Source organism: Ursus maritimus, unplaced genomic scaffold (genome assembly GCF_017311325.1).
Source record: "Ursus maritimus isolate PB19 unplaced genomic scaffold, ASM1731132v1 scaffold_2, whole genome shotgun sequence".
NCBI classification, from domain to species: domain Eukaryota; kingdom Metazoa; phylum Chordata; class Mammalia; order Carnivora; family Ursidae; genus Ursus; species Ursus maritimus.
In genome coordinates this window covers 42,192,643-42,333,321 of record NW_024424452.1, presented here as the reverse complement: position 1 = coordinate 42,333,321, position 140,679 = coordinate 42,192,643, and the positions used below count along the sequence as shown (strand labels likewise).

Genomic DNA, 140,679 nt, shown 5'->3' with positions numbered 1-140,679 from the left:
AGAGAAGGGCCATATGCACCCCAATGTTCATAGCAGCATTGTCCACAATAGCTAAATCGTGGAAGGAACCGAGATGCCCTTCAACAGATGACTGGATTAAGAAGTTGTGGTCCATATATACAATGGAATATTACTCAGCTATCAGAAAGAACGATTTCTCAACATTTGCTGCAACATGGAAGGCACTGCAGGAGATAATGCTAAGTGAAATAAGTCAAGCAGAGAAAGACAATTATCACATGATTTCTCTCATCTATGGAACATAAGAAGTAGGAAGATCGGTAGGAGAAGAAAGGGATAAAGAAAGGGGGGTAATCAGAAGGGGGAATGAAGCATGAGAGACTATGGACTCTGAGAAACAAACTGAGGGCCTCAGAGGGGAGGGGCTGGGGGAATGGGATAGACCGGTGATGGGTAGTAAGGAGGGCACGTACTGCATGGTGCACCGGGTGTTATACGCAACTAATGAATCATTGAACTTTACATCAGAAACCAGGGATGTACTGTATGGTGACTAACATAATATAATAAAAAAACATTAAAAAAAAAAAAAAGAAAAGCAAGAGGGAAAACACTGGAGGTGATCCTTGGTTATCTGAGGAGAGAGAGGGAAAGCCTGAAAGCATGAGTGTAGAGGAAGCCTTTTTGGTGAAGTCATAAAAAATTGTGGTTCCTGTTTGCTTAGGACAGGATGGCTGAGGTCTGCTAAGGGCCAGTCAATCTCTGTTAATAATTTTTAGTGGACACTTCCACTCCCAAAAGTGTCCTGGTTTGGATGATAAAATTCTGTGTTCATTTTAGCATTGAGGGATGGTTAATCCTTAAGAACTGTATTTGAAAAGATGGAGACGTATGGAAAGTAGGGTGTTGTTGTCCATAGCTCAACACTGTCTTTCCCCCAAAGAGCAAACCCCCAAGGACCCAGCAGGTGGATGACGTGAGTCTGATTCCGTCTCCCTCCCCTAGGTGTTTCCCCCACTACTTCTTCAGCAGGACCAGCCAGGAACCTGCTCCGGGGGAAGATGACCCAGACCGTGAGCGGTCCATAGGATGGGCCCACGGTCTGATATGAATTCATGGCAATGCTCTGAAAGTTGCAACAATGTCCTCATCTCTGATTTGCTCTTGGCGCAGGACCCCAGACCCAGCATGCTCCTCAGAGATGCTGCCATTTCTACTCCTCCCTGAACTCAGGCTTTCCCTCTTAGTGTTTCTTTTCTTCTACTCTGACATGGGGCATCACATCCTGTGGGCTGACACAGGCGTGGGGTCGGGTGTTCCCCGCATTCTGGCTGTGGACAGAGGGAGAACGCCTCTCCTCACTGAGCGTCATGGTGGAGAAGGCGCTCTGTCCAGTAGACACGTAACATGAGCCACAGGTAGAATGTAGAATTTGCTAGTAGCTATATTGGAAAAAGTAAAAAGAAAAAGAAACAGGTGGAATTAATAACTTAATTTTAATATTTTTAAACTTATTATATACGAAGTATTATCATTTAACATGCAATCGATGTAAAATTATTAATGAGGCATTTCACATTCTTTTGGGTTTTTTTCCTCAAGTTTTCAAAACCCAGCATGTGAATTGTACTCACAGTGCATCTCAGTTTGGGCTAGCTAGGTGTCAAGTGCTCAGAAGCCACGTGTGCTTAGGGGCTGTTGTCTTGGACAGTGGAGGTGACCAAGGGCAAGGTGAAGTCAGGGAGTCACATCAACCTTAATTCCTATCACTGGTAAAGCTTTGAAAATTACCCAGCATTTTTGAGTTGCAGATTCCTCATTTGTAAAATGAGTAAACTTTCTATCTCAGAATGTGCAGACTCAGTACGTCCCCCTGATTGCTCGCGCTCCGTGTGTTCAGTGCGTCTTCCCTTACCATCGCGCACGTCACCGGGCGGAGGTCGCAAAGCCGCGGTGCTGTGCACAAAGGCTTGGTTTTAGAATTTCAAAAAATTACTCTCAAGCATTTTAAAGGTAGTCGATTTTACATAAAACTCCAAAATTCTGGCTTCGGTGAACAACCCGATGATCGGACAGCATGTCCTTTGAACCTCGCGGCAACGGCCACCTGCTCCCTCCGATGGGCTGAGCCTTCTGCAGCCCCTGGGCCCCAGCTGGGCCCTCCCCTCCCCCAGGAATTCCCACCTTCCTAGTAGAGCGCAAGAAACCTCCCATGGTTTCTCCTCCTCTCTCTGTCTCTTCAGCCTCATTCGTCCTTCTTAGAATTGTGTCCCAACAGCCAAGCTTCAACTATCTGCACAACACCTGGCCTGTGCGTGACATGAGCACGCATGAGCCCTTCCGCTCGGCACAGCGTTCCTCCCGCCTGGACAGCAGGCGGGGATCTCGCTCATCGTCGGAGAGCAGCTCACACATCGCACCCTCTGCCGAGCCTCCCCTCTCCCGACACCCGCTCACTTAGGCTCCTGCTCTTACCGCTCGACCAGTACTGGCTCAGGCATCACGCTTTTCACACTTGCCAGGGTGTGGTTTGCTCTTCAGTCTTCCTCGCCGACCGCGCTGCGAGTTCCCAGCGCTCGAGGAACACACGTTTCTTGCCCGCATGTACTCGGACTGTAGACAGTGTGTAGCAGACACTGCCAGCTTCTGGGGACAAGTGACAGCCCTTGCTTGCTCGCCCACGTGCATGGCGAGAGGAGACAAACTTTCAATGTCTCAGCAGCAAAAATACTCTGGAGGAAGTGGCTTAGCTGTGTGACCTCAGTGGGTTCTCATAACTCAGCAGTACAGGAGGCAGGCTTACCATACCGGCCTGGGCAGTGTGGACAGCCTGGGGCCTCTGCAGCAGGGATGGACCCTGGTGTGTGGATGGTGGCCAATGACAGCGTGGTGAGGCCTAGCTTCTCAAGGAAAACCCAGGTGGCACCAAGCCACACGTGCTCGATGGCTTCTCCTAAATTTATTAGTTAGGTAAGTCACATCTCCTTGATAATTTTCTTCCCGAGGCAGGGTGAGGAAAATCTGTCCCATTTATGGAAGCATGAGGAGTATTGGGTATGTACCCCTAACAGTCCATGGCCGAGGCCCTATAAACACATGGGTAATGTTAATTTGAAGATGAAATCAAAGCAAAAATGCATGTTATTGCCCAGCTGTAAATCTGCTGCAGAAACGTGCCTGCTTTTCCTGTGGTTGTTACCACACCAGCGTCTCCAGGCTCACAGCAAACGTTTATCTCTTGCCCAGGCTGACCGAGGACTGTAGGTCCGTGGAGGTTCTGGGGCTCGGCTGGGCTGGGCTCCAGGCTGTGGGTGGGGTTCAAGTTCCCTCTGTCTCCTCACTTTGGAAAGTTGATCAAACGGGCAGCCAAGCAAAACCGCGCAAGCACAGCGATCGTCTGATGGCACGCGGCCATGCCTTGTACGCCTACCCCGCTGGCCAAGGCACGTCCCAGAGCCAAGCCAAAGCCCATAACTCGGGCACGTCCACTCCTCCCAAACAATATTTGAGTGAGTGGCCTGGTCATGAGAAAGCACGTATAACTCCCTTACAAGCAGGGAGCCAAAAGTTGGAAGCAGGCATCCAGTCTGTAACAGTGACTTGAAACGAGTTTCTTCTCTGTGGGCCCCATTCGCTTCAACCATAATGTGTGGGAACAAAGAGTCTTCCTTCTGACCACATATCTGGGCACTGTGGCCTAGCCAAGCTGACCCAAAATTAACCATCGCAGCCTCTCCTACAGAAAGTGAGGCGCTGCTTGCTCGACGTGGCCGGTGAGCACCGTACATCCCCCCTCGGCCGTGAGCTCTGGCATCTCCATGTCCTCATCACTGCTGCATGGGCCAGAGGCAGATTTCCCAACAGAAGCACCGGCTCAGTCTTGCCCTGATGTCGGAACCCCGGTGACAAAGCTCTTCCCACATCCCTCTCCTCCCCAGCAGTGCACCCTCTGGCTCCCCGCCTCCCCGCCAGACCTCACCCCCGTCTGCCCAGGGGAATCTGTGTGTGTCGGTTCCTTGGCTTGCGTTTCATGAGAGTATCTCACAATTTATATGCACGCTTTCTTTGTGTGTGTGTATCATGAGTGTATAAAAATAAAGGCGTGAGAGAGCTTAACAAATAACATGCAGCATTTAAACCGGAGCAGGAGGAGGGGAGAGAGACTTGAACCTGAAGGAATCGTGAAGATGTGCACGGGAGCACAGACGGGGAGGTGAACGCAAGGGTCCGCACTGACTGCCGTACGCGCTGGACGAGAGGGCTCCGCGCTCCTCAGTGAATGAGAAGCCTTGGTCCTGAAACTTGCAACAAGGCAAACCCACAGCCAGGCAGGCTTTCCTGAGCCAGCTAACAAGGCAGGTGCAGTGTTTTTGGGAATTCTCTGGGGCCTCCGGGCAGTTTCCAGCGCTGCTCCCTCCTCCTCCAGGGGCTCAGCACTGGCCATGCGACCGCGTGTCTCTCTTCTCATGCCTTCTGCGACTCCACACCCGCACTTGGGCGTCGTTACCGAACGCCGTCTTGCCATGACCCCTGATAGCTTTGCTTCCACACGTTATCTGGTTCTTAATCCTAGATCCTCAAAGACTCAAGAAATGTGGGAAACTAAGATGGTTTATTCTTTCCAAGTATGGTCTGAATTACACGCAGGCTCCTGGTTCCGAGGACGTGGAGCCCCAGTGTCCTCCAGGGAGCGATGGGAGAGATGACACACACCTGATCTGGGGGAGGGGAGGACCGCCATCACACCTGCCTGGTGATCTTGGCAAACTGTCCCCAAGGCCCAGAAGGTAATTTACATAGGCTCATTTCCTGCATTTCACTTACAAACATCCCCCCAGGCAGTAATTTCCTGTGATTCTGTTTTCATCTGTTTCTGCTTCACTGACTGCTATCTCATGAAAGTTTAAATACGGGTGGGAGCCAGTACCTTACAAACAGTTTGACCCTGTACCCGTCATCGTCTGTCACGCCCTGCACATAACCCCAGTGAGAGCCCATCGGCCCCGGCTTGGCGTTCCCGCACAGAGTGACACCGTGCGGCTACGGGGCAGGGACCCGCTGCCTGCAGCAGGACCGCCGTCTGAGGAGCTCTCATCCAAGTCAGAGATCGCCTTTGGGAACGGTGCTTTGAGACACTGCCGAGGGAGCCCCGGTGGGCTAACGTGCACTGTCTCCGAGCTGTGGACATGGAACGAAGCTGCAAGAAGGAGCATCCTTCGTTGTCCCGGCCCCCAGTGGAGAGGAAGTAGAGGGGGGCCTTGGGAGGGCTCTTGCTCTTGTAGTTCTGCAAACGGGCCACAGCGTGACTTCCCATCCTGGCTTCCTCGACCCTCGGCCAAGCCGCTGTGTCTCCACGCAAGCTGGATTCCTCCTTGGAGGAGAAAGCATCTCCAGTGACAGTCCCCGACCGGGTCCTCATGCTGCTGGGGCTCGTGCTGCTGATGTGCGGTGAGTAGGACGTCCAGGTCCAGGCAGGACCTCCCGAGGTCTCTGCCTGCGCCCGTGGATGCCGAGACCTCAGCCTCCAACCGGCGGCTCGCAGGCAGGCAGCTGGTGGTAACAACTGGAAAGCCAGGTGTTTGAAGAAAACTATCATTTCTCTTTTTATCTCATAGGAAGTGTTCAGTGGCTGTCCTTCCTTCCGACATGAATTCTGTCTTTGCTCTCACTGTTGTCAGTAGCCACAGGGATGATTCACACAACAAACCGGGCTCTTTGCTCCTTGTCCTCACCGTCAACACCCTTTCCTTTGTCTTCCACCCTTGGCCCCTCATTCCTGCCATCAAACCCTCGGACAGAGCGTCGCCAACAACGGCTTGCTTTCAAAACCCCTGTTTTCAGCCCCCCACCCCAATCCCACCCAACGGCCACGTGGTGATTGTAACTTCCCTTCTCCGCCCCAGGGACTGGGGCTTTTCACTGCCCACGACTGCCCTCCGTGCCCCCACCGCTCAGCTCAGATGCCGGGGCTCGCACAACACTCCCCTGGCCCCACCCTCCTAATCAACACGCTTCTCTGTGTGCTTCACACCAGTGCCCAAGCAGCTGCGTGTGACTTCACACCAAAGGCACCATCCCGTTGACTCACATGCCTTTAAATGGAGGGCCCGCATCTCCGGTGGCCCCTGCAGCGCTGGTGACACTCCTACAACTTCCTACTCAGTGCCTCGCTCAGACTACTACGTCCACCTTCTCTGTCTCCTCAAACTCCTCCTTCTTACTCTCAGTTTAGATCTTCTGCATGTTCCTGAGGAACTGAAAGCCATCAGAAGAGAATGTCCTCACCTTTCTGCGGCCGCGTCTGTAAACCGCCCACCCCGCCATGTGTCCCCAGTCAGGATGACACCATCCCGCGTCCCGTGCAGGACGGGACTCCTCCCATGTGCACTGGGTTCCCCGATGCTCTCGCTTTCTCGGAATCGTCGCTGTGCCATCACCACGTTTCTTCATTCTGGGTTAGTCTCCTAAGAGACAAACACGCCACCATGTCTTTTCCCCAAGACAGTGGGAATGAGCCTTGACGGCGTCCCACTCCCTTTCACAGAATTTCCAGGGAGCCGCTGGGCTTGCTTCATCTCTTCCTGCCCTTCCTGTTTTAAACTCATTTTTAACTTACAACACAGTAACATTCACTTTTATGATACACCAGCTCTGATTTTCTAGAAGGACTTGCAGTCATGGGAGCCCCAGCACCACGTTTCCATGTCCTCAAACACTCCCTCCTGGCCTCCATCCCTCCGGCGTCAAACCCAGCCGGTTCCTAAGTGCCGGCGACCGCTGGCCGCTTCTCGGTGCCGACAGGTCCTCCTCCCCCTCGGCCACAGCTGTCCACCTTCCGTCCCCACCACTGCTCCGGCTGGGACCACTCACCCCTCCGTGTCACCCCGGCCCAGGCTCTGTTTTCAGCTTCCTTTCACTTGGCCTCTCAGAGGTAGTCCTTCGCTCTGTCTTCTGGAAGCACCTCTTCCCTTGGCTTCTGGAACACCATATGCTGCTGGTTTTCTTTTTAACTCAACACCTGTTGCTTCCTGACCTACTTTTCCAAGGCTGGTGCCCAGACCTCAGGCTCCACCCGCGCTCACTTCCCAGCCCCTTTCAGACACTTCATGCGCCACTTTGACCTTAAGCTCAAGCTTATTTCCCCAGTTCTGGTCTCTGCTCTGAGCAGCTTTCATGCATTCAACGGCCACTCAGCTATCTCGTAGACACCTTGCACTCCACACGGCCAAACGCATGTCCTGATCTCCCACGCGTTCCCCCCACTTAACCTGCTTCTCCCGGTGACCGCGCCATGCACACGAATGTCACCTCCGCTCTTCCAGCAGCTGTAGCCAAGAGTCTAGGACTTACACTCATTCCTCTCTTTTCTCTACTCTTGACTTCCAATCCATAAGTAACTCTCATTGATTCTACTTTGAAATTTATAGTGGAATCTGGCCCTTCACGGGCGGCCCTGCCTAGCCTGAGCTGGCGTCTTCTGTCTTCCAGACTAAATTGCCACTAAAGTCCTCCCGGTTTCTCCTGCATGACAGTGTTCTGCCCTTCTTCCAGGATAAGAGTGATTTTACAAACTTAAGTGGGTCCGAACTGTCCACAGCTCCTCATCATACCTGGAATGAAATCCAGACCTGGTGCCAAGTCCAGGCAGCCCTCCATGACTGGTTCCGACCACCTCTACCACACCAGTGCCCACCGCTGCCCCTCTCTCAGCTCCGGGGGCACCACCTTCTCCTCCCCATTCCACCATGAGCTCATTCCTTCTCACGCCCTTTGCATTGGCTAGTTCTCTCTTGGGGGTGCTCTTTCCCAAACACTCAGAAGGCAGCTCTCTACTTTCATTCTGTTTTCTATTCAGCTGACATCTATCCAAAGACTCAAGACCGTCCTAAGATACTCGAACTTATTTCTTGGCTTCATCTCTCCTATAGCACTGATCACTCTCTGAAATCAGGCTATATGTTGAGTTTTTAATTAGGTCTCTCCCCCTAAATTCCCTGACAGCAAAGACTGTTGTTCACATTTGCTCCTGCAACCCTGGCCCCACGTGCAATGCCTGGCACGCAGTAAGCGCTCAAAACTATCTGTACTGTGGACGGATAAAAAACGTGATTTTCACGTTAGCCCCATCGGTTCCATTCTCTACCTGAAGAACAAATTATTCACACCAGCTTTTAAGCTTGAACATCTCAGACTAACCATGGGCTCAAATGGGTAGTAATAATGGGCAATATTTACTGAATGTTAAATACATTCCAGCACTATTCTAAGCATTTTGTGGGTGTGAACTTATTTAACTTATTTAATCCTTGCAGAAGCTCTGTGAGGGAGGAGCATTTTCCCCAGGGTAGCACAGCTTGCAGGGGAAGAGGCGGCTTCAGGTCCCTGCCTTCTGGCTGCAGAGCCTGCATCTTCCCAGAACGTTCTGTTCTTGATCATTATGCCGCCATACCAGCCAAACCCTTGGGGCTGGGAGACTCTTTGGAGAAATCCAGATTCCTTCTGTGGACCTCCTCTGCCGGGACGCTGGTGAATAAAGGGCATCAAGTTGGAGCAGGAGCCTGGCTGTTGTCACTGCAGTTTCCAGGCCCGGGTGGGGTCATCTGGACATTTGAGGGAGGGATGAGAGCCCGGGGCTTGAAGGAGCCATGGAATGAAGGCAACATCTCCTAACCACGGAGCAGAGATCGGAAAGGATTTCCTGATCACAAAAGGAACTATGTGGTGACGGGGAATGTGGGAGAAGGAACAGAGGTGAAGAAGGAGGGACGAGCAGAACAGTGGGCAGGATGGAAGATGGAGAGAGGGAAGGGGGAGGAGGAGAAGGGAGGGGGGCTGCGGGAGGGCACACAGAGAGCAGTGCAGGGGGAGGGCAGCCGGGCTGCATGGGCTGCCTGTTTGGGATCTGCACCCGTACTGACCTCTCCTGAATTCTCTCCTAGCTCCAGCCTGTGGACCAGCCAGGGAAGGTGAGTGGCACTTCCCCCTCCTCTCCGCGGTCCACGGGCATCATGTCACTGGAGCCCCTGTGGGAGGCCCGGGGATGCTGTCTGCCATCTGGTGACGGCCGCCGAGTCTCCCGTGACCGTGGCTCCCTGGGGCCCAGGCTGTTTGTGTTCAGGCCAGCTTCTGCAGCTGTCACATGACCGCTCAGCTAGGGGAGCCGGTCTCGCCCCCACCTTCTCAAAACCACAGTCCTTTCTGTGGGAAGTCGCAGCTCAGGAAGGAAGCCACAGTTGCACAGGAAGTCCCTGGGTGTGGAAGACGGACCTTAGGGGATCGCTGCCCTCCCAGCCTCGGGGGCAGCAAGGCCCCGGTGTCTTCCCCACGGGGTGCTCCCCCAGGAGCGATGCAGGAAACGCCGCCGTTGCACGTCCACGGAGAACAGGACAGTCGGTCCCTGGGCCACGGGAAATGAAATAGCACCTGCCCCCTTCCCGTTTCCAGCCTGGCTCTGCAGCCGCAGCTGTAGCCCGCGCGACTTCTCCCTCAGACCCCGGTTGGCGCAGACCCGCCTCGCTCTGATCCTGATTCAAAGTCTTGCCTTTCCCAGACGAAGAGAGGAGGAAGTTTCCCCCCAGAAGGAGTCTTCCACTGAAGTGCCTTTCAATCCAGGATACGTCAGAACTGCTCTCTTACACATAAAATACTAACTACAGGGTTCGAGGAGGCGTCCTATCCCCTCAAGAGCCCTGGCCCCATGTACAGCTGGGGAGCACAGCACTGCAGGGCCAAGCCAGAGAGACTCAGAACCAGCCCAGGCTTCTGGGATGCTCTCCCAAGGTTCGTCTGCGCTGAACTCAGGCCGTGGGTTAATGCCAACACGCCTGTGCCTGACCCTGCTTTTACCCCATGAGTGCCCAGTCCGAGCCTAAGCAGAAATCCAAACCCACATCCGGAAGAAACAAAGCTTCCACTACCAGGAGTTTGCCAGGTTTGCCTGGAAGACCTGAGAAGTATTCTGAGCTGCAAGACTGAGCTCCAGCCCTTGCAAACTGTCCTGTCCACCGTCCCACGGCACGCCAACCTCCCCATTCAGAAGAGTGGGGTGCAGGTGCCTAGATGCTTTTTCTATTCCTTTCTCCATCCTCACTCCCCTGGGGACTACAGTCTTCCAAGGAGAGAAGACAACCCCTAGTACCAGGAATTCCAGGTCCCAGGGTGAACGTTCTGGGTCCAACACTGGAATTGAGTGTTCAGAAGGCCCAGGGTGCAGTGCTCCAGTAGCAAAGGCGTGAGGGTGACGGATGTGGCTTGAGGGTGACGGGCATGGCCTGAGGGTGACGGGCATTGGAGCAGTAGTCACCTCTCAGGGATCGAGAACTCTTGGCATTTTTATCTGGTGAGGTGGGAAAGGCTTTTCTTAGGAAAATTGCTAAACTTGCCCGAAGAGCAGAGGCTCTGAGGTTGGGTACACACATGCCCCAAGAGCTGGCGTACCCTAGCTGTCCTGACAGCTGTCCTGACAAATCCTGTCCGGGATTGGACGCTTCCCCCACGCTGCAGCTGGGCAGATGGGGGGAGGCAGGACCCAGATTCGCCCCTCTGCCGTCCATCCACAGAAGAGCCCCTTCTGCCAAAATGGGAGGCATCCCTGAGGCTCAGCGTATAGACTAAAACTGCCTCTTACGACCCCAGTTTGTACAAGGTTTGCGTCGCGTCCCAGAGCAAGCGAGCTGGGTGTGTGCGTGCGGCATTTTCAGGCACACACACGCCTGCTCCTTCCATTTGGAGCAGCAAATGTCAAAGAGTGGGAACCAGCCGGAAGGTAGAGGTGAAGGGAGGAGACCCTGCGCAGGGGCAGGCCATACTGGGGGGGGGGGTGTCTCTGCACCCAACTGGCTTTATACCAAATGCTGAGAACACAACATGACTCTTACAGGAACTCTGAAACCCATTGCCCTGGAATATGTCTTTCGTCCTTCTCTCTAGTGCTGCTTCTGACAGCCCAGCCCTCTCGGCCCAAGGAGGGGAGCTCAATGACCCTGATCTGTGAGACCCAGGCCACTTCTCAGAAGACGGATGCCCAGCTCGAGTTCTGCTTCTTCAAAGACGGCCGGGCCCTGGGGCAGGGCTGGAGCAGCTCCCCGAAGCTCCTGCTCCCCACCGTGTGGAGGGAAGACTCGGGGTCCTACTGGTGTGAAGAAAAGACCACGGCGCTCAGAGCCACACGGAGCCCCAGGATCCAGATACAGGTGCAAGGTGAGCGCAGGGACCTGTGCCGGGGCCTGACACGGGGCCAGCCACGAGGCCGCCCTTCCCTCGGGGGGAAGGAGCTGTTGGAGACGTGTCTGAGCTTCTCTCCTTCTCAAAGTCCTGAAGGGATCTGCCCTCATTCTTGCTAATCTCACTCAAGTGCACAGAAGAGTACTTAGGAACCCCTCACGGCGTCCTCCCTGTGCTGGAGAGCAGGGGCCGGTCCCTGCATGATCACGGCCCCTGATGGCCAGAAGCTCGCGCGGCACCCTTCACAGCACGGGAGGACACGCGTGGCGGTGGTGGGAGTCACGGGAGCTACAGAGAAGGGAGAAGTCAGACCCGCATGGTACAGGCAAGCTTTGGGCACGAGGCCATCAGAGGAGAAGCCGGGGCTTGGTTTTGAAAGAAAGGAAGAGAAGGGGGCGTTTTGTGACTCTGAACCGTGTCACTCCGTGCCTGGGTGGGCACGCTAACGTCCTCCCCCATTCTCAGACAACGATGCGTCCGTGGTGCCTGGAAGAGGATGTGGACTACCTCCAGAAGGTTGGCTTTCCCACCCTTGCTCAAAACTCAGCACTGGTGAGGCCGGACTGGAACAGGGAACCACTAGGCAGCAGGCCCCGCTCTAGGCCCCACGTGCTTTATGTCATGGGACCGTCCCAACTGTAGGAGATAACTAGCATTCCCCCCTGCATTGTACGGATGGGAAACTGAGTCTCAGAGAAGTGAAGTGATTGGATCCAGCACCCACAGGAAGATGCGGACCCAGCACTCAAGCCCGGACAGCTTGCTGTGCCATCTGTGCCGTGGCCACCAGAGTGCGGGTTTGAGAGGCCAGGATCCGGGAGCCCCACTGTCCCGGGGAGGGAGGGGGAGCTGCATCCCCTGTGCTTACAGTGTGGCCTTTCTCACCCTACCACCATCCAACAATCAGCAACAACCCCCTAGAACACCACTACCCACCACTGAACTGTATAAATTATTGACTTAACTCCAGGCCTTTGCTTCCAGGACGTCACGCCCCGTGTGTCACCTTGTGTTTGTGTAGGCATTCCCGTCTGGAATGTGAGCTTGGAGGTGCAGCCCCCAGGGGGACAAGTGCAGAAGGGAAAGAAGCTGGTTCTCATCTGCTTGGCCACCCAGGGCACAGGAGACATCACCTTCTCCTGGTACAAAGGGACCCTGGGTTTGAACCTGGAAACAAAGACCCAGAGCTCCCTGGCCGCAAAGTTTGAGATCCTGGCAGTGACGGACAGTGACACAGAGAAATACTACTGCACGGCCGACAACGGCTATGGCCCCAGCATCAGTGAGCTGGTGAGCGTCACCGTCAGAAGTAAGTTCCATGACCTTCTGTCCCACCAGCCTCTCCACTCTCGGGGCCCCACGTTCCCTGGGGCAGCCCAGGGAACTTCGGCGGGGCTGAGCCTCTGTGGGCAGGGATTACGAGTCTGTCACGGTACGGGGACCCTCTTGGATGGCCCTCTGTCTCCCTCAGGTCCAGTGTCCCGCCCCGTCCTCACCGTCGGGGAGCCGGGAGCCCAGGTCTTCCCTGGGGATGTGGTGGAGCTTCGCTGTGAGGCCCAGAGCGGCTCTGCCCCGATCCTGTACCGGTTTTATCACGAGGATGTCACCCTGGGGAGCAGCTCAGCCCCCTCTGGAGGAGGAGCGTCCTTCAACCTCTCTCTGACCGCAGAACATTCTGGAAACTACTCCTGTGAGGCCGACAATGGCCTAGGGCCCCAGCACAGTGAGGCGGTGCCACTCACTGTCACAGGTACAGCTCAAGCTATTGAACCGCGTTGGTCAATGTCCCTTTCCAGCATCCTGGGAGACCTTTACAGACCCCACAGTATTTCTGGTGCTGTGCTACCAACGATGGAGGGTCTGAGAGTGGTGCTGTCCTGGGAGGTGTGTCTGAGGGGCACGGACGACATGAAGGCTGGTGTCTCTCTCCTGCCGTCAAGTCACATAAGGCAATCCCACTGCCCCCACCCCCTGGCCCAGGAAGAGCAGACCTTGGCGTCATCCCACACCCGAGACATCTGCTCTCCCAAAACCAGCCCTCCTGCACGGCGGCTCACGTGCAGACCTCTCCCCTCAGTGCCTACGGAGGACAGGAAGGAACTTCTCACCTCGGGAATCCTTGAGGGACTGTTTGGCACCCTTGGTCCCACCATTATGGCCCTATTGTTCTGCTGTTGGCTCAAGAAAAGAATAGGTTAGTATTTATAGATTCTGGTATTTTGTCACTGTGACCTTTGTTTTCACAGAAATAGGCAGGACTGGGGAGGAGAACGCTGTGAGGGACGGATACATCCTGCCAGCCACCCAGCCCGCAGATCCGCTCCCGACCCCCAGCATGGGAGCCGCATCCATCTCTCTAGCGCGGTGTCTGTGTGGTCCAGTCCCCCACTCCGTGTGTGATCAGGCGGGGCTCGGCCGATGTCTGGTGCTTCTGGGATCTAATTTTCACCCCAACTCTGACTCTATTTAAAATAAGTAGTCAGCTACTGGAAGAGAAACACAGTTGGCAATTCCAGCACCGCCGACCACCCCCCAGTCCAAGTCAGCCCCTCAGTTCTCCTCCCCCAGAGCATCGACAGGTGCTTATCCCGCTTTCTGGAATGCTCGTCCACGCCTCCTCACGTCTGCTCACGGTGGGATCTCTCCTACTTTTCAGCCTAAATGCCCTTCTCCCCCAGAGGCTTCACCCAGCCTGCAATTCTCGCATTCTGTTCTTCCTCAGAGCCCCAAGGTCTTTAGCCTCCCCCTGGCTCGCGGTTGGTAACACCTATTCCCTTGTGCATTTAATCTTGGACTCCTGCTCTCCACGGAGCCGGATGGAGACGATGCAACATTCTCATTTACATTCCACGTTTGTCCGGCCCCGTGGGGCACCTCACCCGTCTGTAACGTGCCCGTGCCCGCCTCTGAGGACTGTTGTCATGACAGCAGTAGCTGGTGTGTTGTCAAAACCCAAAGCAAGAAACACAGTCTCTGTTCGGGTCCAGAGACTCGGGCACAGGTCCTGGCTCTGGGCAGCTCGGCTGGCCACTCTGTGCTGAGTGTCTTCACCCGCAAGGGGAAGGATCCTCGGAACTGATGGCCGGATGTCCTCTGGCACGCGGTGGCCGGCCCAAGGAGCAGGGCCCACACAAGGGCTATCTGAAAACTGACCAACAGATTCCCCCTTTGACGTGTTTACTCATCTGCTTGACTTGTAGGAAGACGTCCAGCCCGGGACCCGAGCAGGTGAGGCTCTGTGCCCTCCGTGTGCTGATAATGCAGGAACCCCCATCCTCATGGTTTCCAGTCGTCCTCTCTCATGTTGTGTGTTTTATTATCCCAGCTTCCACGCCAGAGTTCTCCCACTGGTAACTGAGGGTCTGTTTGCTCTTCCTCTTTGTTTCTACATTAACTAATTAGCTCAAGTCCTTCCATCTTTCTTCCTAATTCACCTCCCTCACTCAACTACTTTGACCCATTTCACATGTTCACCGATGAATTGATTCAATCAATTAACCAATATTGGAGGGTCTGTGAGCCAGTCTGAGGAGGCAGGAAAACAGGATCCCGAGATCCTGAACATATCTCAGAGGCATTAAGACACGTGCACGTTTCAATCATTCAGACCGGAGAGTGATAACGGTCCCGAAAACTTGCTGGTGACGTTCTTTAGTTTAGAGGAGGAAAAGATTTTTAAAATACATGCATCTGGGACATCAAGGTTTAGTTGACATATTTTTATACTGTGTTGTTGTTCATGCCGACAAAAATCAGGTTATTTTCCCAATTTGAGCAGCGGTCTTCCAGGGCTACGTATGCACACGTTCACTTCTCTCCCTTCCTCAAGCTCCTTGTTCTGCCTAACAACCTGTTCTCCATCGGGGGAGTCCGTATTCTTCCCTCAGTGTTCACATAGCACCCACCATGGGAGGGGCGCTATTCTAGGTGCGGGCGACCCCACACTGAGCCCACCAGGTAAGAATCTGCACTCGTGGGCCGTGCACGCCAGGGCTGCTCTGCCGGGCCCTGCTCGGCCCGGGTACAGGGCTCGTACCGCACCATGGAGCTGACCGCTGGTTTCCCCGCAAGTCGGCGTTCTGCTCAGGACCCTTGCTAACAGGCTTCTCTCCTGCCATGTCTTGCTCACAGCCCTGGACGGTATGTCTGGGGCATGGGGGATGCTATCCCACAGAGTTAGCGTGTGTTTCCGTGTCTGCAGGAGCCCTCCCAGCCCCGTGCCTCAGGTGTCCAACTACGTCAACTCAGCTGCCCCCCTGCGGGAACCGTCTGTATACGAGAACGGTGAGGCTTCCCAGGGACCTGGCCCGAGCAGCTGGAGGCAGCCGGGGAGGGGCAGTGGGGTGACGTCTGCTAGCCTACCTGTGCCTGCTGTGCCCCAGCCGCCCCCGCCCACAGAAGGCGCGTCTGTCTTCGTGGTGACGGGGCGTAGGCACAGAGTGAGTAAGCGGCAGGAAGAGAGGACGGTGTCACCACGCCCACCTCCTTTCTTCTCCTTCAGTGAACGTGGTAAGCAGCGGGAACGAGGTCTACTCTTTGGTGTACCATACGCAGCAGGAGAGGCCAGCAGCAGGTGAGACGTGAGGGACTGAACTTGTCTCTGACTTTCATCTCCCCTGGAACCAAGACGATACTCAGTGTTTGCAAATGGCATATGGCGATGCTCCCCGGAGCTGCTGCTCTGCCTTGGAGCTGGCTGTGGGCTTTGCTCGGCTTCCTGAGCGATGGCCTCGGGTCTGGGAGCTGCCCGAGGAGAGCCCAGTGCTGGCGCGGGCTCAGCGCCCCCGGTCGGATGGCAGATTGGGGTGGCGGTGTCCGCCTGCCCTCCTGGAGTGGCCCCGCTCGCTGCTGTTGTCCCATCCATATCTGGTGGGTCCAGAAATGCAAAGAGTGTAGATGCCCAGAGGGACCCACTGACCCGGCCACCTCTAGGCTGCCCGTCGTCCTCTGTACGGTGAGGAAGTTGTGTTTGTGATAGGCAGAAAAGCAAGACTAAAAATATTGTTGGAAATCAATGCTCGGGAAGTAGAGAGGAGGAGAAGCCTTTATTAGCACGACTTTAGCGGAGGACTTGAAATATAAGCGAAATCTTACAGCCCACACCTTCTATCCCACAGTAGAGCCCCGGAGGACACAGAGCACGGACCAGGTGAGTGAGAAGCCCTATTGTACTTTCCTCCCTGCTCTCCTTTCTTTCTTCCAGGGACTGGTTCTCAAACTTTTAAAACTATGGCCACTAAGGAAAAACAAAAGGTTCTCAGGGCCCATATCTTCCCTTATCTCCGCACACAATGGGAAGAACATTTGATTGTAACAGCAAAGCCTCACCGTGTAAGGGAATTTTGGAGGCTGGCAACGGAGACGTGGTGACTTGCACTTACGCTAGAGTGCCTGGCTACCCCTCCAAATTCTATTCCTTGGGGATCTCTATCCTGAAATACTGTTGGACAACACACACACCCCACTTTGTGTAGGGAGGTTAACCACACAAGCGGTGGAAAACTAAATTAATACTGAACAAAGCTACGTAACAGTGATTTGTGTCACCTCAGTAACTTGTAAACCTTGAACGATTCAGGACATCACTGGTGATACAAAGATACTTCCAGAAACCTACAGGAGTTCCAGCTCCACATGTGTGCAAGGACAGTAGGGGCTTTGTAAGTTTGTCAAGCGTGGTGGGGGTAGCCAGAGGTCTCAGGACAGAATCTGTGCCCTTGGTAAACTCGAGTGACACGCTAAATGTCGTTTATGAGTACAGAGTCCTGACATCCTGAAAAAACGACAGCCCGTGGCACTGCCTAACGGTGGCGCGTTAGAACGGAGTTCTCACGTTTCGATGAGCTTCGGCTCCCCGGGAGCAGCTCTGCAGCCCACCAGTGGGGCACGGAGCCTTTGACAATGTTCACCTGGGGCCAGGCTTCCGAGGGCTCCAGGTCGCGTGCTGTGCGGTGTCCCATGATAGGACACATCCAGGCTGGTTGGGGAAGAGAACCAGGGCAGGCATGTGCTGCCTGTCTTCTGCTCTGTCCTACCCGTGTGCCTTTGCTTTCAGGATGCCGCAGCCATCTATTTTCGGCTGAAGAAGGCAAGCGTTACGGATGTGGACTATGAAGACGCTATGTAGCGTCCTGGAAGATCTGCTCTTTGGCGACCATCCGTGACCCCAGCCTCAGAGCCGATATGCTCTTAGGATCCTGGGGCAGCCAGCCTTCCAGGACTCCTCATCCAGGTGCTTTCCCCCCAGAGACTATCCCTGCACCTACCATGACGTGGAGGTGGGTCTAGCCCTGAAGAAACCACCCAAAAGAACCACCGTGAACGCAGGAGTGGGACCCGACTCCTACTGGTTCTTTCAGGCACAGGTCAAATTGTGCTCTAGTTTCTTTCTAGAAGAGGAAACAGGGCGGGTGAAAGAACTGGGGACGTTGGGGTGGAGGGACAGTGAAGCTTACTCGGAGCCCATGGACGTGAGTTAGCGATTCCGCGGGGCGGCTGCGTGGAGATGGGCACCCGTCCTCTCGTCCGGCGCAGACGAGCTCTGTGCTAAACTCTGGAACAGAACTCCAGCCCTGACACCTACATGACTCATTCTGCTTCTGCATAAACCATGTGACTCTGTGCATTTGGGGTCACTGCTACCAAATTAGAATTCAAAGTTTCGTGAATAGTTACTGCGGGTGCATTCAATTTTAGTGACATACGTTGCACACACGGACGCATCTGGGTGCCCCCGTATTTATAACGAGGTACAATCTTTCTAAGCTTCACCACATCCAAAGTGCTCTGTTTGTGGCACCTCTAAAGGCTTTATGAATATAATTTCTCTTCTTTTATTCACAAACGTTAAAAAAATGGGACAATACAATGCGGAGTCTATGTTTTAATTTTAAAGCAATTATACACCAACTCTTACAAATTAAAACAATTTAGAAGTATATAATGTAAAATGTCGGAGCCTTCCCTACATCTCACAAGTGGTACCCATTGTTTAAAAACCAAGCCTGGTGAATTCAATACTACTGCAATATATTTTAATCTTTTCAGTGCTGATGGACATTAGGTGGTTTCCCAAAATTTTATGTTATAAAAACAATACTAAGAAAAGTGTCCTCGCACATACGTACTTCTGCGTTCCTGCTAATCCGTCTGAAGGATACATTTATAAATCAGGGACTTGGGCATTTTAAGTTGTGTACATTTTATGTTTTTGTTTAATACTCTCGAACGGCTGTGTCAGTGAACACATCGACCAACAACGCATGAGCCCGTCTGGGAGAGAAAAGTACCATTGTTATTTCAATCAAAAATGTTAAAACAACTAACGCAGTTGAGCATTTTCCCCATCAATTGTTCATTTGTAGTTCTTCCCAAAGTTTCCTGTGCTGGCCCTTTATGCATTTTCTCAGGGTTCATTTGCCTTCTTCTTACGGTTTTTGTAGCCACTACTTATCACTTACACCCGGCGAGGGGCACTCGGTGCCATCAGTCTGACAAATCCACACACCCAAGTAACCCAAACTCTTGTCGGGATATAAAATTTCTGCCTCATTCCGGAAACTACCCTCACGTTCCCTCCCATGTGATTATGTTCTCACAATGTCCTTCTATGTTCTTATCGTGCTTTCATAATTTTGAGATATAGTCACTCAGGGTATCATATGTATGTTTGGTGCGAGGTAAGAATCTGACTTCTGTTTTGGATTTTTATATTATATTTTTGATATTACGACTTTACTTTTTGGAATAAAAAAATTATGTGACATAGAGATTGAAGTATTTTTTCAAACAAATATAAATTATCTCCTATTATTTATGAAGTAGTCTCTTCTTTTTTCTTTTATTTTCATCCAACCTTATCTCATCCAAATAAAAACACATTAATTAGGAGATTAGAGGTTTACGGATCTTAAAGTTTTCTTCCTGTTTAATACTTCCGCTTAACACTAATACCGTTTGAACTTCTGTCCGTGACGACTTTTCCCATTGCTGGATGGGCTCCAACCACATCCCTGTGCTCTTCCCACACGCCCCGAGCCGTCCCAGCTCAGGAGCTCTGCACACTCTGGCCTGTGCCGTGATGGTCTTCCTCCTGCACCCTCGCTGGCTCTCATCTCCTCAGCTGCATTTCTCACTTGCATTTCTGTTTCTCGCCCATGGAAATGTTTACGTTTTTCTTTTTTAGGACAAATGTAGGTTTTTATATTTTATATTTAATCTGCCACCGTGAAGTATTCGGATCTCAGGGAGGACTCCAGGAGTGAAGTGGGAGTCCCAGGCGACCAGAAGCTTGAACTTTCTTCTGGATTTGCACCTGTGCTCCACCACTTAGTAGAGCTGCAGTTTTGATCAAGTTGGTTAACCTCTATGTATCTCGTCATGCTTAAAACTGGGATAACAACAGTATCTAATATATGATGCTCTCTTGTTCATTACATAAAATCACTTTGTTTAAAATGCTTCAAGGGCAGGGGCGCCTGGGTGGCACAGCGGTTAAGCGTCTGCCTTCAGCTCAGGGCGTGATCCCGGTGTTGTGGGATCGAGCCCCACATCAGGCTCCGCTGCTATGAGCCTGCTTCTTCCTCTCCCACTCCCCCTGCTTGTGTTCCCTCTCTCGCTGGCTGTCTCTATCTCTGTCAAATAAATAAATAAAATCTTTAAAAAAAAATAATAAAATGCTTCAAGGTCAGCTGATGAATCACTGAACTCTACCTCTGAAACTAATCATACACTATATGCTAATTAATTGAATGTAAATAAAATTTTAAGAAAGATTTAGAACATCTGAAAAAAAATAAAATGCTTCAAGGTGTACGTGCATACATTAAGTGCTCAAAAAATTATTATGATTATTATTATTCAAATTTCCCTTTTTGTTATTTACACCGCTTTACTGTGACGGGTATAACACTTCATTTTATTATTTCAACAACCTTAAAGTAGTTTAAATGCATTTAATTTATTGTAATTCTTATGTGGTTCTTCTGCCTGAAGTTTTAGGTATTTAAGTATGCATTTGTCACATATTGTGAACCTTGTTCATCATAATTTGCTGGGGTTTGTGACTGTTGATGGAGAGACACCCTGTGCATGGTGAGTTTCACGTGACCTGTGCTCCTGACTGTGTCCCTCAAAAGCCATTTGGTATGTGCTGCTTCTAAGTCCTGGGGGTGTCCACTGGCCCGGGACCACTTTTTATGATAAATCCTTATTCCTGGAGCCCATCCATGGTAGTGGCACAGTCCTAGGGTTCTGACATCTCAGGGGAAACTCTGTTTCCCTCAGAGCTCATAGAAAGATAAGGTTACCTGTCATCTCTGTGCTGGTGGGTGAATTTTTTCCCCCTCCACGTCACTCTTTCATTAAAAGGAAAGTCTTCCGATGGTTCAGATTTTATGTGTTTTGGTTTCAACCTTCTGCCTTTTGCAGACCCAGGGTTTTGCCTCTGAGTTCCAAATGGAGTAAATGCTAAGCTCATATAAATTATCTAGTGTAATATTTTCTCCTCGTGGCACCAGTAATGTCAATTTACATGTGTAACACTCTGTTTTCACTTCTTTTTCTTTGCTTACCTGTAATGGAGGAAATTTCCCTTCCTTTTTACCTGTTTAAGTATGCATTTTAAAAATGATGTAATATTTATCCATCCCTGAGTGAAGAAGGCACGCTTCCTCCGACTGGTGAATTACCACCTCCTGAGCTAGGAAGGAGTCGTTAGCAGAGTAAGTTAGAAGAATGAGCAGATCCCTTGAAGGGAAACCAAAACCGAAACCAGAAGTACAATCCGGACCTTGGTTCTTGGTCTTCTGCTGCTGGGAAGACACCCAAGGAAGCTGCCTTGGCGGCTCTGCTAAGAGTCAGTGTTCTCAGTGCCCCAAGGGTCCCCTCCACCCAGCTCACACATCTACACTTAGAAGAGAAACTAGAAGCCTTCAGATTGAATTGTCTTGGTCCCTGGGGGCCCCCCCACCCTGGCTGCCACCCCCAGGGAGCCCAGGCCCCTTGGCAGGAGGTATTTTCACAGACCGAGGGAGGTCTGCTCCCGGTCGCAGATGCCACTCAGATATCTACCCAGAGCCTCACTAAGTCTCCCTGTGCCCCTCCCCGCCTCAGACTTCCAGACCGGGCTGCCCTCGATCTCCACCACGGCAATGGCAACGTCTTCTTCAAAAAGGAATTAATAATAATTTCTACTGACATTGAAGAAAATGATCTTCCTCATGAAGAAGAAAACTTTGAGATCCGTAAGCCTCTAATCTCCTAAACAATGACTACCTGAAGCTCGGCTCACTCCCGTCCTTCTCAGATTGCCTGGGGTAGATACGTGGATAATTCTGAGGACCCGGATCTCTGGAGCTGCTTCATCTCCACATCTGCCGGGGAGGGAATGGACAAAAGTTTCCAGGCACTCTTGGTCCGAATTCCCTGCCGTGCCGTCTGGACTATGGGGGCCCATCAGAATTCTAGGAATTAATGAATCGCATTGTAGGGCGTCTTCTGGGCAGAAGGTCTGGGTCTGCCTCAATGACACCCGGACAGTGTCTGCAGAGACACCATCAAGTTTCCCACTAGCCGGTTCTGCTCCGACAAACATTAGCACCTCCAAAAGGGTGTATCTCCTACCCTGGACACATGATTTCTAGGTCGAGCCCCATTCAACAAGGACCTATCACGTTGCTCAAGATAATTATAGTAGCAACTGAAATTATTACTGTAACTGCTCCCACATGAGGATGATGGCGGTGACTTAGGACCATGTCCACTGCCACGTATGCATCAATTCCTGTGGGAAGTGATTGCGTACATTGTGACATTTAACTCTGTCATTGCGGCCTTGCAGCCCCAAATTCAACCACATACATCCAGAGATCTCGGAAGTTGACCAGCCTCATTTTCTCGTTGTGGCTATCCTGGTAATCAACTTCCTCAAATGAGAGATGGTATTTATTGTGTTGTGAGTTCTAGTTCATGAAGAGTCTGTTTGTGTCTGTCTCAATCCTGACACACCCCACCTTGGCATTGCATCTTGTGTCCCTTCCAAGACACTGAACAGAGTTGACAAGGACACTGTCGCCCCGCGTCTGACACAGTACCCTAGTGTATGCTGCCACATGCAGAATGTCCAAGTCAAGGGTCTACCTGGTCAGTCCCAGAGGCTTTCGTGTCTCTAGGTAACTCTGCTTCTCTCTGGCACCTGTGACTCCATCTTGCTGGTGGCCCAGTATCCTGGCACAAGGAGTGTTTGTATCTCTCACTTTGGCCAATGCACCCCCACCCTACAGTTTCACTTCCACCACTGTAACCTTGAACTTGAAGTTCCTTTGTCCTCCAACGAACCGCTGAGCTCCTTGTCTCTGGCTGCAGCCCCTACTCTGCATCTGAGTTTAGGTGCGCCTGCAAGTTGTGTCCGTCCACGTGTAAATGTCTGCCATCTGTCAGGTTGGAACACCACCCGGATGGAACATGCCGGTCACCTTAAGAACACACTGCCACCCCAGTGGCCCACCTACCCACTGTGGCCTCTCATTTCTCTTCCCCTGAATCACTCACTTTCACAGAAACCGCACCCCTACCATGGGAAAAAGCGAATTCTCAACTCAAGAGCCACGTGCCCATACAGGACAGAAGGAAACCACAAATATTTAGAAAAATCTGCTCAGATGTCTATGAAAAACCAATACCTACCATCAGCTCTTCCTCTACCTTTTGCTTACACCTTTTTCTGTATTTTTTTCTTTAATTCACCATCCTCCGTCAGAATCCTGTGCCGTCCTGACTGGGCAGGACGAGGAGGAGCCACAGGCCACCTAGAAGCCCTTCCAGAGGCCAGGGCTTGACGAGAAGCTCAGTGAGCAGCTCTGGTCCCAGGGAGAGAAACACTTAACCTCTTCCAAACACAAGTAAACCATTTGCCCGTGCAGAAACGTAAAGTAGCATTGCTTGATACACTTTGAGGTGAGAGAGGCTAAAAAAAGCTGGGTCTTCTTTTTTATGAATCTTTTAGAAATATATAAATAACGTGTTTATTATAAGAACGAACACTAGAACACAGTGATAAGCAAAAAGAGGAAAATAAAAACCACCTTTAATGACATGAGTCAGATATAATCACACTAACACGTGGGTGGGTGTTTATTGTCCCACACATTTTTTTTTTAATTGGGTAATTGGTGGGGAGGATGGAGTGCAGCAGAGAAACTGCATTCGGGAGCTCTTTTTTCCTTAACAGTATATCGTGAACAAGTTTTATTGCTATTAAATATTCTACAGAATCATTTTAATGGCTGCTTGAGAGTACACTGTTTGACATATAATTTATTTTGTAATTGCTTTTTTGGGTATTTTTAGCACTTTCTTTCTACACTACTCTAAGCGAGACTTTGATGATACGAAGAATGACACCATTTACGTCCATCAGTGTTTCCCGAAGGAAAGCTATGTTTATGGGGAGTGACAATGTTAAGTATTCATCTGAGAAGATGGCACTGAGTCTATGATTCAACTCACGATCAGTCAGTCCCCAGGTTACAAATACCTATGACTTTATGATTTAAAGTTTCATGCTACAAACAGTCCACAAAGGCAACACGTATCTGTCTGTTCAGCCTGCCCGAGTGGACTGTTACATACAGCGCTCACGGGGACCACATCTAATCAGAACGGGAGTGATCACAGAATTTGGGGATGTGTGCTCTGGAAGTTGCAGCTGCACTGGGAGCAGCATGCCGTCCAAAGAGCAACATGGACTCGAACTACGAAGAGGACAATGTTTTCAATGATACAGAGCACGTGTTTTGAATCTTAGCAACATCCCGTGCTAGAAGGCTAGATATGGATTGAAGAAAACATCACCCAGGAACCCTGAGTGGCTGCACCAATGGCCCTGCTACCCTAAGGAACACAGAAGCATTATATATCCTGGTAAGATCCGACAGCGTTTGAGAGCCAGGCTGTGGAACAGGGCTGCCTGAGTTTGACTCCTGGCTGTCACTACTGGAAAGTGACCGTGCTGATCTTGGTGCATTACTTGCCTTCCCTGCTGCCTGTTTCCCCAACTGTGTGAAGGGGATCGTGCAGACTGCAGAAGCTTGCTCAGGATACCAAATAACCCTGTGAGCGTAAGGCACTTAGAACTGTGTCCAACTCATGAATAGCTGTGTGTAAAGTGTTAACTGTCGTCAGGGTCAAGAGGAGGAGTTTCTTTGGCACCTAGACGACTATCTTCATTCTCACAGCGCCAATAGGAAAGAAGACAGTGGCAGGACATTGACAAGCCCTTCCACTTCCCTTTTTTACTAACAAAACTCACTTTGAAAGGTAGTTTCCATTCCCTGCACACAGACCCCCGCAGGTGGCCGAGGGAACATCTTGGATAGCTGAACCAGGTCCTCATGCTGCTGTGGTCACTGCTGGTCATCTTTGGTGAGTCCAATAATTTGACTTAGGACTGAGGTGGCAGGAGATGAGGTCCCAGCTTCCGAAAGCCCTGAGGGTTTATCAGAGCCTGGGGACCAGTGGGAATGCTCAGGTCTCTGCTTCCAAGCAGTGGGCTCTGGGCAAGTCAGCCTGCAACACATCCTCGTCCGTAATGTTCAAGGTCGGCTACTTCGCCGTTCCTGGGTTATGAGTTCCTGCTCTGATATCTTAGATAATTCATAGAGTAATATGTTCTCATAATAGTTTTCATAATTTCAACATTTACTACTTCTCCATGAGAACTATTTAGACAGTTATCTCCAGGGTGGGGTTCAGAGATGCATGGACTCCCTTTGCTCAGGCTCCTCTATTGAGCCTCGGGCTAGCAGGACAGGAGAGCTACTACAGGGAAAGGAGATTCCTTTCTCTACGTTCAGGAGGCACTAAACCAACATTTGTTAATGAGTAAAAGGACTCTCACATAAAATATGGTCAGAGAAAAGGAATCCATTCAAGGTGGGTTTGTCTTTCAAAACTGTGTGTGCTGGTCTCAGCCCACCAATAAGCAAGGCTGTGGCTGAACCAGCCCTCGTGGGTCTTATCATGCCTGCAAGACACCCTTCAGTAAAAACCATCAGGAAACTTCGGAAAACTAAAGTTTATTACTTACGGAGCCTGGAAACTACACAGCACCTCTAGGACCACATAGCGAGGTTGTGGGGAGAAGACAGTGTGGGTCTGGGGTTCTGCTCTTATTGGAGTGGAGACTGGGGCCCCACTGGTTTCACAGGCTCACTCTTTGCTGGTGAATTAAAACAAATGAAAGGGAATTTAAAGAGAAGAGAATAAACCAAGTAGCCCACATGGTCAATTATGGAAATCAACCAAGATCTCCAAAACCAAGGCACCTCAGAGCTGGGGAGGTGGCCTGGCTCTTCGTCTAGTCTGATGGCTTCGGCGTGAGGGGATCACAGTCTTCTGTGGATGCCTCGGCATCAAAGCTCCGGTCAGGCGCAAAGTCGGACCGAGAAAAATCCCCAGCCGTCAGGGTTTACACTACAAACTCTGCCTGGGTATTTCCTGATGAGCTCTTAGTGACGTGGGATACCGTGTAGTGGACGCACGGCGCGCAGGGGCTTGGCGGGGAGAGGGGAAGGACGAGGAAATGAGAGAATCCCTGAACACCCGGCGTCCATCTGTGGGACGTGCCCCGGGTTCTCCCTTCCGTCAAGGGAGGGGTTTGCACCTGCCTGTGATTGTAACATGCGTGGGGCCAGTTGGTGCTTGAGGGAGAGCGTGTTGTTGGTGATGATGGAGCAGAGGAACAGAAAAGGGGGTGCTGGGGAATTCGGGGGCGGTTTAGCAGAGTGATGGAAAGGTCTGCACTGTAAGGCCAAACGCTCCGGGCTAATTTCCGGTTTTTGATCCCCTCACAGCTCCTGTCAGCGAGGAGGCAGGTGAGTCATCTACACCCTTGCTGTTTCCAGAGTCTGGTTTGTCCGCCGCCTGGCTCCCGTGAGGTCCTGCAGAGAGGGACGAGGATGGGCCGGGGAGATGACCCAGTGTCACGGCTCCCCTGGGCCAACCCGCCTCAAGACCAGTCGGCTTGGCTGGGGGAGCACCGCCTGCCCGGCCTGCCCCGGTGGAGTCCGCTCAGCGTCCAGTCCCAGCTGTAGGGGGAGCGGCATCCGGAAGAGGGTGTGCAGGCTGGACAGCCGGCCCGTGGGGGTGGAAGGAAGGTTTTCCGGGCCCTGGGACCATAACTCCTCCATGAGGTCGGGCTGAAGGTCCTCGCAGCTGTGACAACAGCGGTTCTCCGGGGAACGCGGCCAAGAGCGCGTGCGTGGTCAGCAGCGCGCTTGCGTGGTCAGCAGAGTGCGTGCGTGGTCAGCAGGGCGCGTGCGTGGTCAGGAGGGCGCTGCCCTGTCGTTGCTGCTCCCACTCTTGGGGGTCCGTCGGTGCGTCGTCCTGCGGAGGTCAGGGAGTGTCTCTGCAATGTCTGCTGTGAGGCCCGAACCGTCCTTGCTGCAGGAGAGCTGCCGTGGGCCACGCTGCAGGGCGGGCACACTTTCTGTCCCCACACGGGCTGCTGAGCGGCTCCCAGGTCGTGCTCCGCCGGTCCGGGGTCCACGGCACTGCTGAATTCTGCGGGCGCTCGCACCTGGGCCGCCTTCCCAACATTGGGACTGCAGCTTATCTCACCTCGCTCTTCTCACCAGGCGAGTACAGAGCACGGATTTTATTCCACACGTACACGAGCCTGGACTGAGTCTAGAGAGGTGGAGGCTTGTCCCCGTGCCTCGCCTGCACCAGTCACCCAGCGGAGGGGCCCTTGGGGCTCCAAGGCGCTGTCCTGGGAGCACAGACCTCCACTCTCCTTTCACGGCGAGACGTGGATGCAACAGGGATGCCAGGGGCCGCTCCAGGAGCTCGGGCCAGAGCCTGTTCAGGGGCAGGACCCACCCCTTGCGCTCACGCGGCACCATGAATGGGCCTTGGCGACAGACTCACAGGCTCACGTAGTTGGCGCGGTCCCGAGCCCGAGACACGGCCCCTCAGGCGCTTCCTCCGTGGCCTCTCTAACCCTGACCCAGAATGCTCGCCCCTCCCCCGGCAGCATTCTCCCTGGGAATTTTTCCAGTTTCTGGACGAAGTCTGTACTAGTGGTTTAAAAATCAGCCTAATTATAAGTCCCACAGCCGCGTCCCCGGGGGATCGAGTCTCCATCAGTGAAGGAGGGCGAAAATCTCGAATTAGCTAATTGTTTCTGTAATCCACCTTTTCTGCCCCTCCAATTTCATTTTTTATAACCCAGATTGTCCCCCTGATGTCCAACAGGTAAATCTGGTTCTCTGCCTGGAACAGTCATGAACATGTTTTCCAAACATCGTGATTCTGAATTGCATGAGTGTCCTGTGCCGTCTGGCTCTGGTTCTGCAGGGGTGTTTGGGAGGTACTTGGTCCCTCCTGTGGCTGACCTCTGCTTCCCTAGCTACCTCCAGATTCTGGTCGTCATGCCACCAGGGAACAGGGGCAGGGAGATTTTTGATTGAGATGTAACTTAGTTCCTCACCTTGAGGTCAAAATCCTCCATTACGACCCCAAAAGGCAATGCAAATGTCCCAGACACAGAAGGTAGTCTGGTACCGTAAATAAGTGAAGTCACAGGGTGGAATCTGCGACAGACGGTCCCAGGGGAGGACATTTATTTTTGGCAATGACTCTTGGCAATGACGGTCAATCCCCTAAGAGCTGAACCCTGAATGAAAGCTCCCTTCCACCTAATTACACATGGAATGGGAGGGGAAGTGTTTGGAAACTAGTCAGGTGGAAAGTTCCGAGGTTTGAGATACTGGATCTTGTTCCAGTCACCAGTTTACTCCCCAGATATCCAGGGCCCTTGGCAGCTTCCTCTGGCCAGGCAAGCAGAAGACAAACAACATGAAGTTAGAGCACAGTGTCGTGCCTGCAAAGGCTGGATCACAGCAGAGGGGGTGAGAAAGCAACGTGTCCCCGAGGACAGCGGTCCCCCGTGTGTGGTCGCCAATAGAGCTAAGCAGGAGGAACTTCACTCCTGTAGCCATGTAAAAAATTAGGTTTGCTTTGACGGTCCCTGCCATGGACTCCATGTTTGAGTCCTCACCCCCAAACCCCTATGTTGAAACCCTAACCCCAAGAGGATGGTATCTGGGGGTGGGGCCCTTGGAGGTAATAAGGTCATGGAGGTGGCGTCCTCATGATGGGATGAGTGCCCTTAGAAAACGAGGCCAGAGAGCTAGCAAGTGAAAAGACACAAGAAGCAGCCGTCTCCAACGGGCAAGAGCAGCCTCGCCAGAACCTGACTATGCGGGCAGCTTGATCTTAGACTTCAGCCTCCAGAACTGTGAGGAATGAATGTCTGTTGTTGCAAAGACACTCGGCTTATGGTATTTTGTTACAACAGCTCATGCTGACTCAGATACCCCTCAGGAAAAAAGAGGACGTAGCCCTGAGTAGGTAAGGCGGGCTTGGAACCTCCGTGTTGCCCGAAGGGAAGGGGCTGTGCTGCCAAGAGCCCAGGAAGGGGTCGGGCATCTGGGCTCTCTGCAGACAGGCAGAGACGCAGAAATCCAGCCCCTCACACCCTCTCTTGCAGACTGGCTGACCCTCCAGGCTCCCTCTGTTGTCTTCGAAGGAGACAGCATCGATCTGATGTGCCAGAAGAAAAAGGGCTGGAGGGAAATCGAGACTATGGCATACTACAAAGATGGAGAAAAGTTACATTTTTCAAATGAAGTCTCTAGCTTTTCCATCTCACACGCAGCTCTGAGTGACAGTGGCAACTACCACTGTTCTGCTACTGCTGGAAAATTCGTCTTTCCTAAGTCAGGAGATTCAAGAAGCGTCAGGATTGAAGTCCAAGGTAAAACCTTCCCTCCAGTGGGAGCCCGGCTGGACAAAACTGGTCAGAGTAGGGTGGGTCCCTGGAGGAAACAACTGCCCCACACCACATGTGAACCAGAGTCCTGTGGTTGGACCGCAGGAGGGAGTCGTGATAGGTGACATGTCTGGTCTGAATGTCTGGTTTGCTGGGGTTGCTTTTGAGCAGGAACTGATGAGATTTTGGAATATAGGTGAGGTTCAGTGGGGTGGAGTCTGGAGCCGACGATCTTGAGACGTCTTTGGTGCAAAATAGTGGTTTATTAAAGCAGGAGGACAGGACCGGTGGGCAGAAAGAGCTGCTGCCCCGGGTAGTGAAGGGTGGCTGGTTATATACTATGGGGTTGGGGGAGGTAAGGAAAAAGGGAGGTTGAGAAAATACTTTCATATGTTAAAGAAAACTCACAGGACACAAGGCCTTGCTATTGTCAAGTTAAGGTTGTTTACCCCTCTAGCAAGGAATTAACATGAAGATAGTTGGGAACTTCCTGGAGGAAAGTTACACTGTGCATGCTTCAAGTATCCATCAATAGGCTGCAGGTTACAAAGACATTTAATTGTATCTAAATTCCCTTCCCGAAGCTAGGTTACTGCTAGAAATGCTTTGTTCTTGTAGACTGCTAAGACATTTGTAAACTGAGGGAGACTCAAGTCTTGCAGGATTGTGGTGTCTATAGGTTAACTATTTCTTTGTCCTTTAGGGCAGTCAGGAGTGCCTGAGGAATGTCACATCCCATTTGGGGGGGGGGGAGTTGCGGGGTGTCAGTTTGATTTGTCCTCAGCTTGCCTTCTGTTCCCTCATCAGAACCATCCATCTCACTGTTTGGGGTACTTGTAATCCTTCTCTCTAGAGCTGTTTCCATGCCCTGTGCTCACGGTCAGCCCCTTCTGGCCCATCGAGGGGAGCCCAGTGACCCTGACCTGTAAGACCCAGCCTTCTCCACAGAGGTCAAATGCTGAGCTCCGATTTTGCTTCTTCAGAGATGGCAGAGCCCTGGGGTCCAGCTGGAGCAGCTCCCCAGAGCTCCGGGTCCCCGCCATGTGGTCGGAGGACTCAGGGTCCTACTGGTGCCAGGCAGAGACAGTGACTCCCAGGGTCAGAAAACAGAGCCTCCAATCCCAGATTCACGTGCAGAGTAAGTATCAGTGGGTCCGGGCGTGGGAAAAACAAGAGACCGGCAGCTTCACTTCCAGCAGCTCGTCTTTTGGGTTCTCTTGCAATTCCCATCTTTGTGGAAAGTGGGATGTGAGCTAGAGATGGGCATTTCATAAAAATAACAAATGGGCAGAGCTCCTGTTAAAGAACAGAACCCAATGGAGTAAATGTGACGATGGAATTGACTTTATTAAGAATTCCTGAATCAGCAGGAACCCAGCCAGCAAGTAGAGATGATCAGAGGAGTTGTAGGAAATGCATGTTTTTGTAGGCATCAGGTGGGGAAGGGGGTTATTAGCAAAATAAAAGAGAGGATTTCTTCAGGCCAGGACATCTTTTGGGGAGGAGGAAACTGCAAGGTTTTTTTGGTTTTTGTGTTATGCAGATGACCTCATTAGTGTGGATCAGGAAATTTCAGATTGACTTTTAGAAGGTCACATTCCCAGGATGGGCTGAAACTGTAATTAAGTCTTGGTTTGCTGTCAGTGGGGGACAAATACTACATTTTGGGCTTTTTTCCTTTTTTTTTTAAATACTCCTCATAATCGTTCTCTTCTCATTAAAGTCGTATCCATCAGCCCTGTCTTCCCTGATCACTTCGTGCCTTGGTGTTTAGGAGTGGGTTGGGACTTTACCCAGCAAGGCGCCGGCCCCCCAGCGGATCTGCAGATGGCCCCCGATGCTGGCTTGCGACACAAGCTGGTTCATTAGACGGCACCATGGTGCTCCAGCGTCGGGGGTAAAGGAAGCATCAGAGAAAGCAGAAATCTGAGTGAACCAAGCGGCCAGAGGAGGGGGTGTAATTCATGTGGACCCTTGAAACTGGGAATAATGGAGGAATTGTTATTGATATTGTTAATGGAAACAGTGGCTTTTCCGAGGTAGGACTGGTGCTACCAGTGACCCCTTCATTCTGTGCAGAAGGCACCACTTTGCACAGCAGCTCCTCCCCCCAGAAATGTTTTCCTGTCCATGGGGCCGATGACCCGTCACACATTCCGTAGTGATCCCATGAAATTAGGCAGATGGGGCTTGAGACAGGCAGCATCTGCACCCACATCACCACGGATTCCCTACCTTTGTGTACTTAAAATGGATTGCAGGAGCCCCACGCGTATTCCCACTTGAAACATTAGAGTGAAGCCGGTCACGCCTGGTCCCAGAGTCCTCCGAAGTCTGCTTCTCACCTGTCATCTTCCGTCTGTTTAGGAGTGCCTGTCTCTAACATAAGCCTCCAGATCTGGGCTCCCAGGGGCCCGGTGATCGAAGGAGGGAATCTGGTACTCCTCTGCTCGGTGGCCAAAGGCACAGGAAACATCACATTCTCCTGGCACAGAGACGCCACAGGAACCAGTGTGGGAAGGAAGACCCAGCGTTCCCTGTCCGCGGAGCTGGAGGTCCCAGCCGTGCGGCAGCGCGATGCCGGCCGCTATTACTGCAGAGCTGACAACGGCCACGACCCCATCCAGAGCAAGGTGCTGCATATCCATGTGAGAAGTGAGTTGCACTCTGAGTCCTCCCAGACAGAAACCCCAGAGCCAGGGCCGCGGTACCAGGAGTCACATGCCAGGGGTCTGGGCCGTGGAGCACCAACAGTAACTGGAGGGTGGGTCACCCTGCAAGTTAGACGGCGGACGTCCTTCTTTCCATGGAAGAGAATATAAAGGGGGCTGGGCTGGCATTAGAAAAACACAAGCTGAGAATGACAAATGACCGTGTACCCCAGACTTGGTATTCCCCCAAATTTCTAAAGACATTGTTGAGAATCTTAGAGACACACAATGGCCCTTCACTGAGGTCCTGGTCTGGGGGTCTGTGTGCCTACTGGGGCCTCACAAGCCCTCTCTGCCGGCCCCCTGTCTCCCTCAGGTCCAGTGTCACGCCCCGTCCTCACCCTTGGGGAGCCGGGGGCCCGGGCTGTGGTGGGGGACATGGTGGAGCTTCGCTGTGAGGCCCAGAGCGGCTCTCCCCCGATCCTGTACCGGTTTTATCATGAGAATGTCACTCTGGGGAACATCTCGGCCCCCTCTGGAGGAGGAGCGTCCTTCAACCTCTCTCTAACCGCAGAACATTCTGGAAACTACTCCTGTGAGGCGAACAACGACCTGGGGGCCCAGCGCAGCGAGGTGGTGCCACTCACTGTCACAGGTGGGTTGATGGTCCCTGGATACAGGAGCATTACCATTAATGGCTCTGCCCCGGCAGTCTTCATTGGTACCATACTGGGGTTTTGGAAGGTAGGTGGGGGTCCAGGTGATGTCTACTGTGTGTGGCAGGTTGGAGAAGGTGATCTCAGCGCCTGGCTGCTTCTCTTCTCTCCACACCAACCTGGGAAGTACACATTGTACTTACATAATGTTGCATGAATTTATATTAACCACTCCTCAGAGTGTTGGACAAGGATTCCAGGACCCAAGCCTTGGCCCTCTAAGGCTGACGCACTGGTGTCTTCCCTCAGGGACCGATGGCTACAGAAGAGACCATGTCACGGCCAGAGTTCTTGGGGTGCTGTGTGGTGGCCTCGGTTTCATCACTGTGGCTCTGCTGTTTTATTACTGGTCCCACAAGATATCAGGTTGGTTATCTGCCATCTGTTTTGATTGCCCTTTATTGCTGCCAACTTTTCCATTACTGATATAGATTGGATTTGACAAAAAGAAAGAAAGAAAACCTCCCCAAGTCTGATTAATTCTTTTTATATTTCATGATTTTCTAAGGTTTCATGCAGCGGGCAATGCGGCCGTATTCCTCGTTTAGAATATGTCAGGTCCCCTTGCGTGTGGATTAAAACCGTTAACAGTCCTTCATGATTGCCTTTCACATAAAAATGTCCAATTATTACATCATTTAATAACCTTCAATAGACATAATCAGTTTATATACAGTGGAGTGAAACATAATAAGTACTGGATTTAAAGGAATGAAAACAAGTTAGTACATTTTCTTTTTTATCACTTTCTTATTAGTTACCTACTCACGGCAAGAGCAGTGACTCCTCTTTGAATTCTTGGGTGTCTCACATGGGTCACGTGGGACATCGGCACGCACACATGGTGGCTGGCAATGGCTGGAGAAAGGGACCTCGACGGGGGCTCTCAGCCAGAGCACACGCACTACCTCTCCGTGTGGCCTGAACGCCCTCGCGGCAGGATGCCCGCAGGGCAGTCACAGTTTTCCATGCCGGCTTCTGCTTCAAAAATAGGCAAATCTGCAACGTCTTTTTCCAGCGAATTCCAGATGACTCGCTTTCATCGGGTCCCTAACACACTTGCCCAGATGCAAGGGGAGGGAGCACAGTTTCCACCTCCACATGGAAGTTTCAGTGTCAAAGAATTTGCAGCCATATTTTTAAAAATTCCACACAAACCGCTACACATTCCAGTCCATGCGTCCCCACCCCACCAGACCTCCTGAAGCTCCGGCCCCTGGGCCACCCTGTCTGGACTTGGCCAGTGCCCCACAGGACCATCCTCTGTCCCGGAGCCTCTCCGCTCTCTAACCTGGCCCCAGTAGTTCTTCTTATCCTATCACCTCTTCAACACTGTAGACCTCTATCAGTATTTTGTCCAATATTTCCAGTTCTCAGAAGAAAGGTCTATTCAATTTCTTCTTTTGTCATCACTGGAAGCATGAAATCACCACCTTCGCTAACCAACACCCCCATAAAGCTGCTGGGTTTTCAGCAAGATCGTTTCTCTATTATCTGTAAAACCAGGAATTTTGAGGTCTCCTCCAAGTGATATCTCATACTGATCCCTACTAGTATTCTGCTAGCCAAGAAGTGTTACCAATGAGCAATGATTGCATCTGTTACGTATGGCAAGCTTACACATATTATCTGTAATTATAAAAAATAATTTTTAAGTGTGTAGTATGGTCCAGGTTTAACAATCCTGGGGAAGTTAGTGGGCTGCCTTGTTCACACAGCCACTAGAACACAGAGCTAAGACAGAGTCCACGCTGGCCTGGCCACAAAGCCTCAAGCCTGCCTCTCCTCTGGCAGGTTTCCCCCGTGTCCCCCCCATTCAGTGAGGTGTCATTTATTAATCTCTAAGATACAGGACAAGCACGGGGCACAACAGAAATGCAAGATAAACTTTTAAGCTCTTGCAAAATGGTTCCTTAGACCTATCAACGACCCCCAGGTAAAAGAAATTTTGGAAAATCACCAAACGGTGAAACTGTCATTCAGTTTTTTCAAGTCCAATGGAAGTTATATTTTTTTAAACAGACCAAGGAATTGTGATATTGTTTTTTTCTTTCATTATAGTTTTTAATTGATAAAAATATGTAAATATAAGGAGAGAGGTTCTTTGTTAACATAAAATAATTTCTGATTCATCCACGGTGATGAATTCTCTCACTTTTCATCTACATACCAATATACTATTGCTCCTTTCAAATATAGAAACAGTCTACAAAGCAGTAAAACATTTACTTTCTCTTTTTCAATTCTTACGCAAATTATTTTTTCATGTCTAATTATATGCCTAAGGGCCTCTGGTATCTTATGTGGATAAGCTTGTCTGGTTCCTGTTTTTGAGGGAAACTTTTCTAGTATTTCTCTGCTATGTAACATATTCAAATATGAAGTTCCAGCATTCTTATTTTATTAAGACTATTAAGATGATTTCTCAGAAACAACTTTTAATTTTTGCTAATACCTCATTAGTATCTTTGAAGATAACCGTGTTATTTCTTTTTCAGCTATTTAATCAACTAATTATATTATACCAGAATACCTAATATTGACTAATGTTGGCATTCTAGATAAACGTCCAATGTTAGTGATGCATTTTTAACATTAGCATTCTTTTGAAGTTTTTTTTTTCATTAATAGTAATGTGCGCCGTTTGCCAGGTTTGTTGTTATTGTGATTTTTTTTTCGGGGGGGGGTGTTTGTACTCACCATTACAGAGGAAGCTCGACATTTTCCTTCTTTTTTATGTCTTATGTGTTCTGGGATAGTTTGCATGGCAAAGTAATTCTCTGTTTTCTCAAGATTTCGTGGCGCTCCCCTGTGGAAACGGCCTGGTGGGTTTTGGGGGAGCCGGTCTTTGGCAGGTGTCGCTATCCCTGCTCTTGTAACTAATCTTGTGAGAGGCGCTACTGTTGCTCGGTGACACCCAGCCCTCCTTTACGTCTGGACACATGGACAGTTGCGTTTCCCTTTCTCCTTGAAGCGAGATGCAGCCAGTGAAAGGCCGGCAGAAGCCGCTTGCATTGCTTGCTGTCAGAAGCATTTACCAGCGAGACGCTGATGTCCCGATGCCCTTCCCGTGCGCTCGTGCTCATGCAAACACATGCTGGGTTGACAGTGTCGCCAGATGGTGTGGCCTCCAGCGGCAGCCTCGGTCCCTGAGCGACTCGGTCCCCTAGCGACAGAACCCCCCGCAGATTTTTGACAGGTCTGCGGCACAAGTGGGGAATTTACAAAGCTTTGCTGCTGTGAGCCCCTGCAAACCGAGATTGGTCTGTTACGGACCAGAACACACTCCGTCCTGACTGCCACACTCTGTTCACAGTTTCTTTATCTTCTGGGGAATCTTCCTAGAAGATCCTCTGTCTTAGCCAGGGTTCCCAGTTTGCTTACTTGGAATCATGAGGTGCTGTCCTGTGATTCCCCCAGCCTCCCTGTGGAGGCTCGTGTTCCCCCGCGCCTTCTCCTTTCCCGTTCGTGAATGGCTTCGAAAAAGGGAGTATCCACCCTTTTGATTAAAAAGTGAAGCTGCTAGAATGATTTATTTGATCTACCAATTTGCTTTCTAATTCTGAAATTTCTGCTTTTCTTTAAGGTGCTGCATTCTGTTCGTTAGTCTTACTCTTTAGAAAAAATGGACATTTAATATATTTGCTTTCCTTTGTCTTATGTATTTATATAGGTACTTAGTAGCTTAAGACTTAGTTTCCTTAAATGTATATGTTAGAGACCTATCTAGATTTCTTCACAGTTTTGTTATGAATTTCCAGTTACACTAAGATCAGAGAAGATCGTTTATCCCGTATTCATTTTTTAGAATATTTTTGAAGTTTTCTTTGGGAGCCAAGATATCATCAATTTTTGTTACTCTTCAAAACTGCTTAGGAAGTAGAGCAAAGTCCATTGTAAAAATAATTTGTTCAGGAAGGAGTTGCTAGAATCACATACACCGATTTCGAACTGTTCGAAGATGTGCATCCCTCACCGTATGGTTGAGTGACTGTCTGGCTTGGTGGAAAGTCCTGAGGTCCTTCTTCCTTTCCTTGAAGAAAATGAGTTAGTTCTTGCTCCTCTAACACTGTCTCCAAAACCCCTGAACAAGTTGGAGTGCTGGCTGTATTACCAGCAGCATTTTCATGATTGCGGAGCTGTATCTACACTGAACGCGCTCTGAGCGGGTTATAAATGCTCGGTGGGAGACACGTGAGCACATCCCCAAGTGCAACACGGCTCCTGAGACTGATCCTGTCCCTCGTAGTGGCCTCTGCTCCCATCCATGGGGACTTGTCCCCTGAGCAGTTAGTTGAAGGACCAGGGAAGGGCTCCTTGACCACGGGTGAGTCAGCTGACACATCCATGCTGCTGGGCTGTGTTCCTTGTTCTGTATCTCTCTGTAAAGCCAGTGGTGCAAAGGAGAACCCAGTGGGTCTTATGCATGTCAACGTCAAGCCTGACCCCAAGACCATGCTTTAGAGTGGGGGTTGCAAATATCAAAACATGGAGAAAGTGGGAATGGTCTGCCTAAACAAGGAGAGCAGTAAAGTCATCAGCAGTTAGCATCTAGTTTGCGATAATTGACACAGCAATAAAAAAATCCAAGAACAGTGACCCATGCCCGTGGGGTTTGCCATTTGAAGTGGCTTGTCAGATCCACGGGGAAAAATAATGGACTGTCCAACTCTCAGGGCTGGAGAAAATAAGTAGTCATCAGGACACAATACAACCGGATCCCTACTCTGAATCTTACATCCTACCAGTGACGACACGTGGGTAAGTCAGGGGAGAGTTTCAAGAGGTGAAGACACCTCCCCTAAAATGAATGTTCCTTCATCTGCTTTTCAGGGGAACGCCCTGCCACTCATGCAGCCAGGTGAGAACTTTCCCTGTTCAAAATAGGAACTCGAGAGACCTTCCTCATTCACGATTTTCAACTCTTGCTGCTCCTTCTGCTTGCACGGGTCACACAGCGTCTTTCTATGATACGCCGCCATGTCTGTATCCATTACATTTATGCTGTCAGGGTGCTGTCTCGGGGTGGCCCACGTGACAAGGTGGTGTCTTGCAGAGAATTCAGGATTTCTAAGTTACTTTACTACTCACATATTCAAGATTATTTATGGGTCTGAAAATATGCATAAAATGGAGTTTATTTCCACGGGGGACATATTGTCTTATGGAGAATATACGACACACACAATATACAAAAGAGAGAGATAAATTGATGAGAAAGAAGCAGATGAAGTTCTAGGAAAGCTTATAAGAGAAAAAAATTAAACCTGAGGCAATATCATTCTCTTATTTATAACTTTTGAAAAAGCTAAAGATGAGGAATAGAACATTTTTGCCAGATCAGGTTGGCTCTCCTATTAAGAAAGAACTTTGTGATTCTGTGGCCTGTCTCTGGCTGCCCACCTGAAAGACCACAGCCCGAGAGTCTAGACGAAGGGCCATCAGATCACCCAAGCCAAGTGCCATGTCTGCATGGCTTCTCCCACACTCTCCCCACCCTGCCTCCTCTCCGTTCTCGCTCTTGCCCTGGACACTGTCATGTGGTTAGTTTGCTTTCCCTCAGAGATGCTTCCAGGGCAAGCCCTCAGGAGTCCGCCCACTCCAGCTCACACCCAGACCCTGAAGAGCTGCAGCCGGAGTATGTCAGTGGTGAGTCTCCCCAGGGACTGTGGCTGTGGAGGGGAGGGAAGAGAAAGCAGGTGAAAAAAACCATGAGGTGGTCTGCATGAGGCCCAATCTCAATAAATAAATGACCCTCAGAACCATGCTGGGGTTGGGAGGGCAGTCGCAAAGCAGGAGACTGGGAAGGCACATCTGAAGTTTGAACCCTAGTCCACGGACACCTACGAACCATTGTCTTTTCCCTGCAGTGGGCCCTCTCGATATGGATGTGGTTTATTCCCGGGTGTGGATCATGCAGCCCCCGGAAGACGCTGGTGAGAAACTGCAGAGTGGTTCTCATTAGATGCATCTTCCCAAGAAAGGGGCAGCACGGGTGCAATAGAGGCTCTCGTACGTCCTTTGACCTTGACATGCAGTCTATAGCTCCAAGAGTCGTTGGTTCTCTGCAGGCTGCAGTGGTACAGCTGTAAGCAAGAGGGAGCAAGCGATATTTGCAGGCAGGTTCTCGTGGAGAAGCTGACTTCCAAAACGAAACAGACAATGAGGAAGAATCTGGGTTACAAGGCAAAGGGATAAAACCAAATCAGTGGAGAATATCTGAAGTACGGTATGTAAAGTCCAGGAGGAACTGTCCCAGTTGAGAAGGGTCATTGCCAGGCCCCTTTGAAAGGACTGCAGTCTGGAGATGCCATGGGAGGGGTCACCGAACACATCGGCCTCGTCTAGAGAATTTGCCCTTGGACGTGTAGCCTTGCAAGGACTGAGTCTGCACTTCTTCAGCAGTGCGGAGCCGTGTCCTTCCAGCTGCAGCTCCAGTGCCCTTAACGCCGCAGCCTTCCACCAGGCCCTTTGCTCTGGGCTCCTGGCTGCTTCTGCTGGAGCCACGGGCCACTGGCAGCTTGGCGGGTTTCCCGGGAAAGGGTCACCCAGCCGCGCTCCTCTGAGCCACGGAAGCTGGGTCCTCGGCCAGCCTTGCTTACAGCTGTACCACTGCAGCCTGCAGAGAACCAACGACCCTGTCATTCCCCTTCCCTGCCTGGGACCAGCCCAGCAAAGCTGAGAAGCTGCAGTCATGTCCACTGCCCGCTCATCCTCCAGGCCCCCCAGGGGTTCACGCGTTGCCGAGGGCGGGAGGGGGATTGAATTCCACTCTTCCCACCTGGAATGAGGGGAGAAGGAAGCAGCCGGCATGCCCTCAAGCTGCCCCTGACTCGGGGTCTCCCCTCCTTTCTCCATGTGTCCCGCTCCCGTCCGCGTAGTGCACGAACGGCCTGTGTGTGTTCTCTGCAGGGCGTAAAGGGATGACAGCAGGGTGAGCCCGGACACGGTATTGTCAACACTCCACGGAAATGGCATCAGAGAGAGGAAAGGTTTTGTTTAACAAGGGCTGGTGGAGGGCTTAGAGCTTGGGTGGTCTTAGAAGGACTGCGGAGTGGACAACATTAAGGCATGGATTTTACAGAAGAACAGGAGAAGCTGGAAACCACACGTTAACCGTCGCCATCTTGTGCCCTGGGGCCCTGTCAGGAGTGAGGTCTAAGTGGAAACCCAAGAGCTCAGGAATATTTTTTTTCTCCACAGCAAACACCAGGAGGCCAGTTCTGGAGAACGAGGTGAGCTGGCCTCCTGGAGAGGTCCTTCCCCATCTTGTCCCCCAGCAGCCATGTTCCTTCTCTTCCTTCACCCGTGCCTCTCTCCCAGGACTCCCATGTCATCTACTCTGACGTGAAGGAGACGGAACCCTAGGAGCAACTGGGGGGCAGAACACCAACAAGGATGGAACAGCACCAAGGGCTGCAAAACACTATACAAATGCCCAACCCTCATGACATCTCACGGACAGAATGTGGTCCAGGGGCTGAGCAGGTCAGCTGGGTCACCGTGTTGGTTCTCATCGTGTTCTTTCCCAATGTCTTCTTCCATTCATTCAATATTTATTGAACTGCTACTGCATCCCAGACGCTGTGGGGGGATTATCTTTGTTATCATCTCTTTAAAAAATTTTTGAATTTAAATTCAATTTAGTTAACATATAGTGTATTATTCGTTTCAGAGGTAGCGTTTAGTGATCCATCAGCTGCATATAATACCCAGTGCTCATTCCATCACGTGCCCTCCTTAATGCCCATCACCCAGTTAGCCCACCCCCCCACCCACCTCCCCTCCAGCAGCCCTCAGTTTGTTTCCTAGAGTTAAGACTTTCTTATGCTTTGTCTCCCTCTCTGTTTTTATCGTATTTTATTTCCTTCCCTTTCTCTATGGTCCTCTGTTTTGTTTCTTAAATTCCACACATGAGTGAGAGCATGTGGTATTTCCTTCAATGTTCAAAGACTTGAGGAAGAATAATGAACACAAGAGACAAGCTTTCACCGACATCTGCTCTGAGGTGATATGAACAGAATCCATTTCTGACCTGCTCTTTGTCTTCCAAACGGGATTCATTGTCTTTTGTCTCCACAGAGAGACATCTCAGGGTTTAAATAAACCCTGTCTTGCTCTTGTGAGAACTTTAGGGCTGAGTTTGTGGGAAGGAACAGCGGCGTGGGCCAGCTTGCCATATTCATCCATTCTGGAATGCTTGGCTCATACATTGATCCACATTGATTTACGAGTAGCAAGGGTCTGCGTGTCCTCTTGAAATGCTGAATGTTTTACATTCATTGCCGCCATCACGTAAGGAGGAAGATCACAGCCTTCGGGATCCCCTGCCTAGGGTAGAGTCCCAACCCCACCCCCACGATCGTGTCGACTGGAACAAACTACTTAACCTCTGTGTGCCTCTGTTTCTTCATCTTTAAATGGGGACAACCATTTGTTAAATATTCCAAAATCACATAGAATAATGTCCGGCATAAAATTAGCACTGAATAAGTATTCATTACATAAAATATGCACAATGATCACTTAGCCTCAAAATTAGTACAAAAAAGTTCAAAACGTTGAGTAATGAGAATTCCTAACAAAAAGACTATAAAATACAAGTAGCAGAATTGTTAACACTTTGATTAACGTCTTGTATAATCCACTCCCCTGCTAAAGGTAGGTCACCAATGGGAAGGACAGAGGTGACCGTGGGCTTGGGTTTGGTCATTGATCTACACAGAGATAATTTGGAATATTTTACCAACCATACACAACAAATTTGAAGTTTATCAGAAAAAAATAAATAATTTGGAATAGTTACAATTATTATTTACAGTTTTATATTGAAATAATTATATACCGTTGGCAAGACCACCTAACTTCTGAGCTCCAAGCATCAGGGACTGAGAGTTACCATATCCCAACAATCTAATTGTTACAGGGTGAGGTAATCTCAGCCCTATGGTTAAAGCTGGTACCGCCTTAGCAGTGCCCAACCCCTCCTAGCTGTTCTTTACACCCAACCATCCTAGCGGATACACGCACTGTCATTATTAATAATAACCCTGGCATAAAAACTTCTAGGGGAACATATCAAAACTGCATATAGGAACATAGGTAACCTGATGTTCTGCTCAGCCTCCCACTAAGCCATCCCAAATCACCCTTATCCATCACAAGTTACTTATCTACCTGTTTCTGGCTTGCGAGACTGGTGGGAAATTATAGGCAATCAGGACTCCTTCCTTGTTACCGAGGTCTGTTCCGATGGCTAAGTAGCCAGTGGCCACTCCGATCCATATGGGGACAGTCTAAGAGCTGACGCTTTACGCTCCTCTTGTCCACACACTTCACATGCATGTGTATGACCCGAATATTCTGCAGTCTGAGGGCTACCACCTGAAGCTGAAAGAAGCCACAAAACCTGTGGATTTTAATATATAAGATAATGTATCTTCACCGTAGAAAATTCAGAAATACAGACAACGAAAGAGGCAACTACTAAACTCACTCATACTTCCATCACTCAGACAATTGTACTGTTATTTCAATATCTATCAGCCAGAGCTATTTTCTGTGGATGAGCTCCCATGTACATAAACCCGTGATTCTAAAGGAATAATAACTGTAGCCTGTTTTTATTTATTTTTTTAAATGGTGATGTTTTCATGCCATTAAATGTTCGAAGATCTTTGTGGTGTTGCTTGGTATGTTTGGATAAATAGTAACTGATTTTGAAAATATCTTACTTGGGGGCCATTAGCATATTGACAACTACTCACCATGATAAACAGTGTTGCAATGAATATCCTTGCTTCTAACTCAACATTTTGGGGAGTAATACAGTTTACAGAGATTTAAACCTATTACTCTACTCAAAGTCAGACAATAACTTGGCAGGATTTCTCCAGAGAGCTTGAGCGGTTGTGGGAAGCATCCCTCAGCTTACTGTGTGCTATTTTCACAACCCAGACATGAAGGAGAACAATCTCCATCGCCCGTGCCGTCTATGTGAGGAAGCAGAGCTCAAACCCTGGAGGAGTCTTGCTTCCTTGCTTTCTTTTCATACAAAACATCCTGAAGAGCAGCCTCTGGTTCCTGCCTCCCGTGATGCTTGCGAGACCCCCTCGGGCCAGAGTCTCCTGTCCAGAGGCTGAGTCAGGAGGACCACTAGGTGCTCGGGGCTGCAGGTATGTGGGGAGTGGGACAATAGGAATGAGATGGGGAAGCAAGAGGGTGAAGACCCAGCATGTGGGCATCCCTGGGGGCTTTGTAGGGTCCAAGCCTCTGGCCAACGCCTGGCAGCCAGGCCAGGTCTCCATACCCAGTCCCGTCTCTGGAGATCTTTGGGAAGATTCTAGTTTCCGAGAGTGTATAGAAGTGGTACGTCTCAATTTCTATCAGGAAAAATGAAAGTCCCTCTTTGTGATGAATTTCTGTTCTGTTCATATGGGAAACTTTGTAAATGATGTAACTGGGATTTTTTTTTCACTACTAAACCCCTTTTCCCCCTTTGTGCGTGTAAAGTGAAGAATGAGATGCTGAGCAGTGGGGAAGACGCAGCCTGTGGGGAGACGTGGGGAGCGGGAAGGCCAAGAGGACGGGAAGGGGAAGAGAGGAAGAGTGGAGTGGGGCGGAGGCCTGGGCATGCCGGGGCAGCAGAGCCGTGCTCAGGCTGGGCCACAGGCCCTGGGCTCCCTGGGCCCTGCACCTGCTGCCCTGGGCAGCGAGCCCTGGGGTAGTTTCCCTGCTGCTCCATCTCGTGGGCTCTGAGAAACGCTGTCCTTGTGGCCAGTTCAGGAGACACAGATTCTGTCCCCAACAGCCGAGGTTGAGGCCTGCTCCTCGTGCAGGCCCCAGGCCCCTGCTGGCACGTGGCATCTGCAGGGTGGACAGAGGCCAGTCGGCTGTCTGAAGCTCTCTGACTCTTGTCCCTTTCTATCGCGGCTCATCCCTGGTGCTCTCTGGCCCGGCTCTAGCTCACACACCTCTCTGTTTCACCAGCATTTCATTTGGTTTGGTTTTTTTCCCCATTAAAAACTTTCCATTTGTGCTTGAGATGGCTTCAGGCTCTTCCTCCTAATCCGTACCTTAGAAATACATAAACAAGAGGAAGGTTGTTGCCTATTAAAACCTTACATGAACCATCATAAATATGGGACACAGATGCAGGGAAGCAGAAGCTGCTCGGGGAGGAAGAGGCAGACTGGAGGGCAGAGCGCTCTCTGGATGAGACCTTTGCTCCCCAGCATTGTTGCCAAGGGATCCCTGCCTGACCCCGCAGGGCCCTGGTCCCGCCAGCAGGGTCCAGGCCCCACAGGAGCTCAGCCGTCGTGGGCCGCGTGTTTAACAGTAGGTGCCCGTGAGCCGCTGGACGCCCGAGAATTCCCATCTCCCACCGCCACTCACAGCCCTGGGACTGTGACCATCATGGAGAGGGGCAGAGACGTCCTTGGGACAGAACGGTGACCAGGGCAGAAGCACCGAGACATGCACCGTGGGTGGGCGAGCGGGGAAGGACACGGCGGGCGCCATCCCCTCCACGCCCCCCAAACACATCAAACCGTGCACAGCTCGAGATGCCAAGTCAAGACCATAAACATGGAAATTAGAAAAGTTAGAATAAGTAAGTGGCAGGTGGGGGAGTTTGCACAAGGAACAATACCGAGGAGCAAGAGAGTCACCTGGAAGATCAGGGGCACTCCCCTGGAAATACCGAAACGGGTAGAGAGACGCAAAGTCAAAGGAAAGCGGGCTGGGTGCTGGCTGCGCGGTGTGGCCGTGTGTAACGTCCCTGCTACCGGCACAGATAAAAGAGGAGACAAGCTGGGGAAAAATAACCGAGGGTCTCACATGAGCAGAGAAAAGGAAGACTTCACAGCGGAAGTGTCATAGTTCGCGAGCTGAGTAGATCGCGAGAGGCAAACAGCACAGCTGAGGAGTGACAGAGACCAAGGGGCAATTCCGAAATGTTCCAGAGGGTAAAACGTTGCTTGTAAGTCACAGCAATTAGACTGATTTCCGACTTCCTCACAATAGCAATGAACACGAGAAGTCAATGGAAAATAATATTTTCAAGGTGGAACCTGTCATTTCATACCTAGCTGCCCTTTCCTTGAACTCTGAGGATGACTCTGACCATCTCTGGTGTGATGGGCCTCGGTATTTTATACACACGGCACATACACACCCTACGCGTACATACCATGCACGCACACCACACAGACACACACACACACACCCCGTGGACACGCCCGCCCACACACACCTGAAAATACTCTTAGAGGAAGTGCTCCATTGAGCCGAAAAATACATTCAGAGATATGCCAGAAGATATGGAAAGTATGCTTGAGTAATTAAATAGTAAAATGTTGTTTGTTTATTTTTGATTAATTCAAAGCACATTTATTAAATGCTTACCGTGTGCCAGGCCCTAAGAGTGTGAAGTTTACTAAAACACAGTCTCTAACCTCAGGTCTAATGGGGAAGACAGAAGTTTTTGAAAATTATAAAAACCCACAAGAAAAACCAACATGCCTGTCGTGTGTTTGTCCCCACGACAGGGGATCAGATAGAAGGGATTTTATTCTGCATCCCAAATCAGGAGCAAGCTCTCTCCCCTGGTTCCAAGCACTTTCATTCTTCTCCTGAAAACACTTGCTTCAGAGAAGGTCCACCTAGGACACTCAGGGTGGACAAAGGACAGGCAGGGATTCACCAACTGAACAAAGAAAGTGCAGATATTTCAGGCAAAGGCAAGTGCAAAGGCACTGGGGCCAGAAAGAGCAGTTCCAATAAAAACATTTTCCCAGTCACTAGAGGGCCATGTATGAAAACAGTAACAGGAAATGGCGATGAAAACAATTTAGTAGGGACTGGGGTGCTGTGAAGGATCTATTTTTAAGTAGCAGGCTTCAAAGGAAGGTCCTTCTGCTTCAAACACAGCTGTTTAAGACAGGACACAATTATGAGCCCTCAGCTTTCTCTGAGACTGCCTGTAATACAGCAGATAACCTGCCATTTATTTTTAAAATTCTTTCTTCTTGGTGATTTAGAGGGACTATTTTCAAACTACTAGAAATATTTTATAAGTAATATCTGGCAGTTTCCTAACCAATTGAGTATATTCTGTTGCACAATAAACCACTTCACATCTTTCAGCAAGAAAAAAAATCCCACTAAATTTGAATAAAGACATCACCCAATGAATTAGGACACAAGCAAAGTCTGCTTTAAATATTTCTTTGGGGAAGGGGACACCACATTTCTACTCAACTAAGAGAAACAGTTTCATAGTCTTGACATCTTTTATTTTTTTTACACTCATCATGCCATGAATCCGTAGGGAATGGGTTCCCGCTGCTCAGGCTCCTTTCCAGGGTTCTCACAGGGTGTGTCTCTGGGTAGGACGGGCTGGCACGGCCGTGGGACCCAAGTACCTTTCTCTTTGGCTTCCTTTTCTTTCTGATCGTTCTCCTTCACACGCTTCAGGAAGCTAGCTCGGCCCTTTGAGTGCTTACTACCCTCACTGCGTGCATTAATTCTCTTGGCGGGAATCTTGCCCTTTGCTTGTGTGTTCACAGCAATGCCCACAGCATGCTGGGTGACGCTGCAGACTCTTCCAGATCTTTCTTGTGGATTCACACGTACGTGGCCCAAGGAACCACTCCACGTTTTCTGAGAGGCTTAGAGAGGCTGTAGCAGGTGCCTCTCCTCTTTCCCTTTGTGTTGGTCATTTTGGCGAATTACTGGAAGATGCTGGTTCTGGCTGAAATCTTGTTGCTTAAATAAGCAATTGCTGAATCATAGAAAAAATAGAATAAATTTTTAAATTCTATTACTGAAACTCTAGACTCTGATAGCACCATGGAAGGGTGGGAAGGAGTTGTTTCAAAAAATATAAGTGAGTGTCATTAGTCATCTTAGTAGTTAGTCATGGCCCCCAGGAAACAGAAACAGAGTGTGTGACTTTCAGAGCAGCCTGTCCCCAGGCCACGGCCGCCGCAGAGAAGATGGCCGTGCCCCTCTGTGCGCTGGACTGGGCAAAGCCGCCAAGATGTCATCACCAAGGGCTGTAAGTAAAAGGGCTATCCATAGAATTTGATTTGGAAACAAAATCTTAGAAGGGACTGAAATCTACCAGCCCAGGCTCAGCCCACACTGAGACCACTGCAGAGAAGGGCAGTTTGGAAGCAGGTGTGGGTGGATCAAGGGCGCTCTGATGTTTGGGGAGAAGTGGACACCACAGCACTCTGGGCACGGAGACGGTCAGGGAAGATGTGCTTGCATGTGCACCGACGATGGCTTTTGATTCACGCTTCTCAGCTCGCACGGGGGCGGTGGGGACAGCTAAACTCAACACAAGGTACCAGTAGGATCATGTCAGCCTGGCCTGTGATGAGAATCTTGACATCGCTGGGCTCCGGGGTACGCAGTGCTGAGTTAGCAGGGCTGCTTGGCTGGCTAACAAGTGAGTTTTGAAACCGCAAAGTCCCGAGGAACCCAGAGAAACTCTGCTTGGCATCAAGACTTCTCAAGTCCAGCTTCACACGGAAGTGAAAGTGGAGCAGAGTTTGGTGGCTCCGTTTACCAGAAGGTGAAGAAGAAGTTGGGGATCCAGGTTAACGATGCTTTATCTCAGTGGTGCTACCCTTTCAGAGGTACAATTCCAATCAATTCCAATTAAAAAAAAAAAAAAAAAAAAAAGAACATCCTTTCAGCTAGCTCTGGAGATCTGGGGTAAGGACCAGGATGCGAAAAGCTTTGCAGGCCATTCTGCTCTGTGGCCATATGGGGAGGGGGTGGAAAGCCCATGTGAAAATGTGGGTAAGACACTGAGCTGAAATTGAGGTGGCCTTGTAAGGCTGGCAACAAAAACCAAAATCTAGTGTCTGTGGAGCTCTGGGAACCACCCCCCCCCTTTTGCATTGGGACCTCAAAGGGACCCACTGCCCGTGTAATGGTGAATTGGAAGTAAGCTAGCCTTCCTAAAAATGGGTGCCTAGCTTCAGCTCATATGGTGGCTGGAAGGCCACCATGCTTGGATGTGGCTTAAGATGACCTTTTACTGGGGTGCCTGGGTGGCTCAATGGGTTAAGCATCTGCCTTCAGCTCGGGTTGTGATCCTGGGGTCCTGGGATTGAGCCCCTGAGTTGGGGTCCTTGCTCAGCGGGGGAGTCTGCTTCTCCCTTTCCCTCTGCCCCTGCCCCCCTTTCCCCTACTCATGCTCTCTCTTGCTCTCTCTCTCTCAAATAAATACATAAAATCTTCAAAAAAAAAAAAAGATGATCTTGTATGGTACTGCCTCCAGAACACTGACTTTTTCAAAATGAATTTTAGCAATTAAATATGCTTGGGAAAAATTAAATCAACTCGGGCTTCAAATTAATTCTATAAATTAATTTCGAAATGCAATGAGCACACAAAGACAGGCCCACAAGGAGACAAGACACCACGAGTCACCATCAGAAGTCATGAGAGACAGGTCACCCCCGTGGCTGGCTGATCAGGACGAAAGAAAGAGAAGGAACCGGTAGCCAGTATCTGCAATGAAGAACACGCCATGGTTATATATTCTGAACTTACCAAAAATTAAAACAAGAAGATACCACATCATTTTAATAAAAATGAAAATTAGATGAATAGTTCCCAGAAAAATTAATACTTTTTTCCAGGAAGAAATATTGGGGAAAAAAAAAAAACAAAAGGACACCGGGAGAGAAAGAACACCTAACCAGTGCTGTCACGATGAAATAAATTGAACCAAAGGTTTAAAACTTTCAACAAAGAAAACTCCAGGTCCACAGAGCGTTGCTAGCAATTCTACCAAGTATCTTGAAAGAAAGAATGCCAATCGACACAAACGTCTGCAAATATTTGGAAAAGGTAGTGCACTATGTGAGTCATTTTATGAGGCAAGCTCCATTTTTATCCCATTTGTTGCCCTTTTGCTGTAAGAACTGGTGTCATGCTTTGCAGGGTTCTAGGGATCCTATGTCATCTCTTTGGGTCTCCAACAGCGGCTATGGGATGTTCCTGGGCTGGCGGCTACAGTCACGAATGCGTCCCCAGGACCGGCTCTGCTCCTGCTTGTATCCTCCTGGCATCACCGCTGGGCAGTGTTGGGCAAGACGCAGGGAGAAAATGCGAATTAGATAGCAGCAATATCATCTGGCATCCCGGGGTGAAAAGTCTCTTCTGATTATGTTTCCCATCCCAAATTCAGTCCAGTAAGCTGTTCCAAGGTTCTACGATGAGACTTAAGAGTTCCCTGAGATAATGCGAAGCGAAATAAGTCAAGCAGAGAAAGACAATTATCATATGGTTTCACTCATCTATGGAACATAAGAACTAGGAAGATCAGTAGGAGAAGAAAGGGAAGAAGAAAGGGGGGTAAACAGAAGAGGGAATGAAGCACGAGAGACTACGGACTCTGGGAAACAAACTGAGGGCTTCAGAGGGGAGGGGGGTGGGGGAATGGGATAGGCTGGTGATGGGTAGTAAGGAGGGCACGTATTGCATGGTGCACTGGGTGTTATGCGCAAGTAATGAATCATGGAACTTTAAAAAAAAAGAAAAGAAAAAAATACCCCCCCCAAATAAATAAGAGTCCCTGAGACCTTTTCAATAGTACAATGCCAACACCCAGATGCGTACATTCCCCTGTGCACCCCTTCCCTTGTCGATATCCCTAGGAAGAAACTGAGGCTCAAAGAGCAGACCCTCTTGTCAGAAAAATTCCAGACACATCAAAGTCAACATAAACCAAACCCTGACATCATATTCTCTGCTGTGAGTCAAAAGTCTCAGGGGGTCACCCCTTACCCCGATGTCTCTTCCTGCCGGATCTCAGCTAAGAGGCAGTTCTCAGTGTCCGGGGGCAGCCGAGGCCGTCGGAGCAGGGCCGTTCCCACGGAACTGAATACTTGCTTCCAGGACAGTAGAATCTGCATTAATGCGGCACCAAGACTCTCATGAGCCACACGCGCTTGCAGTGGTTTCAAAGAATTAATAGGATTCAAAGACGACCCCGGCACAGGCCCCCGGCCCCACACCCACTGGATTCTAAGAGGCCAGCCCCCAGCCTGGAGCACATGCACCGAGCAGACTCGCACCCAGAACCCATGTTGAAGGTCTCCAAGGACCCTAAGAGAGACCCATCGCATAGGAGGGAAGGAGGGGAGGCAAATTCTGTTGGCGTCAGTAGGATTACCAGGCGACTGGTGCCGGTGAGCATAAACTCAGCTGGGAGAATCCTTCCAGCGAAAGGTTAATGTTGGTGCCAAACATTTAGTATCTTGGGCTGGACGGAAACCACCTATTTTGTACCTTCTCTTAGCTTTCACTTCCCCTGTGAGTGAGGTGCGTGTGACGCTGCGGTTCTGGACGGAGTGGGGGGTCTGAGTGATACGGCCTCTGCAGCCCCCAGCAGGCAGACCGGCCGCTGCTTCCTGGGGGACGGCTCTGGCCTGAGAAGCCTGCCCCGGTCACCGGGTCCCCCCGACTCAGGGTGGAAGATGTATCTCAGCGGATTCCGGAAATGAGACGGCGCTGTGTGTATCCGAAACGTATGCCTCAACCAGTCCAGTGAGACGCGGTCTTTCCCACATGTGCACCCCAAGCACCTGACCTTCCCCCCCACTTTTAATTTCATACATTTGTCAGCCACATTCTCGGAGGGCACAGGCAAGCCCTGCGTGCCCCTTTATAATAACTACGTAACCTTAATTCTCCATATACTTTCACTCGTGGGCCTAGGGAACACCACGGGGTTCAAGCTGATCCTCCAGTGTGCATCTTGGGCCTTGAAGCAGGGTGGAATTTGGGGTGACTGCTACAGGAGCCCTTCTCGGCCTGCCACGGGCAGTTTGGAGCCCACGAGGAGCCTTAGTGCTCAACACTGTTCCAGCCACCAGTGCCTTCAAAAGCCTCGGAGATTTCTACTTTCACTAAAGGACCCTGCACACCCGAAGCCGTGACCGCTGGGAAAGCTCCCTGGGCTCCGTCGGCCTTTGTGGGGCCACCCCTGCAGCCCCCAAGGCTCTGTTGCTGGGCAGCTCTCATGGTCATCCCTGTGCCCACTGCCCACCGTTAAACCCCAGTGCTCTTCAGGCCCGGGACGAGGCTATGGAACCCTTTCCTTATTGCTATCTTGGGGTTAGTCCTGCTCTGTGGAAACATCCACCCGTCTGTGTAAAAAGGCACCACAAGCCAATGTCACCCAGCAAGGTCGCGACACCATAGGTCCACGGCTGGGAGCTCAGTAGGTTAGAAATGTGGTCCAGGAGGAGCCTCTTCCATGTGCAAATGCCCTGCTCTCACCGAACCCCAGCGCTGAAAGCCCCTCGTCAATATGCTGCTCGTTTGTTTTTATTTCTGTGATATTTAAGCCTATGCTCCAATTTTTGTGTCCCTGAGAATTTGCTCTCAAAATTCTAGATTCCTTCCAGTGTCGGAGAAGGTCCATGTCCTCACATGGAGTAGAATTCTGTCCAGGCAGGCCTCCCTCCAAGGTGAAAAGCATGGAGCTGACCTAAGCAGGTTTCACTTCTTAGTCCCCCAAATTCACCGGACAAATCCTTTCACTTCTGCCGGGGTGGCTGGTGCTGAAGAGCAGAGCTGGAGTTTCACGCACACGGCAGAGAACAGGGGTCCCCAACACAATCCTCGTGAATTCATTCATGCAAATTAGACGTGATTCTGTTCAGTGAGGTTTGCCATGTTTAGCAAATAAAAATACAAAACTCCTAGTTACATTTGAATTTCAGATACACGATGACTACTTTTTTAGGGTAAATATATCCCAAGTATTGTACGGGACATAGTTACAGTAAAAATTCTGTGTTTTATATGAAATTCAAATTCACTGGGAACCCTGGATCTGGCAACACTACCCTTCATGCCATGTGTTATGCTAGAGGTTGAGACTGGAATGTGCACCTGTCATGGCCTTGCCTTACAGAGGGGAAGACAGAAAAGCCGGTGTGTTTGGCAACACACAGCCAATATTATTCAACAGGCTGCTTTCAGAGCATCTCTTTCCAGACACAGCAAACAGTCGTTCGCAAGAATCAGCATCATATCCACCCTGGACCATGAGGTGAGTTGTGTCTGTTCACACGTAGACTAAGCCTGATTTGGACACTGTCTCAAAGCTTCCGTACTCCGTTGACCCTTTCTTTTGTTGACAGTTGTGCTGGACACAGAGAAATCGAAAGTGAGCCAGAGCCATTTCAGCTCTGTAATACATTACAGCTCTGTAATACAGCTTGAAACCCAGAATCGTGATGCCTCCAGTCTTGTTTTTCTTTTTCAGGATTGCTTTGGCTATTTGGGGGTCTTTTGTGGTTCCATACAAATTTTAGGATTGCTTGTTCCAGCTCTGTGAAAAATGCTGGTGGCATTTTGATAGGGATTGCATTAAATGTGTAGATTGCTTTGGGTAGTATAGACATTTTAACAATGTTTGTTCTTCCAATCCATGAGCATGGAGTGCTTTCCCATTTCGTTTGTCCTCTTCAAACTCTTTCATAATCACTCTATAGTTTTCAGACTACAGATATTTTACCTGTTTAGTTAGGCTTATTCCTGGGTAATGGAATGCCTAGGTATCTTATTGTTTTTGGTGCAATTGCAGTGGTTTTGATTCCTTGATTTCTTTTGCTGCTGCTTCATTATTGGTGTGTAGAAATGCAACAGATTTCTGCACATTGATTTAATATCCAGCAACTTAGCTGAATTCATTTATTCTAATAATTTTTTGGTGGGGTCTTTTAGGTTTTCTACATAGAGTATCATGTCGTCTGCATATAGGGAAAGTTTTATTTCTTTCTTGCTGATTTGGCTGCCTTTATTTCTTTTTGTTGTGCGATTGCTGTGGCTAAGATTTCCAGTACTGTGTTAAATAGTAATGGTGAGCATGGGCATCCCTGTCTTGTTCCTGACCATAGAGGAAAAGCTCTCATCTTTGAAGATGATATTAGCTGTGGGTCTCTCATATATGGCCTTTATGACATTGAGGTATGTTCCCTCTATCCCTACTTTGTTGAGGGTTTTTATCAAGAATGGATGCTGTATTTTGACAAATGCTTTTTCTACATCTATTGAGATGATCATATGGTTCTTATCTTTTCTTTTATTAATGTAGTGTATCACATTGATTGATTTATGAATATTGAACCACCCCTAGGGCTCAAAAATAAATCCCACTTGATTGTGGTGAATAATTCTTCTAATGTACTGTCGAATTTGATTTGCTAGTATTTTATCAAGAATTTTTGTACCCATGTTCATCAGGGATATCGGCGTGTAATTCTCCTTTTTAGAGGGGTCTTTGTTTGCTTTTGGAATTGAGGTAATGCTGGTTTTGTAGAATGAGTTTGGAAGTTTTCCTCCCATTTCTATTTTTTGAAACAATTTGAGAAGCCTAGGTATTAGCTCTTCTTTAAATGTTTGGTAGAATTCCCCTGGGAAGCCATCTAGCCCAGGACTTTTGTTTGTTGGGAGAGTTCTGATTACTGATTCCATTTCTTTGCTGGTTATGGGTCTGCTCAAATTTTCTATTTCTTCCTGTTTCTGTTTTATTAGTTTGTAAGTTTCTAGGAATTTGTCTATTTCTTCCAGATTGCCCAGGTCGTTGGCATATAATTTTTCATAGTATCATCTTATAATTGCTTGTATTTCTGTAGTGTTGGTTGTGATTTCTCCTCTTTCATTCATGATTTATTTATTTGGGTCCTTTCTCTTTTCTTTTGATAAGTCAGGCTAGGAGTTTATCAATTTTATGAATTCTTTTGAAGAAGCAGCTTTTAGTTTCATTGATCTGTTCTACTGGGGGAGTTTGTTTCTATATCATTTATTTCTGCTCCAATCTTTACTTTTTCCCTTCTGTTGGCTTTGGGCTTTATTTGCTGTTCCTTTTCTAGCTCCTGTAGATGTTAGGTTAGATTGTGTATTTGAGACTTTTCTTGCTTCTTGAGGTACGCCTGTATTGCGTTATGCTTCCCTTTTAGGACTTTCTTTGCTGCATCCCAAAGGTTTTGGACTGTCATGTTTTATTTGCATTTGCTTCCATGAGTTATTTTTATTGTTATTAATTCTTTAATTTCCAGGTTAACCCATTCATTCTTTAGTAGGATGTTCTTTAATCTCCATATATTTGAGGCCTTTCCAAACTTTTTCTTGTGGTTGACCTCAAGTTTCATAGCATTGTGGTCTGAAAATATGTATGGTATGATCTCAATCTTTTTGTACTTGTTGAGGGCTGATTTGGGACCCAGTCTGTGATCTATTCTGGCAAATGTTCCATGGGTACTCAAAAAGAATGTGTATTCTGCTCCTTTAGGATGAAATGTTCTGAATATATATGTTAAGTCCATCCAGTTTGGTGTGTCATTCAAAGGCATTGTTCTTTGTTGATTTTCTGCTTAGAGGATCTGTCCATTGCTGCAAGTGGGGTGTTAACGTCCCCCACTATTGTTGTATTATTATCAGTGAGTTTCTTTATGTTTATTATTAATTGGCTTATACATTTGGGTGCTCCCAAGTTGGGGGCATAAATATTTACAATTGTTAGGTCTTCTTGATGGATAGACCCTTTAATTATGATACAACGCCCTTCATCTCTTGTTACAGTCTTTGTTTTAAAATCTAGTTAGTCTGATATAACTATGGCTACTCCAGCTTTCTTTTGATGATGTCCATTAACATGATAGATGATTCTCTCCCTCACTTTCAGTCTGCAGGTGCCTTTAGGTCTAAAATGAGCCTCTTATAGGCAGCATATAGATGGATCTTGTTTTTCATCCATTCTGATACCCTAGGTCTTTTGATTGGAACATTTAGTCCATTTACATTCAGAGTGATTATTGAAAGATATGAATTTAGTGCCATTGTGTTACCTGTAGAGTTGGTGCTTCTGGTGATATTCTCGGTTCCTTTCTAGTCTTTGTTGTTTTTGGTCTTTCTTTTCCCCAAAGAGTCCCCCTTAATATTTCTTGGAAGACTGGTTTAGTGGTCATAAGCTCCTTTAGTTTTTGTTTTTCCTGGGAAACTTTGTATCTCTCCTATTCTGAACGACAGCCTCACTGGATAAAGTATCTTGGCTGCATATTTTTCCCATTCGGCACGTTGACTATACCATGTCCCTCTGTTCTGGCCTGTCAAGGTTCTGTGGACAGAACTGCTGTGAACCTAATTGGTCTTCTCTTGTAGGTTAAGGACTTTTTTTCTCTTGCTGCTTTCAGGATTTTTTCCTTGTCTGTGTATTTTATGCATTTGACTATGACAAGCCTTGGCAATGGTCAGCTTTTGTTGAATTCAATGGGAGTTCTCTGCGCTTTGTGGATTTTGATGTCTGTGTCCTTCCCCAGATTAAGGAAGTGTTCAGCTATAATTTTCTTCAATAAACCCTCTGCCCCTTTTTCTCTCTTTTCATCTTGTGGGGCTCCTATGATTACGAATGTTATTATGCTTTAAGGAGTTGCTGAGTTCCCTAAGTCTACCTTTGTGGTCCATTACCTTTCTTTCTCTCTTCTTTTCAGCTTCATTATTTTCCATAATTTTATCTCTTACATCACTGATTCCCTCCTCTGCTTCACCCACCTTCCTTTTTATGGCATCCATTGGGTTTGCGTCTCAGTTACAACATTTTTAATTTTGGCCTGATTGGATTTTAGCTCTTTTACCTCTGCAGTAAGGGATTCTCTAGTGTCTTCTATGCTTTTTTCCAGCCCAGCTAGTATCTTTATAATTGTTGTTTTAAATTCTAGTTCAGACTTTTTACTTATATCTGTATTGTTTAAATCCTTGGCCATGAGTTCTACTTCCTATTCTTTCTTTTGGGGTAAATTTCTCCATCTCGTCACTTTGTCCAGAAAAGAACAGAAGAAACAAACAAAACAAGCAAAACGAAAACCAAAAAACAATGAAAAACAAAACAAAAACAAAAAAAACTAAATCCTGGGTGTGCTTTGGTCTGCTTGTTAGAAGAATCTAGGTCCCAAAATAATAATAATAATAATAACAATAATAAAATAAATTAAAAGGAAAATAAACAAAAAATTAAAAATATAAAATATATATAAATTTAAAAATTAGAATTGAAAAAATAAGAAAATAAATTTAAAAAAATAATAATTAAAAATAAAAGTAAAAAGGAAGGTAGATCCTATTTCTCCTAGAGCTGAAGTTTTGCAGCACTCTCTGATCAGTAGACTTGGTGCAAGTGAGTTGTTTCTGCTTGTCTTCTCGGGGGAGGGGCCTGTTGAGCCGATTCCCAGGCTGACTTGTTTGCTTGGAGAGACACCTCCAGGGCACAGATGGTCGGGAGTCAGTGTAAGTGGCTCTGGACTCCACTAGGTGGTGCCGTTTTGCTCCCTGAAGTTTTCCAGTGCTGATGAGTGGGATGAATAGGCGTGCTCAGCTCTCTAGCCCAGGAGCTGCAAGTTTGCACCCCCACTCTTCAGTGAGCCCTTACAAAAGTGCAATCAATCACCCTTCTCGTGTCCCTGGCTTCCGTGGGAATCCTGCGCTCGCCCTGCCTGTGTCTGAGCCGTTTTATCTCAGGCATGCAACTGAGTTTCAGAACTCCCAGTTGTAGGGACTCCTGCGGCACTGTTCCCTGGAGGAGGGTCTTGCTGTGCTTCCGCTGTTTGCTGCCAGTCCCAGGAAGGCCATTGCACAAGCACACAGCAGTTTGCAGTTTACGGCAAGGCGGAGCAGAAATCCAGCACCAAGCCTCGCCGCTCCCTGCCGGCTTCCCCGCGCCTGTGCCTGGGAACAGTGTGCACATTGGCGCCCCTTGTTTTTTTTGCAGCCCAGGGGATCCTCACCCGACCACCCTGTTGCTCGTGGTGCTCTGCCCCACTTCGCCACCTGAGCACCTTTAAGCCTGGCATGTCCCTCACAGTAGCGGACTTCTAAAAGTTCAGATTTTACACCACACTGCTTATAATACTTCGTGGTGGCCTCCAAAAGCAGGCTCCCTCCCTGCTGCCATCTCCCCCAAGGCAACTCTTACCTTCCAGAAGGTGGTCACTGGTCTACTTGTAGACTTGCAGGTTTTGTTCTCTCAGAACACTGATTGACTTCTCGGATGTTCAGAGTGATTTGATAACTACCTAGCTGGGCTGGGAAGAGACCAGCTTAGGGTCCCTCTACTTCTCCACCGTCTTAACTCTCCAGCTTTTTTTCTTTTTTAGATCTTGCAAACTGAGTTGATCTTAGTGGGTTAAAAGCATCCCAAGGGAGAGTCTTGGGGACTGAAGAAGAAGATCCCAGGTGCCTAGAGAAGTAGAGAAGGTCCATTACCAAAAATTCCCCCCAACTCCTGGGTGGTGTCCTGCCGGAAGACGTCAGAGGGTCCAGGTGTCAAAAGCAACTGGAGGGGTCCTTCAAGGGGAACTGGTATTGATCACCACTCTGCCATAAAGGCCCTACAGGAGGGATGCCAGGGCCCCCTCCTTCACCGTTGCATTCTAGGCTACGAATGGGTGCCAGAGCATTGCCTGAAATACTGTGCTGTGCCACGAAGAACCTGCCATTTTTAACCCATGGAAAACAGCAGAAAAGCTTTACAAGGGGATGTTACCCAATTTTGTAACCTGAGTAGTCAGTAGGGGACGCTGATGAAAAACAGTAAAGATAGAAATCCATCATGATCTAAGTGACATCCCAACACATGTGGTCTTCACAGCTAATTTCTCTAGGAAACATCCTTGGTTGGGTTTTAATTCTACCCAGCACTGGTTTGGGCTGGGTCTGAGTGGAGGTCCCTTGGCCAGAAGCGGCTAGACCAGGGATGTGGAGGGGATCACATTAGCCAATGAGGAGGAAACCTCACACAGGAGTCTAAAGATCAGCAGCTGTGCTAGTCACAGTCCTGTGCCCAAGACAGACAACTTTGTGTAAGGACAGGAGTAAAGAGAGGTCATCAAGCTTCTGGGTCTTATTACCATTCTGGCCCAGGTTACTAACTTTTAGCCAAAAGGCAGGCTTGCTCCACCACCTAGAGTAGCCACGGGCTAGAGGATTAGAGCCTGAGCAGTCAACGGGAAAGGACGCACTAAGACCGTAGTCCTTGAAAAGCTCCTGGAGTGAGTAAAGGAAGAGGAGAGGAAGTACTCACCAAACTTGCGTCAAGGCTCGGAGTCCAGAAGAGCAGACTCCAAGCCCCATGTTGGACACCAAATGATGTAAATGATGTGGTTTGAAGTTTTGGGTTTGTGAGAGAATGGCTAAGGAAAAATTCTTGAGACGTTTTTGGCACAAAAAGTGATTTTATTATAACACGGGGCAGGACTTGTGGGCAGAAAGAGCTGCACTGGCGTTGTGATGGGTGACACTATATACTTTCAGGTTTGTGGAGGGAGGTGGGGTAGAGATAAGAGAAGTTTCAAAGGAATGTTGAAGCAAGGCTTTCCAGATGTTGAGGGGCTAGTCGCTGTTAAGATAAGGTTACCCTTCGCGTCTAGCAAAGCATCAGCATTCAGGCAGCCATGAGTTCCTCGAGGAAGGTCACGCGCTGCATGTCTCAGGGATCTATCAGTGGGCTGCAAGCTGTAAGGAGATTTAATTTAAGCTAGATTTCTCTTGTCTTTGTTCTCCTCATTAGAGACCCAACAGAAGAAAGGACCAGAGAGCTGAAAACAGGTCACCAGAAATATTTCAGTTAGCAGAGCAAAAAGGAAAAAAAGCCCCCATGAGGCATATCAATTCCCACATTGTGAGGATTTCAGAAGAAGGAAGGAAGGACCAGAAAGATAAGGAAATAATGGCCAAGAACTCTCCAGAGCAGGGGAGGGAAATGGGCAAACGATGAGAAATGTTTGTGGGGCTGAAACAGGAAATAATTAGGAAAAGACCCTTGGACCGCAAGGCTGCAGAGGGCCTCTCTGGGGACGGTCTGCATTGGACACCAGGTTTCTGTGTGAGTGGACAGGGGGTTTCTGTTTATAAGGCAAACGACGCCTGCCTGAAGCCTGGGGAGCCCAGAGCATCCATTGCATGGTGGCAGCCCCTGGCCTCTGGGACTGGGCCAGTGCCTCACCCCATGCTCTTTGTTTCAGAGATCTCTGTTGATCTCACTAACTGACCATTTGGACATCTTGGTCTTCTTTTTTTTCTTCACAAACTTACATTCCTGCTCTTATATTAAATTCTCTGATAAAGAGTAAACCCATGAAACCCGAAGTGCCCTCCTCCTTGACCCCAATAAAAGCAGAAGAACCCCAGACTTGTGGCCTCGCTGTGTGGTCCCAGACATGTCCTGTACTTCCCAGGACATGTGAGTAATCAAGCTCCGCCGCCATGCTTCCCCATGGTTGTTGCGGGGACAATGGCAAGCACCACCAGGACTGGCCCAGGCACAACGCTGTTTGTTGACGGGCTGAGACCCCGCAACACAGGCTCCCGTTCGTGGGCTTGTTCACTCATCCTCTAATCTGTGTGGGTCTGAGTGGCACTTGGGGAAGCCTGTTTTGCTAATCTACAGAGGGTTTTTGTTTCTGTTTTTGTTTTTTAAGTAGGCTCGGTGCCAAACGTAGAGCTGGAACTCGTGACCCTGAGGTCAAAAGTTGCATGCTCTACCAACTGAGCCAGTCTGCAAATTTCCATTGTTTTCCTCTTCAGCAACTTCAGGCCAGCTTTATAAAGCTCAAAAGCTTTGACATCTCCTTTGACCCTTTGACTTTGTGGGGCTTACATCATAAAACATACCTTGACACCACTGTCACCAGGCGTGTCTATATTAGGACCTCATTGGACACTAAAGTTTGTATGAATTGAAGGTAAGGAAGGGGGTTTCCATTTGAAAAATGAAGAAAAAGCTATTTGAATATTAGTAAATCCAAAACTTGGCATTTTGTGAGGACCCAAGCACAGCCTTGGAGACATTTTTCTTGACAGATGGGGACCGCTGGAAGGTGGCCACCAACATCGGAAATGGCACCGCTACCAGCCCCGAAAGATAAGCAGCATGTAGGGTGGTAGCCACGGTCACATTCTGAGAACACAGGCAACATATGGTTATTTGACTTCCTCTTTCTAATTCTTGTGGGCCTTCTCTGAGTACCACTCTCCGGTCGTCCTTCGCAGATGGGGGAGAAGCCTGGCTTCTGGTGAGATGGGCTTTCCCTGCCGTCGGCCAGGCCAGGTCCCCATGCTTCTGTGGCTGCTGCTGACCCTGGGTGAGTAGGGGCCAGACTGGGACAAGGGTCTAAGTTCTTAATGTCAGCCAGTGGGGGGGAAACCCAGGGGCCTTCTCTCTCTGCTTCTACTTGGGCTTCAGAGACATAACAAGAGGTGGAAAATGAGCAGAACCAGGTTTCCAGGAAAACCAAAAGTCTCCAGAGACCGTGGAGTCTTTTGTGGCCCCCTGGATTCCTACCTGCTTCCTCTCTCACCTCGTAGGAAGCTTGGATTTTTCTCTCTGCCGAGCCACACCTCTAAATCCTCAGAGAAACAATTACTGCCAACACGGGCAAGGGAGGGAAGGTCTGCAGAGCCACACGACTCCCTTCCTGAGATTTTAAGCCAATATTTAACCAGAAATTGAAAAAGTAGGGGGAGGGGCACCTGGGTGGCTCAGTTGGTTAAGCTTCTGCCTTTGGCTCAGGTCTTGCTCCCGAGGTCCTGGGATCGAGCCTCGTGTCAGGCTCCCTCTGCTTCTCTCTCCCTCTGTCTCTCCCCCTGCTTGTGCTCTCGCTCGCTCTCACTCTATCAAATAAATAAACAAAATCTTTTTAAAAAAAGAAAGAAAGAAAAGGTAGGGGAACAGTGCCCAAGAAATGAGGTGGGGGGGCAGAGATAAAGGCTTTCTCCAAGCCCTTCTCTGCCCCTGCACTGCCCAGTTCAGGCCAGGGAAGAGAGGGAGAGCGAAAGGGAGCACAAGCTCCTACGTGCATAGCAAGAAGACCAGGCACGTGCACAAGAGCCATTGCGTTCATCACAGGCTGTGCCTTTGTGTGGGGCCAGGAGAGGTAGGGATGCGGGGAAACGAATGGGAGGGAGAGCCCGAGAAGGGGCTGTGGCTGGGCTGCTGGGGAATTTCTCAGAGTCTAAGGAGGTGTTGGAACAGCATCACCCCGTGCTAACCTTTAACCCTTGGCTCCCTCACAGCTCCCGGACGAGAGCAGTCAGGTCAGTCTTCCTTTCCCTCTCCTTCCTGCTCTCTGGGCATCAGTCCTCCTGGCCGGCACGCTTGTGCCCGTAAATGGGGGCTGAAGGGATGTGTCAGCCTGAGTCGTGCTGGTGCTCTGGGGTCACACCTGCTACCATGGCTGGTGAGCAGAGCCTCCTGGGATCTCTGCAGCCTTCAGTTCTTTCCCCATCAGTGCAGGGGAAGGAAGCATCTGCAGAGGTAGGAGGCTAATGCCCAGGAGCTTCCATCTGTCCCCTTTCTTCCCTGAGGACCACCCCCCAGAGCCGTATGTTCAAGCTAGAGCCTCCACGACGGGACAGGAGAGCAGCTCCCATTTACAGAGGAAGCGCGGCAGCCAATCTTTACACGCCTCCGAGGGAGCTCATGCTGTTGTTACACTTCAATTTTCTGGCCCCTCTTGTCAGGTGCAATTTTATATACAAATGTGACTTCTCAAGCAGCCCATGCCTCTCCATTCAAATTCTTTATATCCCTTAGTTTTTTATTGTGTCTGACTTAGATGGAGTGTAGACGAAAGTTGCCTTCCGCATAGAATCTCAAGTTAAACAAAGTTTAAAAGTAATGAAAGCAGAAAAAAACCTGTTGTTCATTATATATGAGCAACCAAGTAGGAAGTGGTTTTTCAGAGTCTAGAAACTACATCCCAGGCCCACCTATACCTTGACAGGAACGTACCGGACAAGAGCATTTCAGAATCAACCACCTTCAGAGGCCCTCATAGTGTGTCCCCAGCTACACATCCCATCTCCCGAGCTTTTCTGAGCCCACCCCAGGGACCTGAGACCTCTCCCCTATGACACCCACCTGCCCACCTCTGGGCTTGGCAAAGGGGGAGGAAGACAGGTTCTGCCCCAAGCATGTCCCAGGTTGTAGCTGCTCCCTTCCCGATGGGAATCAGCCAAGCTGCAGGTGGGGCCCTCCCTGGGTTCAGTCCACCTGCCATTCATCTTCACCTGACGGCACCTTTCTCTTTCTTGTCCAGGAGCATTTCCAAAAGCTTTTCTTCTCCTCAAACCTCCATGGTCCACAGCCTTCAAAGGAGAGGAAGTGACTCTCATCTGTGAGGATGACCATTCTCCTGCCCAGAGATATACATCTTGGTATCACAACTGGGCTTTCTGGAAAGCCGGCTCTGGAACAATCCAAATATACAAGTCTGGACGTTACACATGCAAGACCCAAAGATCTTCCGTCAGTGACCCCGTGCATGTGGAATTTTTATCTGGTGAGGAAAGAAAGGGGTTTGTCTCTGAAATCCAGCCGCTGGGCACATGTCTGAAGGCGGGGTGAATGCAGGGAACGCAGACAGGGCTGTAAGCAGGCCTGAGGGTATTTGATGAGTTGACCCCAGTGGGAAGAATGAGGAGACAGGGCTGTGGAGGATAGCACACTGTCCGTCTGCATTCGGAGTAACCCAGAAACCACCAGGCAAAACGGGGCTCAGGTCTGAAGAAAGATATGGTAGAAAATTCCTCTTTTAATGATACACATGAGGATTTCTAAAGTATGTTTTGTGAAAATTTGTTCACTACCTAGGGCAAGGGGAGCAAGGGAGTCTTGGGTATTGGGGCCTCGTGGAAATGTTGGTGGGGGACATTCACCAGTGTGTGTAGGGCCGTAGCTCTTCCCTCAAGAGCAGAAACGAGAGTTTGAAGAAACAGATGGAGTATGTTTGTTCACTCTTGGCAGAATGGCTGATCCTCCAGGCCTCGCACCCTGTCTTTGAAGGAGATGATGTACACCTGAGATGCCGGGGGAAGAATGAAGAAGATATTAATGAAAAGATTTACTACAGAAATAAAAAAGAAATTGGTCGTCGTCGTGGCTCAAAGTTCACACTACATTCAGTCTCCCAGGACAATAGCGAATATCATTGTACTGCTTCTGGGGAATCTTTCTGGAGGCCATGGGAAGAAACTTCAAAACCTTTAAAGATCCAAGTTCAAGGTAATGGCTACAATCCTGTTGGTAATTGGTCTTGGCAGGGAAACTGTGTGGGGATCAAAGAGGGGGTGCTCATCAGTGGGGACTTCATGAGAGGCCTTTTCCAAGCATCCATGGGAAGGAGATGGGAGGTGGTTCCCTCTCCATGGGTCCCTACCTCCCGACACTGTGCTGAGAACACAGGTATATCTGTCCAGGAGCTCGGGGTCTCACTGCCCTGGGAACTGTCTTTTTTCTTCTCTCTAGAGCTGTTTCCACGTCCTGTGCTGAGAGTCAGCACCTCCCAGCCCATCGAGGGGAGCCCAATGAACCTGAAATGTGAGACCTGGCTCCCTCCACTGAGGTCACACATTGAGCTTCAATTCTGTTTCTTCAGAGAAGATAAGGTCCTGGGATCTGGCTGGAGCAGCTCCCCAGAGCTCCAGATTCCCACCATGTGGAGTGAAGATTCTGGGTCCTACTCATGCCAGGCAAACGCAGTGACTCCCAATATCATTAAAATAAGCCTGAGATCCTGGATACGTGTACAGAGTGAGTGTCTGTGGGGCAGCTTTTCCAGAGTGAGGGTGGGGAGCTCTCTTCTCCTGCTCCCGGAGATAACGAACATGGCAGAGAGGAGCTGCCAGCCATCCCACTATTCCCGGTGCCCATGTTACCTGAGGATGGGAACTGCTCCCTTCGTGATAATGTACACAATCAATTCCTTATTTCCCTCCTTAGACCGCTGCCGATTGCACCTGTTGCTTTTGGCTTACTCTTGGCAATCCCAGCCACTCCTTGGCCCTGCAGCACCTGCCTTTGAGACCCTCTCAAGTCCTCCTCTGTCTTCCCAGGGATCCCTGTGTCTGATGTGAATCTAGAGATCCAGCCCCCTGGGGGCCAGCTGATTGAAGGAGAAGATCTGGTCCTTATCTGCTCAGTAGCCAAGGGTACAGGGACTGTCACATTCTCCTGGCACCGGGAGGGCACGGAGAGGAGCTTGGGCAGGAAGACGCAGCGTGCCCTGTCTGCAGAGCTGCGGATAGCTGCGGTGAGGGAGCAGGACGCTGGGAGGTACTACTGTGCGGCCGACAACATGCACGGCCCCATCCTCAGTAGACGGATCAGAGTCATACCGAGAAGTAAGTTCCTCATTCTTTCACTCAACCTTGTCCCCAAGCCAGGGCTTAGGTTCTCTGTCAGCCATAAGGATCTCCTGAAGGAGGCAAGGAACAGAGGTGTGAGGATTTAAATGTCAACCAAGGCAAAGATGGAAAGTAAGGTGAGACAATTTACTTCTTGTGGAGAAGACTGAGTAGTAATGAAAACAAAATTATCCAGGATCCCTCCTCATGGTTCAAGGAATACATCTACTTTTAGGCTCCTCGAGTGGAGCCATTGATCTGTTACAGTGTCAAGGACCCTCTCTGACGGCCCCCTGTCTCCCTCAGTTCCAGCGTCCCGCCCTGTCCTCACCCTCAGGGCACCCAGAACCCGGGCCATGGTCAAGGACACGGTGGAGCTTCGCTGTGAGGCCCAGAGGGGCTCTCCCCCGATCCTGTACCGGTTTTATCACAAGAATGTCACCCTGGGGAGCAGCTCGGCCCCCTCTGGAGGAGGAGGGTCCTTCAACCTCTCTCTGACCACAGAACATTCTGGAAACTACTCCTGTGAGGCCGACAATGGCCTGGGGCCCCAGCGCAGTGAGGCGGTGCCACTTTCCGTCTCAGGTGAGACATGTCCTGATCCCAGGTCCATATTCCTACTACTAAATTATGCTGGATATTTCCTTTATTATCTGGTATACATATTCAATTAAACCCTCCAATGAACTATTTCCTCCTTCAGTTCCAGTGTCTCGCCCCATCCTCACCCTCAACCCTGCCGGGGCCCAGGCTGTGGTGGGAGATTTGTTAGAGCTTCGCTGTGAGGCCCAGAGCGGCTCTCCCCCGATCTTATACTGGTTTTATCACGAGGATGTCACCCTGGGGAGCAGCTCGGCCCCCTCTGGAGGAGGAGCGTCCTTCAACCTCTCTCTGACCGCAGAACATTCTGGAAACTACTCCTGTGGGGCTGACAATGGCCTGGGGGTCCAGCGCAGTTACATGGTGACACTCAACCTCACAGGTGGGTTGGGGGTACCTGAGCTACGGGTTAGCGTGAAGGTTAATAAAATATTTTTCCTACAGACTGTACAAATTCTACCAGCGTCAAAGGGTTTTTGAACATGGGCACCAAGGCTTGGGGCTTCTAGAGATTGTCCTGATTTCATGGGGGAAGGAAAGGGAATACATTTCAATCTTAGATGCTAACAATCATGTGCCATTTTTTTGAAAGTTACGAAGTATACTGGAGATACTTCAAATGGAGGAATCAGAACCTGGAAGAAAACTGCCCTGATAGATCTCTAGCCCCCACCTACATGTTGTCTAAGTCAAACACTTTTGCCACCGGAACTCAAATATAGGTCTTCCCACTTAGAGTTTTCCACGAACAAAGTAATCCACATCACTGTGGGCGTCATCGGGTGCCTGCTAAGCATGCTTGTCCTTGCTGCTAGTGCTTCTTTGGTGAGTCACTTCAGGACCCAAAGGAAATCAGGTGGGTGTCTATGTCTTACCCTTGGATGTTGTGACTTTGGCCGTTGCTATAATGATTTGGACTTGTGTGGTGCATTCTATTAAGGTCATTATTTTCTTCCAAATACTAGACCCTCAGTTCTATTCACTGGCACTCTGTAGGCAATAGTGACAAAAAGGTAGAATGCATTTCTCAATGAAGTTGTTACTCCATGTGTGTAATTTGAGATTTAAGTCAGGTAGCAGAATTTTGTTTCCAATTAAAAATTTGAAAGGTAAGTATTTACTGTTCCACCCCTGGTTCAAAGCTTACTGAGAACAAAAGGAATAATAATAAACAGTCTTCCATTTGTAACAACAAAACTAGGTAATAGCCATGGTGCAAACCATAAACTCTGAGATTTGAGTTCCAGTTAAATATTGTGAAATTTAGAAAATTAATAGAGTCGCTGAGAATGAAATTAAATTTCAGTTTTTTATTATTGCTAGTATAGATTGTATAGAAATACAATTAATTTTTTATATTGATCTTATATCCTGCAACCTCGCTATATACATACTTATTAGTTCCAATCTGTTTTGTAGATTCCATCAGATTTTCTACATAGGTGATTCTGTCACCTTTCCAATCTGGGTTACTTTTCTTTCTTTCTTTCTTTCTTTCTTTCTTTCTTTCTTTCTTTCTTTCTTTCTTTCTTTCTTTCTTTCTTTCTTTCTTTCTTTTTCTTGCCTTAATGCACTGGCTAGCACCGCCTATACAATGCTGAATAGAAGTGGTGAGAGCAGACATGCTGGTCTTGTTCCTGATCTTAGGGGAAAGTATTTGGTCTCTCATCATTTAATATGATAATGTTAACTGTGGATTTTTTATAGATGTTCCATATTAGACTAAGGAAGTCCCTACTATTTGTAATTTGCCAAGAGTTTTTATAGGAAAAATGTTTGTCAAATGTTTTTTCTACATTGATTGAGATGATCATATGATTTTCTTTTCTAGTCTATTGATACGGATTTTGAAATTTGAACGTTAAAACAGCCTTGCATTTGTGAGGTCAACTTCACTTGGTCATGATTGTTGAATTTGACTCGGTATAATTGTGTTAAGAATGTTTGCAACTCCGTTCGTGGGGGATGTTGCTTGGTAGCTTTATATTCTTGTCCTAACTTTGTCTAACTTGATGTCAAGGTAACACCCACTTAGTTACCACTTCCAGTATTTGTCATTCCTTTTTGTGTCTCCATATTTCCATATGGTATCATTTTCTTTCTGCCTGAAGTACTTTTCACATTTCTTACAGTATGGGTCTGCTGGTGAACGTGACTGGTTGTGTCGCTAAAGTCTGTTATATCCTTACTGATTTTCTACTTGATCTATCAATTATTGAAATTGCCAACCTAATTATGCATTTATCCATCTCTTCTTGCAATTCTATCAAGTTTTGCTTCAGGTATTTTGAAGTTCTTTTATTAGGTGCATAAATGTTTATAATTGTATATGTTTTTGATAAAATGACCACCTTATCCTCGTGAAATGGTTTTTTTTTAAAGATTATATTTATTTATTTATTTGACAGAGAGAGAGGCAGTGGAGGGAACACAAGCAGGGGGAGTGGGAGAGGGAGAAGCAGGCTTCCCGCTGAGCAGGGAGCCTGATGCGGGGCTCAATCCTGGAACGCTGGGATCATGACCTGAGCCGAAGGCAGACGTTTAACAACTGAGTCACCCAGGTGCCCCTGAAATGATATTTTTATCCCTGGTAGTGACATTTACTCTGAAATAGTCTTTGATATTAATGTATTAATATAAGTAGTGTTAACATGGTATTTCTTTTTTTTTTAATATTTTATTTATGTATTTGAGAGAGAGAGTGAGAGAGACAGCATGAGCAGGGGAGGGTCAGAGGGAGAAGCAGACTCCCCACTGAGTGAGGAGCCTGATGCGGGACTCAATTCTGGGACTCTGGGACTGTGACCTGAGTTGAAGGCAGACACTTAACTGACTGAGCCACCCAGGTACCCTAACATGGTATTTCTTTATCCATCTTTTCACTTGTAACCTATTTGGGCCCTTATATTTAAAGCATTTTTTAGAAATAGATAGTATATAGTTAATTCTTGCTTTTTATCCAATATGATGGTCTCTACCTTTTAACTAAGCTGTTAAACCATTTACATTAATGGGATGATAATATTAGGTTTAAGTCCATTATTTTGCTATTTGTTCTTTATTTGTTCCATCTGTTCTTTGTTTTCCTTTCCTTTTTTTTCCTACCTTCTTTTAGACCAATTGAGTATTTTTTATGATTCCATTTTTTCCCTTTGTTGGCTTATTAGGTATATAATTCTTTGTTTTGTTTACCTTACTGTTGTTTTAGCATTTATAGTATAGATATCTAACTTACCACAGTCTATCTTCAAGTGACATTAGATCACTTCACATATAGTGTAAGAATATTACCATCATGGGGCGCCTGGGTGGCTCAGTTGGTTAAGCATCTAACTCTTGATTTTGGCTCAGGTTGTGATCTCAGGGTCGTGGGATCAAGCCCCTTATTGGGCTCCACGCTCAGCCACGAGTCTGCGTCTGCATGAGATTCTTTCTCCCTCTTCCTCTGCCCCTCCCCCCACTCGCTTTCTCTCTAAGAAAGTAAGTAAATAAATAAATAAACAAAATCTTAAAAAAAAGAGACTATTCCATCATGTACTCCATTTCTTCCCTCTTAGCTACAGTGCTATTATTTTTGAAAACACTTACCTGTTGAAGAGACCTAAGTAAAATTTAAGAATCTTACATATTTACTTGAGTAGTTTCCACTTCTGATGTCCTTCCTTCTTTTTTGTATCTCCGTATTTCCATCTGGTATTATTTTCTTTCGCCCAAAATATTTCTTTTAACATTTCTAATAGTATGGGACTGCTGGTGATGAATTAGTTCAGCTTTTATATGTCTGTTAAAGTCTTTGTTTCGCATTCATTTGAGAAAGATGCTTTTGCTGTTGTAGAATTATAGGTTGGGATTGTTTTCTTCTTTAAGTATTTTAAAGAGGTTGCTTTACTGCCTTCCTGTGTGTATTGTTTCTGACAAGAAATATGCTGTCATCCTTTGTTCTTCTGTGACTGTGGTTTTTTTCTCTCTAAATGTCTTTTCATGGATCAGGGATTCTTGAATTACTGAACTTTTTTATTCAGTGTCTTGGGTGCCTGTAAGGTTTCAATACTTTATATTTTGGGATTACTAAAACTTTATTTTGTCTGCCTCTCACTTGGCATAACATGGTATTTCCTTTTCTGTCAGACCAAATGCTTCTGTTCTCCCTTTCTTAGGGCTTCTATTGAAAATCAAGCAAGCAAACAAACAGATAAATAGAACATTTGGGTCTCAGTTTAATGAAAAAACGTACATATTTTTCTTAATGATGCTGGACAAGCACTGTCTTCTTATCCTTTTCTTTTCAGGTCAATCAATGAGCCTCTGTCTTGTTTCTTTGCATGAAAAATGGCACCGACATTTTATGACTGATATTTTAAAGCTACTTGGTATTTTCTTAAATAACATTACATATAAAATTAAATGTGTATATCATTTTTTAAAAATATATAAAGAGAGTAAAAGCACTAACCGTAATAGTACTCATCATAAAACGTATCATTCATTTAGAGCCCTTGACTCCATATTCTCTTCACTGCACCTTGGTGACCTATGGAAGCCTGGTCACACCTCCTACTTCAAACTCCTCCTCCAAAACTACTTTTCTCTTTAATCACCTATGTTTGTGTCACTTATTAATTAGAAACATACTAGAAGTGCTGACATTAATACCTTACTGTTGAAGTTAATAATCAAAAAATAGATTGCTCAGTCAATACAACAACCAACACGGGGAAGTCAAGATTAGCGACTATCACTTTATGTGACCCGTGAGAACAGGAGCCCAGGCAGTTCTGACCCCCAGATCTAGAGGAAGTGTTGTTTTAAACAGCAAACTTAGTAAGAAGTTCTGACAATCGACCAATCAGAGGGTATCTGCCCTTCTCATCTCAAAATCTTGCCCACTGTACTTCCCTTATAGCAAAGTCTTCTTTCTCTTTATCCACCAGCTTTCTCAGGGAGCTCAGCCCTTTCCATTTTTTCTAAAAGAGAATTCTGTCAGCTCCTTAAGCCTGAGTTTATCCGAGCAGTTACCAAAGGGAGCGATAAATGTATTGACTCTGTGATTGAACTGCCTGCATGAAAATTCCAGCAATGTAACTTGCCCAATACTTGATATTTGGCAGGTAAATTAAACTCTCCAAACCCCAGTTTCTTTATGGTGGTAATAATAGTATCTGCCATTTTGGTGCTATCTCTGTAAGCTGCTTAGCACTGCGCCTGGCCCACACGTCTTCAGTGACATTAGCTGGTGTTATGTAAATAGCCAGCTTCTGGGTCTATTCTCCCTTTTACAAATGAGGAGAGGAACTGACTTGCAGACACACGCTGAGACTTAGATACCCCACGCACAAGAGACGACAGGCCCTGTCGACTGATGGGAATCACAAATGCTCTAGGGAGGGATCATGCCCCTGCAGTTTAACTTCCGGTTTGCAGACATCAATCAGTCATTTTTCATGAGGATGCTTACTTGGGGCGATGACTCCTGGTCTCCAAGCCCAGTGAGACAGCTAGACAGCCATGGATAAATAAGCAACAGTCAACAATGGGAAAGTAAGAGGAGTCCTGCCAAAAGATTTCAGTGTTTCACTGAGGAAGGAAAACGGCCATATTTTCAAGGCTGATGGAGAAGCCTTCCAGATCAGGTTTCCATGTAATCACCTGTTACAGAATTGTCAACTTGCCATTTTTTTAGTCCTCAAAGTACATACTTTAATTTGTTCAGTTGCTGAACAAACCTTTAATGGATATTGTCAACATTCTAGCCACTGGGAATATAAAAATAATTAAGACGAAGTTGCAGCCTCATGATGGAGAGAGTTGGAGGGAAATATGCAAATAGGTAATTGCCATCCAGTATGATGACTTTACTACTGCAGGGTTCTTTGTGCGTGGAGATAGGTCACTTCATACAGCTCTCTGGCCCCCGGGAAAGCCCTGGAGGCGGAAAGATCAGTTGGAGTCAGCCAGGTGAAGGAGAAGGAAAGAAGGGGTATGGAGAAAGCAGTATGTACCCATGGTGGATGGGTTTGCAAGGACCACAGGTGCAGAGGTCTAAGGTTGTTACGGGAGCCCTATTAATTCACACTGTGTAAGAACTCTGTCTCTGGTCTGCATCGCCAAGGCCACAGTCAGGAAAGAGAAGAGGAAGAGGGAAAGCAGTGGGCCCAGAGTTAAATACGGAATTGTGTTTCTTGTGCTACTCGGCCACACCTCCTTAGAGTGCATGCGACTTTGACCGACTGAATAAGTATGATTCTGGGCAGCTATCTTTCCAGCCCCACCTTCCTCCTCGGTAATATGCCACGGTGGGGAGGGGTAGAGCCAGATGTTCTCTAAGATTTGCCATAGCTGAAACCTAGAATGAATCTGATTTCCAGGAAAGGGCATTCTAATGTACAGAACACTACCTACACAGCTCACTTACCTTCAGTGATCCTTTGTTTTTCAGGAGGACTCCCTACCACCGGAACACCCAGGTGAGGTCTCTGCTGCTTGTGCTGACAACGTTGTCATGGTTTATTCATACCCACAAGACAGGGACACAGAATTATAGGCACATTAAAAAAATATTTGCCTGGACTTCCTGTTAACATTTTCAAATTCTTACAAAATCCAAAAATGTGATTCGGAAAGCCACTTCCAGCCGTATTTATGAATAATACTCACTTAGAGCTACGCATACACAGAACTCATGTCATTTGCTCTCCACGTTAATCTCTCTCTTCCTTAAATACGCCCTGGCACAGAGCTGACCACTCACACCTTAACGGCATCGTCTGTCACAGGGCTGCACCCCGCTCTTCCCCGGCTCACCTCTCCACCACACACTCACTCAGGACATACTTACTGAATGCTGACAATGTTCCATTCACAATATTAACTGCAGAATGAAACAGAAGCGGGGGGAAAAAAAACCGCTCGTGGCCCAGAGAGTCCTCATGGTGTCTTATAGGAAAGGTAGATTATCATAATATGAGATGGAACATTGAAAAGGACCTTTTAAAAAAGGCAAAGGTCAAGTTCTATGGGAATGCAAAAGTGTGTATCCGTGTTTAAACATTTAAATTTTTGAGAAAAATAAAAAATTAGGCAGATATAACTGTTTACCAAAAAACCTTGAGACTGTGCACTTTTGCTCACTGACCTTGACTTACCCTCCCTCCCTGTAATGCTATCTTGGGCTGCACGTCGCGTCACACATGCCTTCTGAGTTCCCTTGAGAGAGCCATGCAGACTCAGGGTAGGCCGCCATGATATTTTTTAAAATATTGTATTTATTTATTGTTTGAGAGAGAAGGAGAGAGAGACCGTGAGTGAGCGTGAGCCGGGAGAGGGCAGAGAGAAGGAGGGAGTTCTCAGAGACAGAATCCCAAGCAGACTCCACACTGAGCATGGAGACTGACGTAGGGCTCAATTTCACCACCCCGAGATTATGACCTTGGCCAAAATCAAGAGGTCGACACTTAACCAACTGAGCCACCCAGGCGCCCCCACAGCCATGGTATTTTTACATGGACCGCAGTGGGCTCCTCCCGGACACTAGTCTTCCTGAGACTCGGTATGATCCACAGATCCTTCTCTCCCTTGTGTCTCTCTCTGTCTGTCACAGTTACAGTCCCAAGGAGCATCGGAAGCCTTCCTGGTCCGGACCCCCCCGCACAGACCCCCAAAGGCCCACCCCCTGTGAGCCGCCAGCCCTGATGGAGCTGGAGCCCGTGTACAGCAATGGTGAGGGTTTTCTAAGCAGTCCGGGGCTCCAGGGATGAGCCAGGGATGGGGGAGAGATTGAGGAAGTGCCCATGACTGAGCCACACTCAACTTGACAATGACATTCGTGGCGCTGTGTCTGAGACAGAAGCTGGTTATGAACTGAGTGGCTGAGAAGAGTCTAGATTGTGCGCTCTTGACTACAGCTAGCTGTCATCTATTCTCTCACAGTGAGTCCTGGAGATGACAACCTGGTCTATTCCCAGATCTGCAGCAGCCAGCATTCAAAGGAAAATCCAGGTGAGACACCTTCCAGACAAGTGGAGGTGAGGCGGCCGTGTGTGACTGGATCCACGAGGCAGCCTCTGATCGGGCCTCTCAGATATGAGTGGGACACGGAAAGAAGGCATCCTCTCCTCCCTCGCAGCCATCCTATGGCTGTGTCCCTTCCCACGGACCCGTGTGCACTGCCACCGGACCCCACACACTCTCTGGGGACAGACACTATTGTTTCCCACAAACGTACCAGTAACATCTAGTGCGGTGCTTCGAAAACTAGGGGCCTCTTCAAATAGCGTTCTGAAAGAATGTATGACCAGTGATTACTGGGGTCAGCCTCTCGTAACCTGATGTGTAGACGATCATAATTCTCCCAACTGGCGTATTTATTTCTCATCTCGTCCTCCTCTAGCCCCCAACACTCTGTCTCCAGCACGATCCCTCTGATATGCCCTGCTGTTCACACCCCGGCCCAGGTTAACTGCCTCGGTGGCTCTTCGTTCCACAGCTGGACCCTTGCCTCCGCCTGCACTTCGGCCCCTCCTCAAAGCTCCATCCTCACCCCAGCCGCGTTGACCCTTCCCATTTTCCTGATCATACTGGGCTGTTGCATGCTTTGGTGCTCTTGTGTCTCTGTCCCAATTCGTCCTTACCCCCACCTAGTTTACCCGGCAGCCCCTACTCACATGTCAGGACATAGTTCGGGGACCTCTGTGAAACTTCCCGCCAGCTCTCCCTGCGTTCGAGCCTGGGAGGATGGGTTACCCTTAGGGCAACAACAGAGTTCAGTACGGGTTTCTATCTTGGTGCCCATCGTACTTGTTGCATACATTTATACATCGTCGTTCACCTTAAAATTGTAGGCTCCTGGGGTACATGGACCGAGTTTGTGTTGTTTCTCTGTCCTTGTAGCTTATCAGTGCTTCATAGTAGGTCATTGTTCACTGAGTGCTTATTGGCTAAATAAATAAAAGAGATCCCGAGGACCCTTGGAAAGATAGAAGAAACACACACTGAATTTTCTTAATGCTTCACTGCGGATCTTCACCGGGAATTTGCTGTGTGGCCTTAGAATGCCAACCCCCTCTCCAGCCTCCTCCACTTTCCTTGCATGGAGCCAACCCCGTGTGCCTCTTTTCCCCAATCAGTGCAGTCACAGAGGCCCTGAACGGGGTGGGCTGGGAGCATAGGGACCGCTTTGCTGGGGTGATGAGCAGTGGAGAGAGAAGGAAATCATCAGAAAAGTCACTCTGGGCGTTTGGTGGGCAGGGGAAATGTTCTATCCGTGTATGGGGTTGGGGTACTCTGAGGCTTGGAAGAATCCAGCAGAGAAAACCATCGAGAGCTGAGTCCGCAGAGGAGAGATTTTGAAATGCGTTGAGTGTGTTGTAGGTTGGAATACGTCACCCACAGTCTAATACTTTTCTTCCCTCCTCCGTCCAACAGCACGTGCACCAAGGACACATTGGAAGGATGAGGTGGGTCCCCCTTTCCAGCTCCCTCTCCCCTCTGCTCCTCCTCGCCTGTACTAAGGTACTTACTGTTTGTGGGGTTCCCACCAGGAACCCGCAATCATCTATTCAGAGGTGAAGAAGGCGCACCCAGATGACCCTGAAGGGCAGGCCCACGAAGATGCTGCAGGAAACTATGAGAATGTCTCCTGTGCACCACCGGCCCTGGACTGCTAGCCCCTACCCAGGGTGGCGCTCAGGGACCCTGGGAGCAGCCTATGCCTTCCCCCTGTTCTCCGCAACCACGCACCCTCCGCCCGTCCAGGAGGCTGGGAGAGAGGTCTGCCCCACCCCGCCGTGCCTGAACCTGTGTGCGCTCTGGGAACAGAAGGGGCATTCCAGTAAACACTGCATTTCTTCACAGGAGAGACACGTGGGAAGGCAGGGCCGGTGGGCCTTTACCTCCTGGGCCCGTGGAACAGAGGAGGAAGGGTGAATGGTCTAGCCAGGACTGCGAGGGTACAGTCATGACCATGTGCTCAAAGTGGAATCGAAAGCTTCGAATGTGCCATCTCTTCGCAAGCAATTTGCTCTAAATACTTTGTTTCCCTTTTTTAGATAGACAGCTGGTAAATGACTGATGATGATGACGTCAACGAGTAAGATCAGTACAGATACAGGACACACGCACCCCAATGCACTCAGAATTTGGGGGCTTCACCAGTCTTCCTCTCTCCCAAGATCAAACTTCCCGGGTACCAGTAGCAGCCGAGTTTTGCTGTTTAATTGTTCAACATCCACCATTTGGAGGCTCCAGAAATCAGCGCCCGCCCTGGAAGCCCAGGGGGGCCGGTGACTCTCAGGACTCGGGGGGCAAAGCCTAGTGTCACTCAAGAGCCCACGTGGCCTGAGCCGGCCGGGGCAGTAAGGACGCAGGCAGTTAGCGGGCCCATGGGAGACACCCTTCCCACTGCCCACCGACTCCCACCGTGGGAGCAAACATTTAAAAAGCGTGCCGTCTGGGCGGAAGGCTCTGGAAAAGCAGCAGAGTTGCTCTGAGCAGCTTCTATCCGTGTGGAATAGCTGGAGTCGTGAGCCTGTGCCACCTGGGGTGACACGGAACTTTTTATCGCTGTAAAAACAATAGGTCTTAGCGAGCTGGTGCGTTCACTGAGGACAGGTAGACATCAGCTGATACACGTCACGGACAGCGTGGATTTGACACCTGCCCTGTTTATGACTTCAAGTAAAGAACAGAGTGAGGCTTTGCAAACCTTTAGAACAGCAAGAATAACAAGTACTAAGTGTATTTCAAATGTTATTCCTTTCCTTGTGGGTGTCAGAAGCTCAGGCAACGGGAAGTGTAACATAGAGCAAAATGTAAATCCAGTTTGAGGTTTTAGTCTTAGCCTCATGAATTTGGCTAGCAAGCTACTTTGCTGAGGGAAAAAGCGTGATGTCCTTCATGAAGAGGGAATACATATTTTCTTACGAAAGAGGGACTTATATGTCTTGTTTCCATAATGCTCTCCAGAATGTGTGCCTGGCCTTGAGAGAGAGCAAGAAATCCAGGTGTAATCTTTGTCTATGCTTAAATTTGGCCCCGAATGGCTCCCGACTTTGGGCTCCAGGAAGAATAGAGCCAGAAAGGGGGAGAGGGGCATGCCACGAGGTGCCAGCTGTGGGAAACCCATCTGGAGGGGGATGACAAGAGGCAGAGTCCCCGAGGGAGAGAGACAGCATCAAGGCACCATCCCGGGGCCGGTAAGAGTCAGTCTGCAGGAGGGCACGTCAGCCGTGGAACAGTCACCAGGACGGCAGCCGCTTGGGTGGACAAGATCAGTGATGCCAGCAAGAAATGGGGACCGCGAGGGGCTCTCTGGTGCACAGAACTGTCTGACGGGGCACAGACCCTCCTCCCAGAACTCCTTATCCAGGTCCTCAAACTGAGAGCAAACAGTACCTGTGAGCAGTTGGGAGAGTCTGAGGAATAACTGGGAGAATATCCAAGAGGAAGGCACACTTCCAGCTAGTCAGGATGGTAGTAGCATTTAAGGCCTCAAGCTCTAAGACATGACTATAATTTCTTTCTTTCTTTTTTTTAATCTTTTTTAAATTTTTTAAATCTTTTTTATCTTTTTTTATTTTTTAATCTTTTTTAAATTTTTAAAAATTTTTATAATTTCTTTCTTAACATCATATCGATTTTATTTATTTACAAATGTCTTGAAGAATAATTTATATGCAATAAATCACGCATGTCTAAAGTATACAATTTGATGTTTTGGAAGATACACGCATCCACGAAACCACCACAATCAGGATCCCACCCATCTCCATCACGCCCCAGGGTTCTCCTGCTCTCAGGAGTGCGAGACGCATCCCGTCACTATAGATTAGAGCGCATTTTCTAAAGTTGTATGTAAATAGGATCATACAGCATACACTCCTTGGGGCCTGGCTTCACTTACTAAGCAAAAGAATGCTGAGACTCCTTCACATTGTTTCAAACAGCTGCAACACATTCCTTTTTCTTGCTAGATAACATGCCATTGGATAGACCACATTTCCATTATCCGTCTGTCTGTAAATGGACATTTGCATTGTTTCATTCGTCATTAGTAAAAATAAAACCGCTATGAAATCACATGCAAGTGTTTGTGTGGACATGTTTCCATTGCTCCTTTGAAAATACCGGGGGTATAATTGCTGAGTCACGTAGCAGATTTATGTTTAAGGCTTTAAGAGGCTTGATACTCTTTTCCAAAACAGCGGTACCGTGTCCCAGCCCCGCGAGCCCTGAGAGACAGCTACTGTAGCTCCACGCCCTTGCCAACACCTGGCATGTGCAGTCTTGAACTTGACCGTTGCCGAGTGTGTGCTTCCGTGCAGTGTGATCTCACCGCGGTTCTAATTTCCCTGGCAATCCGTGGCGCTCATTCTCGTCACAAGTCCTTGCTGGCTCTGCAGATCTTCTGCGAAGGGTCTGTTCACAACTTTCACTTCTTTATTGGGCTATTTGTCTTCTTATCTTTGAATTGCAAGAGTTTGGTGTCTTTCGTTTTTTATTCTGGCCTGATTTACATGTTGCGAGCATCTTCTCTATGTCTGTAGCTTTCTGTGCATTTTCTTAATGATATTTTTTGAAGAGCACAAGGTTTTAGTTTTGAGAAAGTGCAATTTATCAACTTTTTAATTTTATGAGCCTACTTTGTGTTTCCTATCTAAGAAAGTATACCCTGAGGTCAAAAGATTCTCTTCTATTTTTCCCTAGAAGTTTTATAGTTTTCACACGTACGTTCAGGTCTATGCACCATTCAAAGTGAATTTTTTGGTATATGTGTAATATAGGGAAAATGTTCTTTTTTTCCCTGTGCATATCCACTTGTTCCAGCACCATTTGCTGAGCAAGCATTCTTTTGCTTCTTTTTAATGTGAGTTGTTCATCTCTTATCCAATTACTGGAGTTATTTATGTATTTGGTATATAAATCCCTGTGTCAGATAAATGTTTACCAAGTATTTCCTTCTGATTTGTGACCTGCATTTATATTATCTTAACTGTGTTTTTTGAATAGCAAAGATTTATAATTTAATGGAAATTATTTACCATTTTTTCTCTTACAGTTCACATTTTATACAGCCTGTCTAAAAACTATTTGCCTAACTGAATATTATGAAGCTCTTTGTCTACATATTCTTTTAGAAATATAACAGTTTTTAACTGTTATATTTAGATATGTGGTGCATAGCAAGTTAATTTTTGTATACGGCATGAGGTGAGAGTTGATGCTAATTTTTTTCCCATACAGACATCCAGGTGTTTTGTCACCATTTCCTTAACAACGAAACAAAAATCTTACCTTTTTCCCATAGAACCATTTTATAACCTTTGTCAACAATCAATTGGCCCTATCATTGTTAGCCTACCTGTGGCTTACAAGTAGATGATCTTACACATCTCTCCTTATGCCCCAAACCACACTTTCCTGATTCCTGCTGCTTTGTGTTAAGTCTTGAGATCAGTTGATAGAAGCTCATCAGCTACATTGGTTTTTTTTCCCCAAAATTTTAAAAACTAACTTAGGGGTTTTTTTGTCTTTCCATATGAATTTTTACATGGATTTTAAAAATTTCTTCAAAAAAGCCTCTTAGAATTTCAGTTGGGATTGCACTGTGGATGAATTTGAAGAGACCCACCATCTTCAAAACACTATCTTCCAATCCATGAACTTCATACAACTTTCCATTTTTATAGTTCTATTTTGAACACTTTTAATTAAATGTATCCCTAATTGTTTTATACTGTATGCCAATATAAGTGGAGTTTTCATTTCCTCTTTAAATTATTACTAGTACCTTTTGGTAATACTCCTCAATTTTCTGAGTTTGTGTGGAATTGAAATGTTTTCCCCTTGGATATTTGATAGAATATACCAGCGAGGCTGTTTGCCTCGGATTTTTCTTCATGGGAAAGTTTTTTGATAAGGAACTTAAGCTCTTAATTGATAAAGGACTATTCACACTTTTGTTTTCTTTTTGTGTCGTTTTTGCCAAGTTGTATTTTCCAAGAAGTTTGTTCATTTCGTTTAGTTGTCAGTTTTATTAGCATAAAATTTTACATAATGTTTTCTGATTTAGTGCTGACTTTCATTCCTCATATTGCTGTTGTTTTTGCTCTCTTTTTCTTTTTGATCTTTTTGAACTTTTAGCTACGTTTCTCAGTTTTGTCCAAGAATTGACTTTGGTCTTTGTTAATCCATTCTATTTTTTGGTTTTTAATGATGTTGATTTCTTCTGTTATATTTATGGTTTTATTCCTCTGACTTACTTTATGTGAAGTAGGCAGAACTCTTAGATGGATCCTAAGATTCCTGTCCCTGACCCTCATCCTTGTTTTTTATCTTCTCTTCTTGAATGTGATCAGGACTCATCAATATGATGAGATATCTCTCAATAAATAGGTTACTAATTGTTGATCTTCGGTTAATCAAATCTAATCTGGTATGTCTTGAAAAAGAAATGAAGCATCAGAGAGATTCTCCTACAGGCCTCAAAGAAGAAGCAAGCCACATGCTGGAAAGGGCCCATGAGGAGAGGGACCACATGCAGGAGCTGAGGTTGGTCCCCAGCCCACCGCCAGCAAGAACAAGAGGACCTCAGTCACTCAGCAGAAAGGAAACAAAGGGAACTTGGGAGGGGATCTTGCCCTCGTTAGGCCTCCTTATGAGGGTGCGGTCAGCTGACACCTGAATTTCAGACTTGTGAAACCTTCAGCCAAACACCCAGTGGAAGTTCCAGGCCCCTCACCCACCCAAATTGTGAGCAATAGATGTTTGTGGTTTAAGCTGCTATGTTTTTTGTAATAGAAACACAACAATGGACAATGAATATGTTGTCTGCTCTGCTCCTCTGTTTCTTGTTTCTTGTTTCTTCTTCTTCTTCTTCTTCTTCTTCTTCTTCTTCTTTTTCTTCTTCTTTTCTTCTTCTTCTACTTCTACTTCTTTTTTAAGAGAGGAAGGGAATGAGGGGAAGTGGCAGAAAGAGAAGAATAGAGAGAATCCCAAGCAGACTCCACACCCAGCACAGAGCCCAAGGCAGGGCTTGATCTCACCACCCTGAGTTCATGACCTGAGCCCAAATCAAGAGTTGGTGAACCGACTGAGTCACCCAGTGCCTCTCTCTGTTTCTTGCTTCTTAAAATGGTACATTGAGTCATTCATTTTCAACCTTTCTTCTTTTCTAATATCAGCGTTAAAAGTTATGGGGTTTTAATATTAAAACTTGTGGAGCTGAATCCCAAAGTTTGGTTACTATTAGTATGGTTAGATTTAGGCCTTCTGGTTTTTGTTGTTGTTGTTGTTGTTGTTGTTCTCCTCTGATTTGTCTTTCTCTGCTCACTCTTCCTGCCTTCTTCTAGATTATTTATATATTCTTTTTAATATTTTATTCAGTTCTAAATCGTTTCAATAGCCATTATGATTTTTCTTTGACTCAATAATTATTTAAAGAATGTTGTTAATTTCCAAGTATTTGGGATTTTCCCAAATATTTTATTGGTACTGATTTCTTATTTGTACATTTTCATACTTAAATATTCTTCTAAAATTTCAATTTAATGCTTGATAATATTACATTGTATAGATGTATTCTCATATGCCATTCCATCAGTTTTGACAATTCCTTTTTTTTTCTATTTTTATAAAAACTTAGAGATGACACCTTTGTCTGCATCTCTGAGTTTTTCTCACAATCAATTCTTATTGGGAAAAGAAATATAAAGAACTTTCAAGCTCTTAATACAGAAAAGACTTACAGTTTATGGTCCTAGAAACATTGTTCATGAGTTTCAATATTAGGTGGTTCACCTTTTTTTTTTACCAAAATGATAGAAATTATATTTTATTATTTAAAGTTTCATTTATTTAGTTATTAGTGGAGTTAAATATAATTTTGTGTGTTTTGGGAAGTGTTTCTTCCTTCAATCAATAGTTTAGGATCAGACCTTTACTCATTTCTAGAAATTGGAATAGTCTTTTCCTTTTTTTCTTTCTTTAAAATTTTTAAAATTCTTTATTTAAATTCAATTTAGTTAACATATACTGTATTATTAGTTTCAGGTGTGGAATTTAGTGATTCATCAGTTGCATACAACATCCAGTGCTCATGACATCAGGTGCCCTCTTTAATGTCTATCACCCGATTACTCCTTTCCCGTCCAGCAACCCTCAGTTTGTTTCCTAGAGTTCAGCTTCTTTTATGGTTTGCTTCCCTCTCTATTTTCATCTTATTTTATTTTTTACTTCCGTCCCAATATCCATCTGTTTTTTTATTTCCACATATGGTGAAATCATATGGTATTTGTCTTTCTCTGACTTATTTCATTTAGCATAATATCCTCTATTTCCATCCACATCATTGCTAATGACAAGATTTCATTCTTTTTGATGGCTGAGTAATATTCTGTTGTGTATATATAGACCACCTCTTCTTTATCCATTCATCTGTTGATGGACATCTAGCTTCTTTCCATATTTTGGCTATTGTGGACATTGCTGCTATAAACATTTGGGTACATGTGCCCCTTCGAATCACTGTTTGTATCCTTCAGATAAATACACTACCTAGTAGTGCAATTACTGGGTTGTAAGGTAGTTCTATTTTTAACTTTTCGAGGAACCATCATACTGTTTTCTAGAGCGGCTGCACCAATTTGTATTCTCACCATCAGTACAAGAGGGTTTCCCCCTTCTCCACATCCTGGCCAACACTTGTCGTTTCCTGAGTTGTTAATTTTAGCCATTCTGACTGGTGTGAGGTGGTATCTCATTGTGGTTTTGATTTGTATTTCCCTGATGCCGAGTGATGTTGAGCACATTTTCATGTGTCCGTTGGCAATTTGTATGTCTTCTTCAGAGAAATGTCTGAAGAATGAAGCTGAATCACTTACATCATACACAAAAATAGACTCAAAATGGATGAAAGATCTAAATGTGAGACAGGAACCCATCAAACTCCTAGAGGAGAACACAGGCAGCAACTTCTTCAACCTCGGCTGCAGCAACTTCTCGCTATCTTATAGCAAGATAGGATGTCTCCAAAGGCAAAGGAAATAAAAGCAAAAATGAACTATTGGGACTTCATCAAGATAAAAAGCTTTTGCACAGCAAAGGAAACAGTCAACAAAACCAAAAGACAACTGACACAATGGGAGAAGATATTTGCAAATGACTTATCAGGTAAAGGGCTGGTATCCAAAATCTATAAAGAACTTCTCAAACTCAACACCAAAAAACAAAAAATCCAGTTAAGAAATGGGCAGAAGACATAGAATAGTGTTTTTCTAATGAATTGTATGAGTTCTTTATGAGCTGGGGATACTGATTCTTTATCTATTATGCATGGTGTAGATATTCATGGTGTGCCTTTTGCCTTCTACTTTTGTTTGTGGTATTTTAATATACCAAAGTCCTCTCATAGATTATGAAGATATATTCCTTACTAACCTGTTCTCTTCTAGCTGTTGTGGGTCATAGGACATCTCCTGAGACTTCTCTAAATTTCTCTAAACATAAAATCCAGACTTAGTCTCAAGAGAGAAAATATTCATGTGAATGTGGAAAACAAGCCACTTCTCCAATTGTGTTCTCCAAAGCAGAATGTCTTGATGGTCTTTTTCTTAATATGCAAGCCAAAAGCAGCACTCATTGATGAATAAAGAGACATGTATGTCAAGAGTTATAACCCATAACACAGTTCCCTCTCAAAGACCCCTTTGATATCTGTTTCCTCCTGAGACTAACCTTTTCATACATGAAATCATATTCACAAACTGCCTCCTCCTCATAACTGTAAATCTTCCTTCCCTCCCTTGAATTGGAGGAAGTTGAATGGATCTATCTACACACATACCACTCTGAAATCAATCTCTCCTCTCTTATCAGTGGATAATTAATGTGATTCTGCTTCCAAAACTGGCATTTCTTCTGCCCCTAAACAAGGTCAGGGCTGCTTTACATGTGGTGGGAGGGGTAAAAATGGAACAGAAGGAAGTAGACACAAAAGGAAGAAGTAGTGGTTAGTGGTCTGGTGAGAAAGTTTTCAGACGACTACAAATCAGAAACATGAGAAAATGAATAATTCTGTGCAAGTCTCTGGTTTCTTCTCTTTGGCAGTTCCAGGCAGAAGAAAAAAAAAAAATCTGTGCCTTCTTCTGTTCTCTCTTTAAGATTTCCAGGAAAAGGCTGGCTCCCAGAGGCTCCTATGTATCTACCTAAGCCCCTTTAAACAGTGACAAGAGTGTGGTCCTTCAACACCCAAGGCCATGGGAGCTCTGTGGTCACACCGGCCTGCCTGTCATTCTGTGTGAGCACAGCCTGCCTGATAGGTAAGACTGTCTTCTGAGGAATGGCAATGAGGGGATGAATAAGATCTCCAAAGAGAAGGGTAGGTTTTACAGGTGGCTATCGATGAATCAATGTCTGAGCTATAAATCTGCTCACAGTTCAGCAGCTGACAGGCTCCTGTGAGATGGATCTGAAAACAAACATGCACCAAGGGAATCTTACTGAAAAGTCCCTGCTTCCTGCCAGAATCAAGTGGTCTCACTATGATCAGCATCTGTTTTCTATACCCAGCCCTGCCACTTTGTTTCAGCTTCAGGTTAACACGGTGCCTGGACTATTTCTTGGCACAAACTCCTTTTGTCCCTCTGTACCTGGTGGAAAGAAACACTAGTTTGGAAAAGAGAAGACACTTGCTCTCCACACAGCCTTAAACCTACTGAAAGTGGGACTTGCTCTTTTCTTCATAAAATATCAACAAGCTTCTTTTGGAATCAGGAACATGGACCAAGTTATATGGCCTTAGGTAGAAATGGAAATTTATTCCCATTGGGAATGGCTTTTAGAACACTGATCAGGAAGGTCAAGAACAAACTGGGATTGGAAGGCAACATGCTGTGGGAAGCTGGCAGGAACCTACCCCTCCAACTGCCATCGGTGTCCTACTCAACCTCCCTGTGCCTCCGTCTCCTTATCCTAAGATGAGAACAAACGTGCAGCTCATAAGATCTTGTGAGGTTTAAATGAGTTAATGCACGTGAAGGGCTTAGAACTATGTCTGGAATGTACCAAATACTCAAATGTTAGCAATTGCTCTTGCTGTCTGCTCTTGATTCTATCTGCCTACACATCAGTTTCTATTTTGCGTCTCTCACAGAACGTCCCAGCATCTGACATTATCTTGTTTGCTTAACTGTTCACTTGCATGACATCAGCCCTCCTTCACAACCTCGGTGGAGGGGAAAGGGTTGCTCCACTATGTGCTCCATGCTAGTGCTGAGAACTCAGGCTGCCTCTCACCAATGCTCTGAATGCTTCTGCTCTGGAAACTGTCACTGTCTGGTGTGCCTGGGCTGTTTCTCTCTCCCCAGGGAAGGCTGGACTTCCAGACCCAGGGAGGCACGTGTGGTGAACCTCGATGGTATGCATGGATTGATTAGAATTCATTTGGTTCAAGTCAGACTGACAGAGGAGATAACCACATGCAACACTTGAAGTCCTGCTCCCGGGAGGTTTCCTTCATCACCTACTTTGAGGAATGATACTAGTTGGGGATGTTATGCAACAGCAGACCCCCTCCCATGAATTCCAACACATTGTACAAGAACACTTGTGAAGCGAGCCCTGGTTCCTCTTCTCCAGTGAACTGGCTGTGTGGAGTTCTACATGAGGCCATAGGTGTGGACTGCAGGAGGAGACAGGCAGCAGAAGTCGAGCTATGGACTCTCACAATGTCCGTATGCCAGCACGAGCCCGGAGGAGGGCCGCTGCTATGCACAACAGCCTTGTGGTCACAGAATTGTTCATGACCAGCAGTTCAGATTGCCTCATCCCTGGATGTGCCCTGATGGAGCATGAAATTTCCAGTAAGACCCAGTGGCAAACCAGATGCTTTTTCTCAAAAGACAATATAGCTTGCCCTAAAACCTTAGGAGCCCATGCCCTGATTCTCTCATCCTGGCTCCTTGGAGGCCCCAGGCAACACCCATATTGGCTAGTCACTCCGGGCAACACGAGATCTGCCGTATCCCTCGTCTCAAGTGATTGAGCAGTTTCTGCAGCAATCCGGGCTTGCAGATCCTTCTCTTGCCCTGGGCCTGGCTCAAAACTGATTGCCTTATGGGCTCCTTGGCAATTGGGTAAGAACAATACACTAAATGAGGAATATGTTGCCTCCAAATCCAAAGAAATCCGCCAAGTATTTTATCTCTTCTTTAGTGACAACGGGGTGCAAGTGGCAGCAATTTGCTTTAACTTTGAAGATGTCCTGAGATGGGATTAATAATATCATCTAACTTACAGGAATTCCCTGAGGAGAGAAAGGGATACTTGGGCCAACACATGGCATTGAGCAAGTGCTTGTAAGTGTTAGCTCTGACGATGATGATGGTGATGCTGATTATGTTTATTATTGTTGCTATATTTGAAATTTAAGCAAGATTTAGTTCTGTAAAATCCTCCCTTCTCCCCTTCCTGGCCATGGCACACCACAGTCAGCTGGGTCAGAAGGAACAGAGGTAACGTCTGACACAAATGACAGGAGCCACATCTCTTCTTAAAAAGCCGCTATCAAATTCAAGAAGCTAGTTTATATCTGATCAAACAGCTATTGGGTGTCTGAATTATTTTATATGTAGTAGCATGTTCCACTGGCCCTAGACTGTTTTATGGTTTTTAGCAAGAATAGGATCGGAAGTGTCCTCAGTTCTCACCTCCTATGTACGTTTGTGTGAGTGTGTGTGCAAGGCAGGGCTGTGGGGAAGGATGGGGGAGAGTAGCAGGAGAAGCCGTGAGTTCTCATGTCTGGAAACAGAGCCAGAGATCCCAAATTCATGTGTGCAGTGAGTTTGGTGAAAAGGGACAATGGGGCTGGAAAGAGGACAGTAAAGCAGGGCATCCTTTGGACCTCAGTTCCCTCCTTCCCATCAGATAGGAACAGGGCTTTATTCCAGAGAGATCCTGATGCCATCCTGACGCCCTCTCATGTCTGCTGGTACATCAGGACCAGAGACCAAGCATCACAAAGCTTCAGCACGGCCACCACCTTCCTCTTCCCTTTACCTTCCCTATGTTGGGTACCCGTGATGATGCTCTGGAGGTCGTGATGATGCTCCCAGTGGCCGGGGAGGTGTAGTCATCATGGGCAGGAAGCGAACAGTCGGCTAGAGAGCAGCCCAATGCCGGGACTGACCCCACAGGGAGGCGCATGTGGACCAGAGAAGATAATGGTGAAGCAGGGGATGTGAGGAGGTCTGAGCACGTGGCACAGACGGTAGTTTGTCCCTCCTGTGATGCCCCTGCAGCGGAGCGCCGGTGCTCCCATTACCCTCCCCAGTCCAGCACATTCTTCCCGGAGCCACCCCGGCTGCAGGGGGATCAGCCTCCTGAGGGGAGCTCACGGCCCAAATGAGGAGGAGAGGGTCCTGCCTCACAGAGAAGTACATTCACAGCTGACACCCCCCCCCCCTTCTAAAGCCCCCTCTGCAAACGCCTCTGGGTCCGGGTCCTGCTGTAGTCATGGGGACGCTGCTTGGTTTCCTGGCCGCTCAGCCCCTTTACCTACGGTTGAGTCTCCTGCGTGACTCAGAGGCACAGCCAGGTTTGAGCTGGTCTGGGCTAATCAACAGAACCAACGATAACACAGGAAATACTGAGCACCAGATACTATTACCTTCACTCAGCATGCTTTAATGAATGTAATCTCCATTTGAGAGGTATGATTACTGTTTCCCCCATTTCACAGATACAGAAATCAAGGCACAGGGAGGTTGAGCAACTCACCTAAAGTGGCCCAGCCAGTGGCTGGCTGAGGAAGCGTGGCCCCAGAACCCTGCTCTGTTGCACACATGCTACTCGTAAAAAGTACACCAAGGCCCACAGAAGCTAAGTGATTCACTCAGGTTACCCAGCCAGTAGCCAAATCACTAAATTTTCCAGGTGCAAAGCCCTCAGGAAGACAGGCATGTCACATTGTTCGTTCATTCCACTAACATGTATGAAGCATGAGCTCTCTGCCAGGCGCTGTGCCAGGAGGGAGAGACACAGTGAGACGGACCTTGGCACCGATGGCCAAGGAGTGTGTAGGGCGGCAGTCCCACGGTGTGTCCTGACAGCACGCTTCTGGGTGAGGAGCCTGCCAGGCCGTCTTCTGCGGGGCCCTTGTGAGCCATCCATCCCCGTGGAGCTTGCCCTTGGCCAACACCAACGCTCTGCTGTGCGGGAAGGGTGCCGGTGCCAATGCCCACAGTGGAGGCCGCTGTGTCTGGTCCACACTTACGGGCTGGTTCATTTATTCAACATGTATTGTGCACATATCGTGTGCTGAAGAGGCTGGAATTCTTCTGATTTAACAGTCAAAACAGAGAACTTGGGAAATGTCTCAAAATAGGAATTTGATTTCTCCAGCTCTTGCCTTCTCTGGCACTAAGCACATGTTATATGTCCTGGAACAACCGCTTCTGCCACCCCCGCCCCCAACCCTGCCTACTTGCTACTTCTTCATATTCTGGGTCAGTGCCACTTGTCTCGGAGAAGTCTCGTTGTTCTCCCGACTCCACCTTTACAAATAATAATGAAAGATTATAATTCCTAAAGATAAGAATAGCTAGTCCTTAACATAGCACTTACCTCGAGTCCCGCACTGTTCTAAGTGCTGGACATATGTTAACTGATTGTATACAGTGCTGTTTACAAACAAGGAAATTAGGCACAGAGAGGGTAAGCAAGTTAGTCGAGGTTACACAGCTAGCAAATGATAAAGCCTAGTTTTGAACCCAAAAGTCTGGCTCCAGAATCAATACAAAGATGCCATAGATTTAAGACAATATTTTATGACACATTTCAGAACGCAAAAAAGGAACATTGCATTAAATATATACTAAAACCCTGTGTTGATAACTATTGGTATATATCCACATAATTGTATCCCATTTTCTTCCTTGATGTTACACTGGACTTTGGTGTCCAAGACTCCGTTTCGCTCAGAGGGTGAACCTTCCTCTGAGCCACTTTAGCCAGCAGCAGTGTGCACGGGTACTTTAGATGTGATGATAAAATGTCCAGACATATCCGAGAACACAAAGCTAAGTCGAAGTTTCGTTTTTTATCTGTGTTGTACCATGAGTTACTGAAAGTTAAGTATCTTTTCTGGGAACACGAGCCCAATGTGATAGAAAGATACACACAGGGCCTAGATCTTTGAAGGAAATGACAATGAGCAATGCTGTGGATGAAAGTTTCCAGTCAGGTGGTTAGTTTTCTCTGAACTTGACTCAGACATGCCCAGCTTCGATTCGTCCTGGTCCTGCCGGGCCGCAGGGGCTGCTCCTGGCCGACCTCACCTGCACTGTCCATGTGAGGGTGTATCAGGCCACAGGTGACAATCTTGCCAGACCCTGTGCCTCTCTTGGTTCGGACCCCCGACACTGTCTACCTTTTAGCTCCCTTGCCAGCCTTTCTCCCCTCCCTCGGATTCACCGTCCTGGGGACTGAATGTCTCTGTACTTTCAGGAACCTCCCCAGCCCTGGTCCCTAACTCTCCCCTCCCAGCCGAGGACCAGGAGCCCGTGTAGAGCCAGGGTGAGTACAGAGCCTGCTGCTACGTACCTCTTTCTGTCTGGGGACAGAGGCTGAAGTTTCAGGACTGGGCTTATGAGGCTCGTTGTTTTTTAACTCCTCCTGATTCTCTCATTTCCTCCGGCAGAGCCTAGGAGCACCTGGGAAGGCAAGCAGGGCCCAAGTTCCCGGCTCTCCTCTTCCAGGGACTTAGTCTCCAAATGGGTATGTTGTTCAGTGATTAGACATGATGGGCCTCAACAAACCTTAGCTTCCTTTGTCTCCATGGATGTTTTCGTCCCCAGGCTCGCTCTGTTCTCTGCTCCACGGCGAAGAAAGGGCAGCCTCTGCCGAGCAGCCTGCGCCTGGAGGGAGCCCCAGAGGGAGCTACAGTAAGTGAGGAATGTCCTGCGGGTGTGTCTTAATCTTGACGCAGTCGTCAGGGTCTCCAGGTGCCAACCAGGATGCCCGTGTGCCTCCCTCCCTGGGGTCCTCGGCTGCTGCTTCGAGGAAAAGGGGAAATATGCACCAGGGGGCTGCCGAGGGGGCCAGCGACTCAGAAGTGCCCGTGAGGATGCCAGAGAAGGTTCTGAGACTCTCCAGTCCCTGACCTGCTCATGACCCAGACCCAGACCTTCAGGGACCAGGGCTCGCCCGGCTGAGCTACCCTCCCGGTTCTCTCCATCTGCTCGCCCACGGCTATCCCTCCTGCAACCATGAGGTGAAGCCAGCCCTGCCCCAGGCGCCCTCAGCCAGGACAGCCAGGGCACAGAAGGGACATAGGCCGAGGGGACCTGGGTGAGTAGGAGCTGGGGGGCACAAGCCCAGGAGGGCCGGTGTGCAGAGTCAGCGCCCGCACACAGTGACAGGGGCCCGGGCCAGCCCACAGCTGGCATAGCAGAGCCCCTGGGGGACATGCTGCCACGGTCCTTGGGTTTGGTGGTGACAGAGGGCCTCAGCTGGGTAAGCCGTGGGAGGACACGTGGACTCCGCCACTCGGGGCAAAACCGGTGTCCCTGTCCGTCACGGTGAGTCACCGCGTCAGAACAAGACTCGGCAACAGCTCTTCGCCTTGGTCACAGGAAGACCAAAACCTGGGCTTTCGGCCACTTGAGCACATGGGCAGGACCTTCCGGTGTGATTTAAATCTTGACGTTTGAATCTTGATTGTCATCCGTATTTCCATCATCCGTCTCATGAGGCCCGCGTAAATGAATACACCGAACCTAATAACGTAGCGTAGATTGTCGCCGAGAGAACAGCAGTGTGACAGCAACCGCGTGCAATGCCCCCTCCGCCAAGGGAGACTCGCATTCCTACGCGACGGTGGAGCACGCGGACGACATCGTACCGCGTAACTTAATCATGTGAAGAACTACCTTCAAGCCAATAAGTTCTGGCTAACGGATTCCCCTCCTCACTCTGCGCCGTCTACTTCCCACTCCTAAGAAACAAATGAATTCTTCATACCGTTTCTAGATTAACTTCACATCAGTTTAAAGGAAAACCACTTGACTCTCTTGGCAATTTGAGCATGAATATTCTTTCTAGAATTTTTTTACACGCAGTCAGCCTTAATATCACATCAATTCAATCCCGAGTCCTAGAAATTTCAAACAGGTATGAAATAAAGTTTTCATATCAAGGAATACAAATAATTGAGACAAATATGAATCTGCATTTACAGGATAATTCACTGCAACGGTTCCTAAAGCAGAGACCAGCTTCTCTTTTCCTTTTACGCCTAATTTTGCAGAGTCCCTGGTTCCCCAAATAGCACAGACTGTCTCTCCTCCCCTTACCTCCCCCCACTTCCCACGTATACACCATCAGCCTCCTGGATTGCAGGAAAAATTAAAATCCTTGAAATGTTTCCAGAAACTTGTTGAGGCCAAGTAGACGAGATATATAATTCTCAATTAAAAGCAGGGGAAAATAAATTCTAAAAAAGAGGAACAATGTGACCCATCAATTCCTGGGTGCTGCAGAAATAATAAAAAATATCATTGACAGGCAAGATGGGGAAAAATAAATAGAAGAAGGAGGGAAAATCTGACAAAGTAGCTGGGGTGAAATTGAGACATGGTGGTGAATTTTACATGTCAACATAACTCGGCTCGGGGTGCCCAGGTAGCTGGGAAGACATTTATTCCGGCCGGTCTGTGAGGGCGTTTCTGAAGACATCAGCATGGGAACCGCAGGCTGGGCAGAGAAGGTCGCCCTCACTGGTGTGCACGGGCTCCATCCATGCTGCCAGGACAGAATAGAACAAGGAGGTGAGGAAGGGGCTGGAGGAAGCACATCCACTCTCCGGGTTCTCAGGCTTCGGACTTGGACCTGGACTCACACCACTGGCCCTGTGGTTCTCGGGCCTGCGGGTTTGGACCGCAACTGCACCAGCGGCTTCCCTGGGCCCCCAGCTTGCAGATGGCAGACCGTGGGACTTCTCCATACAAAGAAGTACATAGTATGAGTTATACTTCCATAATTGCATGAGACAATCCCTCATAATAAACCTCTTTTCTCTGGAGAATCCTGACTGACACAAAGCACAAAGAACTATCTAGTTCAACAGAGAAGAGGACGTGTTTGAACAAGAGCAGCATGGCCTCTGTGATTTGGAGCTGGCGACCCCGGCAGGCACCCATGAGTAAGTTACAAACCTGGAAGATCTGAAAACGAGATGAGGTGTGAGAATATCTGGTTGACACGTGGATAGGAAAGATCACTGCAGAGACTCAAGAATAACAACATCAGTTCACAGGGCACATTGGGAATAGTCTCTTCCCCACTCTGTTTCTGGAAGACAGGTGACACGGCAGAACAAGAAGAAGACACAGTTTGGGCTGGGCAGGAGTGCTGACCACCACGCACACTGTCTGACCTTGGGATCTTGTTGTCCTCTCTGAGCCTCCAGCATCTTCCCTGCAGATGGGAGTGATTGCCCATCTCGGTGGAAGACCGAATGAGACCTTCTAAGCAATGCCTGTTGCAAAGAAGACATATCATCAATGGCAAATTTAATGTTGGATCACTGCTACCATTTTTATGATGGGAAGTAATGTCCCTTTTAGATATTCCAAAAACTACTCATCAGGAGGTCTCTGGTGAATATTACTCGTGTTGCTGCCATGATATTCTCCATCCTGGGTGTCCAAACTCAAGAACGTACGTAGGATCCTGCATGCCTTCATCTATGCCCATCCAGTCTTCTGACAGTATTTCAGTCAGAACCCTAGGTCCTGGCAACAGAAAGACTCTGGAACTCTTTTCAAAAGGCAGGTAGTTTACTGGAAGTATATCAAAGATTTAGAAATGAGTGAGCACAAATGGGAGCTGGAAGCCCAAGCATTAGGAGCCACAGCAAGTGTCCTGCTGTAGAAACGTGACCCACACACTGCCCTCTCCATGGTCTTGGCTGCACAGCTCCATGCCACCAGCAGAGTCCCGTGGTAGAGGTCTGATTGGCTGAACCCGGGTCGCAAACCCACCACCCCAAGGCAGCTCAGGCAATGGGGGATGAAGAATCTTCTTCCTTGGGCTTTTCAAATGAGAGGCTACCCTGCCCCCCAGCATGCCTGTACTTTAGGTGAGTCCATCTAAAGGGAAATCAGGCAACCAATGGGAAGGGTGTGTGGTACTCGAGACATCAGATAAATAAGTAATCAACAAGAATCTGCTAAAGACAGTAACTTGATCATGAGAATTTGACTGCCTGGCCCACAGCCCTATTTCCCTTCTTAAATTTCAGAAAACACCCTTGGATGTTTCATAGAGGGCAAATCTATAAAAGAATGTCTATTGAGAGCAAAAATGCTATGATTCCTGAAGAGAATTGAGTATTGGCGGATGTTCAGGAAGTTGAAAATACTGCTTAGAACTGAAAGACTAAGTCTGTGAAAATTTTAGTTAATTCATGGCATTTTTCTATGACAACTTATAAGATTATAGGTATAAATAATACCACTGGGAGTAACTGTATTCATTTCAATATCATTAAGAATTCAGATGGGACTTTGGTCATGGCGTCAACAGCATATGGAGAGAAGTCATATCAGATACTAATTCTGTATAACAAACCACCCTAAAACTTAATGGCTTAAGTCAATAGCCAGGTATGTATCTCATGGTTCTGCAGTTTGGCAGCATGGTCTGGATCCAGCTAGGCAGTTCTTACCACCTGGGCAGTGCTGGCCTGATTTGTCAGGACTCTTTTGTGTGTTTCTGCTGTCAGGGGAAGGATGGCTTTGTGCGTTGTGATGGCCTCACTTGGCGTGGCTGGGAGGACAGGGTCCTCTCCCCACGGTCTTTCATCCTCAGCAAGCTAGCCCGGGCTTGGTCACAGGGCAGTTACTGTCTGCCAAACAGTGAAGGGAGATGCATGAAAAGTCTCTCAAGACAAGCACCCAGAACTTGCACAGCATTGCCCCTGCCCCTCCTGTTGGCCAGAGCAAGTCATAAGGCTAGACCATATTCAAGACGTACAGAGAGAGATTTCCTCTTTATGAGAGGAGTCACATTATAAGGTCATTCATGCAGGGAAGGGAAGAATTTGTGGCCTGTTGTAAGTAGTGAGAAGGTACCCTAACCCTAACCCTAACCCTAACCCTGGACAAACTTAGTAAACAGAATGTAGATATGCCCTACGGTGATCACGGCTAACACTGCACTCACGAGGAATTGAAGCTCAGGAGCACCTGGTGGCTCATCTTGATTTCAGCTCAGGTCATGCTTTCAGGGTTGTGAGATCGAGCCCCCAGTCAGGCTCGCCCTGGGTGTGGAGCCTGCTTAGGATTCTCCCTCTCCCTCTGCCCCCACCATTCTCTCTCTCTCTCAAAAAAAAAAGAAAAAAGAAAAAGAAAAGAAAAAAAAAGAAAGAAAAAGAAAAGAAAAAGAATTAATCTCAAGTTGGCTATGTTTCACAATGATAGAAACTTAAATCCCACATTACGTCATTGACTAGGAATCAGTCTGCGCTAAAAAGTTAGAAATGGAACACGTCTCAAACTCAGTAATTAAAGCCATGAACTAGACATGCCCCTGAGATGAGCAGGCCAGAGTTTAGCTCTTTACCTGAGAGTAAGGGCACAGTGGTCATCGCTACGGGAAGTTTAGGAGTCTTGCTTGTCACACAGCACCAAAGGGAATAGAAACAAATGACTTGATCCCATCATCTGAGGAGCCATCTGGCCTCAGCTTCCCAGCAGAGATTAGATCAAACACGTGGCCCTTTTAGCAGATGATACAATCCATTTAAACACTAACTCATTAGGATTTCCCCAAATTAGGGATTTTAGTCACTGAAGTCAGTTTCTAGAAATAAAAGTGTGGATTGCAATGCATGGTCCCAAATCGTGGAACTGGAAAGTGAATGTGGAAAATGCAATGTAAACTTGTACAGCAATAAAACAATAAAACTAAAGTTTGTCACCATGTAAGTTTACAGAACTGAAATTTATGTTTCACATACACTACGACATGCTGGCTCTGGTCCTGATTTCTTGATGCCGAAGAAAAGACATCAATCAGGTTTCCAGTTCCCAACTTAAATGTAATGAACAATGAAAGAAAAACTAATAATTTAATTATGTCTACATTTCAATATGTTGTTTTCAAATTTGGATTTAGAATGTAATATATTTACATTTGCATCCATGTTTATATTACGTGGCACACATATCCAATAGTTCAGTAAAAACAATTACAATTTTGTTGCATTCTGGCAGTTGATTTTTTTCACACCTCATTTTCTTCACTCAACACTGCCTGCCAGCACCCTAAGGTTTTGAATTCACACCCCTTAAAATAGGCTGAGTCAGAGTAAAACAGATGCCTGGGGCGCCAATCTATGAGAAGCAATTAAACCAGAGTAAATCGGTAAAATATAAATTTGCCCCACTTCCATCAAATGGAGAGCACTCTCCAGTGCAGTTTTTAAAATTATGCCTCTCTAAAACCTTCTCTCTGTTGAGGTTTCTGTGATGTCCATTCCAGCTAAAAATTGGTAGTCACAGATGAAATTTGGAAGCCAAATGCATAGTTTAGTGTTGTTTGCCAGTGGGTGGGTGATTTTACTTTAGTGCTGTTGGGGAGCAAGAATTCCTGTCCCCTTCATGGTCCTTCTAGCCGGACTAAGAGTCCAACTGATGTGAGACAGATTAACAAGAGAAAATTAAGTTTAAGTTTGTATGTACAGGGAATCCACAAAGACCGTCAGGCAAAATGAGGTACCTGTGTCATCCCAAACTAAGGAGAAGGGGGCAGGGGTCTGGGACTTCAGAGGGAAGGAGTGTAGTTCACAGGGCACTGCGGAGAAGAGCAGATGCTTGGTAATTAGATGTTTGCCCTGCCGTGTAGATACGTCACTCAGATAAAATTCATCTCTGCTCTTAACCCTTATTCTGGGAAAGACCCCCGATTCAGATTCTTCTGTGTGGTTGAGGGAGGGGCAAATGTTTCTCTTGAGCCCACAGGGTCTCGATTGTCTGCAGCTCAAACTAATCTTCACACTAGATTGGTCCATCTTGGGGTAGCCTGTCCTCAACCCCTACAAGTATCTAAATTTTGTCTTATTTTTTATTTTATTTATTTATGTGTTCATTCATTCATTTAATTTGAGTATAGTTGACACACAATGTTATACTAGTTGCAGGTGTACCACAGAGGTATCTAAGTTTAAAATTTTTTTAATATGCAGACTTCCAGTGAATTGCCAGTTTTGGAAAAATCACAAAATTGAACTAAAAATTACAGTTTAAAACAATTTTTATTTTGCTGATTTTTTTTCAAAATGTTTTAGCCAGTGGAGGTGAAATAATAATAATAATAATAATAATAATAATAATAATAAAGTTAGTTTCTACTGTTGGAGAGGAAAAAATCTTATCTACCCTTCAAGACTATTCTGACTGGTCTAAGAATTACACTGACATGATACAGATTAGCAGGAGGAAATACAATTTAACTACATCCGTATCGGGAATCCACACAAGCATGAGATTCCAAAGATGCTGGGCAAAATGAGGTATTTGTGTCATTCTGAACTAAAGAGAACTAAGGGTCTAGGACTTAGAGGGAAGGAAAACAATGCATAGGAAGACGGAAAAGTAAATGTTTGGTAGACAAACGTCTGCTGAGCCAGACAGCAACAATGGGACACAGAGGAATTCTCACAACAGACTTGGCTGATTTCCTCCCCCTCTTCCACCCCTCGTTCATATTATACCATAGTTATCTATGCTGAGAGCTCCCTTCCTGGAGCAGGTCCTCTGCCCAAATTCTTTTAGGGAGTCAAGGGGGAAGGTAAAAATTTCTTTGTGAATCTTTGGGCTTTGACTGTTTTCAGCTCGAAATAATCTGCATACCAGATTAGTACATCTTGAGGCCACTCATTCTAATCCCCCTGCTGAAATCAGTGGGGTGAAGCAGTATGTCCTATCCCCTTCCAAATAAGTGTTAGTTGCCCCCCTCCACATCTGGCCCAGGACTATGGTACAAATGGAGGCCTCCACACTATACATCTGGAGGTTTAAAAGTTAGAGCTCAATCTAGTACACTAATAACATAGATTTTATCCTCTTGCCTTGACAAATATAGCTTTATTATGACCTGGTAGTCTAGGTTCAAATAGAACATTCTTGGATCCTTGGGATTCCCTCCAGAACATGACCATGTAAGGAAAGTAAGCTTCTGGTCACTGGCCCCAAGCCTGCAGTGTCCTCCTTTTCTCCCCACGCCCAGCTCCACCCCGCAGGACAGTACGTGCAGACAGACCAGTCTGCGCACAGTGTTGTCTTGGCCATCCCTCAGAAAAAGATAAGCAAATGTGACAAAATGTTAACAATTGATCAATCTAGGTAAAGAACATGACAGTATTCGTTCTGTTATTCTTGTTATTTTTCTAAAAGTTTTAAATTTAAATAAATATAGGGGAAAATTAGTGTTTTGTTTAAAAAAGATAATAAATCTCAAAGTCACAAGTGGATTGACTTTGACCTGGATAGCTCGCAAGTGATGGAGCAAATCCACAGCCAGGCCTCAGGCTGCAAATCCCATGTCTGTTCCACACCCATCACCACACCAATGTGGGTCATGAGTCTGGAATAGAGGGCACTAAAGAGCTGTGATTCTATTCTCAAATGGCCCATTTTTTTTCTTCATTTACTTGAGAGAGAGAGAGAGAGAGAGCGTGGGGGAGGTGCAGAGGGAGAGGGAGGGAGTCTCAAGCCGACTCAGAGCTATGCACAGAGCCTGATGTGGGACTCGATCTCACAACCCTGAGATCACAACCTGAGCCGAAACCAAGAGATGGACACTTAACCAACTCCGCCACCCAGAGGCCCCTCCATTGGTCCAGTTTTTGAACAAAAAGATCTAGTATGTTCATAAACATGGAGGAGTCTAGACTTAGAACAAGTAACCATCTTGGAAAATTTTCTAATACCAAAGAGGAGTGTCTTTTGCCATTAGGCTAGAAGTATCCCTACCTGGACAGAGGAAAAGTGAAGGAAGTCTTGGAGATAGCACTGGCCTCCGAAGACGTGTAACAGCAGATGCGCTGCCTTTTCTCTGAGGGTCAAAGTTGATGATTCTAAGGACTTACTCCTCCATCGCTCGCCAGTCAGCCTCAGGACAATGGTTACACAAACCACGGGTGCTGGTTTGGGAGCAGATGCTGTTATTAACAAGATTTATAACAAATTTATCTGTTCAGTATTTTTCCACTCATAAAGTACTCTCAAGATGACAGATTTCCTGTCCCTTACTTAAAAATGCATAATTTCCCCCCAGTAATGAGGAACATACCCAGCATCCTGATCTTAGTTTCTAAATGCCATTTTCCACAGAAAAAGACAGGGATCCTTGGAGGAATGACTGATTCTAGAGCTGGGGCAGGAAAACACAAGACAAGCCCAGAGCATCTTGTAGTGCCAGAAAGTTCCGGAAGTGCTCAGAAAAAAGCAGAGGAATGAGGGTACGTCAAAGAGACACAGGCACTAATCTGAAAGAGTCCCCAGTGGCCAAAGCTGGAAACTTTTGAGCAATGAAATAAATAAGGTAGCGTTGGATCATTACCCAATGTACAAAATAAGTGTACATGAGTCTGTGGTGATAGAAACCAGTGATTGATTGAATGAATGAATGAACACACACACAAACAAATAAATGAAGGAGAAGAGACAAGTCTTCCTCACAGAGCTGGAACTTAACCCCTTCCTTGTCCCACCCCCCGAGGGACGGGACCTAGTGGCTTATTTCCAAACAACCGAGTGTGGAAAGGGACAAACAGCATCTTCGTGTTGAAAAGACCTGGTCAGCACCACTGGAGCCTTGTGAGCACCACCGGAGCCACGTGAGCACCACCGGAGCCTCGTGAGCACCACCGGAGCCACGTGAGCACCACCGGAGCCTCGTGAGCACCACGAGCAGCACCTGCAATAAGCTATGCCGAGATCACGGATTCCCTGATAGGACGTGACAAGAAGTACCCTCGACTCCTATGGCATTCTTTCTGAAAGCCCATCCCCCCAGTCTCATGTTTGCATGAGAAAAACATCAGACAAACCCAGAGCGAAGACATTCCCAAGTATTTGACCCATGTTCCTCAATACCATCAAGGTCACAAAAAACCCAGAAAGACCGAGAGACGGTCACAGACCGGAGGAGAGTAAGGAGAGGTAAACAATTGCAATGCAATATTTTGGATGGGACGCCAGAAGAGGAAAGGGATATTAATGGAAAGACTGGTGAAATCTGAATAAAGAGTGGAACTAATCCTAAGGCACCAATCCTGGTTTCTTGGTATTTTTTTTTTCCTTTGCATTTCTTTTTTTTTTTTAATGTTTTTTATTATATTATGTGAGTCACCATACAGTACATCCCTGGTTTCTGATGTAAAGTTCGATGATTCATTAGTTGCGTATAACACCCAGTGCACCATGCAATACGTGCCCTCCTTACTACCCAGCACCGGTCTATCCCTGGTTTCTTAGTATTGACAAATGAACCGTGGTAGTGTGAGATGACAACTTTCAGGGAACGGGGCGGGCGGGGGATTTATGGGCACTTTCTCTCCTGCTTTTGCAACTTTTCTGTGAGTCTACACTCATTTCACAATTTAAAGTTTATTCTTAAGAGGTATAGAGTTTCAAATGCTTTTTTTCTTTTTCTTTTCTTTTCTTTTTTTTTTTTTTTTTGGTATATGAAAAAGGTCAGGACTACAAGTATTACTGTCCTCCCTTCACGTGAACTCTAAATGCTGTTCCTGATTAAGCAAGCCACAGCCTGGTAAACTGTGGTGTACGCAACCCATGGCTGATATTTCAAAATGAAACCACAGTTTTGGTACCAGTAACTGAGGTGCTCATCTCAGTGACTCAAACACAACAGCAAAAAATAGCACTTGACTTATTTAAACTATTTAAGTTTTTGGAAGTTGGTTGTAAACATGACTTGTGGGCTTGGACATCTTATGTCATGAACGTAAGATTTTATCTGCTAATTGAAATTCACCCATTCAACAAAATTGATGCCAGAAACAAGAGAACAGAGAACAGGACTTTAACTTCCCCTCAAGCCTTCGTCCATCAATAATATTCAAGTTCTCCACTTCTGTAAACCACTTCTGTTGGTTGAAAACTGCATCAGTCATAAAGTGCTTCCCAGTTCATGGCCCTAGACGAGTCATGGTGACACTGAGTGTTTGTGGCGTGCTGGGCTCTGGGCCACGAGCTCTACGACATCATCGCACTCATACTTACATCGGTTCCAACGTCCCCCCTTAAGTTGATATTGTTTTTACCTCCTTTGTACCAGTGCTGAGAGTGGGGCCTAAGGACGCTAATGAGGCATTTGACCAAGGTCACATCACTAGTTAGAGGCAGAGCCAGGATTTGCATCCGGACGCACCTCATCTCAGCCCTCCTGAGACAAATGCAGGTAGCAGACACGGCACAGCTGTCAGAGGGCTAGGTGACGAAGGACCGAATGCCACCTTGACATCCTTTATGTCCCCAGAGTGCCTGATGTCTATGGCTGCTGTGGCTCTTACCACACTTTAGAAGTCTTTGAAAGAAATGTATTTTATTCATCTTATTTTACTTCTAAGGTCCTGGACATTGTCTGGACTATAACTGATGGTCAACACAAGCCCTCGTTAGAGAAAGAAGCTGCGGTAGGTGCACAGACACATGTCGTCCAGAGCAATACAGACCGCTCACAAGTCATCCTCTGTCTGATGTCTTCTGCTCACGGGAAGATCAGTCATTTACTCATGGGTATCTGGAGGGTGAGGATGACGGTGACGGTGACCACCTTCACCCGTGGCCACGCTCATCGCTCAGTCCCACAATGATACCTTCTCAACTTGGGTGTCACTTCCACTGAAAAGCCTCTCCTGGGTCTCCAGACCTGGGTTAGATCTCCCTCCTGTTGAACTATCAGAGCACTTTCCACTCTGTGTTTAACCCCGGGCTGGCTCTTCTGCCTGCCCCACGAGAATGAAAGCTTACTGAGTCTTGCTTACCTGGCCCCTTGCATGACATACAGTTATAGAATCCGTATGTATTTGTCATGACATTCCTGTAACAAATTTTGGATTCTAGAACACGAAGTTGAAAAGGTTACAGTCCATCCTCCAGGAAGAGCGAGATGGGCTCTAATTTATTCTGCAGTCTACCTGCTAATGAGACCAAAGTGTGTAGCTTTCTCAGAGACAATGAGTCAAGATATTCTCATATGTGTCAGACAGGGCATGAGCTGTCTTACGGTTCAGCTTCATCATCTACGGATGGTCAGCTGGAAGTGGTCCGGCAGAGGCCTCAGGGCTCGGAGGAGCGTCTCTCTGCATTGAAAAAGAACCTCACGGGGCTCCTGGGGGGCTCAGTCGGTCGGGCATCTGCCTTCGGCTCAGATCATGGTCTCAGGGATCGAGCCCCCGCGTCGGGCTCCCTGCTCAGCGGGGAGTCTGCTTCTCCCTCTGCCTCTGCCCCTTCCCCCACTGCTTGCGCAAGTTCTCTCTCCAATAAATAAATAAAACCTTTAAAAGAAAGAAAGAAGAAAGAAAGAAAGAAAGAAAGAAAGAAAGAAAGAAAGAAAGAAAGAAAGAAAGAAAGAACGAACTTCTCTGGCTCTGGAGTGATCCGGGTACATCCTTGGATTATGTCAATCTCAGCAGGATTGCAGTCTTGCCTGGTATCTGGAAGCAGACAGAATGCATTGCATTTTCCTTGGAAGGCAGCGGCTGGAAGATTCTGCCAATATGGTGACTAGAGCTTTGAGGAGCTTTTCACACCAAGAGGTCAGAGCGGTACCTCAGGCATTCTGTTAAATAGTGACTTTTGTCATCTGGAGTCCCTGATACCGGTAACATGCTGCTGCTATTTTAAGAAAGATTCCTCCACTTCCCCCTTTCACTTCATGACTGCAGCGAGCCGTTCTCAGAAGCGCCTTGCCGCGCTCACTATGGGGCGCTGGGACCGGCCGCGCCAGCTGCTGCCCCCCGGGACCCTGGAGCCCGCTCCCATGCTCCTGTGGGCGTCTCTGCTGGTCCTCGGTAAGTGCTGGAAGGGGAGCCTCCACGCCAGGAGGCGCCAGGGCCTCTCCACGAGCAAAGGGCTTCCCCTGTGGGCTGCAGAACAAATGGATTCTGCTATTTCAGAGCCACAAAGAATGAACAAAGGGGAAGATATCAGTTGAATGGTAGGGTGGGAGGATTGATTTCCAAAAGTGCGTCCATCACTTGCTTTGAATTGCCACAAAAAAATTCCCCCTACTGCAGAAGTGGGCTTATTTTCCCATGTAAAAAAGTCCACAGTTCGGGGCTGCCTCGCTGGCTCAGTCGGTAGAGCGCTTGACTCTTGATCGCAGGGTTGTGAGTGTGAGCCCCACGGTGGGTGTCGAGATAACTTAAAAATAAAGTCTTAAGAAGAAAATCTACAGTTAGATTCAGTTACTCCTTAACCACAGATCACGAAGACTAGGCTGAAAGATGAACTGAGTCTGTGTGAATGTCCTATGTGAGCTGACGTAGAAATGAGCTTCTGCTGGGAAGAGCTATTCCTTCTCTGTATCCCACGATCGGCTCCGATCATTGCAGAAGGCATGAGAGGAGAAGAAAGAAGATGTTTTCCCTTGGATTATTCCCCCTGCTTCTGCACTGTTTGTCAATATTTGTCCGAGTGAGGCACTGATTTCCTAGTAGCTCAAACTAGGGAAACAGACCAGTCAGTCAGTTGTACACTAAATATTTATTAAGCATGTTTGTCTCAATCCCAGTTGCATGTCCAGACGCTAACTAAAGGAAGAGTTATTAGTGTGGCTGGCACAGCATGGGAACTCAGTAAAAGGTGATGAAGGGGGACACTGGGCACAGCACTGGGCAGCGGAAGGACATAGGGACGTGGAGGACAGTCTCTGCCCCCAAGAGCTGACCCTCTGATGAAGAAATCAAGGTACAAATGCAAGAGCATTTGACTTGAAGATACGCACAAAAAATTACACAGTACATCATAAGATAATGTGTGATAATTATTCATTCTTGCTGATAGTAATTAATAATTAATTGCTGAGCCCTGACTATGCTAGACAGTCTTCTAAGAATATCCCACATACTGATCTTTCCAACCTTCTAACAATCCATGAGCTGGAACTGCTATAAACCTCATTTTGCAGATAAGGGAGCCAAGGCACAGAGACGATCTCTTGCCTTAAGCTCCGTGTAGTGGCAGAGTCGGGATGCAAACCAGCCCGTGACATTGGGTCCGTGCTGTTCGTCGCTGCCCCTGCATGTCCAATTTCCAGCCCCAGGAAGCTGTGATCTCGGTGTTCTGAGCCTACAGACAGTGAGGGCACTGCAGCCCAGAGGCATCCTGGAAGACTTCGTGGAGGAAGTGGCTTTCCTTGGGGTGTCAGGGCTTGGGTATGACTGGACTTTTCTTGGTACTGAAGGAAACTAATGTTCCAGGCAAGGAGACAGTCAAGCCAAGTCAGAACAGCATCCACAGCATGGTTGTGTCTGACAAATAGTGACAGTGGCCATTAATGGAAGACTTACTAATCCAACTCATTGAAATAAGACTATGAGGTCACTTTTATGGTCCCTGTGTGACAGATGAGGAGAGGGAGGTTTGGGAGACTTCCATAGCTTGCCCAGCACTGGACCGCTCGGCTTCAGGCCTCGGTGGCCCTGGCTTCTTGGGGTGCCGGAGCTGGGCGCTCCTCTCCTGCCCTCGGATGGGGTGGGGCAGGCAGTGGGCTCCCTGGGCTGGAGGGCTCGGCTCCATGCCTCGTGCTGACCTCGGCCCTCACCTCTCTTGCAGCACCAGTCAGTGGACAGCTTGGTAAGTAAGTCCCCTTTTCCTTTTCTCGTTTACGTTCCTAGATATTCTAGTGACCTTCCTCTGTACGGAATGCTGGGGGCCTGGTCCCCACGTCCTCGTCCGGAGGACTTCAGGCAGGGCAGTGTCACCCTGTCCTATGACCCTGACCCTAGGAGCTGGGGAGTCACACCCTCGGGCCAAACCTGCCATTGTGTCAGGTGAACCTGGGGGGCCTGGGACACATGTCATGGAGGTCAGGGAGGGGTGTGTCCCCACCTGATGTGGGATGCTGGCCACCCTGACAGAGCGCACAGACCCTAGAGGGACGCTAGAAATAGGCTGAGACCACAGTGGGGTCAGGGTGGGGGCCCGGGGCACAAACAGCTCTGCTTCCCCACCTTCCCTGGCCCAACCCAGCAGGGGCACAACCCCATGCAACCATTCCACCCCAAACTCCAGCATGCTGGGTGGACATTTTCTTGCAATTAGCTCAAATCACGCAGCGTCTGAGCGCCCATCCTTGTGGGAGCTGTCCCCAGGTGCCGTGGTAATCCCTGAAAATCCGCTCAAGAGCACCGAGTTCATCCTGGGGGCTGCTTGCTGTCTTGCAGCCCCAGCCAGCAGGCGTGCGCTCTCCCTGCAGCTCCTGGCTCCACGGTCCCCCCCCATCGGTCCTGTGGACACAGACCATCTCCCACAAATCACTGCCCAACTGGGAAGAGCTTGTAACTTGACTGGAGTTTGCTAAACTCTCCAGGATGGAGAAATCAAATACAGAAAGCGTCTTAGATCAGCTGCTAGATGTGGTTAAGCTCGGAGCTCACGGACTCTGTCCCAGCCTCACGAGGCCCAGACACGCTGCGTCTTCTCATAGCACACAGCAGGGGCAGTTACGGGGACTGGGCGAGGAATCGGCTGCCCCCACCAGCAGAAGTTTCTCCTCCCTCGGGCACGAGACCTGCAGCCCGGTGCCCACTTCCCATCCCAGATGCTTCCAGGGAACGCAGACAGTGGGGATTTCTATTCTCTCCAGGAGAAACATGACTCCCTGCTCACTGGGAACACGGGATATTCTGTACAATCCTCTAAAGAGAGAAGGAGAAAGTGTGCAGAGACCCATAGCTGCTTCATCTCGAACTAGCGTTCAGGTTACTCTACGACTTCTGCCCCAAACACAGGGAGGGCATTTCCTTATATTTGGGTGTCATTGAAAGATCGGTGGGGCATTCTTGCAGACAAAGGTAAGAATACTTCAAGTCTCAAGCTTTAAAAAAGCAATCATTTGTAGGTCCTAAATGCAGATAATCCTCCCGGTCTGAGCATCAAGGTACCAAAGAGGAAACACACCTCAAGGGATTCCACTTCAAATTTTATGGTAAATTACATACCCCCACAATTGAGATTTTAGTTTTGAAAAATAAAATAATGCAAATGGAAATAATCTGGCTTATTTTCTGCTTCACAGAATTTAGACGACCACAGGCAATTTGCAGAACACGTTGAACTGAATATTGATTTTTTTTTAATGGGGCAGCTGCCCCAGCCTCAGGCATCCTGACGGCTCAGGGCAGGAAGCTGGGGGAGGCAGGTGGCCCCTGAAACTGTAAGGGAGCTCCCCCAGCCCCCACCCACACCTCCACCGTGCTTTGCTCCTTTACTGCAGGGGCGAAGCCTCCCGCAGCACCTGCAGCCCCGGCCCCTCCAGGCTCTGTTCCCCTGACATCCCCTTACCCAGAACTGGATCCGTGGCCACTAAGCCAGGATCCGAGGGGGCGCTTTCCAAACCCGTTCCCTCGTCCAGCCGTGCGCGTGCCGTCAGCCTGTCCACACGCGGGTCATCGGCGGGCTGGACGGCGGCGACAGGGGGCAAGGTGTGGAGAGCGCTTCCAGCAGGGAGTGACATCTCAGGAAAGAACCACGTCTGTCCTCCTCCGTGTATCACTGGGGCCGGCCAACTAAACAGACGGGCTAGATGAGCAGAGATGTGTGTCGCCTTCTCTCCGGGGCACAGAACCGCAGGCCAGGGAGGCGTTAGCACTTGGGTGGGCTTACCATCTGGGCAGGGAAGGGGCTGGGACGAGGGCACTTTCGGGAATGGCAGCCGCGGTGTGTGACAATGTCTGTCGAGTCCCTGGTGATAAGGGTCAGCGGCTCGTGGCGGGTCCTGGGGAGGTGACTTATCCTGGGGGCCTTTGGGGAGGCTCTGCTGTTTGGCAGGTACGGGCGTTCAGAATCCAATATGTATACATGAACCCTATTCTGGAACACCCTCAACTCAAACTAATTTTTTAGGCCACGGTGGCATGTCCTCGATGTCTCCAGTGACCGAGCCCAGGGGGCGGGAGTCCGGAGGGATGTCCCTGAGGGCCGGGCCCACACGCTGCCCTCCCACGGTGACTGGGGCCTGCTGGGGTTGTCCCCTCAAGGCCAGCCTTCTCCTACAGACCACGGAGTGGCCACGGCTCTCCCAGGAAAGGCGGATGCCGCTGGAGAGCCCGCAGTCCTCCCGGGGTGGCTCCGGGTCCTCAGTCCGTCCCACACAGACGACCGTGGTGTGGGCCGCAGGGGTCTCCGTCGCAGACGCTGTCTCTTCCTTCCTCAGCAGCTCTCCCCAAGCCCGTGATTTCCCTCCATCCTCCATGGACCACCGTCTTCAAAGGAGAGGCCGTGACTCTGACTTGCAACGCGTCTCGCGTCCACGCAGCAGAGAACATAAAAAGGTACTGGTGGTACCTTGGGGCACAAACGCTACGTGAGATCCCAGGAAACACCCTCAAGGCCCGTGTCTCTGGAACATACAAGTGCCAGATCCAGGGCTCGAGCCCAAGTGACGGCGTGAGCTTGATCTTCTCTTCAGGTGAGCGAGGGGGTGAGTCAGTTCAACTGAGAAGCGGTTCAGACCCGAGGTCCTTCCTGCTGCTCTAACCCTTGACCTCCGTCGGCTTCGTGTCCCAGTGTTTTTCAAACTACTGTTGACATTAGAGTTTCATCATCTAACGTTAATCAGCAGGCCTCTCCCTGGGTGTTTACACAGAGGAGGAAGGAGCTCGTTTTCAGGGATTCAAAACTGAAGCCGCCTTAGCCCCGGCCCTCCGGGCAGGCACGGCTGCCGCAGGAGAAAGCATATGGATATGAACGCACTGAGCACCACGCAGGTGTGAAAAGTGGCCTCGGACAAGAGTTCAGAGGAGGGGAGTGTCCTCATCAGGCCTGTGTCCCCACTTGTCCTGGCGCCTGTCCCTTCTCTACTCCTACTTTCCTGCCTCAGGGGCACCCCTCTCTTCCTGTCCTGCTTTGCCTCCTTCGCAGAGAATAGTTTGGACCACGGCACGGCCCTGCGCTGGGGGAGAGGCAGTCCTTGGACAGGGGGACAGAACTGACCTCTCGCGCGGATCTGAAGAGCAGGAGAATGTCCGCACAGGACCCCATTCCCGGTCCCTTGCCCCTGGGTCTGTGTCTGACGATAGGCCTGGCTGCAGGTCGAGCCCCAGCACGTGGTGGTGACACTTGCTAGTCTGTTCCCTCAGGGTGACTCCCGCTCTGGGACCCGGTGAGCAGGCTGGTGGCGATCCTTAACTGTGTTCAACAATGTCGGAGTGTCCCTCACATCCCACTCAGCTCTCCATGCCCACGTTAGAATCCGCACGCTACGAACCCGTCCTTGAGTGTGAAGCAGGCGTTGGTTGGTGGGTTTGGGACTGACTTACAAATGGCATGTGAAGCAGGTCCTAAGGTTTTGGCAGGAAGAGTGAGCCTGGGGCAGGAGCCTCAATCCTGTGCAAGAGAAAAGAGAACCAGTCGAGCCTCATGAGCCGAGCTGCATGGAGGAGGGGGATGTCTGTCGCTGACAGGCTCTTGTCTCTGTGTGCTTTCCAGACTTGCTCATCCTTCAGACTCCACACTCCGTGTTTGAAGGTGACACGCTCACTCTGAGATGCCAGGTGAAGGGGAGAGAGAAACTGGCCGCTGTGAAATACAGCTGGAATGGGAACGTTATCTTTACCTCTCGCAACAGCCAGGATCTTTTGATACCACAAGCAAGTTTGAACAACAGTGGCAATTACCAATGCATTGGATTTCTGGAGGGAAATCATTACACGTATCGGTCAAATAACAGAATTATTAAAATTCAAGGTAAACCCTTCATTTCATATAGATTTGCTGAGTCATGTCAGGGTGGGAGCTGGGCATGATGGGGGATCCGTACGTTGATGCCCCAGCTCTGGGTAACAGGAGACATAGGTCCTCCAGCAGACACAGCGAGCAGGGTCATTTCACTGGGACCTGGGGAAGGACAAAGGGATAGCGGGGTCGATGAGTCTCTGTCTTGCTGTGTGTCTGTCTGAAGTTCTCTAGGACCAAGAAGTCAGGCCTGCCCGTCCCAGGGCTCTAAGTACCGCATTCTGAGAACGTGGTTTACCTCTTCTCTCCAGAACTATTTTCACGTCCTAAGCTGGAAGTCACACCGCCCCAGCCTACGGAGGGCGGCCCTGTAAACCTGAGCTGTCAGACAGAGCTGCGCCTCGAGCGGTCGGACACTCTGCTGTCCTTCATCTTCTTCAGGGACCCCGGGGTCATGCTGTCGAACTGGAGCAGGTCCCCAGAAGTCCAGCTCACAGCCATCTGGAGAGAGGACTCGGGGTCGTATTGGTGTGTGGTCGCAGCAGTGGTCCCCAGCATCCGCAAACACAGCCTCCCGCTGCAGGTCCGCGTGCAGGGTGAGTGTTGGAGAGCAGGCCGAGAGCCGGGGCGGTGGCACCCTCCCCAACGGCTCCCTGTGGCCCGGTGCAGGGAGGGACTGCCCAGCACTGATGGATTTTGTCATCCTGATGGACGCAGGCTGGCCCTGAGAAGTCAGGTACTATAACAAAAGAAATACGGGGCTCCTTTCCACCACCATCTTTCTAAAAACTCAGACTTCCTTTGAAACTCCAGCACCTCGAAATGGTAGAGGTGGTTCGTGAAGTCAGATATGACAGTTAGGGAAAACAAACAAACCCCAGAAAACACAGTGCCCTGAGCTGACACCTTCTAGAAGGCCAGATCATGGGGCAAACTATTGAGGAGATAGGCCTCAGCCCCTTCCTAACCAATAGCAGCAAATAATGGGCGTGCCCGTTGCGTGCAGTGCACACGAGAAGGACACACAGGTAGAGATAAATACGGTAAGTATCATCTTGTCTCAGGTACCAAAGCAGGGCTCCTGGAAATGGGTGTCGTCCAGCCCGGTGCCAGACCTCTCTCTGCCACCGGTCCCTGCAGAGACTCCAGACGGCCAGCTAGGACATCAGACAAAACTCAAAGGCTTCTTCAGGCAGAGCCAGTTTTTCTCTCCTGGGGCCCCATGTGTCAGGATAGAACTACTGCATTTGGCGATGTTCTAGGTCCGAACTCCACAGTCTACAGGCTACAAAGCCAGCCCCTGCTGGAGTGTATCTTCAAGTCACATAAAAAGTGGCCCCGTCCAACATACCAGCCCTGCCTTCCCCACATAGACCCTCACCGGCCCTCTCGTGCTCACACGGGTGTCCCAGTGTCTGGAATGCTCCTGGAGACCCACCCCGCCCTCACCTGCCCTCTCCTGTTCGCGCAGGCGTCCTGGAGTCTAGAATGCTCCTGGAGACCCACCCCGCCCTCACCTGCCCTCTCGTGTTTGCGCAGGCGTCCCGGTGTCTGGAGCGCTCCTAGAGACCCAGCCCCAGGGGGGCCGGCTGCTGGCAGGGGAGCGTCTGGTCCTCGTCTGCTCCGTGGCTGAAGGCACAGGGGACACCACGTTCTCCTGGCACAGAGAGGACACGGGGGAGCGTCTGGGCAGCAAGCGTCAGCGCTCCCGGAGAGCAGAGCTGGAGATCCCCGCTGTCGGGGGGAGCCACGCGGGCCGCTACTACTGCACGGCGGACAACGGCCACGGCCTGGCCCTCAGCGGGGCCCTGAACGTCACTGTCACAGGTGAGATTTAGTCTCCGTGGACCTTGTTCATGCTCAGCGTTCTCAGGTTTTGGGGGGCATGGCCAGACCGCCTGGGGATTCTCCTCTTTCTGGCTCCGTTTTGCCGCCTTCCATGGCGATTCGCAGTTTCTTCGCGCAAATATTAATACTCAGGTTACAGCGAGGTTTGCCAGTGAGGGAGTGCTGGCCAGGAGCCTTTTCACACGCTGGAGATGACCGTACATGTCTGTACTCTGACCCTTCATGTGTTGATGTCAAAGGGCAGCGTTAGCCAGTTAACCGTGCTGCAGGGTCCGCGCCTTTCCGTGACTCATCACGGCACATCCACCGTCCCTGCGAGCCCGACGCGGCCATCCTGCAGGCCTGACAGCCTCACTGCCCAAACCGTCCTCTCGCCAGGAAGCCTACGCATACGGGGAGCTGACACGGAGCCCAGTCGCCTGCGCTGAGGGGACAAGCTTTCCGCTGGGTCGCATGGTTCTGGCCTCTGCCTTTCCCTCCCTCTGTCCCCAGAAAGCCACACAGGCCAGGTTCCCATGCAGCCCTTGGGGCTCGGTTGAGCTTCAGTCCCATCTCCTTAGGGCTCGGTCGCACCCCTGGCCTGTGACAACGCTAGCTCTCACTGAGGGGCTCCAGGGAAGCAGCCGCCCGCGCTCCCTTGCAGGGAGCTCCTCAGGAGAGTTACCGCCGCTCGCTCCCTCCGCTTCTGTTCCCTCTCAACGTGTCAGCACCGGGCTTGCCTCCTGCCGCCAGAGTCCGTCAGGTGAAGATCTCCTGTCCTCCACGATGCTAACGTCAGTGGCACTGTTTCCACTTCACGTGACCCGTCGCCAGCTGTGGACACCACTGGCCCTCCCTTGCCTCTTGGACCACGTTCCTCCCTGACTTCTCAGACACAGCTCACTCTTGCGCCTCTGCCCATTCCCCAGACACGGCTTCCAGGCTCCGTCAGTAGGTCGTCCCCAGATCTCCAGCTCTGGACATGGGGCGCGTGGGTCTCTGTCCTCGGACCTCCCCGTCTGTGCCCACCGTCTGCATCGTGTCATCCTGTCTCGTGACTTTAAATGCACACCTTAGTGCTATGTACTTAGGACTCCTGACATCCGCCGACAGCCCAGACCTCTAGTTTGAACTCAAAACCGCTGCATCCAAGCGCTTAAATCAACTGCTCCACAGGAATGGCTAATTGCCATCGTAAACGTAATTCATCCAAACCCAAAGTCTCGATTTTCACCCCAAATCCATTCCTGCTTGGAGCATCCCCTGGGTAAGTGTAAAACCCCACTCTTCTACTCGTTTGGCCAAAACTCGGGGCATCGTTCTTGACTCTTCTTCTTATTTTGTTTTCTACATCGAATCCACCTGCCATTCCTGCTGGTTCTACCTCCAGGATACAGTGAGGATGTGACTCATTTCCCCCACTTCCACTGCCACCCCCTGACCCGGGCCACCAGGGTTCCTCCCCCGGGTTACTGCCGTGACACCCTCACTGGCCTTCTGCTTCACCCATTGCTGCCCACGGTCTGTTCCCAGGGCAGCATCAGAAGGAACCTCTAAGTCATGTTCTGCACAAAACCTTTTCTCCCTTGGCTTGCCGTCTCCCTCGGAGTGACAGCCATCATCCTCAGTGGCCCCCAAGGCCCTGCTGCTCTGACCTGAGCTCTCTCCTCCTTCCCCTCACCTCCTCCACCCTAGCCACCATGGCCCCCGTCTCTTCCTCAAGCCTTCCAGTCATGGTCCCACCTCAGGGCCTTTGCACTGCTCTTTCATGATATCCTCATGCTCGCCTCTCACCTCCCCCAGGAGTCTACTCCCCTTTTTAGGGAGACCTTCTCAAACCTTACCTGTTTAACACAGGAGCCCTTTGCACTCCGTCTCCAGAACCCCCTGGATTCTTCCTTGAAGCACTTATGCCCCCCTGCCATGCCATGTCTGTGTCCCTCCCACTCCCCCCATAATCACCGTATGAAGGCAGGTCTTTATTTTGACCACTATCGGATCCCCGGTGTCTGAACAAGGGCTTAGCCCGAATTAGGCATTCAATAAATGTCTATTGAATGAGCGAATTTTACACATGTCATTTTATGACCGTAGTAAAAATCCCAGAAGGCAGTGGCATCTCCAATCTACAGACAAGCAGTATGAAGCTCAGAAAGTTTGGTGACATGCACGCGGTCACAAAGTGTGAACCTCCACACGTTCAGTCCAGAGACACAGAGACCTCTGTCAGTCCTCCGAAGAAATCTGCACAGTCAAGTTGCCGCGTCCGCCGTGCTAAACAGGCAGAGAACGGGGCCGTCTCTGTGAGCGCTGAGCCCTGTCGGAGCCGTGACCCTGAATAGTCGGGGCAGCAGCCGTGGGAAGGGGCTGCTACACGGGCGGCCCAGCTGCTCTGCCGTTTTCCCCTCAGCTCCCTCGAGGCGAGTCCTGTGACCAAGGGGGCCCTCCCCAGGCCCAGCTTCCCACCAGGGGATGCCACGGGACTGTCTGCCTCTCACTCTGGAGATTTCTCAGCGAACAGCAAGAGTGGGTGCAATCCCCAGCACGGAAGGGCGGAGACCGAGCCCAGTGTCATGTGGATGGCATTTCAAGAGGGAGAAGAGGTTAGCAGAGCTCCGAGCTGCCGGGGGGGGCACCCCCCTTCCAGACGCACCGGCCCAGAAACCCAGAGGGGCTCAGAAGGCGGGAGAGCTGCTTCCCCATGAAGGAGAAGGGGTACTGGAAGGGAGTCCTTGGGGAGCCCAAGGCTGCACTCCCTGAAGAGGGCAGTGAGGCGTCTGTTGGAAATGCACCCCTGAGTGTGAAGGCGTTTCTCTTCCCTTTGGAGTAAAGGTCAGTAGAATGCGTCCCCCTCCCATGCTCCGGGCGGCCAGCTGGCTGCTCACACCATCACTGGGCTGGCTTGTGCGACTTTGCAGGGCAGATGTCGTCCTCTGTTAAGGAAACAGGTGATCTCGGACGTTAAGCAGAAGTCAGGGAGTCCGCTGGCACATGGTAGAGCAGGAAATTTCTCACTAGATTTTTTTTATTCATGGACCTCATGCAAAATCTCTGTGCTCAGAAATGGGAGAATTTCTAGCGGCAGAGAAACTCTGCAGTAGCCTGGAGTACCAGGCTGAGGTGGGCTGTCTTAGCTCCTGTGGTTTTAACAACAGAAATTCATTTCTCACAGCGCTGGGGGCCGGAAGTCTGAGATCAGGGTATCAGTGTGGGCAGGCTCTGGTCGCTGGTCACGCCTTCCTGCAGCAGGGCTGTGCTCACACGGCAAAGAGCGGAGAGAGAGAGGTGTCTGGTGTCTCTTCTTGCAAGGACACTGATCCCATCAGGAGGGCCTCATCGAAACCTGACCTCCCAAAGGCCCCATACCCAAAACCGGCCACTGGGGGTTAGAGCTGCGGCAGTGCATGGATTTGGGGGTAGACACAATTCGGTCCCTAGAATGGGCCAGCGTTGGCCGGGGTGGTGCTGTGTGGGAGCAGGCCTACCGTGTGGGGGTGTCCCCTGAACGGATCAGCAGGGAGCATGACGTTCCTGAGGGCTTAGGGCTCAGTGTGAGGGCAGCAGAGAAGAGCTAATACATAGAAACAGCACGCACTGCAGGCCAGGAACGGTTCACCGCCCTTCACGTCCATTAACTCCCTGAATCCACCATGCACCCTGCCACCTTGGCTACCGTCCTCCCCCTGTTACAGGTGAGGACACCGAGGCACAGGGAGTTAAGTATTTTTCCCTGGCCACACAGCTAGGACGTGGAGGATCCGGGATTTTAACCAGCCAAACTAGTTCTAGAGACTACACTATTCTCTTTTTTCTCAACTACTTTGTTGGGATATAATTGACATACAACATTGGTAAATTCAAGGTATACAGCTTAGTGATTTGCTCTATGGCTATTGTGAGAAATGATTACCACGATAGGGTTAGTTACCCGCCGTCACCTCAGGTGATCGAGTGTGAGTGTGTGCACACACGTGTGTATGTGTGTGCACACGCGTGTGCATGTGCGTGCGGTGAGAACCTTTACGATCGACTCTCAGCACCTTTCAAGGGTAGGACACAGTGTTGCTAACTACAGTCACCTCGCTGTGCATTATGTCGCCAGAACTTACTCCTCCCCTAACTGGAAGTTTGTGACCTTCGACCAATGTCCCCCCATTTCCCTCACCCCCAAAGTCCCTGGCAACCACCAGTCATTCTGTTTCTATGACTTTAGTGTTTCTAGGCTCCACGTCTAAGTGCTCTGACAGTATTTGTCTTTCTGTCCTACTGATTTCACCGAGTACGATGTTCTCAAGTTAAGGGCATGTTGCTGCAAACGGCGGGCTGGCCTTCTCGTGGCCGAGTAGATCCCATCATATGTGGACCTGAGGCTGCACCGTACTTTCCTGATCCGTGTGTCCATTGCTGGACCCTTAGGTTGTTTCTGTGTCTCGGCTGCTGGGAATAGCGCCGCAGTGAACATGGGGAGGCAGATGTCTCTTCCATGTAGTGATTATTTTCTTCAAACACATCCCCAGAAGTGAGATTGCTGGATCACATAGAAGTTCTGTTTTTAACTTTGTGAGGAAGTCCATCTTGTTTTCCACAGTGGCTACACCAGCCTAAGATCCCACCAACGGCACACAGGGTTACCTTTCCTCCAGTCCTCGCCACACTGGTTACTTCTCGTCATTTTGGTAATGGCCATTCTAACAGGTGTGAGCTGATATCTCGCTGTGGTTTTGATTTGCATTTCCCCAACGATCAGCGATGCTGAGCCCCTGGTCATGTGCCCATTGGCCACTCAGATGTCTTCTTTGGAAATCTTTGCAACTCTATTCATTGGCCACATTGGTCTGTACTTTTCTCACGTGTCCTTATCTGACTTTGGGTGATGCCGGCCTCATAAAATGAGTTTGGAAATGTTCACTCCTTTTCAGTTTTGTGGAAGACTTTGAGGGGATTGGAGTTAATCCTTCTTTAAGAGTTTGGTAGAACCCACCAGTGACACCGTCTGGCCTGGGCTTTCTGCGGTGGGAGGGCTTATTGCCGAGTCAATCTTCTGCTCATCACTCGTCTGTCTGATCCTCACGATTCAGTCCTAGTGTTTGTATGTTTTTAGGAATGTACCCATTTCTTCCAGACTCTCTTATTTGTTGGTGCATAACCGTTCTGTACCTTTCAAACTAAGACAAATTTCAAGTCCTTTCTCCAGAGTAGACATTTCTCCTAGGAGATAGGGTTACCAGGAAGAGGGAAGATTTGTCCTCCGCTCCTTGAATCTGGAGGCTCAGGGACCCTGTGTGTGGCTGACTCTGATTTTGCATAGGTAGTTGCCCCAGAGGCAATCGGGAAAGAGTCACTCTAGGACACAGCAGCCAAACTGCTCTGTCTGTGGATCTGTCCTGGGCGCTCCTCTCCTCTGGTTCAGCTGTCCTGGGGGGGAGGCTGGGCTCGTGGTCTACAGGCAGAACCGCTCATAGGTCAGACATGGGGTTTGTTGATTTTGTCAGGGAGGGGAAGCGTGGAGACAGAAATGTCAACAACGGCCAGTTCCCTCAATGGGAATTATCAGTGGTGGTGGTGTTCTGACACATGAGTGTTCTCCGTGGAATTCTGTGGCGCTGGCATCCGATGTCTGAATCCGGTGTCCCTGGGGACCAAGGATCTGCATGAAAAGCACCTCCACCCCCTATTCTCTGCCCTCTAGTCCACGTTTGCCTTTTCGCAAATGTGTTTATGTGCTTTTTGTCTGCCTGCCCTCCCTGGACTATGAACTTGGGGAGAGCAGGAACCTGTCCTGTTCACTGCTCCGTCCTCAAGGCCTGGCCCATGGCAGGACTCAGTAAATGTCCACTTAGTGAATGAATGGATGGATCAACCGAATGCAGTCTCTTGAATGAGAAGATAGGAGAACAGACCCAACAGGAAATCAGGAACCCCGGAGCTGAATGTGTCGCTCCCTGCAGCTTCTGTCCCCCTCGGAGCTCCCGTGAGGTTGGAGATGGTGCTGTGTCCCTGTGCCGCCCCAGTATGGTTTTTTAATGGTGCTGCTGGTCCCATGAGTGCCGACCCTTCACACCAGCGTCGTCACATCTTCCCAGGTGGCCTGGGGAAATTCCCAACAGCCCAGATTACCAGACTATGGGACATATGGAGAGAGAGAGAGTCCCTCAAATGCTAATTTTTGAACCGAGGTCGGCGGGTCCGCGGAGGGAGCTGGCTGCGTTCTCTGCCACGGCCCCCAGACCCTCAGCCTGCACGTCCTGCCGGAGACAGAGTCTCATCCCGCCACTCAGGCTCAGGACCCCAGCCGCGCTGAGGACGGGTGCCAGGGCATCACGGCCCTCTCCCCGGGGCTCACGCAGGCTCTTCCCCCTCAGGCACTTGGAGGAACAGAGGCGGCCTCATTGCTGCAGGAGCCGCTGGGGGGCTACTCAGCTCTCTTCTCCTGGCCGTGACCCTGTGGCTTTACCGCCGGCACCAGCGGAAGTCAGGTTTGTGCTCTCTCTTACCCTCTTCTAGAGGCCGCGCCCTGTCCCTGCCAAGCGCCTCGGTCACCAGCACGCTCACCGTTGTCCCCCTCAGCACCGCAACACCCACAGACGTGCACCTTCACGGAGGGGGTCTGAACAGATGCTGCGATTGACGGCTGCTCGAGCTAGCTGGGTTCACTAAGGAAGGAAGTACAGTTTTTTATGTAAAGTTTTAAAAACTTAATCCAAAGGGTGTCCCTGGGCAATTTTTTGGCTCATACAGACTGGTCAACTACACACTGCAGCTCATCCTAATTCCTCCATACATGGGCAGTCACAACATGTCACCGGGCTCTGAGAAGGGGAGCTGCTTAATCGGAATCTTTCCTCCTCCTCGGAGACTTCCCGGTGCCAAAGCCTGAACCCGCCATCCTGTGCTCCAAGGGCAGGGGTCCCCAGGGGCCAGTCTGCCAGCTCCTCCCCTACCTGGGGGAGAGCCGTGCTTCCAAAGGCTTCTTGCCTGGGCCCAGATCAGGCTGGTTTCTGGTGCCAGAGAGCCTCATGTGGGGAACGGGCACAGAAGCTGTCCCGGCTCGAGAGCAAATACCCACACCCTCCAACTCTGTCTCTTGGTTTCAATCGGTTCAACTCAGCCCATCACCTTGTTCTCAGCACCGTCCCTGTGCCCTGCATGGGCTGCGCTGGACCTTGAACGACGAGCCTTCTCAGCGGGCCGGAGCCGGAGCCCAAGGCTCCTCTGGGCTCGACCATGGACGCTGCTCAAAGTCCGCCTGCAGCCCCTCACTGCTCTGCCTGCCACACTGTCTGGTCCTCCTTAGTGTTTCTTGAGGTGTGCCATCACAGCCTTGACCCTCACTCAAGTCTCAAGTGATTGCATGTTTGACCCAGAAATGTGCAGCCCTGCCCCCAGCAAGTTATACGCTTTGTTCCATTGTTCTCCAGATCATTTTCCTAAAAATCTAGGACTGGCTGCATGTTTAAATTGACTTTTTCTGATGACCTCTCTAAGGCAGTTTCCGTGTGTGAACTTTTTGAGATCGAGCTCCCTCTGCTGACACAAACGTGCCTTTGCTTTGTTTTGCAGGAGATGGTTTCCTGGGAAACACAGCCAGGTGAGGCCTCAGCCTTGTGTCTTCCAAGAACAGAATATGCAGAACTGTGGGTTCACACAGTTAGGTCAAGTCGTGTCTCTCTGTCCCTGTGGCTAGGTGCCCGCATTTTCACATCCCTTGAAATGACCAAAATCACAACTTCTAGAACCTTCTAATAGTTTCTATCATGGATTTTGCAGGTATTTAGATCCATTTCTTATTTGAAATTTATCCATTCATCCAAATGGGTGATACCAAAGATTGTAGGTTTTCTAGGTGGACACACATATTTCTGGCACAGCTGGCACTCTCGTCAGACAACGTGTTGCCCTAACTACATGCACGACGACCCTGCCAGATTTTCCAGGGAAGTCTCGGTTTCTAATCGTTTTCTTCTGCCCCACACCTGCACATACGCTCCTCAGCTTTGTGTCTTTAACTTTGGTTTGGAAAACATGGTCCTCGACGATCTACGTGGCTCAGTCTTGGGTTGTAGCCAGTGACTGGAACACAGATTGTGTCCAGTTTCTTCTTGAATTGTCCAGGCAGGACAGTGTGACCACACGGAGTCACCAGCTCCGGGGGTCAGGCGAGGTTGTTTAACCAATTGAGAGTGAGATGGTTGTAACTAAGATGTCAGAGAGTGGCCAGCCTCCTTCCCCGGCAGCCGGCCTGTATCGTGGTCCTAGGATTGCTCTCATAGAACAGTCTGGCTCTATATGGGCCTACTGAAGGTCCAGTTAAACCATTCCCGGTCCTGGTCCCCTGCCATCTGCTGACCCCTCCCTCCCTGCTTCCCTGCCCTGCTATGCCCCTTCCTCCCTGGGTCCCTGGTCCCCTGCTTCCCGCTGACATCCCCCGTGCCCCTTCCTCTCTGACCCTCCCACTGCTGTGCCTCGTAGCCGTTCAGGATGATCGTGTGTTTCCCTGTGTCGCAGGCGCCGTCCCGCCACAGGCCCGGGAGAGACCGCCTGCGCCGGGTGCCCTGTCCCCGTGGAGCTGCGGCAGTTGTACGGGAAGCAGCAGTTGTACGGCAACGGTGAGGAGCCCCGTAGGGAAGCCGCTCCCGCTGGAGCCAGGGAGAGAGAATGTGCTCGAGGCCTGGCGACGGCCTGGTCCCCTTACCGTATCCCAACCCAGACCCGCAGGAAGGCACCGCTTCATTCTGTGTCCGAGAAGCGTGGGGAGGAGGCTTTAGAAGAGGCGTGGGCAGCACATTCCTCCGACGGGGGCGGCTGGAAAGTGCGGTTTCTCTTTCGCAGTGCCCCCCGGAGAGGGAGACTTGGTGTATTCCGAGGTCCAGGTTATTCAGCTAGGACAAGAAGGGGCAGGTAAGTCCCTGGGAAAGATTCTGGCGGCAAACTCTATGCCTTCATTCAGCGCGTGTTTTGGGAGGATGGGCTACGGGCCAGGTGCTGCGGGAGGGACGCGGACGCAGCCAGCGAACAAGGCAGACAAAAACCCCTGCAGCAGTGCTCAGGTTCTAAGGAAAGGAAAGAGACGCTAAGAAATGCATCATGTAGCTTTGCTGATGATCAGAGCAAAAACCGAACACCCTTCTGATCGGTATCATGATTGTGAAGGTCTGTGTATGAAAATTTTTAAGGTTTATTTATATATTTGAGAGAGAGAGAGAACACGCACGAACGGGAGGGGGAGGGGCAGAGGGAGAAGCAGACTCCCCGCTGAGCAGGGAGCCCCATGCGGGACTCCATCCCAGCGATCATCCCAGTGTTGAGGTTTACAAGCCACCTACTGTGTGGTGAGAACATTATAGACACGTGTTCACATAATGTCTATTTACACATAGACAGATGATCAGTCCATCTAAACAACCCCGTGTAACCAAGACACTGAGCAAGTAAGGCCGGTGACCCCATTACAACTGTGGTTCGCACTGTTTCTTGAAACTTTACTCTGTAGGAGATCTCCCCGGCACATGGGATGGACATCTTGGCAGCACAGGCTTTTCAACACGTTCCCCGATCTCTTAGGTAGCGGACGGCAGGTCCCGCTGTATGTCACAGTCTCAGTTCAGCAACTAGAATGCTTAGCCCGCCACTCGGTCAGGCAGATTTCAGAATGGGCGCTGGCGGGGGCAGGAGGACAGGATGGAGCTGGCTTCTCTGTTTCTGTGGCTGGCCTCCCCTCACTGGCCTGAAGGGTGCTGGGGACCCGAGCGGGGAAGGACGCGCTCAGCTGGTGCTTGCGAGCTGGCGTCCACCTGTCTGGCTGGCAGGTGCACTCTGCCTGCCGCTCCTTCGGCACGGAGGGCCATCTCTAATCCCCGCAGGTGTTTGTGGCCCTTCAGTGGCCTCACCCCCCCCCCATCACTCACATCCAGCGTCCTGCTGCTGGAGTTCCCCTGGTACCCGTGGCCCTATTGGACAAGGCCCCCTTGGCTACATTCCTGTCCTCTGTCCAAGCTGGGCCGCATCTGTCCATGGGGACGTCTGGGGATTCAGGTCCGTGCTGCCTCAGCAATGTTCTGATAATACCACCAGCTGCGAGTCAGTGCTCTCAACCCTCTAGACTGGTGGCTCTCAGATATTTTCTTGTTGTCAGCCAGTGTGGACACGCACACACACAAGTACTGATGCGTAACTGAAACACAAGTTTTATAATTAACCTTAGTGCGATGCACTCAAGTTTCTGTTCTCCTCAAATTGATTGCTTTAATCAGATTTATTGAGTTATAACCTACATACAGTATAATTCGCTGATTTTAAATGCACAGTTTAATTAATGTTAACAAATGTGCCCGGTCCCAGACCCACCACCACCTTCAAGATGTTTCCAAAACCCCGGAAAGTCCCTTCCTGCCCCGTTGCAGATAACTTTTCCAGCTCTACCTTGACTGCCATTGACCCACTTTCTGTCCCTAGAGCTTTGCTTTTCTACAGTCTTGTGTAAATAGAATCAGATGTAACGTGGTCTCTTTGTCGGGCTTCTTTCCCTTAACATAACGTTCTGCAGCTCCTCCCTGGTCTAGCATACTGTAGGCAGCTCACGGCTTTTTCTGACATGGAAAAAAGCTGTACATTTTTAGTATATACAAGTGGGTGATTTGAGGATAAGTAGATGCCAGTGACGCCATCAGCATCATCGAGGCCACAGCATAGGTATCGTCTCCTGAAGTTTTCTTCCACCCCCATTATTACTATCTGTGTGCGTGGTTACAACACTTAACGTAAGATCGACCGTCTTAGCACATTTTAAGGATACAATACAGTATCATTAGCTCTCTGGTGGATCTGGCGGATCTATAGAACTTGGTCATCTTGCATGACTCAGACTTCGTACCCTTTGACCATTCCTTCCGTTCGCCCTCCCCAGGCCCCTGGTTACCACTGTTCTGTTGTTTGTTTCTATGAGCTTGACTGTTTTAGATTCCACATCCAAAGTGAGCACATACAGTATTTTCTTTTCTGCGTCTGGCTTATTTTATTTAGCATAACATCTTCCGGGTCCATCCACGTTGTCAAAATGTCAGGATTTCTTTTGAGGCTGAGTAATGCTCCACTCCGCGTGTGTGTGTGTGTGTGTGTGTGTGACATATTCTTTCTCTATTCATCTGTTAACGGACTCAGGTTGTTCCCGTGTCTTGGTGACTGTGAATAATGCTGCAGCAAACACAGGGTACAGATATCTCTTCAAGATCCTGACGTCAGTGTCTTTGGGTCTATGCCCAGGAGTGGGGTTGCTGGATCATGCGGTAGTTTATTTTTAATTTTTTGAGGACCCTCCATATTGGTTTTCTGCAAAGGCCCACCCTGTCTTACACTCCCACCAACAGCACAGGAGGGCTCCCTTTCCTCCGCATTCTTACCAACACTTGTCATCTCTTGTCTTTTTTTTTAATTTTTTTTATTATGTTATGTTAGTCACCATACAGTACATCATTAGTTTTCGATGTAGTGTTCCATGATTCATTGTTTGCGTATGACATAATGACAGCCATCTTAACAGGTGTGAGGTCACATCTCATGGTGGTTTTTGTTTGTGTTTCCCTAGTGATAAGTGATGTTGAGCACCTTTTCAATATCTGTTGGCCATCTGTATGTCTTTGGAGAAATGTCTATTCTTTGCCAATTTTTTAATCAAGTCAGTAGTAGTAGTATTTTGGCTATTGAGTTGCATGGGTTCCTCATATATTTTGGATATTAACCCCTTATCAGATATGTAGTTTGCAAATACGTTCTCCCATTTCATAGGTTGCTTTTCCAACTATGGCACCTCACTTAGGAATTTAAAATCCCCAATATCTTTGTGCCCCGTGGAAATTTCAATTGTAACCTGACCTTGAACTTCTTCCACAAGTGATGTAAAACATCGTTGCTCCCAACGATCACGAAGCCCGCGAAAAGCAAAGCTGAGACCAAGTCTTCCGTCTTGTAGTTGCTGCTTACAGAGCCCATCACTATATTTGACCAACACGAATCACTGCTTTGTCTGTCTCTTTGCCTTGTCAGCCGTCCCCACTAACTGAGAGCCTTTGAATGGTAGACTTAGAACTGCCTCCACGTTGTTTGGGTTAACTGAACGCATCTTATGGAGTCTTGATCACTTACTATTCTCACTCTTTCTTTGATGTATTTGTCAAAACACCATTGAAGCTGAGCACACTGGTGGTGGGAGGACTAGTTCATTTCAGGTGCTTTATGTATTAAAGACCTACAGGCAGATATCCTCCCCAGTTCCTTGAGGTCTGTGTGAAGCCCCTAAAACCGTATGCAAAGCTCCACGTGTATGACTGGCATTCTGGGAAGAGCNNNTTCTATCACACCATTAAAAAGATCTGTAACCCTGAAAGGTTGATGGTAAGAATATGGTGATAAAGCAAGGAGCCCCAGTTATCCCAGAGGTATCTTTTCGTTTTGGCTCTGTCTCCCTAAATCACTACGTGGCTCTGATGTTTCCATCCTGTTCCCTGAGACTCTTCATTTCTAACATGTAGGGTCTGGTGAATCCCACCTGCTAACCTTCCCTCCCACGGAGCTCTGTCTCTAGAAGACCGTGGAAATAAACTAAGACCTAGAACACACTAACGTGAGAGAGCGTTCTCCCATGGGCACACAAGTGAAGAGCTCTCATGGAACTTGCTGAGCAAGCAGGGGGGTGCTCTGAGGTTGGAGTGAGCTGGAGGTGCTGTAAGTTAGGAGAGGCAAAAGTTAAAACAGAGAGACATTCTATGTCAACATCTGGCAAAGGAAGGGAGCAAGGTTTCTTGATGTGGTAGTGAGGAAGGACCTTACAGATCAGGGGAGCTTATAAAGAAGTTGCAGAGGGCTGGACTAAGAAGTGGTACAACAGAAAATCACATGTGCCATAGGACACGTTGGGGGTCAGGGTGTGGGAAACATAACCACGAGTGGAAAATGTTCAGTGGCTCCCAGCCTCTGGGGGAAAACATGAAGCCTATTCTGAACGGGTCATGATGCCCACAGTTCAATGAGGCCCTTTCCCTCCATAGCCAGCAGCTCCAGAACATCTCTAGAAGACAAAGTGAGTATCAGTCCCTGACGGTTTTCTCTCTCACTTCTACCTCCAGCCCCATCCTCCCTCTCTCTTTCCAGTTCTTCTATCTCCTTTCCACCCCAGCATGCCTCAGTTGTCTACTCTGCAGTGAAGACACAGCTCCCACAGGACTCGGCTGGAGAGGTCAGGTCTCAGGATGAAGATGCCACGGAAGGTTATGAAAATGTCCAATTTGCATGACTTGTCCCTGATCCAAAGCCCCCAGCTCAGTGCTGTCCTTGGGGTTCCTGGACTGACCAGCTAGTTCCAGCGTGCCAGTTCTTCTTGCCCACGTGCACTCATGTCCGGGACCCCTAATGCACTGCTCTGAAGTGGTGATGGGGCGGCCACTGAGGTACTTGCTCAAGTGACCAGAGTACACGGGTGAGACAAGACCCTGCACACCTGCTCTGAGCCTAACCTGATGTGTTCCCGAGGGTCTGACTGAGGGGAAAGGAAGAAGGGGGGAGAAGTACTCCTGTTGGAAAACCAGAAGCACAAATTTTGGCAAATTGGAATTTGCACGTAGACATGACTGAGTGACTCAGGTCTCCGCTCAACGTTGTCTCCAACAACCGTCCCACTGGGGATCATCTGTATCTGTTGGCTTGACTATGAGAGGTGCCCACGTCCTTCCCACACGATGCCCAGAGCCACCCCTCCTTCTTATGCTGTTTATGCTGTCGGGATTCAGTCGCAGACTAAAGAATCCACTGCAGTGGTTTATAGAGAGAAGAGGGTCAGGTACTTTACACAGTCGTCTGAAGAGAAGCAAGCTCTAGGCTGAGCTTCCAAAACCAAAAGCGAACCAGGTTAATGTTATTTCGAAGATTTCTAACATTAGAGAAAAGAAATTTAAAAATTAAATTAAAAAATTAACAGCCATAAAAATCTAAATTTGAGGTGGAAGTATCAGCATAAGCTGATGTCAAACCCTGCTTTTTAAAAAAAAAATTTTTTCCTAGGTTTGTCCACTGAAAAGGCCAGAAATAATTAGCAATCTGAGAGCAGTGAGCACCTTTCCACGGGTTGTATTCTCCAGATGCTATTTCCCCACCATCAAATAGTTGATGTGGGAATAAATAATTCTTCCAATAAATGAAGAAGGAAAGAAAGAAACAGAAAACCACTGTTTTGACTGGGTAATTCCTGGGACACCTACTGATTAGAGTATCATCAAAAACCAAACAGCCCAATATTCTGTGCCTCCTGATGCAAGCATCCAGTGCCACCTACAAAGTATTCGTGCCCCAAATATCAAAACTGAATCCCATCATGTTTCTAGACCCAACCACCAGCCTGCAGGGAGTACGTGGAACTACAGCACAGCGCCGCGAGAAGCACCACGGGACTGCATCCGCCCAACCCGCACGGCGGCACCATCGCAGGACAAATGACCCGGTTTCTTCAACAAATGGGGGAGGGAAGGGGGATGGGAAGCCTATAAACTCAGTGAGACTTGACGCACATCAACCGAAGGGATGGCTGGCCTTGTTTGGATCCTGACTCAAACCAAGTTAAGAAAAATACCACTTAGGAAATTCTAACGGAAATTTGTACACCAATGTTAAGAAGTTATTGCATGGTTTGGATATAAGTGATACTGTTATAGTTATGTTTTATTTTAAAATAGAGTATTCATCTTTAAGAACTCATGCTAAGGTATTTGCGGATTAAATGATACAACCTTGTTTGAAGGAACCCAGCAGGCACAGGGTGGGTGCGATGAAATGGGGTTGGCCATGTGTGTACCATTTCCGAAGCTGGGTGACAGGTACGTTGTGGGAGGAAGGGGTTTTGCACTAGTCTCTGTTTTTGTATGTTTTTAGTTTTCCACAATAAAGTACTAAAATATCCATATCCAGACACTGTCGCAATCCGTGACCGCCAGCACCCCGACTCTGGTGGAGACCCCCTCGTCTATCACATGGGGGGTTCGCTGTCCCCTTGTGGTGTCTTTCCTCCATACCCCCCCCCATTCCTAGCATCGTGGTCACGTGCTCAGACCCTTGCAGTGGGTTCTCATCTCCCCTAACGTGCCCACAATGCTCCACTGACCTCCCTCCTGGGCCTCCCGGGCCTTGTCTCCTGCTTCTCTCCCCCTCATCACTGAGCTGCAGACACTGCTCACACCAGGCAAACGCCCCCCTAGAGCCTGCATGGAGAGCTCTTCCCCCAGATGTCCATCAAGGCCTGGAGGCCTACCCTGAATCACATGTATTTTGGAAACTGTTATTCCCCGTCTTCAGCACTGCTCATCCCCTTATCCACCCCACTTCGCTTTTCCCCCATAGCACGTCACTTCAAAACATACTACAAAATTTACTTATTTATTACACTTCTTGTAACAGAAGGAAAGTTTCATAGAGATGACACCTTCTGTGTTTTCTGCTCATTGATAGAGCCCGAGCACTTACAATTGTGCCTGGTACACAGTAGGTGCTTAATAAATACTTTTTAATGAATAAATGACCTAGTTCATTGAAGAAAATCCTGTCCTCCCTGTGATGGGTGAGATCCGATGTAAACAGTCTACCAGGACGTAGCAAGCTGACCCCGCAGGGGTCTTCCACGCTATCAAAGGCTCAGGTTTGGCCCCGTGTCTGCCAGTGGCCAATCTGGCCTTGGCAAGCCTGTGTTTTATAACCGAGCCCGGACGTCACCTCTGCACCCCGTCAATGCCACTTCATATGCAGTGCACCCTCGAGCAAACACAGGGGTCTCGGCGGAAGGGGCGGACTGACACGCAGCCCCGGCAGGTTAGAGACCCCCGTCCGCAGCAAGGCCTGGGCAGCTCTCACACAGGACACAAATGGTCTCCTACTCTGGGCCCGTTCGCACAGCTTGCCCCTAATCATCCCGATGTGTTCTTTCCCGACCTGCAACCACATGGCCCCTGCTCACGGGTTAGAGCGGACCGGCCTCTGGGTAAGTCGTCTTGCAGGCAACGCGGGCTGAGGGGTGTGCGGCCGGAAGCCCTACTGCCCACAGAGCTCTTCTTCACCCTCCTTCCAGGACGCACCTCTCCCGCGGATGCCGGTAGATTTAAACCACAAGAGACTTCTTTGTCGACCAGCCACAGGAAGCTCACCGCCAGGCCACCACTGCTGGCTGAGAGCAGCGCGGGACAGCGGGGCAGGTGCCAGACCGCCCGGACACCGCGTCTGCCTGCTCGTGGAATCGGCCTGGACACATAGCAGCTCTCGGTCAGCAGGTCAGATGACCTCCAGCCCAGGTCTCTGCTGTGTCACCAACCACCCGGCCTCGTGCGACCCGTTTGAGTTTTCTCAAAATAAACGGTAGTTACTTGCAAAGGGCATAAGTTTGCTTCAAAATCCTCAGGTCATCGAGGGCTCTTCCCCACGAAGGCTCGCTGCAGACTTCAGCCAGCATCCCCGTCAGCCACAGCACGTCTGCACCCTTCGGGTACGCTGGGTCATAAAATCCAGAGACACACTGATTGTGCTATAGCCGGGACAGACGAGAGGCGCCTTGCTTGCCCAGGGCCACTCAGACACGCAGCTTTATGGGTTCTCCAGTGATGGAGTCAGAGCAGGGCAGCCCAACGTGACATGCATTGCCTCCCACAGCCAGTGGCCTATCCAGGGTTGGGCTTCTCTCTGAAGAGAACGGGAGCAGCCACCAGCCTGCGTGTGAAAGGACGTGTTCAACATGTCACCGGGGTGGGGGGGGACAATTGCACTGCGAAACCCAGAAGGGGAGGGATTGCATGTCCCAAGAATTAAAAGAATTTACCAACGTGTAACAGTCCAAACCTGGATATTTTGCCGAGGCTGGGAAACCAGGGAGAGAGAAGATGATTTATCTGGGGCTCAGTTAACAGGATTTGGCACACTTGCCAGGGTCCGGGTTCGCCGCACGGGGACGAGCCTGCACGGTGGTCCTCACTGGCTGCTCTGTTGGTGGGACAGACTTTACTGTCACTCTGCGGTGGCCCGGGATCCGTGAAGTCAGGGTAACAGCAACCCCTTGGTGTAACGTAGTGCAAGGATTCGGGATTTATGCAGATGAGGTTGGGGAAGTGGGTTTGTCGTGTTCGCCCCACTCACGTACACCTGACGACGTCTCCCAGGAAGGCCCAGAGGACACTGCTTTGCACACACAGTGCAGAAAAATACACATGAGGACAATCCAAACCTCTCTGAAAAGCGTCCTAGAACTAGGCCCGGGACAGAGGAGAAGATACTGCTTCGGAAGTGGGCTCCCTGACCCCGACGGGTCGGGGAGGCAGAGCCCCAGGAGGGCACGGCTCGTAGGAGAGCAAGCAAGGCCGGAATGGTCATCAGAACCCCGCGGCTGACCAGGACTTCAGATCACGGGACCGGAGGAGGCAAGCAGGCCCCACCTGTGTCACTGAGAATGTCTGGAACTGGCTCGAATCAGACAAGTGTGTCATCGCCACCCCATCTTTTGTGCTCTTTGCTACATCAGCCAGGGTTCAGCGGCAGACGACAGAATCCACCGCAGCTGATGGACGAGGAGAGGGATTTAATATCAGGCATTAGGGGAAGGCTGCAGAGTGAGCCTCTAAGGCCGAGCAGCTCCCAGAGGCAAACCGCTAGCAGGCGGGCAGGAGAGCAATCCCCCCCCTCCCCACAGGCACACAGCAGACTCACCATCAAGGGGCCTCTGTGGCTACCGGGGAAGCTGCTGTAACCAGGGGAGCCGGGGGGGGGGGGGGGCGCTCTCCCNNNNGTGCCACAGATGGGGACAGCCTGCTCGGCACACAGCCCCCTCTGGTTCCCCTCCATGTTGCATTTCACAGGCCAGGATTTAATTTTCCACATTTGTTCTCCCAAAAACTTCTTTGAGATTCACATTGGCTTTCTCAAACCCTAGCCTAAACTTTTTTTTTTTTGAAGAATTTTGAGTGCTTTTGACACTTACTTGCCTTTCCACTTGAGTCCAGGTGGAAAGTTCACCTCGATGATCTCTACGCCCCTTCCAGCTGTGTACCTGGTGACCCCATGGGCCACACCATTGGCCTTCAGCTCACATGAGCTCCATCCCCGTTTCTTGCTCATTATGTTTAATAAAATCTAAAAGGCTGAACTTGAACTGGAGAAGAAATATGAAACAGTCCCCAGCCAAATGTCAGTTCAAGAGTTTCAGAAAGAGGAACCCCAAGATAAATATATCGTTTATGTTTATGCAAAAATGTGTTGGGTCTTCGGACTTCCCAGAGGCATGGAAAAATAACACCTCAAAAATTTACATAAGCTGGAGGGTGGGGGAAGGCCTCCAACTGGTTGGCTTCTGTTATTGTCTGGTTTAAAAAATGAGAGTTTTCATTAGGAAAGGAAGTCAGCTCACCTGCATGGGGCCCTCCTTCCCCGAGAGCACAAGAAGCCAGTGCTCCCCCCGGGGGCTGCTCAGGACCACAGATGAGAGAGCAGGGTGCGGGGCAGGGATGTATACACCTGTCGGGGCCCAGTGAAAAAGGGAAATGCAAGACCCCTTGCTCAAAAGGCAAGGGAAAAAAGTGTTGTTCGAAGTACAGAAATATAAAGCTTCTTCCTTTTTCCCATGGTCTCTGCCTCGATTTGTCATGATGTTTTTGCTATTTAATTCTTAGTCATTCTAAGAAGAGAAAAAATAAAATTTTAAATCATTACTGTGAATCTTATTGTTCGTCTTTCTATTTTAACTGCAAATATAAGAGCATTTCCTGCATCTGTGCAATCACTGAAGTCAGACGATTTGCATCTCGTAGCTGATGCACGCACATGCATTTGGTCTTATGAGAGCCGTGGAAATGCGGGGAAACAGTCCCTCGATATTTTGCATTCATCTCTTCCTATGTGCGCCTGCTGCCCACACTCCGTGCCCTTGGGAAGCTGGGAAGGAGGGAGGTCTGGAAGGTAAAGGGCTGCACACAGGCTCCACCTTCCTCTCTCCTCCATGCCATTTCCAGCCTGAGAGATAAGCTAACACAGGGAAGCCACGGAAGGAGGCACAAGCAGGTTTCCTTGTTGTTCGAGTCTCTTACTGTGTTCAAAGCCAAGTTCTGGTTGGCTTCTCAGGGACGTTAGTCATCAATGTAATAATACGCTTGCTTTTCTCTCACTCTGGGCTTCGCTGACTCACACACCCTGTGGGCCCACCTGGAGTTGTGTGTTCTGAGGCCCCGGGAATGTGTTTGCGGACGGGCAGCGAGGAATGCGGGCACGCGTGTGGCAGGGATTTCCTCTGCCCACGTGTCGACTCCACAGTCCCATCAGACTTCATTTGCAAAACACAGGTCCAGGGGCGCCTGGGTGGCCAAGTTGGTTAAGCATCCGACTCTTGTTTTCAGCTCAGGTCATGATCTCAGGGTCGTGAGATCGAGCCCCATGTCAAGCTCCACGCTCAGTGAGGAGTCTCCTTCTCTCTCTCCCTCTCCCTCCTTCTCCACCCCTCCCCACCCCTCTCCCTCTCTTAAAAAATAAAATAATAAAATTTTTTTAAAAAACCACAGGTTCAAAGAGAAAATTATCAGGAATTTCAAGATGGCAGCCAAGTTCAGGGCCTTCCTGAGCACAGGGCCAAGCGTGACGGCGCAGCTCCTTGCCCTCCAGCCCAGCTGCAGTTCGATGCTTCCCGTCGTGAGGCTCTGGTCAGCAGCCAGCTCCAACTGGGAACGGACCTCCTGGGATCAAACAGGCCCCAAACAAATTCTAGCTCTTTTTCTAAATTCTTCATAACTACCTGAACCACTGTGGACTTTATAATTGTGTTAGTCCTGGGGTTAGAAGGCACTGGCTCCTGCGAGCCCCAGGCCGAGAACAGCCTGGTGACACAGCTTCCCTGTAAGCGGAAAGGTCAGACGTCAGAGATCAGGGTGGCAGGCTCGTGAACTGCCTGCCTTTCACACAGCCTGTCCTCCCTGCTGGCGGCACAGACTTTGCAAACGTCTGATCCGGTCCTGATGACTAGGCTGCAAGGATAAGTAACACCTGCTTTAAAAATGAGGAAATTGGGGCTCAAACTCTTGGGCTCCAGCTTCGTGTCTGCCCAGCCCGAGCACTCACAGGCCTCCCACACAGCAGGCTTCCTCCCTGGCCAGCGACCTGAGTCTCCACAGAAGAGACAGAAGGGGTGTGCAGACGGCCAAGCTGGGGAAGAAGCACATGGAGAAGAGGGTCTCTGTGCCCAGGTCTCCGGTGAGGCTCACCTGGCACGTCCCCGGCTGCCTGCCTCCATTAGTTTCTCTTAATATAACCAGGCAAATTTGGTAATTAAGGAGAAACAAAAATCCATGTAAACAGACTAATCGAGGGCCTTCATTGAATTAGTGGGAGACGCAGGCTGACTGGAGGACTGGCCACCAGCTGGACGTCTGCAGAGCGTCTGTCCCCAGAGCCCCATGCCAGGCAGACAAGCGGGGCACGCAGAGAAGGGGCAGCATTCGAGGATGATGTTGAGGGCTGGTCTAACCTGACCTAACATCCCGTCTGGACACGGCCAGGAAGTAGCTGCAAGGGTGCGAGTGACCCAAAGGCGTGGGTGGTTTGCCTCCGAACCCCAGAAAGTCTGAGGGCAGATGGCGGGCGTGTTTCTTTGTTAGTTCTGGCTCTTGCTCTCGTGTATCCAACTCTAGCTGCTGTGGGCACTGCCCTAAAGGGAACTGTGAAATCCTCCAGGAGACTCTTAACAGACCTTGTCATCCTAGCCAAGAACACTCAAACCACAAAACATGCATTCAGCGAACGCGGATGCTGACGCGGGGGCGAGCCTCAGAAACGCATACCAAGTGAACGACGGCAGATCGAGGGGAGCACCTATCATCTGAACCCGTGTGCACGGTCAGAAAGGCAAACCTACAGAGAAAGAAAGCAAATGAGTAATGTGCCACCAGTGGTTGTGGGTGGGAATGGAAAGTGCAAACAGGTGCCCAGGTTCTATTTGGGGTGGTGGAAATTTTTACAACTTAGATGGTGCTGATAAGACAAGTGAATTGTATCACTGAAAATTATACTTCCGTGGAGTGGTTCAGTATACATGCGCCCGCTCGGTGGTTTTTCAAAGGCCTTCATTACCACGTGGGAGGGCAGCTTGAGGGGGCAGCAGGCTTCGGTGCAAGCTGGCTGGGTTTTGAACTCACCGAGTATAAAGTTTTCACACCAACCCAAGGGCATGGGTGTTGTTGCCTCTGTTTGTAAAGACAAAGCAACTTGGGATCAAGTTTAATAATTTGTTTAAGGTCATGTGGCTGGTAAGTGGCAGAGCCCTGAGTCTCTCCAGGGACAGAGCCGGATCCCTGTCCCCTGTCTTTCCCAACAGAACATTGCCTGTTAGATTTTCCCTCAGGAAAATGACCCATAGTACCATTTAAGACATTAAACTCTCCTTTTGTCCAGATTTGTTTTCGCTGCAAAGACTTCCTCCTCACCCGTGTGCCCTCCCTTCTATGTTCCATGAGACCCTTCCCTGTGGGTTCTATCGTCACTATGCTCCATGAGACCCTTCCCTGTGGGTTCTGTCGTCACCACACTCTGTGAGACCTTTCCCTGTGGGTTCCTTGATGACGGATGAGCATGTGGGAGCTGCCACCCCTTCCCCAGACGGACTCACGGAGCCCTGAAAGGATCAGATGACCATGGCTAATTCCCCCTTCCTACTAATTTGTCTCTGGGGTCCTCCACAAGCGTTGGGCTTTGATCCACAGGGCGCTAGAGCAATGGTACACGAATATATAAATAGTCCGGTGCCTATTTATAAATTCAGAACATGGGGTTTCCGGGTTTCCATTTCCTGCCACCAGGGACTTAGAATAGGCCTTTAATTGCTCTTGAGAATCATTTAACCATAGAAACTGCTGCTTTAACAATGTAATATCTAGATCCCTGCTCAGATGTCAATGACCATTGAATATCTTCCCTGAATTTGCTGGGCTCCTGCTCGGACAGATGTGGGTTCCAGTCCTGGCTCCATCACTTACCAGCCGTGAGGCTCTGGGTTCACAAGCTACGTCAACTTAAGGTACTTAATGTCTTCAAGCTTCAGGTTTCCTCCTCTGTAAAATGAGGATAATAACGCCTGCCCGACAGAACACTGCCTGTCCTATTCTCTGTTCGACATGGTTCAGCGCTGATGCACAGATTCAGTCTGGAAGACAGCAGAGTAGCTGGTCTGAGGCTGTGTTGCCGTAGGCATGCCACACGGGGTAACTCTTAGGATGAGGGTCTTGTTCAGTTCAGAATAAGAGCTTATCTACCACGTTGTACTGACTGAGACCAACCACAGATGACAAGAAGAATGAAAAATTCCATCTTCGATTAAACTTTTTTTTTTAAGATTTTATTTATTTATTTGACAGTGAGAGAGACAGCCAGCGAGAGAGGGAACACAAGCAGGGGGAGTGGGAGAGGAAGAAGCAGGCTCTCAGTGGAGGAGCCCGATGTGGGGCTCGATCCCATAACGCCGGGATCACGCCTGAGCCGAAGGCAGACGCCTAACCGCTGTGCCACCCAGGCGCCCCTCAATGAAACTTTTGAAAAGTCACATTCCCCACTCACAAACTCGGAAGAACAGTTCTGAAGCCCAGTGAAATTCAACTTTAAAACCAAACCAAGATAAGAAAGAAGGTGACCATGAACACAGACCCCTACACACTCCTCTAGGAAGACCCCCAGCTTCTCCAACAGTTGGTGGCAAAACCATTAGGGTCCAAAGCTTCAGTACATGAGCCCTTACTCAAAAGGCAAGATGTGGGGAGTTTGGGGGCTGGGGTGGGATGGGACTGAACAAGGCACCGCAGACGCAGGAGAGGGTGGGCGGTACCGGCCCTGCAGGTGCCAGCGCCGTCAGCCGGAGAGCAGGGCGTGCCAGCCCCGACACCCAGAAATGCCGTGAAATACAGGGCTTCACTTCAAGCCAGGAAGCCCTCCTCTCTGCCCCCAGCACAGAGGCCGCGGCGGAGGCGGTGAGGAAATGCTCTGCAGCAACGTGGCTGGGTGGGAGCTGCCTGCTGCCTGGCTGCCAGCCCTGCTCCTTCCCCATGCGGCTCCTCAGCTGGCACAGCCAGGAGAGCCTGAGCCTGGTCCAGAGACAAGCGGTACTGGAGTGTTACTAGCACGGGGTTCCCCGAACGGACAAGAGTAATTCTGGCAAAGAGCACGGCCAGAAGTAGAGCCATACCACTGAGTCAAAGGGGGGAAATCAGATACTGTCTTCGCCATAATATCAAAGGAATTCTTTTAATACCAAACAATTCTAATTCAAGCTAAAAAGAAAAAAAAATTTAATTGTACCAAAAGAAGGGTACCATATAATGACAAGGAACACAAGATCGATCATGAATCACAATCCATCAGATCACATGATTTTACAATTTATAAATCAACCCAAAGGAAGTATTACATGAGAATACGAAAGATCTACTTAATATATTTCATCAGTTGGCTATACTAAATATTTGTAGAACTTTCTTTCCTGAAAGTAAAGAATACACACTCTTTTTAGTGGAATACCTCATAACAACAGCAACGAAGACCATGTTAGGTCAGAGGAACTCCCAGTAAATTCCAGAAACTACAATATTACACACCATACTCTTGGATTAAAATGGAATGATCAACAAAACGTCATTATTAATAGTGAAAAATAGAAACAGAAAAATCTACCATGTACATATTTGAAAACTCTAAAAATTCCTGTTTGAAAGAGAAAACCAAAACTGAAATTGTAAACTATTTAGGGCATGCTGTAATAAAAACTGTATCAGAACTTATAAAATATGGCTAAAGCACAGAAAAAAAAAATCCATAGCCTTGAATATTCATATTGCTAAACAGGAAAAAAATCAAAATAGATAAACATTTTATTGAATAATTTGAAGAAAACAATACCTCTAAGAAAAACAAAAAGGTATAAATTACAAAACAGGAAAAAGAACTGTAATAAATAGCAAGAGCTGGTTATTTTGAAATAAAGATATAAATACCAGGAAATAAAAACCAGGAAAAATAAATAAGTAAAAATAAAAGTTGTCCTGAGATAAGGAAGAAAGTCTGAACAGATAGATTATCATGGTAGAAATTTAGACCATTGCCAAGAACAACCTTATAAAAAAACCCATCAGTTCAAGATAGTTTCACAGCTAGATTTTTGTAACACCGTTGACTATATTCCCTACTGTATTCTAAAAGTTAATTTTTATTTCAAGTTACACATCCATTATGAGTCAGGACGTCCCCCCAAAAGGGAAGGTGACCTGGGTTCCACCACTTCGTACCTGTGCACTCTGAACACACGGGCTGTTGGGACACGCACACCTGCTCGTGTCTGTTTCAGCCTGGGAGTAGCAGGGAACCGCCTTCACTCACAGCCCACCAGACACATCTACTCCCACGAGGCCCCAGCACTTGGGAGCTGAGAAATGTGGAGCATACGGCTATTCAGTGAGCAGTAAATGTCTGCCATACAGTACTAGCCAACGATTAAAGACCAAGAGAAGTAAAACATAAAAATTGGAAAGAATAAGGTAAAATTAAAACATACCTGCATAAAAAAGCAGAAGCTGAGGCAGACTAAAAATTAGTAAGAATACAGATATGAATGACATGATTGACAAGCTTGATCTAATTGGAAAAATTAACTTGAAGACAAAGGCATTATTAGGGATACATGAATTATTACTTAATGATAAAAATAATATTCCTAAGGAAGACCTAATAAGCCAATCTCAGTTACCTATTGCTGCATAGAAAACCACCCCAAAACCTTGTGGCTTAAAACAGCAATGGTGCTGTGGTTTGTCCATGCACCTGAATCAGCTACGGTCCCTCAGGTGGCCGCATTCACCTAGGAATGCAGCCGGGTGGGACCCCGCGAGATGGCTTCATTCATGCACCTGGCACCCTGTCTGGGGAGGCTGGAGCAGCTGCAGTTGGTAGGACTCTCCAGTAGGGCACTCAGACATCGTACGCGGTAGTTCATGGCTCCAAGATAATAAAAACGAGCATTGCCGGACTCTGAAGGGCCAGGCTCCAATGTGCTCAGCTCTACTTCTGCCATGTTCTGTGGCTAGTCACAGGCCGGCTGGATTCAAGTGTCAAGGATATACAATGAACTTTCTGATGGGAAGAGCAGCATGCACATCCAGCTATGAGAAGAGCTGTCTCTTAGGAGACAGTCCACCCTCCAGCCACAAATATTCACATCCTTCTTATATGAAAAATAGGCCCACCACCTCCAGAGACCCCCCCAAAGACTTATGCAATCAGAGTATCAGATTCAGATTCAATCCTCTAAATCACATCCAAAGGTAGACAAGCCCCGTCAACGTGGTTCTCAGGTTGGAAACATCTAGAGAAACTGAGGGTGGCTGGAGGGGAGCTGGGTGGGGGATGGGGTAATTGGGTGATGGGCATCAAGGAGGGCACTTGAAGTGATGAGCACTGGGGTTTATGTGCAACTGATGAACCACTAAATTCTACCCCTGAAACTAATAATACAGTATTTGTTAATTAAATTGAATTTAAATTAAACAATTTTAAAAGAAACATACAGAGATAAGACAGACATTTAATAGTGATAAGTATGTCAAACCACTAGGAAAAAAATAATAATTCTAAATGTATTTGCACCCCATAAAACAACTTCAAAATATAAAATGAAAACATGGACAGAAATGAAAGAAGCAGATAAATTCACAATTCTAGTGGGAAGCTTTAACATAATTCTTTCGGTAACTGATAGAAAATCAGAAAAAAATGTAGCTATATACCAACAATAAATATTTAGAAAAAACTCTTAATATAAATGTCACTTACAATGACATCAAAAGTACATACCAAATATTTAGGAATAAGCCTAACGAAAGATGTAACTTCTACAAGAAAGTCACAGAAAAGTCTTGAGAGAAGTTCAAGCTGACTATATAAATGGAGAGATACTCCATGCTTATGCATTGGAAGATTCACTCCATGTTAATTTATATAAATTGACTTACTAAGTCAGAGCAAATCCAAGTATTAAAAATCCAGTGCGTTTTTGGTTTAATTTTGTTTTTTGAGAAGATAGGAGTAGGAATTCACAAGTTGATTTTTAAATACACAGAAAAATATAAAGCGACCAAAGTAGCCACAGATTTGTTGAGGAAGAACAATATTGCATGACGAACTGTTAGATAATAAGACTTACTAAAAAACAATATTAGGGGCACCTGGGTGGCTCAGTCGGTTAAGAGTCTCCCTTCGGCTCAGATCATGATCCCGGGGTCCTGGGATCAAGCCCCGAGTCAGACTCCCTGCTCAGCGGGGAGTCTGCTTCTCCCGCTCCCTCTGCCTGCTTCTCCCTCTCTGTTAGTGCGCTCATACTCTCTCTCTTGCTCTTTCTCTCTCTCTCTCTCAAAATAAATAAATAAAATCTTCAAAAAAATAAAAATAAAAAGCAACAGTAATTAGAACAGTGTGGTGCTGGCATGAGAACGGACAGCTGACCGACCGGAAGAAAACAGTTTCCAGAAGCAGATCCACATGGCTGCTGGTTTTACGACACAGGTCAAATTGCATGGTGCTGTGCATTTTCAATAAATATGAGAACCAGGCAAAGTGGCCATTTGTTAAGTGAATATAAACCCTTATACACAAAACTCAAGTCCAATGATACTTAGACAAAATAAAAGTAAAATAAATATTTCTAGACAATGACGGGAGAACAGTTTCAAGAGCTTGTTTCCTGGAAGGGACAGAAAAAGCTCTAACCACAAAGGGAAAGATTGATAAAGGGGGCACAGAGTGGGAGTGGTGGTGCACTGAAGCCCTTATCACAGAGGGAACGGGCCAGCCCCAGACTGGGGAAGACACAGCAGTATGTATCCGAAAAAGGACCCATACCCAGCTTTAAAAACCCCACAGTACACAATGAGAAAGACTGAAAAACAATCAAAAAATGGGAAAGGATTTGAACAGACATTTCACATTTAAAAAGACTATTAAATTGCCAATTGAAATATGAAAGTTTTCAGTTGCAAAATTCACCAGGACACAACTGAAACGACATTGAGATCATCCCAGCAGAAGGGCTAAAATTTACCAGACTGCATATAATACCCATATCGTCAAGGATTTGAGAGCAACAAGGACTCATGCACCCTGGTTGACGGTGTGTGCATTAGCACGACCATTTGAGGGGTTTTGGGTTTTTGTTCGTTTGTTTTTAAAGATTTTATTTATTTGACACAGAGAGAGACAGCCAGCAAGAGAGGGAACACAAGCAAAAGGGGGGTGGGAGAGGGAGAAGCAGGCTCCCAGCAGAGCAGGGAGCCCGACGTGGGGCTCGATCCCAGGACCCTGGGATCATGACCTGAGCCGAAGGCAGACGTGCAACAGCTGAGCCACCCAGGCGCCCCAGCACAACCACTTTGGAAAATAATTTAGCGGTACCTTCTAAAAATATATGCAAGCCTTATGAGCTGCGGATTGCACTCCCAGGCGTGTACCCCATACAAATGTGTGCACACACTCCAGGAGAACTTTCCAAGAATGTTCACAGCGGCACTGTTTGTATCCAAAAGCAACTAAGGCTCTTTGCTCACACTGAAGTCCTCTCGCTGGACTAAGACGGATTCATCTCTATTCATCCTTATGTGCTCTTCTGTGTCTGAGCACAGCGGCTGGGAGGTAGCATAATACACGTATGGTGACGCACAGTTGTAGACGTGAGCCATCGCCCTGGGAGACTAACGTATGGGCCTTGAGAAAAGGGGTAAGAATCATTTGAAAGGAAGGAACCGGCGTTCCTCATGGTACTAATGTCTTCAGGATCTTTGTTGAGCAGGATGGAAACTTGACTTAAAAAGTTATAAAAACAATACACATACATAGCAATTTTTTAAAAAATCAAACAGTATAGAAAGACATAAAACAAATATTTCTCCTTCCCATCCACAGTTCTTTAAACGTAACTGCTATTTTAGGTATACTTTCCAGGAAAAAAAAAGTGTGCTTCTCATCACGTGATACACACGTGTATTGCACTCTTTACGGGGACCCCCGGGCCCACAGCGCATGCATCGCTCTCCTCCTCACGTTTTCCTCTTCCCGTAGCCAGGGTGCCATTGCCTGCGGATCCGTGCGGGCCGGCCTGGTCCCTAATGGCTGCCGTGCGTGCTGTCGTAGAGCCGGACTGACCGTGGGGGAACATGCTTGCAGCGTGTGGGCCGTCATGAATGGCGCTACCATAAACATTCTTTCAGACAATCCACGCATACTTTCCCTAAGGTAATTTCTCAGCATTGGAAATGCGGGGACAAGGATATGTGCTTTTTTAAAACCCTAGCGTTATCTTCTCACTTTGATCACAGGGCAGGAAATTTTGATTAGTAGTTAAAATGGGAACTTCCACTTCCTTTTTTCTAATTCACTAAGGCACCCCGCTCTTTGAAAAAGAAATTTCTCAGATGTGCTTCTCGGGGCTACTGAGCGGCGTTCTACTCTAAGAACAAAACCAACCCTGTTACTCCTGAGAAAACCTCTCTTTTGGTCTCAGCCCTGGGCAGGCCAGGTCTTCATGCTGCTGTGGGTGTCAGTGCTGGTCCTGGGTGAGTAGAACTGCTTGATGGGGTCCCTGGGTGGGGCAGGGACAGCCTCTCTCTCCCCCTGGGCTCGGCCCTTCTTGGGGCTTGGACATTCTTTCCCATGTGGGGACATTATATTCTCGGGAGTCACCATCCAGCTCAGGGGCTTCTCCCTGGAGGCTGAAGGAGTGGTCAGAGCGGGGACAAACCTTCAATCCTACAGAGGACGAAGCCCAATGACCACAACAGTCAAGGATCTAGTCATTGTTTTTTTACAATAAATATTACTTCAAGAGGTCCAGAAAATGTATGATGTTTGCTTGTCCCTCTTGTCTTATTCACAGAAGACCTTCCTGTTCTCTCTGCGAAGGACATATACTTATTGCTTGTATGACAAGCAGGTCCTGGTCCCAGGCAGGGGAGGGCATGGTCTCTAACACAATAGATGTCTCCTCCCCCTATACTCGAATGTAAGCCACAGCAGTGACGGGGAGATAAAGAACACAGGGGAAGGGAGGGACCCAGAGGGGAGGTGGGAAAGGCACGGGGCAAACCGGAGGCACACGACATTCTTTTCCCCAGGCTTATTGTACATATTTCAGATGTAAAAGGTGACATTTTGATGCACATATATTGTTAAACTAAGTACCATGATTGAGCTAATTAACATTTCTCTCTTTTCACTTCACCTTTTGTGTGGGTGCTTGGTAAGAACTCTCAGAATCTACTTTCCTAGCAAATCTCGAGGATACGTTACTACTAGCAATAGCGGCCGTGCTGTGCGTTAGATCAGCAGAACGTGTTTATCTTCTAAATGAAAGCTTGTTTCCTTTGACCAACATCTCCCCAGTCCCCCCACCACCTGGAAAACACCAGTTTATTCTCTGCTTCTGCAAGTTCAAGTTTTTTAGGTCCCACATGAAAGTGAGGTCATGCAGTATTCACCTGGGTCTGGCTAATTTCCCTCAGCGTAGTGTCCTCCGGGTTCATCCACGTTGTCACAACGGCAGGATCTCCTTTTTGGGGGCTGAATAATACTCCATTGTGTGTCTGTGCCAGGTGTCTTTACCTACCCATTGGTTGGTAGACATTTAGATTGTTTCCATATACCAACCAGTGTAAGGAATGTGGCAGTGAACACGGGAGTGCAGCTGTCTCTCGAAGATACTCATTTTTGATATCTTGAAGATATCATTTCCTTTGGATAGATATCCAGAAGCAGGATTGCGGGATTCTATGGTAGTTTTATTTTTAATTGTTTGAGGAAACTTCTTACTGGTTTGCATAATACCTACTCCAAATACATTCCCACCAACCGCACACAGGGTTTCTTTTCTCTGCTTCCTAGACAATACTTGGTATCTTCTGTCTTTGTGATAATAATCAATCTGACAGGTGTGAGGTGATGTCTCGTTGTGGTTTTGATTTGCATTTCCCTGATGATGAGTGATGTGGAGCATCCTTTCATGTATTTATTGGTCATTCGTACATCTTCTATTGAGAATATCCATTCAGGTCCTTACTGTTTGTTAACGAGGCTGTTTTCTTATTGTTGATTTGTTCGAGTACTTTATGCATGTTAGATATTAACCCCCCTTATCAGATACATGGCTGTATTTTCTCCCATTCTGCAAGTTACCTCTTCATGGTGTTGATTACTTCCTTTGCTGTGCATAAGCTTTTTATTCTGATGCAATCCCGTTTGTCTATTTCTCTTTTGTTCCTGTGCTTTTAGGGTCATACCCAAAAAATCATGTCCAAGACCAATGCCATGAAGCTTTCTACCTATGTTTTCTTCTGGCAATTTTATAGTTCGGGGTCTTATATGTAAGTCATTTATATATTTAAGTTCATTCTTGTACATGGTGAGCCATAAGGGCCCAGTTTTATTTTTCTTCATGTTGATATTCAGTTTTTCCAGCACATTAAAGAGAAAAGACTGTTCTTTCCCCCATTGTGTGTTCTTAGCACTCTTGTTGAGGACCAGACGACTGTAAATGTGTGGATTTATTTCTGGGCACTTGAGTCTGTCTCATTGCTCTATGTGTCTACTTTTATGCCAGTTTCGGATTACTATACTTTTCTACTATAGTTTGAAGTCAAGAAGTATGATGTCTCCAGTTTTGTTTTTGTTCTGTATCACTTTGACTGTCAGGGTCTTTCGCAGCTCCATTTAAATTTTAGGATTTTTTTTCTAGTTCTGTGAAAAAATGCCATTGGGATTTTGATAGGGATTGCATTGACTCTATAGATTGCTTTGTATAATAGGGACATGTTGACCTATTAATTGTTCCAAGCCATAAACACAGGACGTCTTTATATTTATTTGTGTTTTCTTTAATTTCTTTCAATGTTTCGTAGTTTTCAGTAAAAGATTGTTCACTTCCTTGGTTAAATTTATTCCTAAATATTTTATTCTTGTTGATGCTGTTGTAAGTAGGATTGTTTCCCTGTTTCCTTTTTCAAATAGTTTCTTGCTAGTGTATGGAAACATAACTCATTTTTGTACATTGATTGTATGTCCTTCAACTGTACTGAATGTGCTTATTAGTTCCAACGGTTTTTTGTTAGAATCTTTAGGGTTTTCTATATATAAGATAATACCATCTGCAAACAGAAAATTTTGCTTCTTCCTTTCTGACTCGGATGTCTTTTATTTCTTTTTCTTGCCCAATAACTCTGGCTAAGACTTCTCGCACTGTATTGAATAGAAGTGGANNGAGTGAGCATTCTTGCCTTGTTCCTGATCTGAAAGGAAAAGCTGTTAGCTTTTCACTGTTGACTATGATGTTAGTCGTGGATTTGTCATAATGGGAGATAAATCCCTTCTAGACATAATTTGTTGGTATTTTTTTAGCATGAAAATATGTTGAATTTTGTGAAATGCTTTTTATGCATCTATTGAGATGATCCTTAGATTTTTATTCTTCATTCTGTTAACCAGTGTATCACATTTATTGCCTTGCACAAGTTGGGTCATCCTAGGGGTAAATGCCACATGATCCTTTTAATATACTGTTGAATTCAGTTGGCTAACATTTCATTTTAAGATTTTTTAAATCTATGCTTATCAGAGATATTGGCCTGTAATTTTGTTTTCTTGCAGTGTACTTGTTTGGCTAACCGCATAAAGTGTGTTTAGAAGTGTTCTCTCCTCTTCTTTTCTTTGGAAGAGTTCGAGAGGGTTGGAGTTAATTCTTTAGTTGTTTGGTAGAATTCACCAGTGAAGTCATCTGATTCTGGGCTTTTCTTTGTTGTTTTTTTAAGATTTATTTACTTGAGATAGGGAAAAGGAGAGAGAGAAAGAGAATGTGAGTGGGGTAGAGGCAAAGGAAGAGGGAGAGAATCTCAAGCAGACACCCCGTTGAGTGAGGAGCCCAGTAAGGGGCTCCATCTCATGACCCTGAGATCATGACCTGAGCAGAAATCAAGAGTCGGATGCTTAACTGACTGAGCCACCGAGGCACCCCCTTGTTTTGGTGGGGGGAGGTTGATTAACAATTAAATCTCCTTACTTGTTATCAGTCTGTTCAGATTTTCTATTTCTTTGTGATCCAGTCTTGGTAGGTTGTATATTTTTAGAAATTTATTGATTTTTTTCTAAGTTATTCAATTTATTGATATATACTGTTCATTGTAGTCTTTGTTTATGTTTCTGTGGTGTTGGTTTTAATGTCTCCTTTTTCATTTCCTATTTTATTTCAGTCTTCTTTCATTTTTTTCTTGCTCTATCTAAAGGCTTGTTAATTTAGTTTACCTTTTTTTAAAAATAGTTCTTAATTTTGTTGTTCTAGTCTATTGTTTCTTATTTTCTATTGGACTTATTTCCACTCTAATTTTTATTATTTCCTTTCTTCTGCCAACTTTGGGCTTCTTGAGTATAAAGTTAGTTTTTTTACTTGGGAGCTTTATCTTTTTCTCAAAGTAGGTGTTAATCACTATTAACTTTTCTCTTAGAATTGCTTTGCTATAGTCCATAAGTTTTACTACATTGTGTTTCCATTTCTGTTTCTCTCAAGATGTTTTCTGATTTCCCTTTCGATTTCTTCTTTGACCCATTGCTTGTTC

General features: G+C 48.3%; 5 protein-coding genes and 1 long non-coding RNA gene across 26 annotated transcripts in view; 5 read left to right on the top strand and 1 right to left on the bottom strand.

Moving 5' to 3' along the window:
* The first annotated feature begins 4,790 nt into the window (after positions 1–4,790).
* Positions 4,791–18,951, top strand: FCRL1 (Fc receptor like 1). 11 transcript variants are annotated; one of them, XM_040635866.1, is made up of 12 exons: positions 4,791–5,409; positions 8,901–8,927; positions 9,512–9,741; positions 10,891–11,160; positions 11,650–11,700; positions 12,206–12,493; positions 12,656–13,378; positions 14,385–14,412; positions 15,386–15,468; positions 15,686–15,757; positions 16,302–16,333; positions 17,240–18,951. In XM_040635866.1, the coding sequence occupies exons 3-12, from the start codon at positions 9,729–9,731 to the stop codon at positions 17,309–17,311; spliced, it is 1,632 nt and encodes a 543-aa protein (XP_040491800.1). In that variant the 5' UTR covers positions 4,791–5,409; positions 8,901–8,927; positions 9,512–9,728; the 3' UTR covers positions 17,312–18,951. The 11 variants fall into 11 exon arrangements, 10 of the variants coding, with proteins under 10 accessions (XP_040491800.1, XP_040491801.1, XP_040491799.1 ...); XM_040635867.1 differs by having other exon boundaries at positions 9,406–9,741; XM_008700759.2 differs by lacking the exon at positions 9,512–9,741 and having other exon boundaries at positions 4,793–5,409; positions 12,656–12,934; positions 13,262–13,378.
* A 5,569-nt stretch (positions 18,952–24,520) lies between these two features.
* FCRL2 (Fc receptor like 2) lies at positions 24,521–39,752 on the top strand. Its single transcript, XM_008700763.2, has 12 exons — positions 24,521–24,606; positions 26,037–26,057; positions 28,736–29,002; positions 29,871–30,155; positions 31,385–31,672; positions 32,045–32,323; positions 32,634–32,750; positions 37,218–37,245; positions 37,948–38,033; positions 38,255–38,320; positions 39,588–39,619; positions 39,708–39,752. The coding sequence occupies exons 1-12, from the start codon at positions 24,576–24,578 to the stop codon at positions 39,750–39,752; spliced, it is 1,545 nt and encodes a 514-aa protein (XP_008698985.1). The 5' UTR covers positions 24,521–24,575.
* A 19,041-nt stretch (positions 39,753–58,793) lies between these two features.
* On the top strand, positions 58,794–74,930 carry FCRL3 (Fc receptor like 3). 2 transcript variants are annotated; one of them, XM_040635863.1, is made up of 15 exons: positions 58,794–59,155; positions 59,274–59,554; positions 60,486–60,506; positions 61,511–61,753; positions 62,218–62,475; positions 62,719–63,003; positions 63,306–63,593; positions 63,903–64,181; positions 64,300–64,578; positions 64,933–65,052; positions 70,633–70,660; positions 71,794–71,912; positions 72,123–72,191; positions 73,617–73,648; positions 73,733–74,930. In XM_040635863.1, exons 2-15 carry the CDS (start codon positions 59,491–59,493, stop codon positions 73,856–73,858), a joined length of 2,211 nt encoding a protein of 736 aa, XP_040491797.1. In that variant the 5' UTR covers positions 58,794–59,155; positions 59,274–59,490; the 3' UTR covers positions 73,859–74,930. The 2 variants fall into 2 exon arrangements, with proteins under 2 accessions (XP_040491797.1, XP_008698986.2); XM_008700764.2 differs by having other exon boundaries at positions 58,794–59,554.
* Positions 74,931–85,853: 10,923 nt separating this feature from the next.
* LOC103672094 lies at positions 85,854–99,993 on the bottom strand. Of its 4 annotated transcripts, none has more exons than XR_005836241.1 (5): positions 99,858–99,993; positions 96,224–96,393; positions 88,004–90,723; positions 87,789–87,898; positions 85,854–87,528 (listed from the first exon to the last, which is right to left on the bottom strand). It is a non-coding gene; the product is annotated as an uncharacterized LOC103672094 (long non-coding RNA). The 4 variants fall into 4 exon arrangements; XR_571066.2 differs by having other exon boundaries at positions 96,224–96,411; positions 99,858–99,976; XR_005836242.1 differs by having other exon boundaries at positions 85,854–87,523; positions 96,224–96,411; positions 99,858–99,976.
* Positions 99,994–100,041: 48 nt separating this feature from the next.
* FCRL4 (Fc receptor like 4) lies at positions 100,042–124,300 on the top strand. 7 transcript variants are annotated; one of them, XM_040635858.1, is made up of 11 exons: positions 100,042–100,290; positions 102,056–102,076; positions 104,661–104,912; positions 105,932–106,189; positions 106,489–106,773; positions 107,717–108,004; positions 114,367–114,480; positions 115,565–115,592; positions 116,510–116,610; positions 116,834–116,902; positions 124,104–124,300. In XM_040635858.1, exons 1-11 carry the CDS (start codon positions 100,155–100,157, stop codon positions 124,283–124,285), a joined length of 1,734 nt encoding a protein of 577 aa, XP_040491792.1. In that variant the 5' UTR covers positions 100,042–100,154; the 3' UTR covers positions 124,286–124,300. The 7 variants fall into 7 exon arrangements, with proteins under 7 accessions (XP_040491792.1, XP_040491791.1, XP_008698987.2 ...); XM_040635857.1 differs by having other exon boundaries at positions 104,658–104,912; XM_008700765.2 differs by lacking the exon at positions 124,104–124,300 and adding an exon at positions 121,123–122,946 and having other exon boundaries at positions 104,658–104,912.
* Positions 124,301–136,117: 11,817 nt separating this feature from the next.
* FCRL5 (Fc receptor like 5) overlaps positions 136,118–140,679 on the top strand; it is a 33,886-nt gene continuing 29,324 nt past the window's right edge. The window contains exons 1-2 of the mRNA XM_040635862.1: positions 136,118–136,315; positions 136,463–136,635. Of these exons, the coding sequence (XP_040491796.1) occupies positions 136,605–136,635 (31 nt within the window). The 5' untranslated portion in view covers positions 136,118–136,315; positions 136,463–136,604. The remainder of the gene's footprint in view (positions 136,316–136,462; positions 136,636–140,679) is intronic.

What these genes read in the sequence shown, in the direction of transcription:
- FCRL1 (XM_040635864.1), top strand. Translation starts at nt 5,379, where the DNA reads ATGCTGCTGGGGCTCGTGCTGCTGATGTGCG. An exon ending in GATCCAGATACAGGTGCAAG is followed by an intron (nt 11,161 to 11,649) that starts GTGAGCGCAGGG and finishes CCCCATTCTCAG; the next exon opens with ACAACGATGCGTCCGTGGTG. An exon ending in ACCGTCTGTATACGAGAACG is followed by an intron (nt 15,469 to 15,685) that starts GTGAGGCTTCCC and finishes CTTCTCCTTCAG; the next exon opens with TGAACGTGGTAAGCAGCGGG.
- FCRL2 (XM_008700763.2), top strand. Translation starts at nt 24,576, where the DNA reads ATGCTGCTGTGGTCACTGCTGGTCATCTTTG. An exon ending in GCTGCATATCCATGTGAGAA is followed by an intron (nt 31,673 to 32,044) that starts GTGAGTTGCACT and finishes TGTCTCCCTCAG; the next exon opens with GTCCAGTGTCACGCCCCGTC. An exon ending in GCAGCCCCCGGAAGACGCTG is followed by an intron (nt 38,321 to 39,587) that starts GTGAGAAACTGC and finishes TTTTCTCCACAG; the next exon opens with CAAACACCAGGAGGCCAGTT.
- FCRL3 (XM_040635863.1), top strand. Translation starts at nt 59,491, where the DNA reads ATGGGCTTTCCCTGCCGTCGGCCAGGCCAGGTCCCCATGCTTCTGTGG. An exon ending in CCTACCACCGGAACACCCAG is followed by an intron (nt 70,661 to 71,793) that starts GTGAGGTCTCTG and finishes TGTCTGTCACAG; the next exon opens with TTACAGTCCCAAGGAGCATC. An exon ending in GGACACATTGGAAGGATGAG is followed by an intron (nt 73,649 to 73,732) that starts GTGGGTCCCCCT and finishes GGTTCCCACCAG; the next exon opens with GAACCCGCAATCATCTATTC.
- FCRL4 (XM_040635857.1), top strand. Translation starts at nt 100,155, where the DNA reads ATGACTGCAGCGAGCCGTTCTCAGAAGCGCCTTGCCGCGCTCACTATG. An exon ending in TTCCTGGGAAACACAGCCAG is followed by an intron (nt 115,593 to 116,509) that starts GTGAGGCCTCAG and finishes CCTGTGTCGCAG; the next exon opens with GCGCCGTCCCGCCACAGGCC. An exon ending in GCAGCAGTTGTACGGCAACG is followed by an intron (nt 116,611 to 116,833) that starts GTGAGGAGCCCC and finishes TCTCTTTCGCAG; the next exon opens with TGCCCCCCGGAGAGGGAGAC.